The sequence below is a fragment of the Tyto alba genome, unplaced genomic scaffold, assembly GCF_018691265.1.
Source record: "Tyto alba isolate M040663 unplaced genomic scaffold, T.alba_DEE_v4.0 Super-Scaffold_2, whole genome shotgun sequence".
NCBI lineage: Eukaryota > Metazoa > Chordata > Aves > Strigiformes > Tytonidae > Tyto > Tyto alba.
In genome coordinates, this window is record NW_024881282.1 from 6,920,728 (window position 1) to 7,064,906 (window position 144,179).

Consider the following 144,179-nt stretch of genomic DNA (forward strand, 5'->3'; position numbering starts at 1 on the left):
TCTAGGGCTTAAGCAGGAAGATGCCATAAACCTCAATACTGCAGACCTTGATCTTTACACAAACCAGGGATTCATGGCCACCTCACTGCAGGCACATCCCTGAAACATCTCAAAAAAAAAAAAAATCACAGATAAAGAAGTTAACTTGATTTCCACATTATTGAAAAGACATAAATGCAAGGAAAAACGTATTAGATAAACCAAATGAATGTCTGGCTTTTCTCTTCTTTAAAGAGTTTGTACTAAAATTGCTTTCCTTTCTGGAAGATTTGTGTGCACATTCTCCCTCAGTAAAGCATATTATATATCACAGTATGAATGAATTGTACAAGTAGGTTACATTTAATGAGAAAAAGTACTATTTTTTTTTTTAATCTAAAGATAGCAGAAACTAGGATGTCACCAAAAATAGTCCTTCTGATCATGATGGCTGTCTTTACATTGGTTTTGGACAATGAATTCAGAAAAGTAGCACCCATTTTACCTCCATCATTAGGAAAACTTCACTAAAATAACCTCAATAGCACATGCTTAAAAGTTTCTGGCCTTCGATCAAAAAGTAAAACTGAGAGTTTCCAAAGTAAAAATGTGCTGATCTGCCCATTATTAAGCTGAGTAGTAACCTCTGAAAATATATCTTTAAGGTATAGGGACCTATTCAGTATTCACTCCTGTTGTACATTTACAAATATTAAGAGAATTGCACAACCTTCCCCACATCTGAATGTGCCTTATAGATTGCACCATTATGTCTCACTTCTTTTTATTTTTTTGACTGCCAGACAAGGGAGATAATTGCACAAATCTGGATCCCTGAGAAACCTGACTGCCCAGACATGGCCAGAGTTGAGAATATAAAATTCAGGAGGAAAGAGAATGTGAAATTATTTTTACCATGGTTTATTTATTTCCCTTTCTCAATATATGGGAAAACTATATCTATCTGATCAATTTTACTTTTTATAACCTCTCATTAGCCTCTTAATTATTCTGAAAATATAAATCAGATTATCTCTCATTATTAATCCTGTTTGTTCTATTTATGTATCACAGAGAGAACAGATTCTGGCTGCCACTGACCACAGCTAATATCGAACACTCGTTCCCCTCCTGACTATGAACTGGCATTAAAATCCAGACATCCAGCTCTAATGGCTTCTCTTATTGCTAGTACACAAGGTACCAAGGCGGGGAGTATGGCCAGCCAAGTGTTGTTCCCCACATTGATGTCCACTATCCAAACCAGCAACTACAAATGTGATACCTGGTAGCCCATGCCTGAAAAAGCTTTGAAGCATAGATTCTGGGATGGAGGACAGTCTCATTTTGATTACAATCCTTAAAAGCAGAGACTGAGCTGGAATGCAAGCAGCTACAGGATATTCTTGCAGGAAGAGGGAATGTTAATTTATTTTTTTTTTTTCCCCTTAGCTTTCTTGTTTAAGGAGGTTCCCATACTTTTAGTTTCAAAAACAAAAAATCCATGATCCAATGTAATTTGTTCAAGCCTGCCTACCATAGTCTGCAGGAAGCCTAGAAGACATGGCTAGCTCTGTTGAGAAGACATCTCTTCTCCTGGAAGTGATGGTTGGGTGGAGCACAACCTGTGGAGTACAGGAACAGAAGTTTCTCTCCTTGAAGACATTCAAAACCAAGCTGAACATTGCTCTGGAAAACATGCTCTGGCAGACCCTGTTTGAGGAGAAGGGTTGGACTAGGCAATGCCCATCCAGAGTTTCCTTCCACCCTGATTTATTCTGATTCTGTGAAGACATAGCTCTCAGAAGTGTGAGCTGACTCATTTATGTCACTGTGGAACTGCCACAGGGCTCTAGAAATTGTTAAGATCAATTTGCACAGTGAGACTAATGGCTGAGCAGATGAAAATCCACACAGGGTATATTACAAGGAATATTGAATTACACTTATTTATTACATAAAACACTATTACAAATATCATTCTTAATATTCCTACTAATGTATTAATAGTAGAGAGAACTGTAGTAATACAGCAGAACCACTACTGCCAATGCCGTCAGTATGGCAGCACCACAGAAGTCATGGTCTTATACATTGAATGAGCTATGACCAGCAGAGGGTAGCCATGATGACAACTGAGCATCACAGATTTAGGGGTACTCTCCACTGATCCAGCCCAGAGTCCACATCATACCTTCTCTGTCTCAGGCACACAATGAAGGCAGTTTCCTCTTCTTCTTCTCTTCTCTCCAACTGGAAGTCAGATCTACTAAAGGGTCTCCTCTGGGGTCTTTGGAAGAACATACCCAAAACTGATCTGCCACTGCTTGTGCTTTTATCAGTAATCTCTGGTCTAGGCACAACATAGGTCTCCCAACCAGATGCTCTTCATCCATCTTCCCATACAATTTCCCATCATCACCACTCTGTGACAGACCATAACTTTTTACTATTAGCTTCTACTAATCACCCAAAAGGTTAACAGTTTCATTTTTTTATACCAGTCACCTCAGTTAGTTTCCATTTTATATATCAATCAATTTACAGCTTAACAGTTTGTTTTCTTCTTATACAAATAAACTTAAAGTTACAATTTGCATGCTTGTCTTTGCCTACCTACAAGAATCAAAGACCATGTGGACTTAACGCAGACGTCCCATGATAATAATGGCATGGCACTATTTTATTTGACTGAGAGGAAGAGTCAGAACCACAGATTGCATATCAGTCTCTAACTGTTGTCTCTTTTCATGCTTCAGACACTAAGCATCAGTGATGGACAAGGAATACATTTTCCCTGAAATTTATCTCCTGCTTCACAGTAGAGGTTCAAAGCTTTAGGAAAGTGCTAAGAAGTTTCTAAAACCTAAGCCATTTTTCCTTAAAAGTATCCAAAAATTAAAAAGCACCCAAATGCAAGTCTTCTGGCTGTGAAATGTATTGAAAGTGAAAATATAAAAGCTCCTGTTCATATTACCTGTTATGTTCTTGCCTTTGTGTCAGGAAAGAAACTTTCTACTACAGCAGAGGAGCATAAAGCCCAACACTTAAAGGCAGTTCAAACAGTTCATACCATTTATCTCATTCAGACTAAACCATCTGGATACATTCAGAACACCACGAAGACCCAAATTAAGCTGCCATTGCTGGCACATCTCCCTGCTCTTTGCAGTTCTGCTCACACATTGATCTCTGCTGGAGTTTCAGTGACATGACATTTCCCTGCAGGATCAATAACGGTGCCTGCACAATCATCTGTGCACCACATTGTACAAGCAACTTTCAGCTTCATTCAACTCTCAGGTAGTACTCTACATAACTACATGGATTTAAATCAAAGGGAGCTGTTGGTGAGGAGCAAATAGGAAACAAAACAATGACAGAAATAAAAGTTCTCAAGGAACTGAGTGGAGGAGCTGTTAACTGGAAATATTCACAGATGGCACAGATAACCCTTGCCAGACCTCAACTTAGGACAAAAAGGATTTTAATACCTTAAAAGATCCCGGAATATTGGGCAGTATCTCAGTAGAGGCAAAGGGCAAATCAAATAGACACATTCTAATAGAAAATGGGATAGAAACTGCAGCTGGCCACCCTGTTCAGACTGTACATTTGATGTTTTGACTTAGAAAAACTGTGTTTAGTTAACTCTGACCACCCCATCAGATTCCAAAACAAATGACACTCATTTGGATCTGTCAGAACAATAGATGGGAAAAGAGGAAGATAGGGGTTCACTGTATCCTCAAGAATCGGTTTAAAATTCAAAGGACTACATAAATGGCATGTTCAGCTGTAACTCTGCTGGATGTGACAGGACTTGGAACAACACTTATTAGGTAGTGCTACCCTATCAGCTTAGCTCTGACTTTTCTGACTTTTCAGATCCAACTCGCATGTCCTGATTTGTTCCTAGACCCTTTCAAAAGTAACCAGCTAGTTCTTTCCCATATGAAGCCTAGTATAACCCTGAGCACTGCTGACTCCAGCAAACTCACTTAGAGGCAGTAAAGAATAAAATTAAACAATGTAGGTTGATCCACACCAAAGAACTGCAATGCTACCCCAGAAAGCCTTGCTCAGGTATCTGCACAACCTCTCAATATATGCTCTGGGACATGCCACAAAGTGACAAGCTTTGAGGCTGTGACAGAGGTGTCACTTCATTTCAGGCTCTTTGAGCTAAGAAAGGCATTAATTTCTGATAATTATTTCTTAAAGACACAGAACTGCTATGTTGAATTTGGAGCACGCCAAGTGCTATTCACAGTAAATACAACCAATTCTCTCTTCAAAACACTTGTGCTGTAGAGTGTTCTTGGGAGCTGCTCTGCATCCCCTGACTTGGAGGTTAGGAAATACTCTCTGGAGGAGCTGTTTAACAGTGTAGATGTCACCTTTAAAGACTTGCTGCAAACATTCCTCTCAAGAGTAGCAACAGACTTTTGATGATAAAGTCCCTTCCAACCCTATTTGATGGATTCTGTGGATACATTTTTGTTCAGGCTCTCCTTGTACACATATTGCAACTATAAAAAAAAAAAAAAAAAAAAAAAAAAGTATATATTCTAGAATACACAGTATCAAAATACACAGTATGAAATACACAGTATGAAAAGAAACATGTCAGATTATTTTTATTCCCTCACAAGACACTCTTCCATGAACTTTGGGACAGAGGAATAAGAAAAGGAGAAACATTTATGCATGCAGAAGAGAAATAAAGTGAAAAGTGATCATAAGGACCTTGACAAGCCTTCTGTCTGACTTTTGGCACCTCCACAGAGATGGGACCAAAGCCACGTGTACTTACCAAAACAAGGAAGAAGGGAAAGAATTGATGTCAAAGCAGTGACAGAGGACCTTGTTGAGCTGCCTTCTGGGTAAGGGGAAGAGCTGAGGAGAGGGGAGCATGACATCCCTGCTTAGAAAGACTCTCCGTCTCTGCACTCAACAGTCCCTGCATTGCACACTTCAACCCTTGCCAGACTCTGCTCTGTGGTGCCAAGTAACAGTCTGAGAAGCAATGGGCATGACCTGAAATACTGAAAATTCCATTCAAACATTAAAAAAAATCAATTTCACTGTGAGGGTATTCAAACACCAGAATGAATTACCCAGAGAGGTTGTGGAGTCTCCACCCTGCTCTAGATGACCCTGCTTTGAGCAGGGGGGTTGGACTAGATATGTCCCTTCCAAATGAAGTGATTCTGTGATTCACTATCTCACAGGTCACAAGTGAAAGAAGTACTCAGTAGACTGCTAAACAAGGAGGACAAATTAAAACAAGGGCTTTCAGCAGAAAAGTAAAATCCATATTACTACCTCAAGGTTACAAATTGAAGGGGATAGGAAGGCATTTTGGAAGGTACAGGTCTCACAAGATGATAAATTAATATAATTCTTACCAAATAAAATGAACAACACAATGATTCCAGGTTTTTCCAAAGCAGATGAAGCAAATAAAGTTACATTTTTTCAAGTATACAATTTCACCATCTTTCTCAGCAACTAACCTACTAAATATATCTATTTAGATTACCTCTGTCATTCAATTTTCAGTAACGTTTAAGGCCAGGAACCCTCCTGTGTTACTTGAAACCAGTGTTGAAGGGCTCAAGCTGTGATATAAAGTGAACAGTCTGTCTCCTAAATATCCCATAAATTCTCCAAAACGTTTAACCCAGGATGTGTGACAATCTGTTTATGATTGACTGAAATCACCTTTCTTCTCTTCTGTCTTTTTGCTGGGCATATCATGTCATTCAATAGCAAAAGAAAATCCACTTCTTCTCCATTTACAATTGCAGGGAAAACATAGTTAACCACTTAAGAAAATGGAAATTCCTACATTTTCATTTGCCATTTTCCTAGGCAATTCTCTTGGAATTATCAATGGGTTAATTCTTTTAGAGTCAGGGAAGAAACTTATATTTGTTCTTTTACCCTTCAGAATTGTTTCTTTGAAGCATCTAATTCTGTTTAGGCTCAAAAGCCTTCAGAAGCCAGAAATGGGACATCATTACAGAGTTACAGGTTTGTCTTCTGCAAACAATTATTTATTTCTAAAAACACCCATAAGATTATGATTAAGAGCAGTCGTCAGTGAAGGAGTCATTTTCTGCTCTATCATATGATCATTCTCTTTGGAAACTAATCCAGAAAAGGTGTCATTTGATTGCATACTCCGGAGGATAATCTGGATCTGTAGGATCAGTGAAAGAAACAAATTCAAGATCTAAGAACTCAGTAGAGAGCACACCTGCCTGATGCCCTACAAACCTCAGGAAAGCATCCGTCTACCTACAGTGCAGATACCTGTGGAGATACGCATCTTTCCACTGGGCAGCATATGAGATCACTCTTACTGGCTGTATAGATCAACATCATCTCAGGCTACAGTCAGAAGCAGAAATATAAAGTAGTGTAACATAAAGCTCTGGGGAACTATAATAATGTTCTTGTAGGGGTTTTGCATAGTCAGGGAAATTCTGTTCTAATTTTTGAGTAGGCTTCAAAGTAAGCCACAGGTGGTATCAACCCACTCCACCATCAAGACAGGCAGCTTTAGTAGTTAAAAAAATCCGTTGCCATCTGCAGATTCTTTGTTTTCTTCCTTATCTCAGTGCATTATTTGCTGTTGGGTAAGGTCACAGAAATCAGGTATGAGGTTGGATCAGCCCTTTCCTGAGGAAGATGCAGTTGAATCCTTTTCAGCAGTGAGTCAGGTTTCTGTCCCCGTGTCATCATCCATGACTTGACTTTAGTTGCTCTCCCTCAACTACGTCTCAGTCTGATGTGGTGTCAGTTACTTTGTCTATTTGTCTGATAAAATTCTAAATTTGAGCAATCACCCAGGCCAGTTCCGTGCAGAGAGCTGCCTAAGGGCCAAAAGTGGAGAAGGAAACAGGTGAGTAAGAGCCAGATTGCCATAAGTAAGAGCCAGTCTGCCAGATCACTGAGCACACATGGAAAAGAGAATAGGGAAATAACCTGTTAGTCCACCGGTTTCCTCCTGCTGCACAGGAAAAAACATGTCTACGTTAGTGAGTGGCCCAAGGGTAGATATCTGGAGAGAAACAACTGGTGGTAAGGACCAGCACTCACACACATGTTGTCAGTGAGACTTACAATAGCCAAGCTCTACTCTGCTCCTGTGAACTGAAGGTCCATTAATGGCTGGAGTACATTTGGGGCAATCCTGGAGCACATCTTGTGGTCACTTTCATGCCAAACAAATCTAATCTGTGCACTTTAAGACTACTCTGCCATGTGAATAAAAGCACAGTAAAGGGGATGAACAGATGGTTTTCTTCAAAAGCTCTCTTCTGACACAAACTAAATCACTAATATAGATGCATCTTGAAGACAACATGCACTCTAGAGTTATAACTATGGCTATGCCTACTTGGTGACTGACCTGTGATTTATTTATATTTTAACCTGAACCTCTGCCAGAGAGCTGCAAAACTTAAAAGCCTGTGCTGGGAATTCATGTCAACATGGATCCTGGGGACTGGAAGGAAAACCTCCTATCTCACTTTATAAACTGGCAAAGGCAAAAACTAGACACATTGCTCTTCAATGAAGGGAGACACAGAGTGGGTGAGTGAAAATTATTTAGTGTTTGGCACCTAAAATGCTGTCCCCCATTTTGCATTGCTCTCTACAAATGCACACGCCTTACATTACTCTGCTAATTGGGAATGTTCTGTCTATTTTATGTGGTGTAATTTACAAACTGAGGAAAATATCACTATTTTCAATATACAGAACATAGCTTACTTTGAGCAGGAGCAGCATTCCCATTTCACTGAGACAGACATAGAGTTTATGTATGTCAGTGTTTTTCAAACAGTAGTAAATTCATTTTTTAAAATTGAGTTTCCTAAGTACAAAACAACACCAAAACCTTACTCCAGAAAACAAAAGTTATTTCTGTAACCCTTTTTAAAACAATATGATTTCTTGGTTTGGAATGTGGTTTCCTATTTTATAAATGTGACCTTATAACATTTTGCTTCAAGCTAATTTTATTTAAAGAATTTATGTCACTTAAAGGATTTAAATTAAATATAGCAGTTCAACTACTAACATATAGTACATTTTACTTTGAGTCAGAGGAAGTCATTGGTGGGAAGGTTTCTACATCATGGAAGTGAGTGTTGCTTCCACACACACCAAAGTTTGCACACTGATTCCAGGTTGTCCTTTTGTCACATCACTGCTCCTTGACAGCACGGTGGACTTAACACCATAGTTCCTAGGAGAATGCAAGGGGGTGAAATCCTCTGTGCATTCAGTCTTCAGGAACATGGTCTCCTTTGTTCTGCTGATGTCCAGGAAAGGAGGAATGGAGAGAAAACACCCAGACAGCAGTAACAGCTGTAGTAGAGGAACCCATAGGATTTACAGAGTATAGCAATCAGGCATGTGACAGAAGCATCCTACTTTGCTTCGGTAAGTTCAGCTACCTCTGACGATTACCTTTAGCATCTCAAGCCCAAAGCAAACAGTCCCACACTGTCTGAGGGAGCCAGTGAAAGAAGGTCTAAGTTTCTAAACAGCATGGCAAAAAGAACCTGTCAGGAGACCTGGAACACTCTCCCTTACATATCTGTACCACACTGACTGAGCAACATTCCATGTGATTTCCAGCAGCATTTCTCCACAAGCATCAGCATGCTGGGAACGTATTTTAAATACTGTGGAGACCACTCAGTGGATAAGGAATTGGCTGGATGGTCACATTCAAAGAGCTGTGGTCAACAGCTCGATGTCCAAGTACAGAGCAGTAACAAGTGGCCTTCCTCAGGGGTCAGTGTTGGGACTGGCACTGTTTAACATCTTTCTCAGTGACATGGACAGTGGGATCGAGTGCACATTCAGCAAGTTCACCAATGGCACCAAACTATGTGGTGTAGTCACCATGCTGGAGGGCAGGGATGCCATCCAGAGGGACCTGGACAGGCTAGAGAGGTGGGACTGTGCAAACCTCATAAAGTTCTACAAGGTCAAGTGCAAGGTCCTGCCCATGAGTCAGTGCAATCCTAAGCACAAATACAGGCTGGGTGATGAGTGGGTTGAAAGCAGCCCTACGGAGACAGACTTGGGTGTATTGGTGGATGCAAAAATGACTATGAGCTAGCAATGTGTGCTTGCAGCCCGGAAAGCCAACCGTGTCTCGGGCTGCATCAAGATCAGTGTGGCCAGCAGTACGAGGGGATTCTCTGCTTCTACTCAGTGCTAGTGAGACCCCACCTGCAGTGATGTGTTCAGCTCTGGGGCCCCCGTAATAAGTACATGGACCTACTCAAGTGGGACCAGAGGAGGCCACAAAGATGATCAGGGGGCTGAAACACCTCTCCTATGAAGACAGGTTGAGAGAGTTGGAGTTGTTCAGCCTGGAGAAGAGAAGATTCCAGGGAGACCTGATAGAGGCCTTCCAGTACTTAAAGGGGGCTACAGGAAAGGTGTGGAGGGACACTTTATCAGAGGGTGTAGTGATAGGACAAGGGGTAATGGTTTTAAACTGAAAGAGGGAAGATTTAGATTAGATATAAGGAAGAAATTCTTCACTGTAAAGGTGGTGACGCGCTGGCACAGGTTGCCCAGAGAAGCTGTGGCTGCCCCCTCCCTGGAAGGGTTCAAGGTCAGGTTGGACGGGGCTTTGAGCAACCTGGACTAGTGGAAGGTGTCCCTGCCCATGACAGAGGGGTTGGAACTAGATGATCTTTAATGTCCCTTCCATCCCAAACCATTCTATGAATCTATGATTTTAAGATGAAACATATATATGTATGTCCCTAGGTACAGAAAGAAAGTCATTCAGCTTTTAGGTTTCTTTCTAAGGTGTTAGATATTTAGAATTAAAATCTGAATATGGATTTGTTTGGTAGTTAGGAACTTTCAAACAGATGAGGAAATACTGCTGAAAATGCCAATACCTTGAAAACACCAGACACATATCACCTTATATTCCTTTGTTTAGTATTACAGACAGAAGAATACTCATTATCCCATATCAAACTTTCCATATGACCTAAGAGACAAGATAAACATTATATCCTCTGACCCAAGAGTAATTCTATATTCTTCAAGCCTTCCATAGAAAAAAAATGGTTTGTGGTTGAGATATATAATCACAAAAGCATTTGTTTTTTTTCTTTGTTTTAAAAGAACTTGATTCTGTGAATGAAAGAGAAAATAATTCACTCTATGTTGGACAGCGTTTGCTCAGTGCATGGCCAGAAAGTAGAAAATTCATGCTCAGAATGAACCTACTTTAAAATTCTACACTTCTTCATTCCCAGAAGGACAAAACCTTATCACATAGCCATTAATGTTCACCACAAGAAACTGCAATTCCATGGTTTTGTTGTACAAATTACAGTCAAATTTCTCCTCTCCTCGTATTTGTAGTGGTTGAATTGAACTTTTATTTAGGCAGAACAGCACCTCCCTTACCCATGTTGATTTCAATACCCAAGTATTTGCTTGAAGAATACATTACTCAGCAGAAGATTGCAGAATATGATTATCATACCGTAAATTCTTTGGCAGAGGAATGTAATTTCTGAAGTGTGGCCCTTGCCTCTTTGAAGCACTTTTCACTGAGAATTTCACATCTCCCACACCCCATTTCCAAACATAATCCATGTTTTCTGTACTGGAGTTGGTCTTTTTTTTTTTTTTTTTCAACAACAAATTTTCACTCAAAAATTCCAACTTACAAACACGGAAGCACTTCACCAAAAAAAAACAGGTACCCAGTGAAAATTTCTGAAAGGCCACTCAGGGCTGAGATTAAATTTACAGTAAATATCAAGGAGAAAGAACACAGGAAACATCTTCAAATAGGCTGAAAAACCAGTAAGAGCTATAAACACAGAGGAAAACATGCTGGCTGAGGAAGTATATCCGGTGCATATTACTGAAAGCTGGGGCACACACTGAAGAGGTACCTCTCCAAATATGCCCTGTTTCTACACTCCTCCACTGGCAACAACTATTGACCACTTTTGGAGACCACACATTGGCCACATTTATGTTCAGTAGGCCAGGGACAAGGCACTTGTCCCAGAGGCAAAACGGTTAGGTTCAGATGGCTGATTTAAATCAGGCAAAGCAGGGCTAAAATATCTTCCGTGCAATCTCTAACCAAAGTATGAAGTCCTTTCTCACAGTAGCCACCATTCCCATACATTTCAAAACAATTATTTCACCAGGATGAGTAAGTACTATAACTTATCATGGTGGGAGCAATGCAAGACAATATGAACCTAAGTTTTAGGTGATACATTATATTTTAACTCATAAAGGAAGAAGCCATGTAGCATGGGTAAAGGTATCAGAAATTTATGGAGGATTTAGATCTCTTTGTAACAGAAAAGTAAAGCCAATAGGATGGGCCAAAACTGTATAATTCTTTTTCTGAACTGGTCAATTAAAACATATATGCAAAAGAGCATCAATATATGGAAGAGCAAGGCTATTCTTCTAAGCAAATTTCTTCTGCATGTCAGCAATATGTTGTGTTGTATCTAAATTCATGGCTTGAAATTATTCAGGGAATGGTTAAATAATGCAATGCATCAAATCCATTTTAAAATGAACTGCATTTTTGACTTCCCGGACACCGCAAATTATTCTCAGTTGTAATTTACAATAGGCAAGTGTTAATTTACCTAACCCATATTTTCTGAATATGTATTGACTAATTGCAAATCCATGGTTCAGGGTAAATAAATAGGTGATTTATATTCAAGCAAGTCACACAATCAATTTTCAATCTACTGCTTCAAACACAGTTTCAGACTATGACAGGTTTATTTGCATTGACACAAGATGTCATAGTTCTGTGAACTGCAAAATGTAAATGTGAAACATTATTCAACAGCCACCGGTGGATCATGGCCAGCAGTAATGTCCACAGCAAAACCTCAGAACGTCAGCAGCCTTTCTGCTGCTGCTTGACTACAAATTGAACAAAACTCTAATGTAAGCAGGCCCTTTACCCAGAGATCAGTTGTGGTGGTGATTTTGTTTCCTGTGGTGACTCCTAATTTATTGCTTCCTCACCTACCTGGAGAGGAGAGCGGCACTTCTGCCATTAGGAAATGGGAGAAAAGGATAGGACTGTGCCTTCTGCATACTTGGACTTGGCCTTTCAGGTCAAAATCATTGTTAAGAGCAGTTAATCAAGCTTTCAAATAAGTGCAAAAGGTCTGCCCTGCCTCTTTTTTGAGTGCTAGGGCTCCTCTTAAACAAGACTTACTGGACATGCTGTATCAAAGATTTTATTGCTAATAGAGCTCCCAAATCACTGGCTGCTTTTTGAACTTTATTCACTACCATTACAATTTTTCAATTAAATAGAACATGTTTAAATAACATTCCATGTTGAAGTACTCCTAACATCTTCTTTAACCAGACATCTTGAGTTTCACCTTCTGTCTCCAAAACTAAATCTCCACACTGAAAAAATGAGTCCAGGACAATCCTTTGGATGCCTTGTGCAAGTATGCTTCAGAGTCCTGTAGAGAACTAAATTTCCTAGTCAGTACAGATCACCACGTTCCTTGGATGTGACTTCATTTTTCCTCCTCTTTCGCCGTGATGAATCCCTGAAGGATGGCTGAATTGTGACCTGGGTTCATATTTACACAGCTTGACATTAGGCAGTTCTCCTTGCGGTAATAGTAAATATCAGGAATATTTGACAGGAGTTGCTTGTGTCTGGCTACTAGTTTTAAAGCATTGTTTCTTCCCATCCTTTTTTTTTTTTTTTTTTTTTACATATCCAAAGACATTTTTTTGGATTGTAGAAAAAGAAACAAATCACCTTTCAAGCCATGGTCACGTGTGAGTCAAGTGGGGAATCTCAGTTGCCTGAATATAGGCTCATAATGCTACTCTAGATGCTCCAGGTTATTATGCATGCCCTACATGTGTCTATCCAAGATGTGAGCTACTCAGAGACACTCTGCATTATTTGCCCCCCATAGGAGGGGGGTGGGGGGGTGGGAAGAGAGGGAAGACTCAAATATTCCAGGTGGCCCTAAACCCCTTTATATAGGGAATGAAACTCTATCATGATTCATAGAAATCAACAGAAACCCAAAATCTACGAACCTGATGGATGAGTTCAAGCAGAGGTGAAACAGTTAAATTTAGCAAACTCTATAAGTTGTTCATTCAGCTACAGCAGTAAAGGTACCTCACATGATGATATTCTGATTCACTCAATAACTATTTTCTTACTAGCAGCTTTAGAGCTATTTAATGATGTCGTTATACCCACAAGACCACCTGTCAAAGAAGGCGAACACAATGAAAGTGATAAGGTGGTGGAATGAGACGAGGAAGATACATTCATTAGAGATGCAAGAAGGCAGCTGGTGTTATTGGATATAAAAAGGAGGTTGGGGAGCCTTGTTAAAAGTTATATAGTCTCCTGAAAGAATTACTGAACAAAACAGCAAAAAAGTTTGGTGTTGTAGAAAAAAATTGACAATTACAGATATCCTTTAATTGTACTTCAAATTAAGGAAGATATAGACAAAAGATTAAATCACAGTTTTAATCGGTACTAAGAAAAGACTCATTAAAAAAAAAAAAAAAAAGCTTCTGGTTTCATTTCTTGAGACAGTATGGGGTTCAGTGAGCAATTTGAATGGACTCTGCAGGCTGGAGTTAATTATTTGCATCAGCATTTCAGATGGGCTTCCATGTAAATACCAGCTCTTTGGTGTGCTATGGACAGAGACAAAAAGTAAGCTAAATGCTTGATCTCCTTTATAGGATCTTAGATTATGTCATTTAATAGGTAGTCAACAGCATGGGGATTGAATGATACAGGCTTTTGTAAACAGCTCTGAGATCTAATTAGTTGGGACAAATTATCTAAAGCAGCTTGGCACTGAGGAAGGAGGACAGAGTCAGAGAGAAATGACAGATGGATGTGCAGAAAAGAGAAAGACCTTTGCTGGTCTTGAAAGGATCAGCCTAAAGACAACTCTCACTCCATCAAAAGGGTTTTGTGTCATGGTTTTGTGAGTCATTATTGTTTACGTGACAGCTGAATGTCCATATTTGCAATTTCATCCAGAGCTTAATGCCACGTGGGTGATTAGACCCAAAAAACAGTAAGTTTTAACGGTAGTTGGGCATACGGTTGGGACTGGTCAGCTTGGTTTACCCTCAAATTGTGTCCCTGTACCTAAGGTGTTTGTGGCTATGCGGGGAGAACCTTCCAGAAGCGTGGGCCCTGAGTGCCAGCAGGCAACAGTCAACAGCCAGCCACTGTGAGAAGTTGAGCCAATCAGAATTGAGGATGTGTGTGTGTGTGTCCCAAATCCCACAACTGACAGAAGAGGGCAGAGACCCCCTGAGAGGTGGCCTGAAGGCTCCTGAAGAGGGTGACCCCATCCCTGCCACAGTCTATTACCAGACTGTGCTGTCTCCTCTGGGATGGGAAGGCCACATCATATACTAATGCCAAACATACCTGTGACTAAAAACATTTTGGGTGTCCGAGCCCCTTTAGTCTGCTGTCAGTTCAGTCTCAGACCATGACATCCACCCCACAGATCTGAGAGACACCCTGTTCCCACAAGCTGATTAGACCCCCTTGTAAATATTGACATTAATGAAAACTGAGGATAATCAGCAGCATACTGATAAACTAAGATGCATAAACTGTGTGGTTTATGCATGCCTGGCATGCACAAACATCACTTTAAATTCAGACAATATAATCAGAAGTCAATGAGATCCCAGAATTTTGGGGCCTGGCAGAAGGCACTTAGTGCTTCCCAGAACCTGACCATACACCACACAGCATGTCCAAGCACTGACAAGGAGTCTTACTTCAGCTTCAGCTCTTTTGTCTTTACTTCCAAGAACACTCTAGCAAACAAGTACACTTGTGAAATACCAAACCATCTGCTGATCTACCTTCATTGACTTTAGTGGAATTTCTTACAGTAGAGAATTTGGCCAGGCAATGTCTGGCACACCCAGTCATACATCAGCACTGCAGAACACTTGCAACAGTTTTCTGAAGTTGTGCCTTATGAATTCTCACTCCAGAGGGTCACAGACACCAACTCAGAAAACAACCACAACACAACATAGCCACCATTCAGTCCGTAAAGATGAATAGCCTGTCTCCTGCCTCCCAGTCGAGACCTGAGGACCTGATTTGACATTGACATCTTTCACTGCCATCCCAGCAATTGACTATTCATTCCCATTCTGCATTGTTTTCTCTGGGTATGACCAGGCTGCTGTTAGGTCCCTCTGAAGCCACCTCTTCACTAGGCTGAACAAGACCCACCGCCTCAGTCTTTCCTCACAGGGAAAGTGCTCCAGCCCTTCACCATGTTGGTAGCCACCATGCAAGTTCATCGACATCTTTCTTGTACTGACAGACATAAAACTGGACACAGTATTCTAGATGTGCTCTAATAAGTGCTGAGTGATGATCACTTGCCTTGATCTACTGACTAAGTTCCCGCTGATAAAGCCCAGGATGCTGTTGACTTTCATTCCAAAAGAAAAACTCGAATAGGCAACAAAAATAAAAGAATCCACCACTTGTCAAAGATGCATTTTCCTATCTGTCACAAACTCCATATACACAGCTAGAATTTTTAATCACAACTATCAATAATTAAGCAGTGCAGAATAAGTAGTTCGCAAACACCATCTGCAAACTGAACTGTCTGCAAATGTATGAAATGTACTATAGCCACAAAAAGCATAAGAGATAGAAATTCAACAACTTCCTACAGTATAGTTCATCCAAATGTCCTAGAAATCATAGCTTATAACAGCAATTTCCTGAATAACACATTGTTTTAATGGGTAAACACTTTATTTATACAATGACATTCTGACTTACATTGCTGCCCTCAGAAGCATAGCTATACAAACAGAATTGTTTCAAGGATGCAACTATGCAAACATACCCTTCACTGGAGACTCTCAAAACACTTTTATTGCCGTTAAATATTACTTGACTTCCATGAGGTAGGTTGGTACATTGAATGCCAAGATCCTGTGCATCTGCTCTCAGAAATTCCAGCCCTCTATAAAAAAATTAACCTTGCCAACAGGAAAAGGAAAAAGGGAATCACCAGTCAGACAGTACATAAGCAAATAGTGAGACCATTTCTGAATGAGGTCTCCATATTTGACTTACAGCAATGCCTGTCATTTTCACAGTATTTGTAAATCTCTCATTCTTTTATTTCAAAACATCATTGTGAAGCAGAGAACTACTGGCACCCTCCCCCTGCCACCCAGCTACCTTCTGCCCCACGTTGAACACCACTACCTCCTCCCCACAGCGGCAAAGAGGGAGGAGGCAGTGGGACCCAACATGGGGCAGAAGGTAGCCTACCATCCCTGCTACCAAAAAATCCCACCACTCACTCAAACCCAGGACACACTGTCTCATGTTTAAGAAATGTGAAAAAGCTAAAAGATAAAGCCATAAAGAAACTTGGGCACCTGACTGACACTGAAATTAATCCTACTTTAGTTACTGCCTAACTTTGCAGACCCCTAGGGTCTAAACAATTGGGGTTTCCTCCAGACAACTTTCCACTGAGTTTCTGCTTTAAATAGCTTCATCTTGCCATGGTTTGGCAGCTCTGTATCTATCTTCTATCCAACCTTTCTCAGACTTTTAGGTATAAACCCTTAAACAACCTAACAATATCCTTATCAATCCAAGATTCACTCCAAAATATGAAAAAGGTCAACAAAGGCATTCATCCAGACACTGACTTCTGGGTGCAGTGCAAAATTATCACTGAATCTATCTATTCCATCAGTGATCTACGCTGTGTCACACTGCTAAGACAGGCTTACTGCTTCCAGTGGCCATCCCACTTGAGACCTAACTTAGGCATCTCCGTACTGTGCCATTCACCATGCAATTGCACAGGGACACCAGACATCTGTGACTGAGCAAGAAATTCAGGTCTCACAGGGCTTGCATTAATGAGCTAACCATTTTATTTCATCCTGCTGCAGTTCTGGCTGCAAAATGCCAGTGTTTATAGTTCTCTGACACTTCTTCAGAAATCTAGAGGATTGAGTCGAGTTTAAGCGAAAGGGTGTTTGACTGGGTTTGGGTTTTTTTCTATCCCTGTATTACTTTTTGGGGAGAGAACTATTGTCCAAAAACAAAAAGGATTTAAACAGTGCATTTCATTAACAAACTTTATGAAGCTTATTGTTAGGAACGGAGTACTGGTGCAGTGATTTCCCTTGATTACAATTACAGGAGCTTAGTTAGTTAATGCCAAGTACTTGTCTGTGCTTTGCCAAATAAGAATGATTTCAGAACTATAATGGTTCCACCATATTGTGTAAATGCATATTTTATTTAGATTTTTTATCCCAAGAGTTAAGAAAACATATTCATTAGAACATAATTTCTTCAGTCTATGCCATGGGCTATTAAAAATAAGTTTTACATGATTTAATTACTCTTTAGAGGTAATAGGTGCATAGGAAGCTTTAAAGCTTACTTTGCTTAAAAATCTTATATCTGCATGATCAGCGTTGTGTGCATTGACATCTCCCAAAGTACAAGCCTTTATCTTTTCCACTTGAAAAACACCCTCTTTTAATATGGTTGATATACCGTATATGGCTCACTTCCCAAAATCTAGTGAGGGTCTCTCCCTCTATAAAATGATTTGTTTAGTAACCACTGATTGATAGGACAACAAGAATTTGTCCATCTATTTCAGAGCACTGTTCATATAATGTAACCATCCACATATACTAGCCAAAGTCCTTCAATAAAAGAGAAATAATGGAACCTAATGTTCCTCTTCTTATAATGATCCTTTAGGCCTCATCTACGCACAAAGTTAATTACTTTAAACTTGCAGAGGGAAAGCCTTGCCATCAGGCTTACAAATGTAGGTACCATTTTTTCATTCAAGTACATCTTTGTGGAAAACTTTATGATATTTCGTATCATCAAAATCTACAGAAAAATATTATGTGAGGATGTTTAACTGAAAGAGGTTATTGCATTTAATTAAACTGATCCTAATATTGGGATAACTCTCCCCTATCTGTACTTATCTAAAATGTGTCTACTGTAAAGTAATCAACTAAAGCTCTAATGTCAATGCAGAACGATGAGACTCTTCAAAGGGTAATTAATCCTCTGCTAAGACAGGAAGGATGAATCACCCTCTGGAAATACCTTCTTCCATCAACAGTACTTTTTTACATCATGCATAATAAAACTGTGAAACTCATTACCACAGGATGCTGTGGAGGCCCAGATGAAAAGCACTAATGCATTTAAAAGCCCTAGACTAATTCAGGGAGAATGGGTGCAGTAAGCAGATGGTCTGAAAATAGTCACCAGCTCAGGAAGTCCATAAACAATATATGTGGAAGGTGGGAACTATCCCTTTGTATACTGCTTATTTCTTACACTTTTCTCTAAACAGCTGGTACCAGCCCTTGTTGGAAACAGAATACAAGATTAGATGGTCTGTTGGTCCAACCCAGTGGGATAGCTCTTTTGTTCTGAAGTTAGCTCACATCCACAATCACCATATGTATTCTCCTTAAGGAAAGAAACCATGTGTACAGAAATACTAGGTATATTTTCCTTATAGAAAGGGATAATATTCTATTTAGTATTAAGACAATTTATTTTGCTTCAAGATACTTTTTGGTCCGAAACACAGCTATTTTGTGTTAGCCAGTATATTCTCTTTATAAGCAGTAATTTGCAGAAAATTATTTCTGTATGTTCTAACAATAAAATTTCCTCCAAAAAGACCAAAGAGCTTTGTTTGGATATAATGTAGTTACCTACTGTCTATATCTCTACAGGTTCCTGTAGTCTGTCATCCAAAGCTGAGGCCCAATTTCTGTAGAAGACATTCAATAATATATTCAGTGGATAATCAAAACATAGTGAGAACATGAACATGTTTTTATCATAAGACATACTTGCAATAAAAACATGTCTGAGAATAATAAGATATTTGTAATAAGACATTACTAGACATGCCTTGTAGGAATACATCACGATATCCAGTAAACCTTCCACTTTTTCTTACTGTCATTTCCAGTATTAATCAGACCTGTTGTTTGCTATGTCTCATTAACTTTGTTAACTTTTTGGGATTGTGATTACACTTCCAAATATGTGGGCATGGTTTTAAAGAACTGTTAACATTTTAAGAAACTTGTGTATGTTCTAAAGACATTTTTTAGACAATAATTATTGAATTATGGGAGATTGGGCTCATCAGGACCAAACTATTGGAAGGACCTCAAGTTGCAAGATCAGAAGGAAAAGGCAACAAGATTGACAGACGTTGTAATGGAATTAAGGACCATTTGGTGAGAAACATGTTCCAAATTCCTGAGTCTCACTCTCCTTTTTTTTTTTTTAATTCTTACCTGTTCTGGGTTTGAGTGAGTGGTAGGGGTTTTGGTAGGAGGAGAGGGGGTTACAGCTTCTTAAAGCTCCTTGGGCTCCAAGTCAGACCCACCTCTGCTCCAAGGCTGAGCCAATTATCTGCACCTCTGCAATAATGGATTTAAGAAGGGACCTGGGAGGAGGAGTTGGAATTGTGAGGACGAGTTGTGACACCTATGTGAACACCGAGGTCACTGGAAGAACGAGGAGGAGAAAAGGGAGGGAGGTGTACCAGAGCAGAGATCCCCTTGTATCCTGTTGTGAGATGCCAGAGTGGCCCCCCCTGCCACCCATGGAGGTCTGTGGTGGAGCAGATGCCAACATGCAGTCTGAGCAGGGGCCCTGTACTGTCTCAGGTTACTACACCTGCAGGAGGCCAGGATCCTGTGGGAAGAGGCAACTCCCCCTGTTATAACTTGGCGCTACACATGGTGTTAACCCACGCTGGAGCAGCTCGGGAAGGGCTACATCCTGTGGGAGGAACTCAAGTTGGAGAAAAGTTGTGGAGGACTGTTACCTGTGAGAGGGGGACCACGCTGGATCAGGGGAAAGAAGTTCCAGAAGTTCCCCCCTGAAGACAGAAATAGCAGCAGCACTGACTGCACCCCCTACTCTCTGTCCCTGCACAGCTGGGGTAGACAAAGTAGAGATATCAGGAGCAGAGCTGAGCTCAGGAAGAAGGGAGGGGTGGGAGGAGGTTTTTTCAAGATATGATAATGCTTCTCACTGTCCTGTCTGTATTAAATTTATGTTGTTTTTTTTTTTTTTCTTTTTCTATCGAGTCTGTCTTTTGCCCATGACCATAATGGGTGAGACACCCTTCCCTGCCCTTATCTTGAATCCTGAACCTTTGCTTGTTTTATCCTTCCCAGCGCTGGGGCTAAAGGGATGAGTGAGTGGCTGCGTGGTGCTCAGTTGCCCTCTGAGCTCAAACCATGATATTACCAAAGGACATGGTTCACAGCCATCTATGTGAGGTGAACTTCTAATGCTTGAGCCCATCCTTTGGGAGGTTTTGGAGCCTGAAGAATGATGTAAACTGAGCTGAATACAGCATCATCCCTAGGAAAGACAAGTGGCTTTTAAAGTTACCTTCTTTCTTTAAAATATCATTGCCGTTCTGACATTTTTGTTCAATAATCAGAAGTTTATTTCTACACTCCAGAGGGACTTTCTTCTGACACACAAAACTTGCTACTATAGTTTCTTGGGTTTAGGTCCTAAAATTACTTGTAACTTCAATTTTCTACTTGTAGCACCCCATTTCCCTAGCCTTGCAGAAACTAAGCCCTTTGCAGGGTAGAAATTAGCTGTGAAAATATGCCCTGTGTATTTTTTTAACTTTCCCAGATGATTATATTCCTTTTTGTAATATTCGTTAAGGTGCTAAACCTATTGTAGCATCCAGGAAATACATCTGCTTCTTTTATCTCAAACTCTGTTGATCAAATACATAGTTATTCAATCCTAGATGAGTTTGTATGGTAGGTGATGCCATTTCATTAATATGGGGTACATACAATAACCAGAGGCATTCTATCCTCTTGGTGACAAATTACTTTCCCACAGAAAGACAGTCAGTGTGACTGTAGCAAACAGAGAAAACCCTGTGTTCCAGTAGTAGACATTTTAAATCACGCATATAAATTATACCATGTAGATCTCATATTAATTGAGGTAGCAGACTGTATTTTCCACACAGTGAGCCAGGATCAGTGAAAAGATATTGAAACCGGGATATGGCTTAGGTTTCAAGTAATATTTTCCAAAACATTTATGTGTCTTTGAAACCCAAGCCCTGATTTCAAAAGTCATCTAGGCCATCTTCAAATGCAAAGTCATTGTGAAGACAACCAGGGTAAGAATGTAATGCACAACGATTCTACAGTCATTTACCTCTCCTCTTGGCTGGTGACCAGTGTATCTGTTGCTGGACTGAAATTAATAAATTGCCCTGTGACATTCCCTAATGCCAATGGCATCATTCCAGGCTACAGCTAAGATTATTTCTATTTAACTACTGGCATTCAGTTTAGGAACCCCACATTAAATGTCTTCTCTAACCAAACAGAAAGACTTCAGAGGAAGATTCAGCTTGACCAAACTGCTTGCTTTCTATGTCTTACCATTGAATATGTAAGGAGCTCTGCAATCCAGTTTATAACTTCAGAAACTAGCTGGCCATGAGCATGCCATCTTATTTTAAGCCGAAAACTGACCACCCACTGGAACCACTAGTATAGAATAGCTCTTCTGGGCGTCATTCAGAGCTTTAACCTTTATGTACATTTACGGTCCTAGTCTCCACAAAAATCCATCAAATTTGGATTTCCAAATCCTTATTTGTAAATGGGAATCCAATGCCTGAATTACTATAATGCTTTGAATGATATTTTCAGGATTAGAGAAACACATGCCTCCCTGAAGTGCATAAACTGAGAATATTTAGATTAGGCAGAAAGACTAATCAGGATAGACAAAACCAAGGGAGGTTTTTGAATCAGACACACCAAAACTCCCAAACTGTCTTTGCACAGTTCAGGCCATCTAATGCTGAAATCTCTCCAAGGCAATAAACAAACTTCTCTGGATCTTATGGACAGCGACTTTCAGATTTGCTTGCTTCAATCTAGACATACTTTGGAATAATGCAAATGTGAGGATTTTACATTTCCTCTTCTCTGATAACACACATGTTTTCTTTTAATCTCACTATTCTTTGTGTTTGTTAACGGTAAATTCACAGCAAAACTCACAGAAGGTGAAGCCATTCATGAAAAAGATAACACTAAAAACAAACTATGAAGTGAAGAGAAGAATAAAGGATATACTAAGTAATTTGTAATTAACTCAATACTATGCATTCCTCTTACATGAGAAATATCTATCTTTAAAAAATTATTTTTCATAAACTCAGGAACTCAGAAACTAATAGGGGTCAAAATTAAGATCTCCTTTTTAACCTTAATTCAGTCACTTGTACATATGCTTATATATGCACATACAAATATACATCATTCTGTTCCTTCAAACATTACATTTCTTCAATTAAATTGCCTGTCAGGATCACATCTTGTGTTTCATTACAGGGTCCCTGATTCTTCCAAATAAACCTGACTCCCCATCTCATCTTTCTGAACTGCTTCCTGATCCTAACTAATCTCTTTCTAATTTCTATTTTCTCATCCCAGACTAATTCTCCCAGGCCAGTTTTCAAGTTTTCATCACATTTTAAGACTTTCCCACTACAACTCTTCCTTAAGTTTCTAGGGTCAACTCCAAACCTTGAGTCTATTCCTTTCTTTCAACTACCACTCTGTTTTCACTGGGAAGTCAACCCTCTAGCTCAGCTTGAACCTGTTGTTACAGACAAAACTCAGCAGTACCACCGTCACCTCTTCCTCCAACCCACAAATCCCCTGTGGATTTGGGATTACTCTAACAGTGGTGGAGGTTGGATGCAGATGATTAGCTAGTGAAGGACCATAACAACATAGAAGGGAAAGAACAGGGATTTGTAGGTATAGATTGGGACTAAGAAGAGTCAACACAGCTCAGCAAACTTCACTGAGCTTAAACAGATATCTGTATAATTGGAAATTAATAGTAATTTGCAATGTATACAAGGAGTTAAATTAAGTTAGAACACTTCATTTAAAATGTAATTACTTTTTACTGTGGATCCATTTGGGTGCTGTAATTCTGAAAAGAAACATTGACTTGCTCTCACCTTTCTTAGACCTTTTCACATTTTTTGGTTAATTTTGTTTGGCTTGTCAAACACATAAAGGCTGGATTATTAATAATATTCTAATGTGGCAGGTGCATATTTGTGTGTGGGAAGGTGTCGTTTTAAAGTGACAGCTGAACCTTTTGCTGAAATATAAGATTTCATCCCAGGAGAAAGTGATCTTATCTCTTCTTTTTTCTCTGAGTATGGTACACTATATGATAGAAGATGTTAATATTAGAAGTGGAACAGATGGCTCAGATTGAGATTGGGGGCACAGCTACAACTCAGAGATGGGGAAACAGATTCAAAAAGGAACCGACAAGAGCAGAAAATTCAATTAAAAGGTTCATTTTGAGGAAGCAGGTGTGTGGGTTTTATTATTGAGACCTCCACATTCTCATTTAGAGTAACCCACTTATGAGGCTTGTTATGAACTTGTCTAACTCTCTTGCTGGCATTTTACTATCTATGAGTACTTGAAAGGAATTTTAAATGTCATTGGGTAGCTCTTGCTCTCTTCCTCTATCTTTGGTTACATCTGAGAATCTGACGGCTCTATTTCACTGGAAGAGCTGACAAGCCTGTGATTCTCATTAGGCACAGCAGCATATAGATGCTTTGAGATCTTTCTGAATGGACAGACCTACAATAAATTGGTCCTATATTGTTGCCATTATTATTAAACATAGGAAGTGCCCAAACTGATGTTCGACAAATTTTCAGCAACATGACAGCGTAGCATAACTAACATAATATAAAATTAATATCTTCCTAAGAACGGATTGTGTATGGCTTTATATAAGATTCAACTGCTTTGTCATGATCTCTAAGACTCTCCTAAGCATTGTTCTTGCTAACATATTATTCAAAGCTTTTAAAAAGATATGACTGAAGACCAACTGGCTTACCAAGTCCAAACTCCACATCCAAGAAACCAGATTGTATGAGATGTTTCATAAAATAACCCAAAGTCCATCTTAAATTCAGCCACGAGTGTTTTGCCCTAATTTAAATGTAATTTAAGAAACTCACAGCTCTTAAAGCATTATTCTCATTCTCAGCCCAGGTTTATGCAGTTTGGCGATCACATTCTGCTTTCCACTGCTTCCAGACAAGCTCCTTCCACTGGTGTTCCTGTGTTCACAATTATATCTCCTTGCATGCTGTTCATAAATGTTGGGAGTTTCTTCTTAATCCACATAAAAGTACCCAATGCACCAGTGTGCAAAGCAAAATCTCTCTTCCTAATCCCTTTCACTTCTTTCTTGGACTTTCATCCACACAAGAATTTACCTGTTGCTTTTACAGCAGATCTTGAAAGTAATCAAATGTGGATTCTGGAGGGTAAGGAAAGAAAAAAAATCCAAGGCTTAAAACTCCTTCCTAAGAATTACTTGACAGCATCCTTGTTTGAATCTAAAATGGTCGGTGATAGCAGGAGCACAGAAATAGCACCATGTACCTGATTTATGCACTGCACTTTCTGCACTGAATCAGAATTCAGATATGCACATGGGAAAATCAAGAGGGCAGGAAAACACAGTTGCTGGTCCAGATTCACTAGTGTCACCTAGCTGTTTTGCGGTGCTCTTGTGACATGAAGCATCTGTGCAGCCAGCTTTATCATATCACTCTCCAATACACAGCAGGCCAGCCCATATCCAACCCATGTAATCGTGTCTGGAAGAAGACTAGGTTTGATAAAAAATCTGAAGATAAACATCATCTAATTAGATTTTTTACCTGGATCATGACTCATGTTGAATCATAAAACACAAGTGGACTTGACTCGACTTTTTGCTTCTAGATAAGTATTCTGTAACATGTCTGTCTCCCAGATATCAAATCACCTAGCAGAATTAAAAAATGTTCAGGCTCTCTTCAAAATTCTAACACTTGTGATGGAAAAATAAACTAAAAGTTGTCTTAGAACTAGTGCATCGATATTTTTTAAATTGTTCAAAACCACACAAGCTGTGTCCTCTCAACCAAGCAAAGCAGACTATGCCCTTTAATGATTTTTGACTGCTTGTTAAATCAAAGGTGCAAATATGAGTCCTTTGACACCAAGCATGTTTGTGTCATTCTGTAGAAATGTCACATGATGATGGTGCAAGCTGTTAAGACGAAGTGATTGACACATCATCTTAACTACCCTCTCAGGTACTCTTTCTGAGACAATCAATTTGGTGTTCTATCTCATTAAATTTCACTATTTTGGTACCTTGTATTAGTTGAAAGAGACAGTTACAGTGTCCTTGAACCGAAAGTATTTAAAGATCATTCTCACAGACAGAAGTTCTGATCAGATAAGAGTCAGACCTGCTGCAAGCTGTCAAAAAGAAGAAGAAGAAGTGAAAGAAAATTATCCACCACGTAATTGACTGAGGGACACTGAGATCTTCAAAAGGGTGCCAAGTCCTTTTTTATGGTATTAGACAGAACTCAGCAGCATCCAGTAGTCAGTGTAAGGAATGACACGGTCATGCTATGAAAACAAAAATGTGCTGGCATATAAAGGCATTACAGCAGCAAGGCTAAGTTTATTTCTCTGTTGCTTCTCTACTTGCTAATAATAAATTACTGCATTAATAACCCTTTATACTTATCCTACTGGAGATTATATGAATACTGATAAAACTTTTAAATACATTAGCAACACTACACTAATTGCATTAACTGGCATAATAAAGTTAACGTATAAATATGGTGTCCTTGATACACACGTGATAAGATTGCACATCTCATTGAGATTAATATTGTTGGAATAATGTCATGCTATTTTTATTCAAGGCAGTATTACCAAACAACCATGACCTCCTGACTTGAAGTCTTGAAATTTAATATTAGGTAACAGGATTAAACCAGTCTTTTTCAGATGCAAACATAAAGGCAAATTTAGAGTTGGTTTTATATAAATCAGAGGTTAATCAAGCAAGGCCAATTTAAATCCTATGAGATCCTCATGCTGAAAGAGACTGTACCAAAGTAAACGGACCAGGAAGCCTGAAACAGCAGATCAGGATTTGTTAGTCCAAGTAACTGGCAAGCACTGGTTTCCTCATATTTATTCCCAGTTCGACGTGACCTTTGACAAATAACAGTCCCATTCTGTACTTGCATCTACTTTGACTTACAGGAGAACTTAATCAAACCAGGCTGTGGACTAGAAGGAAACTGAGAAAGTAGCAAAAGCAGGTTTTTTTACATTACCCTCCCACCATAAAAAATAAAAGAGCACTGAGTTTAGCATAAAATCTGACCCGCAGGCCAACACTTAACAGGATGAGTCTAAGAATGGAAAGGAAAATGTATATCAAAGCCAAACAAGCAAAGATTGTCTAATAATTAATCAGTAGCTTGTGAATAAGCAGCAGGGATACAACAGAAAAGTTTGGTCAAGAGAAGAAGTGACAAAGATTATGGGATCTGGATTAGGATGTCCTCTCATGATTCCTGATTCCACACCCACCATGGGGACACCTCTATCCCAGACACTGGCTAGCTCTGGGCCAAGGTTGTCCCATCCTCAGTTCGTGGACCACTCACGAGCCACACGGTTCGTCTCCTCTGAAGTCCATGCTTTGAACGTAGGAGCCAAACGCAAAGGCTCAGGCATCCTCATTCTGGGCACGAGCAGAGCAGCCTCCTGTTTCAGTTAGGTAAGTCACGACATTACTGCAAATATCTGTCCTTGCGCTGCAATTCCTCCTTCAGTAAAACAAGAAATCTAGCGCCTATTTACCTTGTAACAGTGTTGTGAGTTGCATTGCAATATGGATCACGGGTGTCCGGATGTAACACCTCAAAAATAAATGTGTTGAATAACTAGGCAATAGAAATACTGTTTCCATTGAGGACAGCCATATTTTTAGCTGAATGTTCCTTTAAAATACATGACCTTTTTGACCTGCCAAATAGCTGCACTAAAGCAGTAAAGTTATTTTTTCATTAAAACTCTGAATGGAACAACATTAAAATCCAATATTTATTCATGTTACAGCACTGTAATTTGATATGTAATAAGCATTAAGGTAGATATAATTCTGTAGTTGGTAAATCTAAACTTTGCTCTATAGCTCAAATCTCTGGGGAAGACATGATACTTGACATTTAATTTTAAAAGCAAGGTAGCTTGATGGAGAAAAAAAAATTCCATGTTGATAGTAAAAATGCATTGGTGCATTTTCTTTGATGTGGTGGATTTTCTTAGCTTTATTTTCACATTTTAATAAGTTCATCTCATAAAAGTATAATGAAAATAGAAAGATCATCTATCATAGGAATGGACGGGTACAGATTTTTTTCTCTGGATTCTTGTGTAAAACAAAACAGGTTTTTTCCTACTGATAACAATAAATGTAAATTGAACGGTATGAAATTGCCTAAAACATCACAAGTTGCTAAAGGTAGATCATGATGCCTAAATGACCATACTAGAATAATCAAAGAAGCTGAATTTTCATGATTCATAATTCTAAGATGACAGTAACATAATTTTCAGTTTGCAGTGTTAAATTCTGTAATGACAATACAATATGTAGCTCATTGGCAAAGAAAATGTTGTTCTTGAGGTACAAATCCTGTCTTTTTTGACATGGACAGGTGAAGTTGGCCCTCACAGGTGGAACAATTTCACACCCACCTGGGTAAGGGACAGGAGACAGGACACAACACATAATCTTAGTGCAGTCACACCACTGATGGTGGGATGGCCTCATCAGGGATCCTCACTGGGGCAAGTAAAATTGAAGAGAAGCTACCCAGTCTGCACAGCTGTGTTTACCCCTCACTTTATTCCTCTGAGCTCTCTTCTTCCTTAAAACTGTCTTATCCCATTTTCATTGCCTGCAAGCAGAAATGACCTCCACTCCCTTTTACAGAGGGAGACCAGAGGCACAGAAAGAGTCTGGAGCATCTGCTCTAGTACTTAGCCAGGATCAGGAGTGTACTTTTGAAGCAACTCTCCTGCCTGTCGCCATTGAACCATGCTTTGCTTCTCAGCCATCAAGAGCATGAATGGGATCTATTTCTATTGCAAACAGACCAAACGGACTTCTCCATGAATATCCCTAATGTGTTCAAACCACTAATTGGTATTCAGTCCTTGGGACAAGGCCAGAGCTAGTACCAAGTACAAAACCCCAGAGTGCAGTGATTCAGTCCTTGGCCTCCACTGTGCCACTCCATGGACCCACTCCTATAGCACCCTGCAAAAAATTGACCCTTGGATTTCCTGAGTTCAGTTATACTGACACCATGGTTCAAATCCCGCTTAGAGGATCAAAAAATAGCTCCAGACATTACCACAGTCATAGGGACCCCAGCTAGAAGTTGTCATTCTGGCTGGAAATATTGCCCTCAAATAGTCACGTGTGCCAACCTACCACCTCTAGACCCTCCACAGGTAAGAATTTCACTCAAAAAAACTATTGCTCAGAGATCATATTCTAATGAACTACTTCTTTCCTTGTGTTCATATTGCCTTTATATTATATTGATTGATCAAATTATTTCTCTCTTTTTTTTAGTGTAGCAGTAATATAAATCCAATCATCGTATAAGTATCACTTGAGCTGATGAACAGAAAATCAGCTGTCATCTGCAGGAAGATCCAATAACTCCTATTGTTGTCTTTCAATGGAAAAACAAGAGTTTTCTTGATGATCTGATTGGAGAATCTCCCTCTCTTGGGAGATGAAAAAATTCTATAATCTCTTACCTGTTTGATAGGTATAACTCAGTATAGTAAAGTAGGATAAAATGGACTTAGCACGTTCAACATCCGTGTGTCAGTTTAATGGAATAAATATATAATGGTTGGATTTAATGCTGGTTGTATCACTCTTATTCATAGTAAGGACTGCTGACACATTTCATCCTTCTGGTTTGCAAGATCAGATGGCCTATGACAGCCAGCGCTGTATTCTTACAATGTTGAATCAATAACTATGCACCATCACAAGGACTGCAGGTATTTGTTGATGAAGTCTCCTCATTCACTCCTGTTTCTCAGCATGACCCCTGTATGGAGAGTAGTGCTAGGGATGCATCTTTCTCCTGCTTGCAGTGTCACATCAGCTCAAGGGTACACATGAGGTCATCATGATGCCTTTTAGCAACCAGACCGCAAACAGCACAGAGGACAGCATTTAGAGTCAAACTTGAGAATCTTTATACCAAAGCAATATTAATGTCCTGATAACATTTGGGTCCAGTTGCCTCCTCATCTCTGGTCCCCATCAGGGAAGAACAGGTTCAACGACTACTGTAATGAGAAGGGTAACAATGCTTCAGCAGACATAAGGTACTGGGGTTCAAGAGCAAAGAAGGGTATGTGAATTGAGGAGTGCTGACATACAGAAAGAGACCCTATATCTAAACTCTAACCTCTGATCACAGGTGTACCTCATTTATGTGTATACGAGCTGCAGTGCTCTTTTTCCCTGGGACTGTCCAAGTTGTCCTGATCAGCCATTTCTCAGCAGCTCCTAATTATTCCTCACCTGCTATGAACTTCTCCCTAATTACTCTTCCCTTGTCTCTCCAGGGCTTCTGCAAGAATGACAATGCCATTTGCAAATCTGACATGACTCTGTGCTCTAAAGTCAACCTTTTGTGCACTTCTCTGTTCCTCCAAGGTTTTGCCTTCTTGTGAAGTCTAAATTTGAAAATGCCTCAGCAAAGTCAGTTAACTGAACATCATTCTTCTTAAGCTGCCTTGAGGATGGAGAGGTAGACTGTACAAGAAGCCTTGGAGAAGTTGATTGCATTTTTGTTATATTTAGACTGAAAGAGTGTCAGTAAATATTTATTTCTGCAAAGAGGTCACAGAAACCAAAATGCCAATAGGTCATTGACCTTTCTCTAAACAGCTTCTCAAAGCTCTTTAACCTTGCAAATGGAAAAGTCTCTCAGGATTAATCACTTCCATCTATTGTATCTGTCCACGTATCTCATTCTCAGTTTCTCTTCAGACCTAAATTACCTAATGTCACACTTCTCTTTCTCCCCAGAGTGACACCGACAGGGAAGATACCCAGCTACATCCATCCTTCTTGAATGAAGAGCAGAGTTTTGGAGATCCCATTGTCCTTGCTACTGCTCAAGAACAGCAGTAAGATTTATTTCAATCCTTCCTGCTTCACTGTTTCCACTTTAATCGGATCAGGTCCACTGATTCTTTTTCCTAGGATGAGACCAAAATAATTTGTTTACTCTAAATGGATCAAGCTGCACTCCCGCAGTGCCATCATAGTTTGGATGGGTTTCTTCCTCATGTTTTTCTGGACTAGAATAGCACTAACAATCATTTCAGCTACTGACAGTCTATCTGGCAGCCCATGATCCTTCTCCTCAGGCACCTTTTGCACATGTGATGTGTTAAGGAATTCTCCTGAGCCACCACCTTCACACGCAAAGAGATTCCATTGCCATTCTTTGTTTCTATTTCTATTCTTTTTCACTTTTTCTCTCTTTGCTCTTCATTGACTTTCATCTGTCTGTATCTGAACTTAGTAGGCAGATACTGCTGAATAAGTAACAGACAACCAGGGAGCAAGGTTGAATACTGGATCCCATCTGCTTACTTTGAGCAACCCAATTAACTCCCTCTCCAAGACAAAGCCCAGGAGCAGTCTGAGAGATCTTTCCCTGAAAGCACAGCTTCCAAATGATAGTATGGGTGAGATTGCACCAGCTTTTGTTCCCCCACCCTAGAGTCTTCCAACACTAGTTCAGCAGCCTCTCTTACTCTCAAATTAGCTCACAGGCTCTCATGATGTATAGCACATGGCCTCAGTATTATTCTATGAAAACACCATTCTGGTTATAACACAGCTCTCATATTTCTTCTGACATTTTAATGGAAAACAAAACCAAAACAAAAAAAAAAAATTCTATTTCTATGTCACCAGAACACCACAGGATACCAAGGAGGACCACCATGCTAAGAACTATGGAACAAAACCACAGAAACTCTAGAGGAAAACAGCCTTAAGCATGTGGAGATGAGGCAGTTTATGCTCAGAGGCATTTGTGAGCAATCAGAAAATGAAGATATAATGCAGAGAACCAACTGGTCTGTATCTTCTGTGCATAGACTATAGAAGTAGAATTCTCCTTTATCTCTTTAATTTGGATCTATGAGCTGCCCAGTAGCTACTGCATTGAATATACTTGTGGAGAGTTCAACTATGGGTAACATCTAGGGTAGCAAATGACTAGCATAATCCAAGAACTCATGAATGTCAATAACTGGGCCAAGCTTCACCTCTTAGGAAACACATGCAAACATATGCATCTTCTAAGTACTGTGTAGTCAGCATTCAGACAGCCCAGAAATATTCTTATAGACTCCACATAGCTATTTCCATATATCATCTTGCTCAAAGCTTGAAGGAAGCATCCAAAAAATGCCCAAAGAGCAATTTCGGAAAAATCCAAGATTAAGATGAGTGGGTCCTTCCATAAATGATACCATCCTTATGCTAAGCACTTTAGCTTAGAACCAAATACAAGAGATAGCCCTCTCTGCTTAATACATTAGCTGTTCTATATTCACTGAAGAAAATAACAAACAGAGGTTGAAAAACATAGGTTAAATCCACTTTTGATCCTCTCAGATTAGGTTGTCACAAGTGAAGGACATGGATGGACAGACAGGTAGGACTGATTAAACTGTCACATGCCAATAATACTTTAATACATTCTCTGCAGGAGAAACAGAATGGCAAGGTTGCTGTCACTGGTGATGTTTCACTATGTATGGCCACAAATGAAGCCCCTGAGGACGTCAAGGAATAAACATGAGGACATAAAGCAGGGGAGTACGTGCTATGCATGCACAAGTAGGGGAAAACAGTCATTAGTCAACAACTTACTTGTAGAGACACAAAGGATGCTACTGTAGTTGGAGTCGATGATATTTATGGGTCTTTTCCAACTTGAAATATTCTATGATTCCTCCCATATGACCTAGTTCTCTGCCTCTTTGTCTTTTGAACAAATCATTCTCTTTAAACCAAAATGGATACAAACCACATTCACAGAAGTCTGACAGATCACTACCACAGACTCCGTCTTTAAAATCTCATTCATATTAATTTTTCTGACTCTTGCAGAACAGAAAGACAAGACCAAAACCAGACCTTATGACTTCATTTCATATTTAGGCAAAGATAAATAGAGCACAAAAGATCTGGAATTTGGTTTCAACTAAAATAAGACTTTCCAAATGAGAAGGCTTATAAAAAATTCCTTCTGAAAGAAAAACCAAACAAAAAACAATGTACAGTAATTCTACAAGATGGCTTTGGGAAAAAAAAAAAAAAATGAAAGTTCATACATAGATTTCTCAGAGGATTTCTTCCTTCCATTCTGACCCTAACCAGAAACAAAACCTATACATTTCTCAATAACTATATGTCATGCACATCTGTTCAATCAATAATCATGGTTATAGTGCATCATTCCTCTGTTTCTCTTTTCATTTATACAGTAGAATGTGAGGAATAGAGATGACAAACCTCATTTGTCTCTTCCTTAAATTATTTTTGTGCCCACAGAAATCCTCTGAGTCTGAGAATTCACTCTTAACTGTCATCACAATAAAACCTCCAAACCTTATCTGAGTTACTTCTTGCTCACAACAACTAGCATGAAAGCAAAATCCTACTTCATTGCTTACCTTCTATAGCTAAAATGTTTATCACAGTTGTGAGGAATCTTTTCAACATGGATAACTAAAAGTCAGCAAACACACAAAACTGAAACAATTGGAGCTGAGTAATATTGACAGTCAGGTGTTTTATTATTATTATTATTGACATTTAGGGCATGCTTGTACTCAAGTGTGTAACTTGTCCCACAGCTGTGCTTACTGTGTAGTGAGCCAGCCAGACATGTATCTGTGTCAACATACTGTCCAAGCAAGTAGTGTTCACTTGCTATTTACATTTCCAGTTTAGAACTTATTGTCAAAAAAGGGATGAATCCTGATTTTGGCTTCATCTACAGCTAAAAAATTATGCCAGTATCGGCATGAGCATGTGCTGTGTGTGGACATTTCCCTGAGCTTGGGCATTCAGCTACTTCTCATGATGGATGTAACAGAAATTAAACTTTGGTCTGACTTCACTGTGGAATTAATCCCCTCTCTTTGTATGTCTAAGCAGCTTCCACCATGGATCTGAATATCACTGTTTACAGTACCCTTTCTCCAGCTCATGAGCAGTCCAAACCAAAATCCTCAGAAGACTGTGAAAGGATTCCCACTGGCTGCAGCAGACTCCAGGAAAGCAGTCTGTAGTATTCAAACACTTACTTGACTATATTCTTTAACCAACATTCCCTTCAGTTCTTTATTACTGCAAACATTATCTTCTAGTCCCTGTTATTTTAAATTTGCTTTGAAACTCTGGAGAACAGAAAGTACAATGTGCTAATCTGGCTGGCCACCAGAACTCACGTCCCCCAGATACAAGATCTCTGAGTCCTGTGCTTGAAAGCTACTAACTTTTGCGTTTGTTCTGACATACAGAGCAAAGGTTGAATGTGCAATTTAGTTAGTTACAGCCTGTGATCTTTTCATATTATGTTTCTTCTATCTTAGGACTCTCTAAGTTTTTATTTTAAACAAATAGCCTCTAAAGGGGAAATAACTTCTCACAGCATCAGAAGAAACAAGACACTCTTATGCCATAAAAGTAGGGGAAGATGAAACACATCTATTCACAGCACCACAACACAGAACAATTGAATTAGGCTTACAGTTTCAGACCCCATCTAACGGCCACTTGATTTTTGCATTACTCAGAGAAACACAGAGCAATTTACTGCTCTTCACCCGTCAGCTTTCTGTGATGTTAAAAGTAAGGCTGCACTTTCCTTTGAGTTGGGAAACAAAGACAAGCAACAAGATGCTACATGCAACAAAGGGTTCCTGTTTACACCAAACTACAAATGAATGCCATATTTCTGAGTTGTACTGAGTTTAAAAAATGGGGGGTTAGTAACTCATAGGGAACAGAAACAGCTGACTCATCGTTTCAGGTAAGTCTTCAGCAATCAATTAATTGCCTGATCAATGCAGCATGATCTAGGAAGCTTAATTGAAGAGAATTAGTACTTAAGAAGCACATATCTCCAGGGGGGTACCACTGCCAGCAAAGTTAACAGCCTTTGGAAATGCAGCTGCCTCATTTGATTTAGGAAGAAAAATGGTGTGAAACGAGATATAAGGACATCATGGATAATTGACATCCAGAGTGATACCCTTCAACAGGGAAGCTTCAGACTGAGAATTTATTGACACCCACAGACTCCGGTGGCAAGAATGCTAACACATACATCTTCACATTTGGAACCCAACAGCGGGAAGTCATAAATTTTTTATCATTCCATCACAAAGTTGAAGCTGATTTTTCCTGAAAGGAACAATGCTCTTTTAAAGAATATAGAACAATCTCCCTATAGTTTGAGGGACTTTTTTCTAGTTATACTCTTGTTACAACTACCTGTTAGTAACCATGTGAAATAAGTTACACAAAATCCTTTTTGTATTAGGCAGAAGGGGACAGAGGACTGGAGAGATTTTAATGTCACCACGGCCACTGGAAACCTGATTTTCCCTTGTGTATATATGTCATATACTCTGGAAGGAATGAAGCAACTGTCTTTGAATCATAACAACCACCATCAAAATCTCTCACATTACACTGCTAGCAGAATACTCTGAAATTCTGGATTTTTTTATTGTCTTTTCTCAGAGGTGCACAACACCAGTTGCTCCATGTAGACTCCATGTAAGGCTTACACATGAGCAATGCAGCTGACAGTCCAGTTTGAGCAGCTGGACCTGAAACCTGAAATAGATTTCTAAAGGATGCTACAGATCCCATGGTAGCTTTATGCACTCCAGAAAATAGCATGGAATGTAGAGAGTTTATATGCCTCAGAGAAGTCACCCCTACTCTTCAGACAAAGACCTGATTGTTGCTGCTGAGTAGCCATTGCTGAGGAAAAGCAGGGGTCTCGTCCAAGCCCTCTGTTCTTCTTGGCACCTACAGTCATCGCTTCCAAAAATTAGACAGGCAATTCTTTATTTCAGCAGGTGACTGCTGTCTGACTGTGTCCTGCAGCTCAACAGTCAAAGTATGCACCATGAGGAGAGAGAGTGATAAAGGTGGACAGAGAATGACTGCAACAGAGTGACTGGGATTCTAACCAAGATTTTTTTCATCCTCCATGTGGATATGCAACTGAAGAGTGCACTGACCATTAATCCCTTGACACAGCATCTAATCCTTTGGCTACCTAATAAAACATGTGGAGTATGCTATCCTTAGCAGTTGCACTTTAAACCAAAGCAAATAGGAAAGTATTTTGTGTGTATGTTGGATTTCATTTAACTCACCTGCCCCAGTGGGCTTCCAGAAAAATATTTCTGGGTGATATATAGTTCCCGATAAGATTACCATGGGGTTAAAGATCCAGCTGCACAGGCAGAAATCAGTCTGGCCTGAGGAAGGTGCAATATTCTCTGAAATTAAAATACTTTGAATTCAAATAAGGCTGTGATTAGTGAGTTAATACACCACAGGGGATTTAGCAAGATGCTTTTATCAGAACTTTGAACCTGGGTACTTTAATTTTGCATACATCCTGCTCGCAGTCCTCAGTCCTGTATCTGAGCTAGCCTCTCCTTGCTAAAGGCAAAATCATGCTTAGAAACTCCAAGGCATCCCATGTTCTCATCCTGAATCCACCTGGAACTTGTCATATAACCTGAGCCAGTGAGTTTTTCCCTTTCAGTGACCCACTGTGCAGACTGACTGATTAATGGATGAACATGTGAAATGAAGTGAATGTAAATGAACTTAAAGATGTTGTATGAAACAACAGTACTAACTTCACCACTCTTTCTCCCTTGGAGAGACAGGAGCCGTTTTCACCCAAGAGCCCAGCAGGTTACAGGAAAGAAATCTATTGCTTCTCCTTGCAAAATAAAAAGTACATTTTGCTGAGAGACACATATATTAGACCTCTGGTAAGACTCTAGGAGCTGTTAATAAATTGTTCTAACTTCATAACTGAAGGCCTGGACTTGTCATTATTTCTACCACCCTGCCTGGATTTGCATCTGGACTTGAGCCAGATAAGTAGGTAGGTTAGAATACAGATGGTTTACTTTTGTATAGGAATTCATATACCTCATGAAGCTGCATGGCATTTCTGGTTACTAGACTACAAGAATGCAGGTAGGAAAACATGAATCTTACACTTAGCGTGTGAGCTGCTCCTTATCAGCTGAGCATGGGTAGCTGCAAGCACGCCCTTAACTTACGGCAAATGCAAGATAGATAACTTCACATCCCAACGTGAAACCAAGTTAGGCAAAATTGCACTTCTTTATATTAAGCATAGACTGAGCAGGAGAGCAGGGACAGTGACCACAGCTCAACTAACATACAATGATGTGTTAAACCATCACAATATCAATCATGTGTCATCATGGTGAGATACATGGGGACAGAGGAAGTTCCAACCCCCCCAAAAAAACAATAAAACGGACTCCCAAATATGTCATTCTTCTCCTACCTCTTCTTTCCATCCTGATTTTAATAAGCATGGTATGTCTTTTCTGTTTCAGCTACACTTGGTAAAAGCACAATTGTTTTATAGTTCTAATGGTTTTAAGACCTATTGTGTTTTGCTATGCTTAAAATTTTTTTATGAGCAAAAAGGAAGCATACCTGATACATATAAAGCCAATAAATCTACTGTTAGTATAGCTGAAATCTTAACCATCTAATCATTATTATTCTAGATCTAATTATTACAGAATAAAAGAATACTTCCATGCAAAAAAAAAATTCCCACAATAATCATAATAATGCAATTAAAACTGTTATACATACACATCTTAGTTTCTACCCCCTTTCCTGATTTTATGCTCACGTTTACCCTGCTCATCTGAGTCACAGTGTCAGTAGTTTCATTCCAGAGGTGGAAATAGGGTGTGTTATGGTGAGCCATCAGCATCTAGATTCCTTGACTGGGTGGAATATGATCTTCATATTGATGGTTTCTTCTTCCTCTCTTTAGGTTCCATTTGGGGTTTATGGATCCATTTGGGGATCCATTTTAAATGTTTATTAGCAAGCTTTTATACCTTGCTCTTTCTTAATCCATCTGCAGCTCCATGTCACATCTAAATTTACTATGTATCATGCTTTTTGGGTATGTCAGATACTCGCTCATTGTTTTCTTTGTTACCCCTAAAACCAAGTTTGACCAGCTCCAGGTCTGCATTTCATTTAACCAACCACGGGTGAGTTGTTTATAGCCGTTAGGTCTGCAGTTCCAGCCTGTGCCCCATCTCTTATCATCCCCTGCTTGTGCTCCTCTGTGCTGTGCCCTGTGTCTCTACTTCTCTGCTATCTACCAGGCTTGCATTTCTCTATACTGTAACATTACATTAAAGTCATAAAACCATGGAGGTACAATAGAAAGACAAACCAAAGTAAAACAAATTAGCCGTAGACACCTGGTCAATTAGAAAAATTGCTGTAACAGCTACAGCAAGTAAAACAAAGCTCAGGCAGGTCATGAAGAGTTCAGACAAAGCAAACCTGACACTCCTCAGTCCTGCAGCCTTGCAAATTCAGCACAAAGCTTATGGCCTGTTACTAGCAAAGGCAATACCATATTGCAGGTCTACACAGCTACAGTTTTCAAAGGAATTTAATTTTGTCAACCAAGTATTTGTTGGAGCCCCATCTAGAAAAACAGTAGGCTTTAAACTGAGTGTGTCAGTTTAAGGCAGTCTTCAGAAGTATACAGCACTGGTGAGACTCACCTAGATCAATCACTTAGAAAAATCAACTATTCTAGTGGGTTCAAGCCCCCTTTGACTGCTGATAGCCACACCTTATTGCCTCTAGTTAGAGATATAAAGTGAATCGTGATAAAAAAATGAAAGGAAATGCTCAGCTTACTTTGATTACCTTGCACATTTTTACCATGCAGGATTTGTTATGAAAAAAGGAAATCTGATATGCAACAGTTAGTGGCTCCAAGATATTAATGCCATATAGTTTTCTTGCTGTGCCATTTTCAGTCAACAGCTTCAATCATGCAAGCACTTACCAAAGTACTTAGCATCATACAGTCAAGCGGTCCCAAGTGTACTTATGGGTTCTGCAAGCAAAACTGATGAAAATTGTAAGATAAGGGACTGCATTCCCAAAGTCTGGCTGATTCTCAGTTCTTATTGCAAGATGGGAGTGTGATCCCTCCAGCCGGGTGCTGTGCCACCATTCCCTGCTCCAGTAACAACTCATAGGATTGTAAGACAACATAGATTTTGTCACCCTGTTTCAGAAAAGGCATCTGGACTCGAGAGGTTGTGCCTGAACTGCAAGCCATGGTGAAAGAGCTGTGTGCTATCTTGCTCAGGGCTACAACAAGACTAGGCAGTTGTTAACGTGAACACATTTCCTCAATATTCCTCTGCTCAGGCTGACTCCTCTCTCAGCATTTAAGATATTTCCCCTGGTAAATAAAGGGCTATTACACAGAGTGTGAGGTATTGACTGTCTGAGTAAATTAAAATTAAACAGGGCCCAATTAACACTTGTTTTTGCTAGTTTCATTTCTGAATAAACGAGCTAAAATGATGACAAACTTATGCATGGTCTTTAAGCAGAAATCAATAGAGACAGAAAATGCTATTTCTGATTGAAATTGCAGTGATAGCTTTGTTTTAGAAAAGCCTTTTAGCAGAGAATGTGTGGCATAGAAACTTAAAAACATTGCTCCAAAAACATTACCCTTCAAGTACAGCTTGCAAGATATTTTACGTACCTGTGTATTCTTTTCCCGGGGTCTTCTTAACCTCCTTGGTTAATACATTAAAACATCATAGTTAGTGCCTACGCAGATCAATTTCATCACGTTGACATCAACATATTATCATGTCATCATGATTATTATACATCTGAACCTTGCACTTCATTACTAACCAACACCAATTCCAGCAATGAACCCAGACATTAAAACTGAACAAAAATAACCTATCTTCACTTTGCTTTTTAACCAATAACCGAGGTCACTTTAATCTTGCTGGAATGGGATGACTTCTTTTTCTCAGCACCTCAACACATTAATTCAAGCATATTTTTTTGGCTTAATGTTTTCCTGTCTGCATTTCTGCATAATTGAAGCACTTCAATGTGGTCAACAAAGTTAATAATATCCATTAATCTTAGGTAAACTGGCAAATGTCCAGTAATCAGCCACTTGTTTCTACCAGCAGTTCCTGTCTCCCCTTCTGTTTTTTCACCAAATACACTGGAAGTTGAGCCTGGATACTACAGCAGGTAGTAAAATAGGAATAAATATATTCTCAGGAAGCTGTGGCTGTAAGGACTCCATTGCCTACAAAGTCTATTGTAAATTATGCATTGCTGTTTAGTATCCTTGACATTTTTAGTAAGTGCAATAAAACACCTTTATGGAGTTGGAAAGAACTGTATGTCAGCTCAAGGGAAAAAAAGAACAAATGAAAGACATAATTGTTTTATCTACAATAGATTTCTTTAGTAGATTACTACTGAAATGCACAGACTTTTTCCCAGTCTGCTAGGCAGGATTAAAACCTGGAAGGCTCCATATGTCATTCAGCCAGCCATTAGATTAGAAAATAAGGTGCAGAAAGGAAAACCAAAGAAAAATACAACTGCTAAATTCAGAGCTACAGCAAGGAATTACATTTGCCACCATTTAAAAAGTAAACAGAGGGATAGGAGAGTGTCCATCAGTAGTTCTCCAGAGGTCAATCAGCATCACCTAAATCCCCAGAAACTTTTCTGTGCCAAAATCTAGGACTTAAAATTAGGCTTCGAGCAGGATAAAATATTACTTACAACCTGAAGTAAGAAACTAGCTAACAGACAGACCTTAGATTCCTATCATCATAAGCAAGCTGTGCTCTGCCTTCCTCAGTGATCACAGTCTAAAGGACCTCTCTACTGTTATGGTCAGGGCTGCAGTGAAGTCCTATAAAGCAGATTTTCATTTTGCAGGCATGATGTGATGTTGTGTTTTCACACCTACTATTAAATACAGGCATCAATCTCACTCCACTATTTCCAGCTACCTGATAACAAAAGCAAAGTAAGCAGCTAGAAATTCAGATCACTCCTTTTTCCTTGTACTTAGGGTCTTTATGGTTTTATTGACATTAAAGTAAAACAAATAATTAGATTATTACACGTTAAATCAGTTTGCTATAAGTTTCCTGTGGTAATTTTATGTTTACATCTTTGATGTCAGCCAGAAATTCACTCTTTTGGGCCCCAAAATAAATGTATAATAAGGTTCAAAATGTGAAACTGAACTTCAGCTGTACTAATAGAAGTTTTACTCTGAGGATATTTTCCTCTGTTTCCTGTATAGAAAAAATTACCCTGGCTTCTCATACAAACATCCCTGCAGTAATTTCTTCTACTCCTGAGGAATACTTCTGGCCTGTGCTCCTGTTCTGGCTTGGAGAACACAGTCTTTCAGACTGTTTTGTCAAAAAAACCCCATATTTTTCTATACAGTTTTCCCCCCACCTCAACATTATCTCTCTTCTGCTTAATAAGAAATAGATACTCCAGACCTGAATGACACAGTGCCACCCCCCTGACTTTGCAGACAAAGCTAAATGAAAGATTTTTATTGCAGCAGAATTCTTGGTGGTACCTGGGTAACAGGAATTCTGATTCCTTCAAGAACAAGAGCACCTTTTTAAGGTGGTGCCTGTGAAAACTTCAACCTCCCTACATCCTGCTCCAAAGAAGATGCTCACTGAAAGACCTGCAATACTATGTTGAGTGGGAAGGACGTTGTGAAATGTCTTGTTGATCATTTGCTCCAAGAGAGCTACCTCAGCACCAGAAAGAATTCAGATGTGTCCTGCAAATGTTTGCAAACGCCTGCCACTTGCTCATACCACATTGACATCAATAAGAGGGACATTTATACGGCAGACACGCCTATTTCATGCTGCCCTCCTCCTTACACATCTATCAGGATTTAAAAATGCTGAGAGCAAAAAACCCCACTTGAACTTACTTCAGAAATCAAGGTCTTAAGGAGAAGTACTGGATTTTCTTTGAGCTTCTGCTTTACACTGGTGACTATCTGTCTATATACCTTTTGCACAGAATGCACTCACTGCCTTGGTTCCAGGCCAGCAGGACCGAAGCAAGCTGCCACCCAGCTCCCCCAGGAGCCCCACAGTAAGCAGGAAGCCCTCAAACAAGGGATGGCTGGGTCCAGCTGAAGCAAAGGTGAAGCTCAGGGCTCCTGGAGGACAGTGTCAGCTCCTAACCTGAGCAACAGCCAGAGCAAAAAAGTCAGTCTGCACCGAATTTTGAAGCCATTTCCCTGTTTGTTGTTGGGACCCCGAACCAAGCTGGACACGCCAGCTCCCATTCAAAAATGTTATATTTGTCATAGTGCTTGTCATATCGCATTAATCACCCAGCTGGTGAACCCATGCTTGTTCACATCCTCCTGGCTTGGCGTTCAAGTCGGGTGGATGCAGGCAGGGCAGAGAGCAGACGTGCAGACTGAGCCTTGCCGGTGGCAGGGGCCACAGGCGGGTCCGAGTGCCCCCTTCCTGCACCCCTCCCCTCCCCCGGCTGGAGGTAACTACCCATAAGGGTGTGGAAGCTGCATTCACGCCAACATAAACAGACCATAAACCTCCCTCTGCTGTAGCAAGGCTAAAGAAAAATGACTCAACTATCGTAGTTATTTTCGGAATCAAATAAATGTCAGGTGGTCCTAACAAATGGCCTGCATTATGTAGTCAAACCTGGAAAATTTGATGTCTAGTGTCACTCAGCAGTGTTTTTGCTTTGTTCATGTATTTTTTCCCCTTGAAGAGGTATTTTGGATGACCTGTGAATCTGCTCTCCTTTGATGAAATGAATGCTCTTCATTTTAATTGTAATTTTCAATTGCTTTCAGTCTGTGTGTTAATAAAGAAGAAAAAACTGATTATTATTTAAATCAGTTTTTCTTCAGAGAAATGTGTTTAGCCTTAAAATGAGCCATTTGGAATTATGACTATCTGTACTGAAGTCTAAACTAATATAACTAAATTCATTTAAATTAAAATAAATGTTTACTATTTACATTTTATAGAAATGCAAAGTGCTGAATTGGTTGAAGTTACCAACTTCTTACCTGAAACCAGAATTTTCTCAAATTCTAAAACTGTTTTTGACATTAGAACTCTCTTTTCAGGTTCAAATATTAATATTCCAAAGTTAAAAAAAAATAATTTTCATTTAATCAAGTGTCAGTACAATTACTATTTCTTTCAAAATACAGATAGAAAAAGTAGGACAGTTTCTCTTCTTCCTCTAGTTTAGGACAAAAGATACAATCAGAGCAAATGAGATCCAGTAGTTTTAAAATCTTAAAGGCTGTAATGACAAGAAATAACAGGATTTACTAAAAATTATTGGTAATATTTCATTTGTTTATTAAATAATATTTCGAATAGGAAACATTTTTCATTAACTTTTTTCCTAATATATCTGCCATGCTGAAGGCAGTTTTATTAAATTAATCATTAAAATGTTTCTGTGCATTTAATTGAATTTTATTCCCATTTAAATGTAATTTGACACAAATTGCCCATAAAACATTCATCATCTAGTAGGAAGGAAATGTATCATTCATCATCTTATATAGTGAAAATGTGAGACATAAAGATCAGAATAAGTATATGCCAAGCTACGTAACTACTTACTGACACATCCAAAACCCCACATGTATCTATATGACTATAACTGTATATCTCTGTATCCACACACATATGGTATATGTATACAAATATTGTTTTAGTTAAAGAAAAATACCAAATTTATTCTAAAGATCTATTCATCCCCAAATCAAGATGTTTTTATGGTTATTTCTCAGTAAGGACTAAGCTATTTTTGGTAAAATTATTATAAATTCAAAACGAGGTTATAATAGATTATTTAAATTAAGGTTCCTCGCTTACTGATTTAAATTATTATTAGAATTGGCAATCTACATCATTTTGAATTAAACTAATTCAGTTAAGCAAGGACATTGTTTGTTATGAAAGTGTTCTAAAAGATTTACAGAAAATTGAATTAGAATGCTATCTACTCAAAAATTTACAATAAAGTAACACAAGTTATTTAGAAATAAATATCTTTGTATTAAGCACGCTGTGTAAAGAAAATCATATTTTGGTTCAAGTTAGCATACACCAGAGCCAGGTTGTAGGATGTTCCTGAAGACAATTTTCTGAGTCCTCCTTTGCCCTATGCGTGATGCAGTATTTTCTACTTGAAACATGATTAACATACATATTTTATGTTAGCAGATGGATCTAAGGCAAAATAGGAGAAGTTACAACTTGACTTTTCCTAGAATGCAGTGGAATAGAATTACTCAAAATGAGAATAACCACTTGTGCCTGTTCCTAAACTCAGATCTAGAACAAGCAGTCAGGGTTTTAACATCTATCTGACCCTCATTTTCATATCTTGTTTCATGAACTTTTCTGCTTAAAATTAAACCCCACAACCACCATCTGACCAGACCTGGTACTAGGGTTGTACAGGAAGGACCATCTGCAGGTCTTGGCTCAGGTGCAGCAGCAACTCCCTGGGATGGCCAAAAGTATTTTGGATGCTGGCTTCCCCACTGCCCCCACAGCTTCCATCCCCATCACACATGGATTTTCAGCCCCTGTACAATGAATGTTCTCACTACAAGCAAAAAAAGATGGCTTGTGGACAAAAAGAAGGACATATACTATGCTGTTCAACAAAGGCTTGCCTTAGGTCTTATATTATCACTGCTGAAGACCTGGATGGACAATAAGTGTTTAATAAGAATATGACACTATGCTGGAAGGAACTTCCAGTCCACTCGAGGACAGGATTACTTTTGAAAATCATCTTGAAGATTGGTGAAATGCACGGGGCGGGGGCTGGGTAGGGGGGCAGAAAATGTCTGCTGTTCATCAGGGTGAGGCACACCACTTGGGCAGGGGTCATCAACAGCACTCAAAGGGGAGCAACGACTCACACTGCGGTTCTGCAGAAACAATCTATACATTGTAGTGGATCAGGGTCTGAAAATAAGCCAGCAATGGCATGAGCAAGGCCAACAGTAGTAGGAGACATAAGCAGGAAACTACTCTCTGAGAACACATCCCATGATGACAGCTTCAGCCGGTTTGTTCTCTCCAGGTTTTCACCCCACACTTCAGGAAAGATGTGGACATTTGAAGAAAATGCAAAAGGTAGCAATAGAAGGAACACAAGTTCAAGAAAATAGAATAGCTGAGGCATATTTATCCTGAAGACAAAGCAGGGTGGTAACCACTTCACCCAACAATTTCTACACCCATTCCAGACTTATTGTCCTAGGAGTTACAGATATGCTGTCCCATCAGAGACACCATTCTGTAACATTTTGTAATTCTAAGCAAGCTACCAATAATCTAAGGCAAGGTTTACCTGAGCAAACACAGACATTGCAGTTCAAATATGTTTCAGACTCCTTTGATAATCAAAGGAGGGAAATTCGCTCCAGCTGTAGCAGAGGTCCATGTTTGTTCCTAAGAAGCATGACCTACAAATTCCCTAGGGGGAACTCAGGGTCATTAGCTTGGTCATAGGTCTTTAAGTGGTAGATACCTATCGAGTAGAGATGAATCCCACTATATGTTATTCAGAACAGTACAAGAAGACAAACTCTTTAAAACTACAGGCTTTGAAGAATTAGAGATTATTTCCGACAAAGGAACTATATTTTTCTGCTACTACCTGAAAAGTATATGTTCAAGTGTGGTACCACGTAAAACACTTCCCATTTTCAATACAGCTAATACCAGTGTCAACTAGACTAAATACAATTAATAAACAGAAAGAAAACATGACTTAATTGGGATTAAAGAAAATAATAGGATGGAATATGTGGTTCATTTTCTATTTAGGAAGTACCAGCCAAGTAGTATGAGATGTTCTAAAATGAATGTTAGTTTAAGTACCTTTCAAGTTAATAAGTTCCAGCATTTAAGAGCAGAAAAGCCTCGTCTGCTGGGAGTTAAATGGCAGTGCTTCCTATCTGGGAGACATATTGCTAACTGGAGCAAATAAGAAGAAACATGCAAGAAAAGTCAAAAAGGATCTGAAGATATTCTTGAAATATTGGGCTTGCTGCTAAAAAAAAAAAAAAAAAAAAAAAAAAAAAAAAGCAAAGAAAAAACGCATACTGTCCTTCAAATATATGAAATACAGCAGAGTTTAATCTTTTGGATCAAAATGTAACTTCCAGAAGTCAGTTCATCTGGAATATACAAATTAGTATCCCTTTCAGACTCTTCTCTCTAAGAGTGACCAGCACAGTCAGATGTTTACTGAAACCAAAAATCTAAAGTGTACTTACCAAAGCATTTCAGAATCAAGTCACTTTTCATTTCTTAACTATTGAAGTGATTACATGCTGAAGAAAACAACATGATCTAGTCATCTCATGTGATGAATAAGAATATCCTACAGCATGTGCTTCTCTGTCTTCATTGAGGGTTAGAAAGAATGAGTCTTAAAAAGTGGATCAAATTCAATGACTGTAATAAGGGATGAGGGAGGATCTGTTTTGAATGTACAGTGCTATTAAGAACCTCGGATGAGCAATAGAGTGTCATACCCACGACCTTTCACTGAAAGTAGTGCAGATGCTTAGAAAAAGACTTTTAAAAACAGGGAAAATCTGTAGTTGTTCCTCGCTAGAGTATCTTCTCCACTTCTGGCTTCCTTAGGCTTTCAGTGACATAGGGAATTCTTACAGCAGTGTTCCTATTTGCAACATGCTGTTTAACAGCCATTGAAGGGTCCATTTTCCATTACTTCCTTTTAAGTCTTTTTGAAATTGTTTACTTTTTTGGCATCTAAAATAACTTGGGGCAATGACCTCCACATTTTAGTTATGCACCCTGTGGAAAAGCATGCCTGATGTTGTTTTTAAATTCACTATCTGGGAATTTTATTGGGTGTCCCTTTAATTCTCATGCTGCAGAAGGTAGAGCATTCTCTAGTCTTGTTCTCCTTTTCCTTCACTGCAGTATCCTCACTCCCTGAATACTCATTTTTGTTCTTCTGCTATGGAAGAAACTACATCCATTCAATAGCTTTCCCATGCTTCCTACTCTTCTAGATAACTTTTTCGGTCCACTGCATCAATGAAAAGAATGACCAGAACTGAAAGCATTATAGATTTGCCTGGGGGCCTTTCTTCTTGTTTTCTTGTTTCCTTTGACCTCATGTTCCTTATCTTCTATTTTCCTTTGTACTAACACTAAGATTTGAACGGTTACGCATGTTTTTCAAATTTTCTCTCTTCTCTGCTTCGAGATGTCTATTTGCACTGAAAATTAAATTAAACTACTGAGAGTCACCTCAGTTAGGGATTCTGTTTTTCACTCTAAGGCTATCAACTTTTTACTTTGTGGTCCAAATGGAAATGCAGATGCCTGAACAGCAAATCTAAACCTATTCACAAGGGACTTCAATGCATGAACACTTTGGATTTAGTGTGTTGGCACCAGAGTGATTCTAGGTGAAAAGTGCTGGTGCAGGGGATTAGTAGCTGTTTATCTTTGTAATGGATTTACACAATATGACTCTAAATATAGAATTGAAGAATATGGACCAAAATCCATATGCTGCATCATACTGTCTGCATTGGGATGCCTCCCCTCCTGCAGTACTGTAGATCTTATCATAACATATGAGAAATTGATCACATGCATCCATCTGTAAAGCTGCACTGTAGCAAGGTTTGGTTGACTGGTGAGCTAGACAGACACTTTAGCTGGTTTTACACATTCTTTCTGTTTGCAGTGTGTATCCTGATTACTCAGAGGAACAATGACAGCAGTGCTTATACCAGACCTAGAGACAATGAGAGAAATCATTCCCTTGGGCATCTCAAAGCCATACCAGTATCACCACTGTCTTTCATCTAATCAAATGCGGCTTTAACTATACATTTAACCTGAGTATCTTCTTTGTATTTGTCCAGAGCCACAGCAGTGTCAGAACCCCAGGTATTTTGGTCAGAAGGGAACAGAATAGTTTGCTACAATATAAAAATTCTCTCTTTCCTCTACATTGCCTGTTGTAAATAAAAATATTAACATCACCCACTATTTGTTTGAAAATGTGGTGCAAGAGCATCCCAGTGCAGAACTGTCTGCCTCTGGAGACATCTTCTGAGCATCCCCATTCACTGAATTCAACACAGCCTTACCAGACCACCTCCCAAAAGCAGCTGTTCAGCACATACTGCTGAACAACCACCATGACAGCTCTCCTAATAGATAGCTTTGCAAGCGTACCCAGTGCTACACGATAGGTGAGCTGTGCAACACAAATTACACTGAGTTATGTTCTTTCTGAAGATGACTATAAAATTATATAGGGCTCTCTCCAAAAGGGACTTAACTTGCCTTCTGCAATGAACACAAATGTGTAGCATGAATCATGAGGACAAAGATGAAGCTGATTCTTAATAGCTAATTGCTTCACAGGGGAGAGATCACCTTTGTGGGGAAAAAAGGGCCTATAAATTGAATACAAAGCCAATGCCTCTTAAAGCCTTCATATAGAACTGAGGAGAGGATTACTTTCCTCATACAGTATTCTGTGTCCTTTCTTCCTAATTTCTTGCATGTAAGCTAGCCAGCTGTTTCCCAAACTCAGGACATATCCCAACCATGTCTAAGTTTCTTTCAGGACACAGTTTCATTCTGTCATGCAACATAACGACAAACAGGTTCAAAATGTCATTTTTCTTCAATACCTGTTCTTTTCCTGATGTTCTTTTAGCCATTTTATGGAAATCCTGGTCACTGATCTCTCAAGCTTGAGTGTTAGTCATGGTTACCACTGGTGTGTCTTGCCATGCCAGAGGAAGAACAACAGAAGAGCATGAGCCCCAGGGACTGTGACCATCATTTGAGACCTCTGTTGCCCTTCTCCACTCTGAAATCCCATGTGCAGAACGTGGGCTTTTTCACAGACCAGGAGAGAAGTCACAGCACTGGAAGAGTCAAACGTAATGTTGAGATTTGTCCAGATCTATCTAGACCCAGGCCTCCATCTGAAGGTGGCAGGTTCCTGTCTTATCAAGACAAACTACAGAGGTTTTCCACACCTTTACTAGAGTAATTACTGTTAAAATCCACAGAATTTTCCCAGGTCACCGTGGTCCAGTGTACTGGAACCACCTCCTTACATGATCCTTACATTGCAAAATAAAAGGGAGTTAGCTTGGGCTTTGCTTTTTCTGTCCACTAAAGGAAATGGTAAGGACTGAGCTATCCTCCTTTACAACCGTTTCTTTTGCACACACACATGAACAAATACAAACTCTTGATGAGCTCATCCAGATCACACCCAAACATCCTACCCACACAAGCTGGTGCAGAGGGAGAACATAGGTAAGAGGCAGAAGAGCCTTGATCTTGCCTTATCTTCATCAGCCACTGCTGATACCTGCAGAAGAGCTGATACTGTAGGAAGAGCTACAGTAGCTTTCTTCTTCTTGAAGCAAAAAGGACCCAGATACTGAGTCACACTTCTTTTCCCATGTTCCTCTTGGCCTCACACTATTATAAGCCATGCCATGAAAGAGTAATTCATTTATTGCTATTCTTCTAGCTCTGGATGTCTGGTTGAACACAGTATCAAGATTCCCATGCTCTCACAAAAATCAGCTGCTTATGTGAAAGTGTCCTGGGTTTGAGTGAGTGGTGGGGTTGGTTTTGGTAGCAGGGGAGGGGGCTACAGCAGTAATCCCTGTGAGAAGCTTCTCCAAGCTCCCCCGGATCCAAGTTGGCCCCACCTCTGCACCAAGGCTGAGCCAATCAGCTGTGCCTCTGCGAGAACATATTTAAGAAGGGACGTGGTGAGGAGGAGTCGGACTTGTGAGGAGGAGTTATGGCAGCTGATGAACAACAAGGTCAGTGGAGGAATGGAGGAAGAAAGGAGGGGGAAGGTGTGCTGAAGCAGAGATTCCCCTGTATCCTGTTGTGAGATGGCAGGAGTGCCCCACCACCACCCATGAAAGTCTTGCTTCATTTACCTACAACCATCCTTCTATTCTGAAGGTCAGTTTACAGTTTTGCTAACCACCAATTCTTCATTCCCACTGTTGTGGTTTGAGCCTGGTCGGCAGCCAAACACCACGCAGCCACTCACTCCTCCTTCTCTTCTGGCAATGAGAAGGGACATATGAGCCAGGCTTGGGATTCGAGATAGGACAGGGAGGGGCAAATCACCTATTATGGTCATGGGCAAAGGCAGACTCGTTAGGGGAAGAAAAAAAGAACATACATTTATTACAGACACTAACAACAACACTTAACAGAGTAGGACAGTGAGAAGCATTGCCACATCTTGAGAACACCTTCCCCCCACCCCTCCCTTCTTCCTGGGCTCAGCTCTGCTCCCAGTATTTCTACCTCCTCTCCCAGCGGTGCAGGGGCAGGGAATGGGGGGTGCAGTCAGTGCGGCCGCTTATTCCATCTTTGGTGGGAGGAGCTTCTGGAACTCCTTCCCCCTGCTCCAGCGTGGTCCCCATCTCACAGGAGACAGTCCTCCATAAACTTTCTCCAACATGAGTCCCTCCCACAGGCCACAGCATTTTCCTCACTGCTCCGGCTTGGGACACCAACTTTCTCCAACTGGAGTCTCTCCCATGGCTGCAACCCTTCCTGAGCTGCTCCGGTGTGGGACACCCCCACATGCTGTAATCTTCCCAGCACTGAACTACAACAGCGAGGATACTTTTTCCCACAAGACCCCGACCTTCTTCAGGCACAGCACCTTGATCATCCATGCAAAACAGAGGCCATAAATCAGTATCTGCTCCATCGTAGACTTTCATGGGTGGTGGGGGGGCCACCCTGCCATCTCACAACAGGATACAGGGGAATCTCTGCTTCGGCACACCTTCCCCCTCCTTTCTTCCTCCATTCCTCCACTGACCTTGCTGTTCAGCAGCTGCCATAACTCCTCCTCACAAGTCCGACTCCTCCTCACCACATCCCTTCTTAAATATGTTCTCGCAGAGGCACAGCTGATTGGCTCAGCCTTGGTGCAGAGGTGGGGCCAACTTGGATCCGGGGGAGCTTGGAGAAGCTTCTCACAGGGGCTACTGCTGTAGCCCCCTCCCCTGCTACCAAAACCAACACAACCACTCACTCAAATCCAGGACACTTTCACGTAAGTCATCCCAGGAAGGACATATGCCTGCTCATAGTATGAACCTGCCATGTGTAGAAGTTTCTTTTTTGCATATTGTGAATGGAGTTTATTTTTCATTCAGTTAATTTTCTTAAGGTGAAGAATGCTTCTGCCTAGTCTTTGATTCAGCATGAAAAATTATTTGATCTGCAACTTTCCTTCCATTCAGTTGTGTGAAAAGGATGCACTTCCCTAAAAGTGGTCTTTGTATATGCATCAGCTCAGGAAGCTCAGAATCAACCCGTCATCTGTTTAATCATATTTATAGACTATTTTCTCTCTGTCCCATCATAGCTCTTTTCTGCTACTCTAATTTCTCCTTTACTATATACTGGTGGCAAGTCTTGTCTACATTATTGACATCACTAGAGCTATTCCATGAGTACTTCCATTTTGGTATGACCACAGAGTGGCCAAGCTGGACATAAGGGAATTGCACCAGAACTTGATAATGGTCTCAAGAAATATTCCAATGAAACAGTATCCCTACTTAGTCTTTGCCCTGAAAAAAAAAGTAAAAAAATAATAATAATAAAAAAAAAAACCTCAATTCATTTGTATGTGTGCCCACCATTACATTTTAGCAGTATCTTTAATTAAATGTAGAAATCCACAGATATCTGCATAATCCTTACTATATCTGGATACAGTGTCTGAATCTACAGTGGATGCAAAGGTGACTTCCTCTTAAAATTCTTCCTCAATTTGTTGTCTACAGTGCTGTCCTTCATAACTTTGTTTTATTTCACTGTCTGTGACTAGCAGAGAAGACCTCAAGAAACACATTGAATTGACTGGAGAATAATCAGATTTACACTCTGTAAAAGAAATGAACATTTAACCATTGCTATTTCCTCAAGAAGATCAAATTCTTTGTAGACAGAAAATGTTGCAATACACAGCTATAGAGCTTGTTGCTCATGAAAAATATTATCTTACAAAGGAAACTCTAAAGCAGCATTCACAAAGGTGAAGCTTCATTTTTAGGAAGGTCAGTTTGCTCAGGGCAAAGTCACAAGACACTCTTTTCCAGCTTTTGTAGGATGATATATCACCACATCTGTCATGCATAGAAAACATACAGTTAGGGTTTATGTGCCAAGGGGAGATAATCTAGCCAAATCCCCATTGGCAAAACAAAACAAACTACATAATAGCTCCAATATCTGCACAAAGCCTACAAACATGATTGCTTTTCAGAGCTACATAAAACAGATAGAACAAGATCCTGTGACCAAACAGAGAAGAAAAATGGGGTCTACGTGTTTTCCTCTGCCAAAGGTCAAGAAAAGTGTCTGCTGATGTAGCATTTCGGTAAATAATTTCTACATGCAGAGGCAAGGGACCAACCACAGGGATTTAATAACAAAGGATTTCCTGTTTTCTTTTGTGTATCAGTCAGACCTGTGGATCTTGGGGTAGGACCTGAGATGAGGTTCACAGTGAATGGTTTGTGTTTTCTTTCTAGCACTCTCACTGTCTAGAAGCCATGCATCTTTCATTTAATCCAAATCTCTCCACCTATAAAATATCTGTAAACAAATACATTATTCATGCAGAACGTGATCCTCATCCCTCGAATTGGGGACAATAGGCTCACCACAAGTCCCTCCAATAGCTGTAGGATGCCCTGCTTCTTGAGGTACCCATGAACACAGAGCTCAAAATAGGAGGCTGCACAGAGCATGTTGTTGCTGCCTTTTGGACAGTAAAGTTGGGAACCACTGGCATAAATACTCAGAAAAGGGGAAAAAAACACAAACAAACAACAACAACAAAAACACAAACAAGCAAACAAAAACAAACAAACAAACAAACAAACAAACAAAAAACACCACAACTTTGGAAGGCACTTGGAATTCTAGATGAAAGTCCCTACTTAATATTGTGTACATATTATTCCTGTATGTTCTGAGCAGCTGCCTGATTTTGTGTGGACTCCACCACTTTCCATGGTAAGCTCCATTAAGCCTGTCTGCAAGTGCAGTGATTAGATAGTATGTGCCTATTTGGAGATAGACATTGTGTTGGGTTTGGGTTTTTTGGAGGTAATGCTTAGCTCTCAGAGCTTTCAAACCTATCTGTGAAGATGCAGGCACTGGTTCTTATATACTTGACAAAGCACTGTGAATACAGAAGGGATGAAACTCAACAGTATTACTGCTCCTATAACAAAAAGTTAGTTTTAATATTCTTTTTAGAGATGGACGTGAGCATAACGTGAGGTAAGTCCAACACATTGTTTTTATGTATGAAAACTCCATGAAAAGGCTTTCCAAAGTTGGAAACACACATCCAAGGCAGAAGTCCAAACCTCTCCTGAGGCTGTCACTTTTTATGACAGACTTTGAGGGTCAACAGAGTCTGAGGCACAGACAGTGTGCTGTGGTTTTTCTGAAGTGTATTTGTCTTGTCAGTACCCCTGTGTGGGCTGATAGCTTTACAGGATGATCTTCCAAGCAGAAGCTGAAATATTTGCTCTCCAAGCCAAGAACATCAAAACCTGTGATAATGTTCAATTATAGTAGCTTAATTTCCATTATGTCTAATGTCTAGTGTAGATTTGTCTTCTGGATATTTACGCATGCAATGGCACAGTTATTCAACAGCTCCACTCTGCTTGGATTAGAGAATAAGCTTCTTGCAATACATGCCTTGGACATTAAAGAGCATCTTTATTTGAAGGAATATTTTTAAGAAGACAGAGATTATTTATGTGTTTTCCGAATCAGGTACTCCTGGTACCCTTATAGCACCAGCTCAGAACATGCTACATCCTGAACAGAAAATACTCCCCAGAAGATAACACATTTGTCCAGATATTTCATAGACAGAGTTTACAACTTCTCAGAAAGTGTCAACAGAAGGGTTTTGTCAGAAAATGCTGAAGCATCAAAATCAAAACTTTTCACAACCACCTGTTTTCATTAAACTTTTGTTCAGAAGAGGTTCCTCAGCTGCATGACTAAAGTTTTAGATGAAGAAAAGGCAAAATAACAGGTGTTCTGCCTGAGAAGAATCCTTTTTTAAAGGATTTGACCTTTGCTCACTTAAAAGCCAAACATGTTTAGCAGATACTGGAATGCAGCACCAAGCAGGACCAATGTATGTTTAGTTATTCACATACAGTCAAGCAAATCCTGATGAAGACACTTTTGAGCAGGAGTTCAGACACTGACAAATTAAAACAATAATATTTCCTTGCCTGTTCCTCAAAAGGCAGCCTCAAACATTCAGAGAAGGAATCATTAGCATCTTTGTCTGCAGACAAGGAGTTGAGGTAACAAGAATGCCCAGATCTCATTCTTCACCCTTGAGCACACCGCCAAGTTCTTTGCACCAAAGTGATTCCCTGTTTTTATCCACAATACAATGTAGATTGCAACCTCTCATGGGCTGCAGGTTAAATTAATCACCCATGCACACTGCTTCACCTGAAATGTTTTTTTTCAAGCAATGGAGCAGGTGTTTCTGGTAGAGGAACTCAGGAGACCCCCATGCCTAGAGCATGCTTGCACCACAGTACGGGTGGTCCCAGATCTGCTCCTATCCCATTCACCCTTGGTAAGATAACATCAGGCAAAAATGACATCTTTCCTTTCAGAGACACCACAATCTTTCCTAGGAGGGCCTTAGGCTACCTACTGCAAGAGCAGAATATATTGACAGCCACTTATAAGCCACTGTAGCTTATAAGTGATTTAGGAGTCAGGAAGCACAACTGCTATTGCATGCAAAAAAGAACAGCACAATAAAAACACAGATGCTTGACATGAACTGTAGGGTTGCCTGTGGTAACTCGATGAAAGCCTGCAAGGAAGTCACCCAGACTAACCCATGCCTTCCACAGCTGTAGACTTCTCCAGTTCTCTTGTTCACAGACCAGTTTTTCAAGGGTCACTCAGACCCTGTGCTTTCCAGTTGGCATTCACACATTCCTGCTTTGGAGAGGACAAATACAAGGACAGCACTAGAACTGCACTTTTTTGAACAGGATAAGCTGTTTTTCCCAGACTGGGCAAAATTTGTAAATGTGGTATTCACCACTTCCTCTACATATAGCCAGTGTTTGAAACAGGCAAGCAGAAAATAAACAGCCAGCAGATCCTTCCGACTATGTTAGCTATGCTTTCTAAAGTGTCCTCTGCTATTTCTTAGCCATGTTCCAACTACAGCACAGAGCAGAATGTTCTGCACAGATAAAGTGTCAAAAATTGCTCAATCTTCATATTCAAATACATGTTTTCCTTTAATTTAGCCATTCTGAATGGCCTCTAGTCACTTGAAGATGTTGAAAAGCACCACAAATGTAAAGAATTACAGCATTTGCTTTAACCATAGAAGCAATTAACTCTCCAGCAGTGTGGAAAACAGCTTTTGAGCTGTATTTATTGATGCATAGATTTCACTGTAGTGTGATATTTGAAGACAAATTGCTGTGCCCATAATTAAGACCGTTGAGGAATTGGCAAGTGAAATATAATGATGAAAGACCAGCTCAAAGGGCAAGTGAGTTAGATTGGTCAGGATGATACAATCTATATGACCTCAGTGCCCTATTCCTGCTCATTGATTTCCCAATTAAATATAACTTTTTATTCAATCACTTAGAATATAGTGCAGGTTATTGATGCACTGCTAGTAGGAAAAAGCAATGAAGTAAAGGTAAAACAGTGGGTGAGCACTGTCTCATTTTAACATTTTATTAACCTTAATGGGGTCATGATGAAGATGATGTTATTCACTTGGATTTTTTTGTCCTTTTTTCTTCTCTATTTTTTTTTTTTTTTTTAGTTTAAAGTAAACTTATTCTGACCAACCCAGGGCATACAAAGACCAGTCCTGGGAGATGTAAGGCCCTTTTGCTCTCTTTTCTTTGAGCGGTGCTAAATTCCATCATCAGTACTGCACCTTCACCCCATCTTGGCTAGATGAGAGATAAACGAGGAAATGCACAGAGACAATGAGAGATGTAGAATAGTTTCTGTACAAGGAGAAATTGAATAGAGCAAGACTTCAGCTTGGAAAAAAGCCAGAAGAATGAGACAATGATAATGGTCTATGAAATGAAAAATTACATGGAGAAGGTGAATAGTCCTGTTGAGCCCTGCTCATGTGCAGAAAGGAGATGGAAGGACTGAAGAAAAAGATTTGCAGAAAAAGTACACCTGCATTTGGGCAAATCTGGGTGGACCAGAGTGTTGCCAGAAAAATAGTGTTTGGGAGAAAAATGCTTTTGACTAGCTTTAATATAAACTATAATCACATTTGTTTCTGGTTTATGCCACTATTTTGAATCAAACCTTCATGCAACTGACCCATTATTATTTTTTCCAGGAGTAAAGCAGCAGATTTTTTTTTATTGTTGCATGGTAATATATCTTAATCTTTACCTGATGTAATACATATTCAACATTCCACCTACTAAGAAAAACTAGAATATGCTAAAAATTTCAAAGATTTGGGGGTCAAATAATAGGACACATAATAGAATAGCAGTTATTCACTTCTACACTTTTCTGCGAACACAGTATTCCACCACAAGCTTGGAAGACACTTCATTGAATACTATCGTTTTTATGCTGGTGTACTCCAGCTTGAAGGTGAGGAAACACCTTTTTGCACCCGAAATTCATTCCCTTCCAGATAGCAATTTTCAGAAGATTGTGAATATTGACAGAATTATGAATAAATCCCAGTGTAACACACAAATTAATCACTCTGTGCAGATTGCTTTATCCTAAGGACCCAGTCTGTCATGAGCTTACATTTGTGCACCAAGAATAACAGTCTTGGTGTCAATGGAACTGCATATAACAGATGAAATATAGAGCAGAGACAAGCCAGGCCTCAGGGCAGTGATTTTATTATGTGTCTAGGAAACATGTAAAACCAGCCTTTCTGTTCAGGAAACGTGGATTGTGAGATCCATTGAGTTTGCTGTCTATTGAAAAGCTGCAAAAGTGGACAAGGAGGAATCCTCTTTCCCACTGTTCCCATCCCCTTTCTTATGACAACACACACACATCTCTAGTGCATCTGTTGGAACCAAAGAGAGCTCTATACGCCTTGAATAACACACACAAACACACAAAGAAAGTCAGTACAAAATATTTTGCTTTTAAGCTTCACCAAGAAATAGCAAATCCACAGTTTGGAACATGGGCAGATGGCCCTTCACCTGAAAATGCACATGCTCCTTCCAGACATGTTATGGGCAATGCCTTCTACCAAAACTGACTCACAGTCTAGCAACGATATTTCCGTAAGACCCCATTTTCACAATAACTGAGAAACCTACCATGCATTTATCCTCACAGCTCCTTGCTGAGGTATAGAAATAGCATTACTCCCAACTTTACAGAGAGAAAGGTAAAATGAGGCTAAATAATCTGATCTAAATCCTGAAGTAAATTAATGAGAAATGGGATTTTGACAGAATTGGGTTTGTTCAGTCTTAAGAAGGAAGGCAAAAGGGAGATGTTATTGCTGTCTACAGCTACCTCAAAGAAAGGTGTAAAGATGCCAGAGCCAGACATTATGAATAGGTGAACAGTGGTAAGACAGGAGTCAATGGACCCATGCAGAAACATGAAAAAACATAACTAGGTACATGGGAAAACTTTTCACCAGGCAGTGGTCAAGCACTGGAATAGGGGCTCAGAGAAGCTGCTGAATCTCCATCCTCTATTTTGAGATTCAACTCTCAAAATGGAAAAAGCCCTGAGCAACCTGACATGGTTGAGAAGGGGTTTGGACTAGGTCACCTTCAGAGATCCCCACCAACCTACTTTATTCTGTTAGAGGCAGAGGAAGGACAGGGACCCAGCAACCCTGTGTTACAGACCAATGGTGTCTGTAACCCATCACGCATCACTTCTCTGTGCAGGGGGACCAGAAGGCTTCCTGAAACATTAGGAGTCATTATTTCTAAGGGTATTACACTAAGTTACAAATAGGTTAGTGCAATATTTGAGATCTTTCTAGAGTTAATAAACCTACCACCAAAACCCCCAAAGTCATGTAAATCTAGATTTGAACTGCATCATGCGAGAAATAAGAGATATAATAAACTAATAGGAAAATACTATTTACCACTTTAAAGAAAATAGCACAAAAATACTACCTCACAAGGCTTTAGGAAATTCTTGCAATTAATCATAAATTGGATGTCAAATTTCTTAAGATAAATGGTTGTCTTATGTGTGAAGTGTATTTAGCTACATACACAGAGCTCCGTATTCCCCTTACCTACTATCACAGTTTATAAACTCAGATTTAGACTAGCTTCTCAGGATCTACAAGGAACTTAACCTGAGAAGCAATTCTGCTGTGCTCAGTAAAAACATTCTCAGTTGACTCCTCTGTAGGATGGGCACTCCACTTAGAGACATACTTAGTGGTGAATTTGACAGTGTTAGGTGTACATTTGGACTCAATGATCTTAAAGGTCTTTTCCAACTCAAATGATCCTATGATTTCTACATAATCCCTACAAGTCTCTGAAACCTCATACAGTGTAAATACAAGAAATGGCATTTTTCCTAGTAATTTTAATTGGAAAACAGTTAATTTAAAAACACGGGATTTTATGGTAGTTTCCTAGTCCCCGGACAAACTGCAATTGTTGCCCATATCTATAAAAAAGCAAACATTAGAAGCATCAGGCATCAAAGAACAGTCTTGAACAAATGAAACGATGTAAATCCCTTGACTCCAGCCGACACATGCCCCTTTGTATCAGGAGGGATCTGCCCCCAGATACCTGATATACAGATATCAGCAAATTGTTGGTTAGGCTGCTCTCTAACATTCTTACAAATGATTGACTGAAGTTCAGAGTGAGAAATATAAGAAAATTTATAAACTGAAATCAATTGTAGGCTCAGAAATTTCCAAAGAGGATTTCCAGTAACATAGCTGAAGCATCTGTGAGGTCATTTGACCAACAGCTAATCACATTAAAGAAAGACCCAGGGAAGACCAGAGGAACAAGAGGTGGAGGACCCCCAGAAACCACTGAATCACCTACTCTGAGCCTTCCAGAGAATAAAGATTAGACCTTGTGTGAAACCCTCCAAAATAAGTCAGCCAAATAAAACTCTCTTGCTGGAAAGCTGAGCAAACTGAAAGGCATTTTTGTCTAAAGCAGGGGAGGACTTATTATAGGAGGCATGGGGATGGAGCAGAGAAAATTTGAGGACTGTGTAAGATTTATTATAGGACATTTTAAATGGAATGTGGAACGTGCAGAACTTGATCACAGCGATATCACAGCTAAACTCTCTTCTTAACAAGCTGTGTGAGTGTGCTCCCTGTTTCCTTAGATCCACTACCGAACTGCAAGTCCACTGGTCCTAGCTGATGTCCACCAGCCACAAGCTTAATGGGCTTTTAGGTCTGGCTGCCAGAAACTGGAGGAAGTCAGAGTCTGAGGCACAACTACCAGACAGACTGAATGTCTGTACTGTGAGTGTGTGTGTGTATGCATCAACAGGGTGCTCAGACTCACTACCAGCGGGACCTCAGGACCCAGCCTCATCTGTAGCAGATGAGGAAGCCCTTTGAATCCCAACATCTATGTGATCTCCGACAGCATCATTTCTATACTAGCTCCTCCTTCAGCTTACATCACCCTTTTACACTTTTTTGCACTCTTCAGACACCCTGCAGAAGAGTCCCTAGATATGAAAGACTTTTTGCAGATGCAGTGGATTGGCAACCAAGGGATTCAGAAACCCACTGGCTGTGCAGCCTGCAGCCATCAGGAACCCAGAGGCTGGAGAGACTGCCTGGTGCCCGTGCCTATGCTCTGTGAAACTCGGCTGCTATCCTGTTTGTGGATGTTACTACAACTAGGGATACAAGCAGTAGTGCACCAGCTGAAATGAATGAACATCACAGTATTTTATCCCCTATTAAACTTACAGAGCTCTGTGTTGGTCTACTCTAAAACATCAGTGTACACTGGTGATCTAAAACAGAAAGGGCTACACAAGGTTGAGCACAACCTGCCATGCTAATTCTTCCTCATAGCCTGTTACCTTCTGTACACTCAATGAGATTTAGATTTTCTGGCTTCTTTCCCCAAATGTGCCACAAACTTTGTGACATCTTGATTGAAACACTTGCTGCCTGATACAAAGCTCACTGCAGCCAATGAAAATCTTCCTGTGTCTCACTTGCATCTGTAAAATGAAGATAATAGCTCAGACTTATCTCACCAATAGTCTTACCTGTGTAAACCTGTCAAAGAGCATGAAGCGATAAGCACCATGGAGATCCAAATGCACAAAAAAAAATTAGTTATAGACACCTGCGTATTCATACTATCCTATAGAGCCAATTAATCAAAAATCAGGTAGAAGGGGAACAGCTTTCCTAAGAGAAAAAAAAAAAAAAAAAATTCTGCTCAGAGAACAACTCACAGTAACTTTTCACACAAAAAAAACACAGGACACTATTCCACCAACACCCTTATCAAAATAATGGGGAAATATCTATCCAAGTTCTATCCATGTTCTCTATTGTAAAAAATGCACCCAGTATAGCAGATCCACAAGGACACTGGAGTGAAGCACTGAAGTTAAAATGAATAGCTTAATTACCTGCCATAACTTATTGGACATAGACAACTGATTCCATGGATCTCTAAAACTAATTCATGATGACCTTGAAATGAAGAAACTTTGTGAATGACTGTCAGACTTTTTTTCTTCTTCCACAGATAAATTTCCAAAGTTCTCAGTATTTGTTAAATATTTTTTCATGATAGAAGAGGAAAAAATCCCTCTCAGAACCTTCACATATCCTGATCTGAAGACGACCTGTTTAGAAGAGCACATGGTCCATGTTCACACCATTTTATCCCCCTTTGAGGATCACAGTTAAAAGACACAGGTTCACTATATAAAATCTATTAAAAGACACCAGGTTTTCAGTCTAATTCACTTAACTGTAGATGTCTACTCTTTAGCTCTCTATACCTGAGATAGTCATCCTGGGTTATCTTTGTAATAGGTGGAAAGAAACAGGCACTTTACCTTTGTGGGGTACCACATCCTATAGCAAATATCTAGAATAGCTCAGATAAAGCACATATTTCCTTCCATTAGCTGTAAAGGCCGTCCAGTCTACCGAGTCTGGTGACTCAGTAGGTGTCTACAGTTGATAGTTGTGATGGAGCCTATGCAGTCCCTTCAGAATTCACAGCTGTCTCTGATGGACCTGGTAACAAACTCACACCTCCCAGGACCCACTTGTGGAATGTTATCTCATTTCTAATTTCAGAAGATAAAATGGTGCTGACTCCTGTGACATTTCAAGATACTGTACTTTCCTACTGAAGCAAAGTCACTCCCCTTTTGAAACAGCTGGGGAACCCAACAGGCAGAAAAATCCACAGAAGAAACGTCACAAACGAGAGAAATCTTTTGGGAAGATATTAAAGAGATATCCATCTGAAAAAAAAATGGGTGCTGGAGGAGACCTAGTTCTTCTGAATACTTTTTTATTTTTTCTCTAGTCTGTTGTCTGAGAGGAATTTAACTAGGAACTCCTCATTTCAGATCTTGACAGTATGAGCTGGAGCATGGGGCCAGGGCAGCCACATCACTAAGGAGGTAAAAAGAAGCAGTGCCACTACTGCATTTTGCTGCGGTTTTCTGACCCTCTGTAAATACAGGCAAGTCAAAATACACAGGTGGATGATTGCTCTTCTACAGTACCTTCCCTTGTGGACTCCTTATTCCAAAATAAAAGTTTCTATTCCTGAAAATTGATTCTGTTCTGGGAACAAACTAAGTATCTGCAATGAAATAATTTTCAGTCTGAAATAGGAGTATCCCCATGGTGATCTACGCCAGGATTACTCCAGTGGGGTAAATGTTCTGCTCAGGTTTCCCATTCAGCCATTTTCCATTGCACCTCCGCTGAAGAACCTCCCCCCTTTCAAATGAAAGCTGAATGGAATCCTGACTGCTGTCTAAATCTTGTTCTTCCCACAGTGATTCTGCCAGCAAGGGAAACAGACAAATGGTCTGTGATTACATTGATCACACTTTCCATATTTTTCTACCTGTCCTCATTATTTGTGTAGAAAAATGGTTCATATGCAGCCTTTTCAGAGATGCAGCATCCTTCTCAGCTGTTAAAAGATTTTCCCTTGATGCCAACTGAGCTTTAGTGATTTGCATCACTTAAGGATCTGCCTGTTTGTATTTTGCATGGGTCAAAATAGTGAGAGAATAAGTCTGAAATGAGTCAGTATTTTTCCTACACTCAAGTGAGATAGTTTGAAAACTCCCCTGGCTGTGGGTGCAGTGAGATCCGAGCAGTTCCTTTTGAAATGGATAAACATTCTTTCAAAGGAATCATCTCCCTGAGGGGATCTTTCCTTAAATTATGTGTTGATTCTTAATAGCTCAGAACAGCACAGCACTTGCATAATAAGCTTTCTCTGATTTGAGTGTGTCACGTCCATGCAGGAATCAGCCTGATCATCCAGGCTGGGCTTGTGCATAATCATCATCTGTTGGAGAAGTTTCTTTGGTAAGTCTGGTATTCACAGCTGAGCTGCAGCATTGACTGCAGAGAAGTATAAAATCTTGCTTTAAAGACTTCCATACAAATGATCTAACACAGCCCCTGGCGAGGTATTCCAGCAACTAAGCGTTAAAAACATGTCCAACATGTCCCTTATTTCTCAAAAATGCTTCTTATGTAATGTTTGGCTGCATTGAGTAGAGACCATGATCAAGGCACAAACAAATGAGCTTTACACCACTACATGGTGTTATGGCTTTCCCTACAGAAGTTTCCTCATACGAATATCAATTTTCACTAAATCTCCTGTATCAGCACTCCTAGAACTGGCTTAGCTTTACATTTCTCTCCCAACTCCTTGCTATAAATAGCTAAGTCTCATATATCTTTTAAGGAGAATAAAACATTACTCCTTGAATTCATTTATTTGATTTTACAACCTTGCTTGTATGTTAATCAAACGCACAAAGTGCTGAGCTGCATAGGTGCCAAGTAAAAGTCAATATTTTACGATGAACCTCATTTATCTACATTAGCCTGAAACAAGGTAGATCTGTAAATTTGGACATTATTGAATTTAATGACAAAGATCAATTACAACATCTTTGACACGACAGGGATTTGTCAGATGAGAGGGGAAAAGCACCACTTCTTCCTAAGGGAGCTTATCAATGCTGGCTGTGTGGGACTGTCCATCTCTTCCAGTGGACTGATGCATGCAAATGCTTAAATAATATTAGTTGTATTTGAAATACAGACCCACAGTTTTAAAGGAGTTTAAAACAGAGTTAAGTTATAGTGGTCTTTCTGAGGGACTGATCAGCAGGATTTGCTGGAGTACCAGAAAAAAAGACCTAGAAAGTGTCTTCATGACAGATCCACAATTCAGTTGCAAAACTGAAAGTCATTCTGAACTCAGGCTTTCTTTCTGTGTCCAGTACACAAATACCAACCGAACTGTTTTATGAGCACTGTGGTAGTGTGGTTAATTAACTGTTAACTATGAAGCTCCCTAGAAGCACAAGCACTGCTTTTCTGAGGGAAGCTTACGAAAACATGGGCAATAACCTCCCCTGATGGAAACTGCCACATTTCACTGGAGACAGCATCTAGAGACATGTAACGCATCCTACCCATCCTTTAGCCCTATGCCCTTTCTCCAGCACTGGGTAGGAAGCACTCTGGTCTGTCCAAGTTGCTAATACACCATTCACCTGGCAAGATGACAGTGTTTGCCAGCAGTCACTTACAGGTTGGCCTGACTGGAACACAGGTAAAGTTTCCCAAAGCAAAAAGGGATTTTTTTTTCCTCACGGATTTTCCAGACTTCCAGCCAAGAGCTGCTGAGTACCACCACAGCCTTTGAATTTACCAGGAATTAAAGAAGTTCAACACATCTCAGGACTGGCCATGTATCTCAGTATGTTTTTCCAAACCCTGGAAGACAAGGCTAACCACCTTCTTAGCACATATATTTAGTTAGCAGATAGTCAGAGACTAGATATTATGGATCAAGACTTTAAACATGCAAATCCTGTAACCCTGATGGAACTTCATTAGCCTGCTTACACAAGGGCTACAAAGTTGTATTCCATATTTTCACTGGAAAGTCTTAACTAACTACTCCCCAGAAAAGCAAGGTCTCTTGTTAAGAAAAGTTCTTTCAGGCTGAATAAAACATTTTTTTAAAAAGTTTGAGAGGTTCTAAAATGAAACTCTACAACACAAATCACTTTGACTTCCTTTACATTTATCTTATTAAACAGCCCAAACCATCCAACAATCAACCCAGCTTGAGATGGCCTGGAATATGCAGCTTGGATGTTGATTCTTCTGCATGGAGAAATCCCACTCAAGATTTTTAAAAGGACTGCTGCTTCTCACCAACTGCTTATACATGAAGGCCTTGGATTCAGCCCCTCATTCCACATTTCTGCTTGCAAAGGTAGCTTTACATGTATTTACATGAATTTATTAGCATGATAATGAGAGTAAGTGCTTCTTTTAGTTACGCCTGCCCTTGTGGAGGTATTCCAGCACAAATGAACAGCAAGCTCAGATCATGAACCCAGGTGCACGTTGGCTTAAGCTGACACTGATCTCATTCTTATTGTATCTAGTGAGATGAAACTGAGCAAAAAGCACTTGGCCAGTTTTGAAGTTAAATGGGAGCTTCTGGACATCCCGGTTAGCTCCACCAAGAGAGCAGCTGTCTGCAGTCATAAGTGAAGACAGAAGAAACTGTAGCAGGAGGGATGTCACCAAAGGTGAGGATTCAAAGCACAGCCCAATGACCACACAGAGAGGTTCTCCATTCTGTCTGGAGGCAGCAAAAAAATAGTCAGGTATGATGAAGAGTTATTACAGTTTCTATGAACAGGAATTAACAACCCATGCGGTTAACTACTAACTGCAAATTAACAAGGCTTAGTCCATTCCTTACACAGTGAGCCAGCAAGCTGGCATGTGTCAGCTGAGACACATAGCTGTCATGGTCTAACCTGACTGCATGCTGTAAAGTGAAAAAACGGGGAGGTTTCCTTCTCATCTGTGAGAATAAGTTCAGAAACGGCTGTTGTTGTATACTGACAGAAATGTCACATTGTAACAGACCAAGATGGGTGAAGTCAACCACCTATGGTCCTGTGAACAAACCCTCAAGATCGGTTCACACCTCACCTTCAAGTAGCTGTACATTTCTCCCACCTTCTCCCAGCTCCAACCGTGAATATAGTCAACCTGGTGTAGAGTTTCATATTCATTATTTTCTTTTCAGATCTGTAAGAAAAACAGGGCAATTCTGCCCACTGTATAGCAACACCAACAACACACAAGGTAGAAAACCACTTCTTCTAGAGAAGCAGTTTTCTTCACTTAGAAGGAGCCATGCTGTTCCCATCTTTGTTATATCTGAGGAACTCAGGCATCTAAGATCTTCTGGCTCTTGTGAATACTCCTATCAGGGGAGCATCATGGCCTTGTCTTCATCAGAAGCTGAGTAACTGCATTTAATGAGCTGTAAATGGCAAGACAGTGCAAACAAGAATTTAAGGGTAAGGAGCCTTGGTATGTGCTGTAGATGAAGTGACAGGACAACACCTGAAGCTGCAGTGTCGCGTTGTTCAGTGTTCCTTTTACCCACTGAAATGTTTCATTCACTATGTGCCCAATTAGCAGAGATCTAATATTGAATCTGCTTAAACTAATCCATTTTATTTTGCCCAAAACAGTTTGGGGAACACTTAGCAGGCAACCTGAAGAAGCAAAAAGCTTTAACAGAAGGAGTGATGAACATCTACAGTTGGGCAAAAGACACAAACCTATGGAGCTAGCACAGCTGGACCTAGAAAACTATGTTTGGACAATATCCTTGGCTGTCATCCATCAAAAAAGTCCAGAAAATCAGTGTCTTGCTTATGCTATAAATCAACCCAAATTTTTTCCTTAAGCAGTTGTATCCTGGTTTCTTTTTATTCATGTATACAGAAAGGAGGCAGAACAACTTTAGATGAAACAGAATTAAACTGATGTTAATAACTTTGGGGAAGCCAGACTTGGCTATTTGAAGTGTTTAAGAAAATCCATGCTCAGAGAGATACTCAGACAGTGTAGGTCTCAAATGGGGTTGTGTAACTTAGAGGATTTTACAAAACCAGACAGAAAAGTCTTTTCAAAAATCCTAACATAGTGACCTACAAAAAATAATTTTGCTGTGAAGTTAATTTTAAATTCTAAATGAAGACGGAAAGTTAAGCACTGGGATAGCACACCCAGAAGAGGCTGATTTGTTTGTAACCAACACCTTGGGGTCAGGAGTGGGGAACACCTATCTGGAAGAGGGGGGAGGGGGGGGCGGGGAGGGCAGGAGAGGGACTGATGCTTCTTAGGATTAGTTGCAGAAAGGTGTCTGGAACTTTAGTTACATTCCATAAGGGTCTAGTGCTATGGCTTATCTGTTGTTTTACTAGTTTTGATCCTGAATGTACAGTTCACTGGTTGCCAGTTAATTACATGTCATTAATACTTCCATAAACTGTTTCATCCCAATGATGGTTTAAACTGAACGGAGCAGTTTTTCCCCTGAGATACAATCAGAGCCAGTCTCAATTTCTGACATGAACAGTTGTTTTTAATAGGCCAAACCCTGGTATTTTATCACCATCTGCTGGAGATAAAGTGCCATTCACTTAAAAAATGCACCTCTGTTCACTGTCTGGATTTTGATTGTTTTACACAGTTATTTGAACAGACCCAAAAGAACATAGCTAGTCTGCAGTTAAGCTGGGCACTTTGGCTCTTTTTTCCAGTCTCCAAGTAAACATTCAACCTCTGCAGATTTATCTGGTAATTTCTCCTGATCGCTATTTTTGCAAACAAAATGTTCAATGTCTCCTGAAGGGTGAAGATCAGTACCATTTGGTCAACAGCACTGAGGAAAGCAGAAACACAACAGAAAGAGGCCACTGCCAAGCAGAAAGACAATTAAAATGTCTTTCTGAAATTACCTTAGAGTCACTGACCCCCAACCATTCAACATGATGTTCCTACGTGCTCCATTTAGCCTTGTTCCTCCTCTATCCCATGAGGCAGCTCCTTCTTCACCATTACATATCTGTATCCTTCCTATCACGTATTTCCATTACCCCAAATGCCCTTAGCCCTGTTACCTGCTGGCATCAGGGCATCTCTACATGACCTCATCCAAGCTCTGAAGAAGCAGACCTCCAAGATACATCAGCTACATGGAAGAATCAATTCTTGAAACATCCCAGGCCTGTTAAGTCAGGGGAACAGGTCAAGAGTCCGTTCTTCAATATCTAATGTGGCTGTCAAAGACAGCATTACCACCTTCCTGAAATGGGAGAGACACCCACCCATGGGCAGATCTGGCTAGTGCCTGTCTGGCAGCTGGCAGCTACAGCGGACCACAGGGCTGACCGTCCCCCTCAGTGAACCTGGGGGAAATGGACCATGGACAACTTGCTCAGCCTGGATCCGGTAGATGCATAGTTGGGCAGTTGCAGTTGCCTGAAACACTGTGAATGTTAAGAAGAAATTATCTCCAGCTTCTCACTTGTAGAGCAGAAAAGGGGAAAAAATCTCTGTCCCTGGAAAAGTAGATGCAAAGCCTCAACTTCCTTGTGATCAAGAAATTACAAGAACAATCAAGAATATGGAACAACTTCTGCACAATAAATGACTACACAGGCTAGTACTCCTCAGGTTGGAAAACATGTGAATGAAAAGGGATGTGACGTAGGTTCATGAACTCATTAACGGCCTTGAGACTATACAGACAGCAGAAAAATGCACTGGCAAACCAAGAGAAAAATGTATTCAGAGAAGAAGGAAAGGAGAACTACAAAAAAACCTACCACACCAGTCTTTTACATGCTATTGTTGCTTTTGCAGCTGTGGCTCATTTGAAAAGACCAACCTAAAAGTACATGAAAATTACTCTTTATTCAAGAAAAGTTACTTTTCACAGCTCTTGCTCATCCAGCGTCCAGACCTCATGGCACCCACGCTCAGACACCTGTAGATGCTGCCGGTCTGTGTGTTCAGGTGGGACCCCAGTACATATTCTGGCACAGCACCCATCACTGTATGGGTGAAGTTTTTATCAGTCTGGACTCAACTTGTTCCACTGTCTGTTAACATTGAATGGGAAATACTTTCATTTATTGTACACAGAGAACATGCCCGCCCCGTATGACCTTCTTTTACCTAACTGGCACTAAGCCACAGATCTTAGTAAGGGCTCAAAGTATCACAAGTATGTTCTAGGGCAACATCATAGCCAGGCTGAGATTAGTTTTTGGCAGGGGGAGCACCAATAGCTCTGCTGCTGTCCTTGCATGGAAAACTCAACAAGTTTTAGGCAAATACTAAAGATTTAGGTTTAAATTAAAAAAAAAAAAAAAATAAAGCTCATGCCTCAGCAAGAGTGCATGAGAGCCCTGCTGAGATCAGGCCTGCAAGATGGGGTTGCTCTGCGCCTTTTAGACATGGTGTAATCTCAGAGATCTGTAGCAAATTGGCAATGTGAGATGAGCTCTTGCCTAATTAGCAGATTTCTAGTTGTGCCTCAGTGACTGCACTGCAGAGCTTGGCCACCCTCCACTAATTTGCAACATCTCAAGCTTTAAAACTTTCTCTCATTCCAGTTCATCAGGGCCAGCTGGAAAAGCACCTGCCAAGTGGAGAACTTGCTTGCAAAGGTTCACATCCAAAATGAGGCCTGGGACTCAGGCAGTTCTGCACTACTGCCTCAACACTTCTCACACCTGGGCTTCTTCCTAAATTCAAGTGGTGAATCAGACAGAAATACTTATTTCATTATGGCCGTACAAATAGCAGTGGGCTAGGACCAGGATTTTTAATAGATCTTGCTCTCATAATTCCCACACATAAACATATTGCAAGGCACAGGTTGGTTACTCCATCTGGTAGCAGGCACCAGGGTCTTAATTTTGTATTTTTTAAGTTTCTAGCATTTGGAAAGGCAGCACCACCTTTTGCTAAGAACTCTACTACTGCAAAATGGGCACCAAAAGCAACCCTGGGAGCTTCCCCAGTGGCAGGCCTCTACCATGAGCCACAAGTGGAGTGCCCTGGGCTTGGCAAGGCTGTGGTGGGATGGCTGAGGATCCAGCCCAACAGCAGAGCTGAGCCTGGCTGCAGGAAAGACCCCAACATTTCCTACAGGGATGCCTCTAATCACAGATTTCAGAGCCCAGAAGAGCATACTGACACAGTAAAAAGGGGGAAGTTTCTAGAGATTTGTAACAGAAATACTAAAACAGGCATGATTAAAATTGAAGCATGAATGAAAATACCTGTGTAAACACCAGAAGAAACAGCAGAAAAGATTTAAAATAATGGCTTCTATAGAAAGTGTATCTCACTGTTCCCAGTCAAATTGAGAAATGATTTGTTTCCATCTAGCCCAGACAGCCTGTGCTCTGATACTCAGGAGGGGATGAGCAATGAAGAAAGGAACTTCCCTCAACCAAAAGAACATGGGTGCAGTTTAACAATTCTTGCACTAATTTGGGAGAGAACTGCTCTGCAAACAGAGATTGAAACTCAATCCTTGTGTCTTGAGCTGTCCCTTCTCACCCCTCCAAGGCTTCCACTTGGTTCACTCAGTATTTTACTTCCTGTCAAGAGAACGTGGCTATCAATCAGAAGTTTGAAATTTATTTAAACTAAATTATCATGAAAATCCTACAGAAATATGCCTTCACAAAAAGTTCACTGTCGGTCAGCGGTGATAAATAACAATAGAGCATATTATCGATCATATTATTACAGCATTGCAAATTCAAAGAGTGAATTAATTTTTTGCAAGGGAAAATATAAGAGATGATATGCAGGATTTAAGGTTTATCTAGTACCTTATATGATATTCTTCACTTCAGTCTTGTTCATATCTCATTTACATAACTTGCAATACCTATACCTTTTTGCACTTGTCCTACAGGTGGATCTTCTCCAGAGCAGTGAGGAGTTTAAAAGAAAGATGTTAAGTTTTAGGTTTTAGGAGAAAGGCGAAGAAATACCACATGCTGATTTCAACCCGTACATTCTTGATTTGGCTTCGAATGAAGTTTTACTGCTCCCAGTAACATGATACAAGCCCCTTGTGTTCAAGCCAACAGTAAGGTAATATTTGCAGCTAAATCACCTTGGAGCTAAACAAGACAGGAGCTGAGACCGTTGCTTAAGTAGGTACCAAACCTGCTTTCCATGCTCTGAGAGAGGAAAGACAACCTGCCAAATTTGAAAAGGCAGAATGCAACACCTGATACTGACAGAGAAGCCCATAGACATCAGCTGCCTGTAACTGTTTTCTCTGTATCTTTCAGTACCCAAGCACCACAGGAACAGGAGGGCTATCTGTCTCCAAAGCCTGCTGATGTCTCATGAGGCAAAGGTTCTTTCGCCAAAGTGCTGCTTGAAAGGAAGGAAGGAAGGGGTTTGAAGGAGAGGGGGAAGCTTTATCATAATTTATGGAGATTTACCAGACGGACAGCTTCTCTTCATCTCCCTGTTCATTCTCTTCCTCTGTTGTCTGATTTCATCCCATGTTTAGATAGCATTAACATGGATCACAAGGAAGTCTAGCTAAAACAGAAAGGAAAAAGACTCTCTTGTGCCTTGGCTGAGAACGCTCCTGCTTCTGCCTGCCCACAACCCATGGGGTAGGGGAACACATACAACTTCTAATTTGTACCCACGAACATACATTCAGGATGAGTTTCTAGCATGCATTTGGGCACAGAGGTCCCTACAGTTAAAAGTCTAATTCAGGTGATTCCTGTGTCTTAAGCAACCACACAAAACCGTATCATCCTCCAGAGCTCAGCAGTTTTCCCTCCTGGCACTTCTGATGGCTTTCTGCCACCCTATTTTTCCAGTGCTAAGTGGGCCTAGTGCATGCACACCTACTCATCCAGTACCCTCTCCACCAATCTTGCTCCTTTCTCATTTGTTCCTGTGGAAGAACATAAAGTATTCTTTTCTTCTATCTGTTTCAAGGCACTTCCCACTGTCCCAGGCATTTCACTGACTTTCTCAATCACATACCTGTGAAATAGGAGTGCTGACTTAGCTTAATCACTTACAATTTTCTATACAGCAGTTCAATCTGCAGAGGAATTAGATGAAGACACTAACCTGGCCAGACAGCCATCCAGCCTACATGATCTAGTTTAGCTTCATAAAGCCGAAACTAATTATTCCACCAGCCATGGACTTTTCTGTAACAGTCGGATAACCTTAAACATCTCCATGCAGTTTTCATAGCAATGTCACTGTTTGATTACACTTTCACTCAACTTTCCACTTGGCCACCCCTATATTCTTCTGATATCACTCAGGACATCATAAACTACATCACACAATTGCTGTTTGCAAAAAAAAAAAAAAAAAAAAAAAAAAAAAAAAAATAGAAAATTACTCCTATAGTGAGTTTTGGCAGGTCACACAAAATGAACCTAACAACTCTTTCTGGCCATGGACTTTATCTGGGTCTCACTGCTAACTGGACAATTGTCCCTGGTGAGAATGGCCCTCCCTGGAGTCTTTGGCAGAAAACACCCAAGGCCAACCCCTGGGGTCTTAGAGTTGGGGATACAGAGGATCAGAGGCTCACTGTACTCCAACTGAAAAGGAGATATTGGCAGTATATGAAGGGGTTCGAGCTGCTCTGGAAGTGGTTGGCACTGAAGCACAGCTTCTCCTGGCACCCCGACTGCCAGTGCTGGGCTGGATGTTCAAAGGGAGGGTCCCCTCTACACACCATGCAACTGATGCCACGTGGAGTAGGCAGGTTGCACTGATCACACAATGGGCTTGAACAGGAAACCCCAGTCACCCAGGAATTCTGGAAGTAATTGCAGACTGGACAGAAGACAAAGATTTTGGAATATCACCAGAGGAGCAGGTGATGTGTGATGAAGAGGTCCCATTGTATTAAAAACCTCCAGAAAATGAGAAGCAATATGCCTTTTTCACTGATGGGTCCTGTCGCATTGTAGGAAGGCATCAGAGGTGGAAGGCTGCTGTGTGGAATCTTATATGACAAGTTGCAGAAACTGCTTCAGCAACTGGAGCCCAGCAACTTCAAGATCAACATCTCCAATCCACAGACCGTGGATATGGGCTGCACCAAATACACCATCTCCAGCTGAGTATGCACCAGTCCAACATCACTGAGTTTTTGCCTAGCCGCTATGCTATCTGTTGCGTCACTGTCAAATTTAAAGTGTAAACTTGAAACTTGGAGAAACCTTTTGGGTGATCGTCGTCATTCCTCATACCGCACAGAGAATTAAACCTCACCGTAGCCCACAGAGTGGGACAGGACATCATGCCACAGAGGTATCTTATTCCTTGGATATGCCCTGCTGTCTGTCAGAATAAAAAGGAGAGGAGGGTAGCTGGAAAGAAAAGAATCCCTCAAAATGCAGAGCGAAGCACCAGCAAGGGAAATCAGTCAGATCTCTCACTGAAGCCACCAGTCCTGCACTGACACTCATGCGCCCCAGGCTCCAAGGTTGCAATACCAAGTTCTATAGGTAACACTCCTCAGGAGTTCTGATGAAAATGCATCCTGAAGGCCTTACCATCAGGTGTGATCATCCTGAGTGCTGGAAACATGAGCCTCCGCATATCAGTGCTCATGCTTCCCATCTTAGTTATACCCTCTTCTACACCTGACAGAACCACTGTCAAACACTATCCCACTCCCTCCCTTTGCCTCTTCTTTCACACTGCAGAGAAGCTCAAGAAAAAAAGATGTGAGAGCAGCACCCAGCATCTGGCACCTCACAGAGACTGGCAGGCAGGTAAGCTGAACAGGGCTGGGCAACAAAAGCTGCTGCTGGGTCACAGACAACTCCACTGTCACCCTCACCTATGTGGCAGAAGAGGGGCTGCAGCCTTCTGTGCCCGCAGCCCTGGTCAGGAGTCCAGGTCAGGCTTTGCCTTGAACTGGCTGGTTTGGACAGCCCCAAGGAGGGCGATGCGCCCAGAACCAAAACCTGCTGTCCCTCAGATGGGGGTCAGCTCATGTGCTGTGCAGTGATGGCCCCTAAGACTGCTCATGAAACAGAGGACTCCTCTCACCCCGAAAGACTTCCTTTGACCACAGTAATTTTGAAAGAACTTATGGCAAACCTATCATTAATATCTCCAAATGAAGCCAGAGTGGATGAAAACATTAAAAAGGGACAGGGAAACCATTTCTACGCATCCTGCCTTATACAACTGGGCGAATGCTGTATCTGGTAAAGGAGAAGGTTTATTTTTTAAGTACATGATCAAAATCTCATACCATGAAACAGAACAAAATGTAAGAAGGCGTTAACATTATTATTCAAGGCTGAACACTGAGTTTTATTGCAAGTCATTTTTTTTTGTGAAAGTAAGACATGAAACTCAGCTGTGAGCCCACAAGACTCCCAGCCCAGTGACACCGCACAAATCCCCTGCAAAGCAACATCTGTTCTATGAACTCTGATGGGAACCCAGACGACGCACACAAAAGGCACACACATGAAATCTGTTCTGCCATGTTACTGCTCTCCCATGGCTATCAACCACGCCTGAGCATTTCAGCAGCACAGCTCCTTTACCCGCGTCCGTATGAAATGGTACTGCAGAAAGCATGGTCCGTTTCATCATATACATGCATCTTCAAAGAAAAGTCTAGGGAGATTAAGTAAGAAATAAGCTCTCCTGGTTTCTCACCACTTCCTTCCTATGCCACTTGCTCCAAAATTACAGAGGAAAACAGAGTGCAGAGGGTGGCACTCATACTTCAAACATCACACCACACTATCTTCCATTCAATAGTTCCCCCAGGTTCCTCAGCTTAAGCAAGGCTGTTCCTTCCGAGATCCTTAAGATAAAAATGGTTGTGTGAAAACCACAAAAATATATTTATAACACAGCTGCCCAAGAAGGAATATGGCAACCTATCAGACTCAGCTTCATTTTCATTTGCTTGGCAATGCAAGCCCTGTGATTTAAGACAGGCAGAACTGCTGGCAACATGCGAATTATCTCCTCCTTAAGCCTCTAGCTCATCTTGGCTTCCTCTAGGCAGAAATTAGGTTGAGGCTCTGTCATCATGCAGTACCAGAGTGTGGTAACGTTTGTACCCCTGTGATCCAAACAGGGCAACTTGTACATACAACTTTAAGACTAGGATGAATTTCAGCTATGATCATTGTTTGCACAGAGGCATTTAAGTGTTGGGGTTTCATCCAAGTTATTTCTATGTGTTAAAATAATCAGGAGCACCAAGCCCCAGATCTCAGTGATTGATGCTCTTGGCAATGTTGGTGGATTAAAATCACTGCCCTTTTTCAGGCCTTTTAAGGAACTATAGCAATATGCCTACCTGTCTATCCTTCTGTACATGAAGGAAGACAACACCCTGCCTTTTTTAATACATTGATTCTTTCAAGCTATGGATGAGCTGCTTTATGAGCTGTTTTGTTTGGTTTGGGTTTTTTTTTTGTTTTTTTTTTTTTTTTTTTAACTCCTGCTGGTTTCTTATCAGCCATTTCTTCCATCGCAAACAGCTGTGATGAGTCACCCCCTCCAAACCACTGGCACTGTCCTTAAGCATCACCTTAACCCATACTGAAACCACACAGCTTTATCCTGGTGACAACCTCACCAAGATGCTCAGGTGCCACCCACTTCTCTCCGTTAAGCTTAAAGCACAACACTTATTAAACTTCCCCTGGGCATCAGCCCCCACGCTGCTAAGTGGAACCTGCACCCCCTTCCTCCGCCGGAAAGGGTACGTCGCCCCATCCGGACATGGTGGCAGCCCCCTCAGAAACTTCCTGAGGCGTCGCCGGGAGCTGACTACAACTCCCAGAGTGCACCGCGCCAGATCGGGCGGGGAGAGCGCCGAGGCGGGGCGGTACCTGACGGGAGATGTAGTTTGCTGCCCTGCCCTGCCCGCCCTTGTGCCCGAGGAGCCCGAGTTCGCCTCCGCTCGCCGCGTCTGTTGCAATGGCCGTTGCTCTCCTCAGGCCGGAGCGCTTTGTCCTCTCTGCCACCGGTCTGCCCTCCCAGGCAGCACGCCGCGCTTAGAATTACTTTTATAGCGCCTGAATGTGCCAAGGAAAAAGCGTTTAACTTTCAATTTCATTAGAGTGAATGTGTCAAACACAGCGCTGAGTCAAAACAGGAGGAACGATACTAGAAGCATTTGTTGCCATGGCTGCTTTTTTTCAGACTTAGGTAAATAAGGCTTTTCAGTCATACAGATACTCTTGCGTGTGACTGGTCAGCATAAAAGCTTCCCCTCGGTATGCAGCGTTATACCTGCTGGCCAGCCTGATTTCTAGAGAATTGCATCTCCTGCACCGGGTGCAGGGTGGATCTGGGGAGAGGTTAATCCCCCCTGACGCTTTCAGGCACCAAATATCCACAGGTAGGTCGGGCACCTTGTCTCTGTCGGTCTCCTCTTTGTCAGGGGCAGGTCTTCTGGGTTTAAAACAAGAAGTTGCCTGCCTCTGTGGAGTGTGGGAGGTCCCTGAGAGGGAGTAGTCAGGCAAAAACTGGCCATTTCACCTCACTCCCAAAGCTGGTAATGCCATTAGTGTGATTGTTTTTAATTGAAATGTGGTCACTGATTTTGCCAGGAATGTAATGAAATCATTTCTCTGGTGAACTGCTCCATGGATATGACAGCAGTGATAAACAGACAGAGGATCTTGGTGTGGTCCATAATTTAGCAGAGGCCCTGCTTAGCACCAAATTAAAAGAGATACTTAAAGGGTCCCAAATCCTGAGGGGTGCCTCACTTTGGGCCTCATCTGCCAATCTGGAGTCAGCCAGTTAAAACAACCTTTATCTTTGTTGAGCAAAATGTTCCATGGTGGTAGTAGTTTGTAGTAGTGATGGCAGTGCTTGTAAGTGCCCTTTTCCCAGGGTATCCAGTGATGACAGCAATCATCTGTCTGAAATCTCTTTTATTCTCTCAGGTTTGGAGCAGAGATTGCGACCCCTCCCGAGAGCAAGCTCCAAGCGAGCATCTTCACTGAAGCAGCAAGCATTCCACCTCTACACTTCATGTGAAACAAACTGATGTTCCCTTTACACTTTGTGTAGATGATGGCAAGACTTGATTTCCAGCTTCTGCTGCAAGCATTGGATATTCTTCAGAGCTTAAATAGCTGATGGGCTGCTTTCAGCACTAGCAAGACTTGAAGGTACAAGGCATATACCTAGAAAATAAGTACTGGGTATCTATTACACATGGAAAAAAAAATGCATCAGAGCAGTAGCATTCTTTTGTAAAGCTTGTCATTAACTTAAATATCTGCAATGATGCTACTCATCTGAGCTTTTAAGCTTCAAAAAATTAGTCTTTTTAACTGAAGAAGGCGGCAGTATGGCACCTTCTTTTTATGGGGATTGATATCCGTGAATAGTGCCTTTGAGGTAGTACATGCAGATTTGATTAACTTGTGATTAGTGCACAAAGTTTTAAAGAATTACACTGTATAAATGGATCATTACTTTCCATTTTATTTATTTTCTGGTCATCCTGAGTGACTGGGTCATTGCCTATTATACTCATGTGGGAGCTCTGGGCTTCTGTATCTGGTTAATTAATCCTGTTCTGAAAAGACATTGCGTTAACCTGAACTACAGACTATATTTTCCCTTAGAGGAAGTCCTCATCAATGTCTCTCTGTTAGTTCTCTCGTGGTTCATTAATCTTGTTCTCTGTTGTACATTGTGACCCACTACTACAAGAGGGATGTCGAGAATCATACAGAACTGCTTCATGGTAGGGTGCTGCCTTGGGGAACTGGAATAAGGGGTTCAAACCACCTCAAATCAAGGAAAGCCTAGAAACTGTATCTCCTAATTTCTGAACAAGTATGCCACCCTGCAGGCTGCTGGACTGGCTGTCCTGCCTTCTGTCCTTCCTTCCCTTGCTCAGTCACACCACCCCTCAGTAGGATGTTCAATCCGAGAAGTGCCCTCAGCATATTGAATCTCAGACAAATAAAGGAATTACTACTATATAGGGCCAGACTCACCCTTGCACATAGGGTTTTCTGTTCATGGGCTCCAGGCAGAGCATCAAATCCTCCTGGAGAGGTTGACCTTGTGCAATCATTAAAGAGATGTGGGAATGCCGGCAGAGTCAGTTACCTCCCAGTATAGCTGAAGGAGCTTGAAGATCAGTTTAGGACTCTGGATACCTGATCTCTGCCCCTTCTGTTTATGCATCGGTATTCTTTTGCTAGGCTTCTTCTGGAGTATATGAACATATTTCATAACTTTCATCCAGGAGGAGTTCATATTTCAAATTCAGTATTCATGGTGACTTTCCTACTGATGTCAAAATGAGGTAAGAACACCTTGGATATAGTAACCACTGGTTTCACCAATTCCAACTGATTCCATACTTCAGTTTAATGATACGCTGCTTAGTTTTCAGTGCTTAGCCAATGCATTTATTAATTGGAAGATGTACCAAGGGTGTCTCTGCTGTCTGGATCTTCTGACTGTAAGGGTAATGAATGACTACTTGGTGTTGAAGAAATTTCAGCTAGTCTTCCAAGCAGAACATGGTCCAAATCTTTTCTGATAAAGGAGAGATGCATTTCCGATTTCTGGGATTTCTTCATTAACTCTGCATATTCTAAAGTGTAAAATCAAACTGAACCTAATGCTGATACAAAGGTTTACCTTTATTTTTCAAAGCTAAGTGAAGGGTATGGGATAGAGGTGGGATGCTTTTACATTTTAAATGGAAGTTCATATGAAGGCTGATGAAATATTACTTTAAAAATATTTGAAGCTGCTTTAGCCTTCTTCAGTTAAATCAATTTTGATTAGGTCTAGCTTTAAAATTTTTGTGGTAAGTGGAATCAGCAGCAATGTGTGCTGAAACTGACATGTAGAAATTCCCTGTTTTCAGTTGTTTATTTCTTTAACCAGACATCAGCACTTCGGATGAAAAAGAGGCATTCTGATAATCTGTTGTATTGTAGTTATCTGTGTCATGTCTTTAAAAAAATACCTACAATTAGGGGAATGGGGAATAATGACTGGGATTTGAGATTTGGGCAGTTATGTGAGAAATGCTGCTGGGAAAAGATACAGGTAACAAGTAATCAGTGGAGAAAAATGAGATTCCCAGGATGGAGGCTGAAAGGAATGGCAGAAAGGGAAGGCTGTGAATAACTGAGAAAGTTGAGGAGCCCTGGAAGGGTCCTGGAAGCAGATTGTGGATGGAGAAAGCAACTGGAAATGGCTGTGGACAGAGGTTAACAAGACACTGTGGGGTGACAGTTCTAGGAAAATAGGGAAGGACTGGACAGACAAACTGAAAGTGGGCTGAGACTTCTCAGGACTGCAAACGGGTCTGGACAGGGAACCTGCAGCAGAGGCAGAAGAGGGGACTGAGCCCCAGGAGAGTGAGCAGATGTTTTTACCCACTGGAATGTTTTTCCTTTTAGTCTGACACAGAGCACAAGCCCTGATGCTCATCACCTCTTAGCTGCGTAGATGCCTGTGAAATGCAAATGTAAATTTTCACTCCCCTGCCACTGCCACATGGCACTGAAGTTTAAAGTCTCCTGTTGCTGTCGTGACCTTTCCCTGCTTTTGCAGAAGTTGGAAAGATGTTGAGAGGCATTGCAGGAGGTAAAGGGATAGCAAAGACTGTCTCTGCACCTGCCCCTGGAAAACTAGATTTGTTTGTGCCTCTGCATTAGTATGTGATGTGAACCAGGCCTTCAGACTATCTTGCAGGCATCTGTGGAAGGTTTGATGTGGCTTTGGAAATCTCACTGGTGGAACCTACTACTGAGGTCAGGGAGGGTTGCGCTCTGAGAACAAAGTGCAATCTAACAGTAGGTACTCTGAAACGGCTCAGAAGATCAGTTTACACAGCAACTATACACAGTGTGGGCACTTCTTTAGTGTAAACTTCCTGCACCCGAACTGTATCTGTGAGGGCAAATTTGAGTTTCTTGGTAATGCAGTGTCACATACTGTCACAGCAGTTGTCCCTCAATATACTTGGTGTATGTCAGCATGTTTAATCAGGTAGTTTTTCTGATTAACTTTTCCATTTTTTCTTTTTTTTTTTTCTTTTTTTTTTTTTTTTATTGAATGGAGATTTCATTTGTCCCCAGTTGCTTTGGCCAGTTTTATCTGGATTTAAACACTTTGGATCTAGCCTTTTACTTCCATAGCAAGATTGACTTTAATTCCTAGGGGCAGAAGAAACAGAATTTCCTCTGCTCTTCCGTACGCTGGCAAAATCGGTCACGATTCCCTCCGGGAAGCAGCGAAAGGCTGGGCAGCGCGGCCGAGCCCCAGGGCTCCGTGAGGAGATGCCGCCCCTCACCCATTTCCTCCACGTGGTGCCGTGACGAGAACTACAGCTCCCGTCAGGCCCTGCTCCCCCAACGCGGCGCCGCTAGCGGCGGGGGGGCGCGCGTTGCACCACGGGAGTTGTAGTTCGCCGTGGCCGCGCTCCCGGAAGTGACTGCCGTGGGGTGGGGAGGGAAGGGCGCTCATTTCCGGGAGACGCCGCTCATGGAGGCTGGGGAGCAGCGAGGCGTCTGAGGGGGCTTCGGCGGCTGCCGCCATGTTCGGTTGCCTGGTGGCGGGCAGGCTGGTGAGCGCTGCCCGGGCCGCCGGCGGGGCCCTCAACCCGCTCGGAGCTGGGATGGAGCTGCCGCAGGGCCGCCCCACGGGGCTCGCCCTTCCCCTCGCCGCGCTCCGCCCGGGGCTCGGCCCCAGGTAGAGGGGACCTCAACGTCCTCGTCACGCCTGACCAGCGCCTGGGCCGGTTCCTGTCCCTCATCCTCGGAGGCAGCTGCGTTGTCGAGCCTCGTTGCCGGGAGGCAGTTGCCATCCCCTCTGTTAATGGAGAGGCTTGGGCTCCTCAGAGACAAGCTGGGAGCTTAAAAGAAGCTTTTTAAGGCTAGATTGTGTGTTGGCTGCAAGGATGTGGCATCTCGGGTAAAGAGGAGGGTATCTTTTGCTCTGGCGTTTAGCCATCCTTCTGCTGCCTGTCTCAAGGTCTATTGTATTTCCTATGTGAACAGGTTTCCATGATCCTGGGGTTGTGCCAGCCAGGTGGTCAACAGCCACTGCTTATAGACTTGGCAACCTCTTCTGCACCCTATTTTCCTCCTACGCACATGGGGAGCCAAGGTATTCTGATCCTGTAGTCCCGGGTGGGATATATGTTCAGTGCAGGTAGAACAAGACTGTTGTGCCTTTTTAGTAATATTTTTTGCAGTTGTTCTTCTGCTGTGTTTGACTTTTTATCTGGCTATTTGCTATTTAGGTTGGTACATTCCTCACTTTTTGTTATGTTCCTCTTTAGGTGTATTTCTGTTAAAGGAAATTCACAATTACAGTCAAATATGAAACACATAGTAATACTAATAAAGGTTTTGTTCTCTCTAGGTACAAGCAGCTCCCCAACAAGTGGCTGAAGACAAATTTGTATTTGATTTACCGGACTATGAAAACATCAACCATGTAGTGGTCTTCATGCTGGGAACTGTACCATTTCCCGAAGGAATGGGAGGATCTGTCTATTTTTGTTATCCGGACCAGAGTGGGATGGCAGTGTGGCAGCTGCTGGGGTTTGTCACTAATGAGAAGCCAAGTGCCATCTTCAAAATTTCTGGTCTGAAATCTGGTAAGACTGGTAAAACGTAGCAGTCAGTGAAACAGATGCATTCCTGCATGCAGAAGGGGGTAAATGTTTGAAGGTGGTTTTTAACAAAAAGCTACTTGAAAAGATGGATGACTGCGTGTTTTCAGATAGTCCCAAGCAGATGTGGTGCTAGAAGCAGTCCGTCAGCTTCATGGAAGTCTGTCTGTATGTTAATGTTCCTAGCAAAATTTCACACTTGTCTTCTCTTGTATGTGGTGTTGATCTGGAAATTCCTTTGAGCAGGCTTGGCCTGTGTTCCAGTGCTTCTGCGTAGAGAACTTGAGGAAGAGCAACCCTGTAACTTCCCTAGCATGGTTTTTAGGCATTTGTCTAGACATGCCTGCAGCGTTTTCTTTCAGCTTCCACTGTTGAGCAGTTGTATTCTTTGTAGCACAGAGACAGCTTTTGTCATGAGTAAATTCTGACACAGAGATTTCAGCCAGTCAGGTGCAGTTGCACTGTGTAATTGTCTAGTAGAGGATGTCATCTCTGGAAAGTAGCTTTCCAAATGTTTCAGTATTTTTGATGTAGGCCCAAGCCAGAGAACGCTGGTGCTACCTGAAGTAGGTGCGAGTGTGTTTTCATAAATACATAGGGGATCTGCTATGCATGTTATAAAAATGATGTAGCACCCCAGTAGTCCACCTTTGCCTTATTAAAGGAACGGATATGTCAGTCAAGCAGCTTAAAGTGTTATGGTGATAAAGTAATGCACATCTACAGGCTTCAGTGTAGTCTACAGCATTAACTTGAATCTCTGTTTAGGTAAGCGTTGAGGTTGCTGTGATAAAATATATTAATTCATAAAGTGGCATGTATTCTTTTGAATTGCTCCTGGATGACAGTATGGCATGAGATAAGGGCTCTCAAGGTGCAGAGCTAAATGAATTCTGATCATGTACTTCAAATATTTGGACTTTCTTCAGGAGAGAAAACAGCTACAGAAAGGGTTTGGGAAGGTGGCATGTTTTTGTATATTCCAAAGTTAGTGAAACAATAAAGTGTATTGCCAGTTCTTTTGCTGTATGTTTCTCATGCTTGAAAGACTTGCTGTATTTTACATTCTTTCAGGCAGCTTTGTAGAAAAACACGTTTTCAGATGCTTTTTGCGTGATTAGCTGTAATTTCCAAGCAAGGGCTGCTCTGGAGGAAGAGCTCTGTGACATGGTTGAATGCATTTGCAGTGACGTGAGGCAGTGCTGTGCTTGATCTGAACAGCAGAGAGCTCCACCGTTCCCATTGTTGTCTACAGTTTATCTCTGACTGTATAAGCTATGCGGCGAGAGAGGGATTACAGAGAGCTGGAATCAGAGACACATTACTGACTATTGAAATCTGCGTTTTGGGTTTAATCCCTTGTTGAGAGGAACAAATTTGTCTCCCTATTTGTCAGCTCCCTGTGAAGCAGTGATTGTAGCAGTTTCTTGCTGTGTGATGAAGAGGGTCAGTGTGTTTCCTATGTGGACACAAGTGGCTAGCTGAAGTGGCATAGTGTTTTATTACACAGACTTTGGGAAAGGTTAAATATATAATTTGTAACTCTTCTGTGAAGTTTTAGTGTCTGAAATGTCCTGAAACTGTATGGTCAGTAGGCTTTTCTGTTGATGTTTCTCACTAACTTTTAACTATCCTTAAAAACTATGCTGTGAGGCTAGAAATAGAAGTACTTTTGTGGTTTGTGGGTTTTTTCTTTTTTTTTTTTGACCCCTTGAGTGAGTGAAGTCTTGCATCTGCTGATACTGATTGAAAGTCTAGGAGTGAAAGGCCTGAAGTGTCCAGCATTATTACATGCTTCTTTTTGAGGATTAACTATCATGTAAAATGGTGACTGGCTTGGCAATAAGCATTAAATCTGAATTATTTTCGTTCTCTTCAGATGCAATCTATATGTTTGATGGAAATAAGACTATTAAATCAACACCAACACCACCCCCCACCAAACAAAATTGGTAGTTGTATTTCATGCTAAAAGCTGAATAATGTGTGTTTTTGAGGTTTGGGGGTTTTCTCATTGTATCCCCATCCCCCAGTGGGGTGACAGTCATTGTGTATTCTTTCAGTCTTTTATTCTTCCCACTTCTGTATTTTTCATCACAGGTGAAATGTTCAACAGTTTGTAGTCAAGGCAAAATAGAATATCTCTGGCCATAACAAAGCTGAGTGTCTTCTTTAGTGCTAAGAGGAATAAAGTAGCAATATTCCTTTGTGTTAGAGGCTGAGTTGATCTCTTGAAATTGTGCAGTTTCTGCATTTGTGTAATAAACTGCAGCTGCAATCCAATGTTGTAGTAAGATCCCTTGGTGCCTGTTGGAGCTGCACTAGTAGTGCTAACTGTGTTCATTCACTAAGGTCACTGACATCGCTGTGAGCTTTATCGCTCAATGCAAGGACTTGTGATCAGTTCTCATGGTGTGACTAAAGAGTTCAAGCTTTTTGCTTGGGTTCCTGATGTCCTTGCAGAGTATGACTGCTCTTGGAAGGCAGGACGTGGGTTCTTCTGAGTTTTGCCACAGGTGATGTGTTTAGGTTGCTTTGGAAAATGTTGCCGATAGAATGTTTTGCTGACCTTCCTTTTCAAAGCAGGAAATTGTACTGCAGGGAAGCAGTTTGGGCCTAGAGAATCAAGCTTTAGAAGAATGCCATTCGTGGCAGTTGTCACTGTTACTGGCTTGTCTCTACTTTCATATCTGGAGAAGAGTAATGGCTGGTAACACTTGAGTGCATGCAATTGGATATTTTTCTCTGACTGCATGTTGTTTTACTGGTTGAGAATAGATGAATTTCATATGATTGTGCATAAAGAGGAGACGTAGAACTACTTCTTGCCTTGGAATTGTAAGTTTTTATATTTTTCAGTTGTGCCTGAAAGTGTGGTAGAAGTAGAAAACAAACCTCAGGCTGGGATTTTGCAGCCTTACTGGAAGTGTGTTGACAAGTGGGATAAAAGTTACAGGATAGCCTTTTCCATTACAGACTTCTGCTGCTGTGCAGCATTCAGTGAGGTCTTTGCTCTTTTCCATTTACAAATATACCCTTTAATATAATGTCTGCATTTGAGGCCTACACATCGGTAAGGTTTTTGACATGGTTGGGCTGAAAGGTTATGAGGGCTCGCTATCTTGAATCAAGGGTTCGGTGAAGGGAGAGAAAGGGGTGGAAAAAATACTTTCCTGATTACAATTGCTCTGCTATGACATAGTACATTGGAGAGTGTAGGGTCTGAATGAGAAAACCTGAGCTTGTATTTCAGTACCAATTAACATGCTGTGTTCTCTGTATTTGAAAGGTTTGGAATGTTAATTGTGAGAACCAAGCATGGAAAATGTAGAGTGTATTTCAGTTGGTGTAAGGATGGCAGGGGATGCTTTTCTCTCACCATTTTAAATGGACATCTTTCCAGGAGAGTGGTTCCATCGGAGTGCATGAAAAGGGACAGAATGGATGTATTTTATTATTTAGATCATGAGTGCCTTTCTGAAGTAGCAATGTATTCTGATGGAGCCTGTTGCTTGAGGATGTTATATTCTTATTGTAAACATCAGCTTCTCAGGTGAAGATGTTACGAGATGTAAAACTTACACCAGCTCTTACTATTGGGATTTTCAATAATGAACTTGTGTGATATTTGGTTTCTAGTAGCTTTTCTCTTTCTTTTTTAATAATGCAATAAATTTTACCTTTATCAAGGAAGCATCTATCTACAGTAAAGGTTGAAATCATACAGCAGAGGCATTTCTCAAAATGCTTCTAAATAGTACTTCAGGAGATAAACTCTCTCCTTACTGGCCTTGTGTTAAAGTAACAGTTTAATGGTGAGTGATTTACTCATAAATGTAGCACTATATGCAGTTGTAGGATCTGGAGTGAGGAGTAACACTTGGCTTCAGTTGAAAAGGGTGCTGGGGTTGTGAATGTGCTTTCCATACAGGTTGGATATTGGCTTCTTTGTGGTAATGCCTTGCACTCCTGCAGAAGAATGGATAAGTTTCTGAGATCTTAAGTGTTAAGCCTGAGTATAACTTCTCAAACTTGCGCTCTTTTTGCTGGCTGAGTTTTTGACCGTGGGACTAAGTCAGATGGTAATTTAGATTTGAGTTAGTCTTTCTTGCAGCTCAAGATAGCGTTGACTGGTCTATAGGACAGCTCTTGATTAGATTTGCTTTCTCCTGCTAGTAAGAGGCCAGATAGTGCTACTGAAATATCACTTCTGTTTTAAAAGGGTACTTGTCTATTGTGTTCATTCAAACTTCGGTGGAGTATTAGTATTTATTTACTAATAGCATTGTGGTCCCCCAGACCTTTTTCCTGTATTTTCCTTTACAGATGCTGACAAAGAGTGCATGATTTAAGTGACTCCAGATGCCTGTCATTGTTTGCAGAGACCCTAGCTGAAGCTGGGACTGAAAGTACTGGTTAATACTCAGTTGAGAAAGGTCAGAAGTGATCGCAGAGGGCTGGGATGATGCCTGTATGAGTGGTATGCAATTTGGGGGTGTTTTTCTGCCCGATTCATTGTTTTCTTTGTGGCTCTTGCAAAGTCAGAGGCCTTTCTGTTCCGTGGCTATTCCTTTGACCTTTGCTGCTGTTGGTGGTTTTGAGCAGTTCAGATGAGACCTGGGGCTGCCCAGCCCTCCACAGGGATAGCTGCGGGTCAGAGTGGTCTTGAAGTAACATTCTGTATTTTTTCAGTGCACAAACAGGTTCACAGGAACCTGGTTTTGAATGAGGGAATCAAACAACTGTGCAGCAATGCTGCATGTTTCCTGTTTATCTGCAATTGTTACAACATGAATTAAAGGCTTGGTTCCTACAGAGAAAGGTTCTGCTGTCTTTCACTCACAGATCATATTTCCTGTTGAATCCACTTACTTCATAGTTGAATCCACTTCATAGGGATCTTTAAAATTATAGTTTTCCTTGTTTTAAGAAATTTCTTTAAAATCTGCTGTGTTTTTTAAATGTACCTATCACACTGTTTCATCTGTTGTGCTTGTGTGTGCTTGTGCCTGTGCTAGGACTGTGTGATTTTTTTTTTTTTTTTTTATTTTTTTTTTTTTTTTTTTGTATTTCTGAGGTAGGGAGATCTCTCTGGTAGGAGTTGAGGAATACCTTCTACAGAAGAAACACGGTGATTTAAGTAACGCAGTCTTTACATGTATGACAAATCTAACATATGCTGTTTGTGGTGCTTTCAGGGAAGGGAAGTCAGCATCCCTTTGGTGCCATGAACCTCCCTCAGACGCCAACGGTGGCCCAGATTGGAATCTCAGTGGAACTGCTGGAGAACCTGGCCCAGCAGACTCCTGTTTCAAGTGCTGCTGTGTCATCAGTAGATTCATTCACAGAGGTAGCTTGGACATTCTGTTTTCAGAAATTTGCTGTACTAACAAAGTCATAAGAATTGAGCCTCTGAAGATGTAATTGGAAAGAAAGAAAGAAGGGAAAACAAAAAAAGCAGCTGTTATGTGTGACTATAGGGTTGTAACCAACCTAATCACTGTCAAATCATTTGGCTGGATGCTTTGATATTTTAAAATTAATTTTTCTTACACTGGAAAACTGTCTCCTGTAAAGGATTGGATTTTGCAGGTTTAGTGAAATCAGGCCAATAGACTCACTTGTGTTGATGTCACTGTGCTGTAAAAATACTTATGGTACTTCCTTATAGAAGCAGCTATGACTAACTGCATGTAAGAGACAGTGAATCTCGGGTGATTTGTAGGTGCTGGAACTCCAGTGCATAGACTTGAAGGGATGGTCAAAAATTATTCAAAAGTCAAGGCAGGCATGGGCATGGATGCAAAAGATATCCAAGTGTACCACTGGCCCTTGTGAAATCTTTCTGATGCAGTTCTGCAGAACTACAGAATCATGCTCTCTTCCACAGAAAGATTTTTTTTTTTTTTTTTTTTTTTTTTTTTCCCCTCACTCCAGTTCTTTCCCTGTGGCCTAGGCCTTGGGCTGCAGCACTTGCCATTTTTTACTCAGCCTGTCTGTTAGTTTGAACCTCTGGAAATTCTCAGCCAGCACTGGCAGTTAGTTGGCCATCTAACTGCAGTTCAAGGCAAGCTAGATCTGCATGGCAGGTCTTGATTTCCCTAACAGCCTGATGGCTCTGGCATTATCTTTTAATGTTTCAGCATTTGGTGAGGCTTTTCTTGAACCTTTTTTGGTGTTGTTGCTCTATTTCCTCACAGACACTTGCTGAGGTAGATTGGTAATTGAACCATAAGTCTGATCCTGTAGCTGATGTCCTTTGGCAGATTATACCCATAGTAGCTCCAAATAGCTAATGTCTCTTGGAAAAAGGTATGACTAGGAGTTGACCAACAGCTATTTTTCTATAGTACAGTTAATTGAGCTTTTCTGGAGTTGTTATGGGAAAATGACATCTAAACAATATTTCTGATGCCACCAATTTTTATTGTAGCCATAGTTAAGTCATGAGGTGATAATGTGCCACTTGAGGTCATTTGCAAGGTGGCTGGTGGATTTTCCTGGCAATAGTATTTAAAGGAGAAAAAAAAAAATCATGATTGTATAACTCTTTTACCAATGTTATTTCCAGCTAGGTGGGTTTCTCTATCAAAAAAAGAGTAGCATCATAACTGCAGTTGTATATTGCTTTCAAGGAATGCAGTTGAGCCAAAAGTTAATAGTTACTCCTATAGAGAAAATGTATAAAGTCACAGATGAAGGTAACCTGTGAGGGAGTAGATAGCAGAGGAAAGGGGTATGACTGGGAGCATATTTGTAAATTAATGGCTTTTATGTAATACTTGACATCTCTTTGGAACTGCTACATTATAGCAGTAAAAGTATTTTTTCAAAAGCAAAATCATCTTTTGCTACTCTAAGTTAAGGGCTTGCTCTCCCACTACATTTTTACCAAGTTCTATGAAGCTTTATCATTGTATATATATTTTTTTTATATATAGTTACAAAAAGTTGTATGGAAAAAAGTGGGACAAACCCACAGAGTTCTGCACCTGAGTGGGGTGCAACTGAAAGTAGGCTCCTGGGTTCCAGGACATCAGTTCCACTCCTTCTGTCATAGCAGGGGGAAGGAAGCACAGAAGTGTGCATATATTGCCCCAGGCTCTGTTTTTCTCCATCGTTTCACTGTCTATGGAAATAGTTTGTTCTTCCACTGAAACAATGCATACTTTGTTAAAAAGAAAATGAATAGGGGTCCTACAGCCTCATCCTCTACACATTTGCTACTTCTTGGCCTCTCTTTCCCACTTCTACTTCCATATTCCTACAGTTTAGAAGTTTCCTATGCACCTTTTCGTTGTGTTTTCCTCAGCAAGATGTTGTGGCAGAGGATGCCAGGATAGCAGCCCTTCTGTGGTGAAGGCTAAGAAATTTCCCTGCTGCTGGAGTCTCAAGTTGTAACAAGGCACATTGCCCACATTGCCTGTAACAATTTAGCAGTGTTTTGCTATGAGCTGGAATGGCAGCTTTCATCTGCTCTGCAGTTCTTCTGATGGTTTAATTTGGAGGAGAGGAACAGCTCTTACTCCTGTGTCACTTCTTTGTCACAAAATGTTCTTTCCAAAGCTGTTTATCAAGTTGGATAACATTTGGTAGGGAAAGGGTGAGTAAAGATTCTGAAAATGATTTCTGGGTGCTGGATGGATCTGAGGGCAAGACTGAGAGTTAGGATGTTTTGATCAATTTAAAACAGATGTCCTGGACCTACTGTATCCACTGTCCCATTGTGTTTTAGATGACAGTGCTACTTTTACTTCATATAGGAGTTGTATATCTGTTAAACTTTTGCACAATTCAAACTGAAAAAAGAACTTATTTAAAATGTTTCTTTATTTCAGTTCACTCAGAAGATGTTGGATAACTTCTATAACTTTGCTTCCTCATTTGCTGTTACTCAGGCACAGATGACCCCAAATCCTTCTGAAGCTTTCATTCCTGCAAATGTAGTTCTGAAATGGTAATGGAAATCATCTCTAATAACAAATGTTCTTTTTTTCCTATGCATTAAACCAGCTGATTTCTAAGTATTAAACTACTGTCATACTATTCAGTGAGATGATGCAAAAATGTTTACAAGTGTTTGTTGTTGTTTATCACAAGTGTAGAGATGTTCTATCCGCTGTTTTTATATTTATTTGTCAGCATCTTCATATCAGTTCTTTGTTAGAAAAGTGCTATACAGCCTATGAAATTTTTTGCTTCTAAAAATATCGCCCTTGACATGTTTATTAGCACTATGTTGCTGATTATGCAAATGCTCTGGAGTCATGGGAAGACAACACACCCATACGTGTCAGTTTGTGCTTATTTGTTATGCTTAGTCTCTTCTTAGACATAGTTACATTGCTTAAGAATATGGGAGAGGTGGAGAAGCTGTGTTCCTAGCTGACCTGGTTCTGTCACCAAGACCCTTGAGCACAAATACAAAAGTCTCTTTGAGAGTTGTTTTTTCAGGGACTGGTTTAAGAAATAACTGTCTCTGGGGATAGCCTGTGCAGTCTGGAGACACATTGTGAACTGCAAGCTGTCCTTTGGGGTGTCTGAAAAATTCTTTCCTACAGTTTATCAGTTTAGCCCTCTTTAGCTTCTACAGCATTAACCTAAAGCTTTTTTAAAACAGTATTTTGGGTTCTCTGAATACAGTTTTATCATTAGTATAGATTTCATAAATATGCAGGCAGTTAACATAAGCAATATATTTTCTGTGGGAGTGTAACTTGATGCAGATCCCTTCTATTTAGAAGGTAACTATGCATTCCATGAACATATGTGGGTAAGGTCTCTGAGAGAAATCAAAGGGAAAACTGAAGAAGCAGGGTAATGGCTGGTTGTTGCCTGAATGATGCTGAATTTGCTTTTGGCTGTTGTTCAAAACAGTATAGTGAAGAATAACTCTAATAAACTGAACACATTTGTGTATAGAAGCCTGTTAATGTGACTACAGCCACAGAAAACCAACATTTTTTAGCTCTGTATGTTTGTGAGTCATTATAATGTGTTTAATTACAGCTTGTAATATGTAGAGTATCTTAGGTCTTTGCTATGAGATGGCTACAATGAAAATTCAATAATTTGGCCTAAATTATTTAATAAATAAGCCTTTCTCTAATTTGAGTGGATTTAAAACCCTTCAGAGTCTCTTTTCTCATTTGAGTTTGGTTAGGAGAACCTTTTTTGTTTTCTTTGTTTCATTGGCAGTAGCTTTTGATATGTTACAGCTTGGGTTTATGGGGATCAAAAAGAGGTTTTAGGCTTTTGTAGCTCAAAGCCTGAAGGCTTTTTTTTTTTTTTTTTTAAGAAGTCACAGAAATCATGTACTTTCCCTATTCCTTCTGTAGGTCAATAATGAATTCTGATGTTGGTTTTATTTGTGGTTTTCTTGTTTCTGTGAGTACAGAAAGTGAAATTAGGACAGCATGTGTGCATACTTGATTCCATTATGTGCTAGAGAATTACTTTTCCTCAGATTGTTACTAAAACATTACTGTATATAATAAATTTTAAAGTTAGGATTATTTGGTGAGGGTGGAAAAATAATGGGTACTACTTTGTCTGAAGGTCTCTGTTAGAACTACGAGGCAAATCAATGCATACCCGTGAGTGCAGAATTGTCTGCAGTCCCCTCTGCCTTACCTCAGAGCAGGTTCCACACAGCCTCCTGGGAAGCGAGTCCTGTGCTGGGGTCCGTGGTCTCTGTGCAGGCCTGCTCGAGGCTGACAGGCTTGCTAGCTCGTGTCTACCATCCTGTGGATTGAGAGGTGCTAAGCTGGCTCTGGGCACCCCAGGTGGAACAGCACTGAAGGCACAGCTGAACTGTAGATTCAGCAGTGGTATTACCTTCCCCCCCAGTATTACTGTGTATCCCTAAATGGCGTGAGGTTTTCCTGGTTTGCTTTTGCTGGGGTTTCTTCTGTGGGAAACCTGGCCTGATTACTAGAATGATGGGCAGCCTCAGACTCACACTTCTACCTGCCTGAACTTTGATTTCCTAGCCCCAAAAATATTATGCACAAAATAACCACTTTTAATTCACTTACAATTTTACTAAGCTTGAATGAGCATCTCTGGGATACCACTCCATGAAATATGAATGGTTGTTGAAATACACAAGTCTCACTGAATATTCTTGATGTGGAATTGTGAAGGAGAATTTTGGATTTACTCCCTGGTGTGGAATAGATGTAATTTATTGTGTCCTCTGCATAGACTAAATTATTTGTATCCTTTTTGAAGCCATTGTATTTGCAGCAACTTTTGGGGTTTGTTTGTTTGTTTTTCTAGGTATGAGAACTTCCAGAGACGTCTGACACAGAACCCTCTCTTCTGGAAAACATAAGCTTAACTTGTGTCATTTGAAGTGCTTTTTAAACGGTGTTACCTGAAAGATGCAGCAAGTAACTCCACTGAAGAATTTTTGGGGGAAAAATAAAACAATTAGTCTGAATAGACAAACTTGTAACTTTTGTATTACTCTTGAAAATTATTTAAAATTAAAATCCATGAAAACTACTTGCCTATGTTTTTGTTGTTTTTTTTTTTTTTTTTAACTGAAGTACTTGGCTGCAATAAGAAATTGATGTTCCATGTGCATGTGTAGAAATACTCTTTTGAAACTGCATTTAAAATGGAATAAGTTACAAGATGAAAAATGGCAGCATTGTTTCATACTTATGTGATGTTTTGGGGTGTTTAGTTGTAAACACAATAAATGTAATTTCCATACCTCATTCTGAAGGGTGATCATGCAACTGAGGATATGCTGATGGTTTTCCTGCTGGCACTTCCACAAAGTGGAAGAACTTAATGCAAGTTCTTCACTTCATATTAGTCCCCATCTCATATAAACGGTACAAAAGTATTTCCCTCTTTTTGGCATGAAGACACTATGATTTCAGGGTACCTGTCTAACTTTTCCTCTATGAAAGTGTAATGAAGAGAAATCTTTGGGGACTCTTTCCCTGCTGCAAGTCAAACAGCTTTGAAACAGCCATTACAGATCAATTCAGAGTTGTAGATTTGCACTTTGCAGCCCCAGACCGTTCAGTGAGATGAGTGCTGCTGGGTCGTTGACAGTGGAGGTATGTGATGAATTTGCCTTTTTTTTCAGCTCTCTCCCATTATGGTATGAAGAATGACATGGAGGAGGAGGAATAATATGCATAATGGTTCTTAGTGCCAGCAGTTCCGTAGAGGCAGCAGAACTAGAGGTTAAAAAACTGCCTCCAAGCTCCAGTCTCACCTGTCATCTTCTCCAGCTAATCTGTGTTCAACCCTGCAGGTATTTCAGTCTCCTCCCCCCCGCACTCAGGCTTGTACCTGCTTCTGTCCCACTCTGTGGATTTACACTTGGCTTTCTGATCACGTCCCCACGACCAGTCAGTCAAGGACACCCCTTCTGAGAGTGAACGTGCTGGCCACCTGGCTTCGGCAAGAAAAAAGAAGGTCCAGAATCCAGTTTAATTCAACACTAGTTTTGGACAGGCTTAGGCTATAATGATACTACCACACCTCCCCAGAAGTGAGGACAACAATTTAAAAAAAGACAAAAAAAAAAAAAAAAGAAAAATCATATATTACAGACTCAAACTTGTGCAGTACTTGCCAGTTTGACTTCACTTTTTGCAGGCTTCCAAGGACACAAATCAAAACTGGCTTGGTCATTTTACTTCAAACTGAACAGATAGTTTATCTAAACAGAGCACGTAACAAGCTTCCCAAAGTAACAAACAGAAAAAAAGTAATATCCGGAAAGATAAGTCAGCTATGCACTGAAGAAGGCAGTAGCAGACAGGACTGCTTAATCTACTGATCAAAAAAGCACTATTACGTTGCCAACAATAGTGCACTTTTATTCATAGAATATCCTAATACATTCTTTTCAAGTAATGTGTAATGGTGAAGGATAAGAAGAGCACAGTAGGGAAAAAGAGAGAGTAAATTGTTCAGCTTCAGTAAATGTTACAAACCTTTCTCATTCAGGTACGCACAGCTCCGGTGCCATGGCTTGGACCACTCCCAGCACACACACATTTCAACTACAGGCTGAGTAGACACGAGTGTTTTGAACACCATTATCACTGTTAATGGTAACTGCCATCTTAGCCATTTTCCCCCTTTCATTTTTATTAACTGTACGTATTTTAAACCTATATGAAATAATTTTGGTTTTCTAATTCATTATTCCTAGGGCGAGTAAAAACCACTGATGATGCTACTTGGGGATACTGACAACAGAGGCAATTAAAATATACTTGCGATAACTAACTTTAACTTAAGGTAATTGCAGTAACTAAACAGCCAGAATCCAAACAGTACAGCAATGTGATCCATAAAGAAAAAAAAAAAAAGCCAGTAAAGTTTTTTCCCCTAATCAATAACAAATGGTGAAAAGCACATTCCAATTTGAGATTATTAAAACTGAATCAATTTCAATGTGCAACTAACTTAAGGAATGAGTCAAAAATATTTTTAGCAGTGATTTAACATTTATTTATACTACATTCCTAAGCGTAGTGTTTCCTTTGTGTGGTTCCCGGATAATATTCAGTAGATTAATTAGGTTTTCAGTCAAAAAGGCACAAATACAGCTGCAAGCACACACTTACCAATTTTCTAGCAAGTCACTGTATATTTATGTGATAGCTGTACACAAAGCAATCTCATCGGCCATAAGTGAAAACTCATTGTGGGAAATAATTAAAATGGACAATTCAGAAAACTTTACAAAAATACTTCTTTTTATTAAAAGCAGCAATTTCAAGCAAAACAATACACAGAATGTAAACATCACTAAGTTCAGCTCCAGCCTGCCGAACCTTCGAGAAAGTCTACACTAAATGCATCTACTGTACTAGCGAGTTAACAGACTATATTATAATTTGAAAATATATTTTCTACTTTGAATTAAGAAAAAGTAATTTATCGTAGTCTGTCCCAGCGCCAGATACTGGCATCATCACACACAGCTATAAGGATACTACTATCCCTGCTAAAACTGGTTTGTCGAATGGCAGCAACACATTTAGGGTGGGTAAGAGTCGTACACCTATAAATAAAAGAAAATTATTCAGCTGCAACATTAAATCTGCACTTGGTACTACATTATGGAGCAGTTTCACCAACCTCTTACTTATATGACCTAGGAGGAATTGAAGGGCAACAGGATTATGCCCTTCATGGTGTATTTTGTGTTCCAAATGTGGATTTGGGAAAGCAGTAATCTCCTGTGCACCCACCACTATTTCTCATCCACCCAATTTTCACTGAAGCTCTGACTGAAAACTTATTGAATCACAATATTTAGGACTTCATCAGTGTTCTCTCCCAGTGGTTAGGAATAAAATAACGTAACTGGATGATTAAAGGCTGCAGCATTTTCAGGAACTTTGTATGTTTATGTATATATATACACACACATATTTATATAGGTTATATATATAAATATATATAATTTATTATATAGTGAAAATACAAATATGTATTATACACATAATGTTTGTGATGTTTTTTTCTGGTGGTTGTTTTATAGGGTTTTTTTTTGCATCTGTATGTTTATATATATACTTTTTTTTCTAGAAAGAGAGAGAAGTAAGACTTGCTGTAAAATTGCCTGGCCACAGGTGAGGAACTGGAAAGCCATACTGTTTTCTCCACACTGTGCTCATAGCTAACTTTTATACACTCATTACTCTAGTCCTTTCACCTATTTCTTTTTTGTCATGTGCTACATCCACCTAGCACATCTTCTCTTAATTGCTTGGTAAATTTTCCACCTAATTAGTTTGTAAGCACTTTGAGGAACAAATTATCTTTTATTGTATCTAGAAATGGCACCCAGCACAATCTGACTGCACGCTCTTGGCACTACTGTGATATAAATAATAAATCAGTAAAAAGGAATAAATGTTAACCTTCAGGAGCTCAGGATGTTTATTTACCTAGTAGTTAAAATGGAAAGTGACTATTACCGTTACAGAATTTCTATAGTTATCGGTAAAAGAAAAAAACAGAGTTCCCCAGCTCCCTGTCTTAACAACAAAAAAAAAAAAATTAAAAAAGTAAATACTCACTTAGCTTTATGAGGATCCTCTATTTCTAAATCCCAGACGTAAAGTTTGCCAACCTGATTGCCCAGAGCAAGCATCTTTAAAAGAAAGCAGAGGATACAGAAGTTTTAAAATATTAACTCAAAAAATGGAAGTCAGAATTTTATAAAGGCTCTATAGCAGATGAATAGTGTGTGAATGTTCCAACACGAACAACTTAATGAGTTTGCTGGAAAGGCCAGAAATGCTATAACATTAGTCTCCTTTCTTCCACTTTATTATACACCTCTGCAGATGGGGGAAGAAGGTATTGGTAAACATACCCTTGATGGAAAATAAGTATTTATTTGGTGGAACTTCTTCCACCAGGCAGAACCCAGAATGAGAAATCTGGAGCTTCTGCAGTTTCATATAAAGCCCCTTGCAGCAAATCATCCTGCTTCTCAAACATCACATCACATAAACCAAGACTTCCTCTGCCCATAAATATGGAATCAGTGAAAAGTTACACACCTTCAAATGTAGCAAAGTCAAAGCTCACACATACCTTTTGCCAGAAATCCATTGAAAACCTCATGTACCATATATCACACTGGCTGTAATCAAATCTCCCCAGTATGGTCACGTTTGACTCACTGGGCTTGATTTTATCTATATCATCTTCCATTTTGCCAGGTTTCCAGCACACAATGGCATTTTCACAAGACTGGGGGGAAACAGAGGGGGGGAAAAAAAAAAAAAAAAAAAAATCACATTTACAATTTATACTGCACATTCATTCTAACTATAATTATAACCAAACATTTCATCTCACAGCTTCTCCAAATAAAAAAAGTACAACTGAAAATCTCACCTCTGTCCTTATACCACAGCCACATCACCAACAACCCATTGCTGCCCATCACTGGGAGCCTGCTGCCCTCACAGCTTTGCCAGATAACAGGGCTGCAGGAGCCCTCCCTCACCCACTTCAGAGGAAGTCAACCCAGTGTGCTCAAACACACTTTCATGAGCAGTTTAAATTAACCTTGATTTGAGGTGTGTTTACCCAATCCCTTTGACCAACAGGACCACGCGTGCACCAATTGCTGTCAATGAGGCAGTTGGACCACCTAGTTTAACATCTGCAAGCAAATGTTACTACTGGACACAACACATTGATCAAGGTTACTCCATTATGGGAACCCTCATTTCTCCTTTTAGCAGCAGGACCCCTCATCAGTATCTATATATTCTCTTTCTATGCATTCCATGCAGATTCTAGTTAGCTGCTACCCTTGTGCTTTTAGCAGAGGTGCAGCTCTAATAATAATTTTACTTTTTAAATACCAGCTGCTTATCCACACACCCTGGCAGTTGACAAAATTCACAATACACTCCATAAAATCATCTGATACAGCATAGTAATCTAACCTAAGACACAAATGTTAGTAAAACTTCTATTGCTTAAGATCCTCAAAACAAGCACAAGAGTAATGTAGCTGATAAAGCTGCAATGTTACCTTGGAAAGGATTAGATCGCCCAACCATCGTACACAGTCAACATAGTTTCTATGTATGTCTCTTGTAGAAAAGTCAGGAAAGTGAATTTTCTGGGAAATAAAAGGCCTATGGAGAAAAATGCCAAGTGAGGTTCAGAGAAACACAGAAGCAAAAGTCTAATTTTTAACAGCCATTTAGCATATCTCAATATTAAAAGGACAATCCTGTCTTGTTTTGTTTTAGCAGTTTTATAACAAAGTAGATCTTTTCATGTTAGTTTTTTTTTTTAAATAATAATGGGAACAGTCCCTGTTTTCATCCTCATTCCTAATGAAACAACTAGTCTCCCATGCACAAGACTCTGCAGAAACAGTGCTGAAGAAAACCACTCCTTCAGATGCTGAATACAGCTCCTGTTGCCAAACACTTCAAGAAGTAAAACTCAGTTTTCCTGATGCTGCTTCTGCAACATCTAAATTGTTAAATAGAAACGAACACTATTTTTAAAAAAAAAATAAAATCATAATTTTGAAAAAAAGCACGCTAAAAAAGCATCATTTAATATTTGGTAACATTACCAAAAAAAGCGAGAGTATTTTCACAGCTAGTCTCATTGCTGAACATGTTCAGTGTGTTTTAGATTCTTCAATTCTCTCAATGGTTTAACTGGAAGTTAAGATTAAAAAGTTGAGGAACTTCATAGAGCAGGATTTATCTATCGTATTTATTTGGTATGTTTACTTGACAATTTACTCATATCTGAGGTCAGATCAGAGAATGATGAAAATTAAGTTTATTACTATGTAGTTTTGTCCCCACCCCAAAGTCAAGTAATGGATACAATAGTTAGTAATAACTACTCAACATAAAACTATTTGCTACATTTAATTACATGGACTTGATTCCTTCCTAGAAATTTTGAGGTAAGAGAAAGAAAAGCCACTGACATCCTGAAACACAGTGAAATACAAGCTTTAATTAAGAAGTATAGAGATATTAATTCCAGACATTTTCTAGAGAAGCAGATAAGAAATAATTAAGATATTTAAAAATAAAAGTGTCAGGACTTTAAATCTGAATTCATTAAAATTCTACTGAAGCAAACATCAGTAAGATACACCTTCTGGAGAGATTCAGTATCCAACACAATCCCCAGGTCACTCACTATCCCCAAGAACTCCTGCTTTGGATAGGAATTAACCTGGGCCATGAAAATATTTATGTTTTGCAAAGACAACCAAGAAGATAAAGACTACGTACCTGTTGGTTTTATTTGGGTTGTACTCATAAGACTCTTTGATAGCATTTATCATTCTCTTGGAATTAATTCTCCAGAGTTTTAAAGAGTGATCCATCCCACAGGACATGATTTTTTCACCAAGAAGATCATAATCCTATGTATATGAAATAATTTTGAGGATCCCCAGCCTAAGCTGCATTACAGTAACTCAGCTTTTATTCCATTTCCATCAAAACAGCATTTTTGGCTTAGAGAATGCAGTAAAATTGTGTATTTCAAATAGAAAAATACTAATAACTTGATCCTGCTGACTGCGAAGAAGCACAGTATCTTAATAATTATATTTACTCTCTCTCAAGAGAGAGAGGCATATTCAACAGCACTGACAGACAATGAATCTACTGCTAGTGCTCCCACCTCAGTAAATTCCCTAGATTTCATTTCATTGAGCAACTCTGGCAGAATTCCAGGGCTATGACTATTTAGAACCACAAGCGAATAATACTATGTCAGGTTTCATGTAGATGCACACTTCACCTTTCAGGTCACACAACAGGAATGGAAACAGTTCTTAAGAGCAGCATACTGGAAGTCAACTATTCTAGTTGATAATTGCTGGGTACCAGTGTCTGTTCACAGCCACTGAAAAGCAGCATAACTCACCTGAAATAACTTCTTTCCTTCACTACCATGTCTCTCAAGGCTTATTCTTGCTGCTTTGGCTTGGTAAGACCTCAAGAACTTCAAAAGTGGGACCATCATGAAAACTTTTTACTCTTTCTAGCCCCACTGAGCTCTACTTTATTTACTTCTTGGCTGCACTGTGAGAAAACTAGCTACATAGAAAGTGAACACCTGTCCTGTATATTGAGAGGTGGCCAGATCAATCAAACCACCTTAGATTTAAACTTGTCTATCCCCTTAAAACAGTATTTATGCACTTCAGGTTTTTTTAAGTAGGTATAATATCAAAACAGTGCACAAGAGGATAAAAAGTTGCATATTGTAGGCTTACTACCCTTTGTAAATCTAAATCACTGCCCAGAGTCTTCCACTTACTGCACTTAACACCTCATCCCTGTGCCCTTCTACTCCTCCAAATATTGCAACCAGCGTGTCTGTCTGGATGTTCCACAGTCTCAATGCATGATCTATAAAGAACAAATAAAATTACATGCTGCTTTTTATACGTACATATGAATAATATATTTCAGCTTAACTACTGTCAATAACAGGTGTTCATGTAAAAATCAAAAAGCACATAACTCTTCTTCACTTGTGAGAAACAACGGAACTGCATTAACTAAAATTGCCATTACAACTGAACTATTGTTAGAGTAATTCTGTAATTAAGAAAGTGTGCCCACCCCCCTTCCCTAGGGACAGCTTCAGGCAAAAATATACTTAAATCTTTAGATCATCTGAAAAGCAAAGAAGAGTCTGATCTTGGACAAGTATGTTTTTATTCAGTCTTATCTCAAAAAAAATCTTATGTATCAAAAAATGCTAGAATTACTTTCAGCCATTCTTACAGTAGCATTCAGAGAAGTTTTGATATTCCATTTTTTTAACCTTTAAAATGTTATTATTTATGAACCACAGACTGTAGGGGTGGGAGAAACTGTTTCTATAAACAATATGTATTCCAAAAATCAATCAGACTAATCCACTTGTTTAAAGAAAGTTTTAACAATTTCTAATGAAGAACCTCTACTGTATTTCCCATTTGGAAATGGGAACCTCTTGTGTATTTCCCTTTTGGCTTCTACAAGTACACAGCACTGAATTACAGCAACACCAACTGGAAGGCCACATGGCCCCAAGTATTTTTCTCTTTTTCTACTCATCTCTTAGCCAAGTAGTTCTGAGACCCCAGTATTCTCCTGACTCATGCTTTCTCAAAGATAGTACCTGGTCCTGAGATTGCACATTAAATCTTGTAGTACTATGGTTGATGTTAAAATGTTATTAAAAAGAGAACCTAAAAAATATATAGAACTCAAGAAATTCGGCGTTACAGAACCACAACACAAACTTGACAGTTGCAAGAATCAGAGAGGTTCCCAACTCCTATTCTCTTGTCACTTCATCAGTAATACCAAATACACTAAAGTCAAAAGTCCCCTTATGTGAACATTTACAAATTGAGCATTCCTGAAGGCTTGATCTTGTAGCAGATCAAGTATTCCCTTACTTCACAGAACAGTCAAGATTAGGAAGTTGTAACTGTTGAGACGTTCTGGAACAAGCCCATAAGCCACCATACCAAAAACTCACTTCTCCCTTCACTAACATGTTTTTTACACAAAGTGCAGTTAAAGTCAGAGCTTCTCCTGAGCAACAGAGAATCGAAGTTTTCCCCATGAACACGATGGTGAATGCTGCCTCTGACATTAAGACATCCCCACTAGATGGCAACGTGATTCAACAACTGAAAAAAATTGAATTCAACTGTTAGGGAAGAGCAACCCCAGTGCTCATGTTTCTTCTTTCCTAAAAGCAGCACTGTTCACAATCCCTTTGCACCACAGGTGGAATTATTTTTATTGTAGGCCATGGATTTAATATGTACAAGATATATAGCCATAAAAGAGCAATATTTGCTCTTGACTTACAAGATAAACTTGTTCAGTGCCATTCATAAAAAATTCATAGAGGTTTTGGCCATTTTCAAGACCAAAATCCAATCCAAAGTATCCTGATTTATACAAAAAACAAAAGAGGTTTTTTTCCTCACCTTTGCTTACAGATAAAAGGAGATTTGGATCTCTTGGATGGAATTTCAGTTCATTGATTGCATTTCCATGGCCCACGTAGTGCTGGGATAGAATTCAGAGACCAAGTTATCATTTCCCCTCATGTTTACATGTATTTAGAAGACATAAGTTTCATGCCTTACTGAAACACAAGCTGTAACTTGAAGTCTGGAGCACTCACCTTTATGCACTGCATTGTAATAGGGTTAATTATCCTAATAATACCCCTGGACCCTGCCACAGCCAGAAGAGGATGGCTTGTATTGCTATCATATGTCCATGCACAGGTATAGAAATTTTCATCTGCCTTCAGCATCTCACATTAAGGAACACAGAAAAAACAGGAGATTTTTTTTTTTTTAAAGCAACGTGATTTTTTTTTTAAGTAAACTTGTTGCTATTTTGTGCAAGTGCCTAGGAGTCTCTGCTGGATGCAGTAAGATACATATTTTATTATACATCTGTAAATACAAGCAACATCACCTTTTGTATAGATGCCAGTCCCCTCACTTCTGTTCCATAACATACAAGAACACATTCTCTCTCTTGGCATCACTTTTCAACCTCTTTTCTCCAAAACATCCAAAGATGGGAAATAAAATAAGGATGAATCAAGACTGAGTTGACACATTACCGACTCATGTACTGCAAATGATCAACACAAGTTATTACCACTTCAGAGCATGAAACATGATTCTTGGGCTTTAAACCCAGTTCCAATTCACAGTGAAACTAAGACTACTGTAAAGCGGTAAATGAGAAACATTAAACAAATATTAGTGTTGGGAAGACTGAACTGATGGAGAATCAGTTTTCAAATATTTTAATACAGCATGGTCCATGAGTCGGCGCTTTTAGTATTTTTTCAGTAGGAGGGACTCTAGGATGTGGGAAAGAGGTAATACTTGGACCTAACATAAGGAATGTGCCACATGAGCAAAGTATTCAATCACAGACAAAACCTTCATATGCTTTTTCCTATAAAACCTCTTCATTTTTGATAAGCAGGAAGCAAACAAGTATCTTTTTAACTCAAAAGGATACATCAGCATCCACGTAGGACTGCAACAGACGGATTTCGCCTTGGGAATGACACTCATATAAAGTAACCTGGAGGAAAAAAAAAAGTGAGAGAGATTGCTGCTTACTTGTGATATTTCAGAAGGAAATTGCATGCACCAGTGCATTCACTTACTGATGGAGAGAGGTAGTGTGCCTTTATGTTTTAGATCTCATCTTTCATCTGTTTCCAACAGGTAGAAATGGTTTGATAAAAGAATGCTCACAGCAGCTTCAGTGAAGCACCACTCCAGGACTTGTCAGCAGCCCTTCACAGACATTTAAATCTATTATTTGAATTGTCTTAGTAAGATCAAACTCTATTTGGAATTAGTTACTGCAGCCATCTGTACTGGGTTTGAATGGCAAGGTTTTGGTAGCGGGGGGCTACAGTGGTGTCTTCTGTGAGAAGCTGCCAGGAGCTTCCCCCATGTCTGACAGAGCCAACGCCAGCCGGCTCCAAGATGGACTCACCGCTGGCCAAGGCTGAGCCCATCAGCAACAGTGGGAACACCTCTGGGATAACGTATTTAAGAAAGGGGAAAAAAACTGTGGGAGAGCAATTGCAGCAGGAGAGACGAGTGAGAATATGTGAGACCAACAACTCTGCAGCCCCCAAGGTCAGTGAAGAAGGAGGGGCAGGAGGTGCTCCAGGTGCCAGAGCAGAGGTTCCCCTGCAGCCCGCGGTGCAGCCCATGGTGAGGCAGGCTGTGCCCTGCAGCCCAGGGAGGGCCGTGGGGGAGCAGATTCCACCTGCAGCCTGGGGAGGACCCCAAACTGGAGCAGGGGGATGCCTGAAGGAGCCTGGGACCCTATGGGAAGCCCACACTGGAGCGGGTTTGCTGGCAGGACTTGTAACCCCGTGGGGGAACATGCTGGAGCAGTCTGCTCCTGAAGGACTGCACCCCTTGGGAGGGATCCCACACTGAGGCAAGAAAAGAATGTGAAGAGTCCTCCCCGTAAGGAGGAAGTGGCAGAGACAACGTGTGGTGAACTGACCACAAGCCCCCATTCCCATCCCACTGCACCACTCAGCGGGAGGAGGTAGAGAAATCAGGAGTGAAGTTAAACCTGGGAAGGCTTAACAGAGGAGTGAGGAGAAAGCGCTTTTAAGATTTAGTTTTTATTTTTCATTATCCTACTCTGATTTGACTGTTAATAAATTAAACTTATTTCCCCAAGTTGAGTTTTGCCCATGACAGTAATGGCTGAGTGATCTTTCCCTGGCCTTATCTTGGCCCACAAGCCTTTCATTATATTTTCTCTCCCCTGTCCAGCTGAGGAGGGGGAGTGAAAGAGCAACTTTGGTGGGCACCTGGTATCCAGTCAGGGTCAACCCATCACACCATCTCTAACATGACTTAAGTCTTTTAATGAGCCATTGATACCTTGTTTAATCTTAGTTTAGCACTTTTAGTAACTGCCAGGTGGAACAAATGTGGAAATGAAAGGCTTCTTGTTTATTCACACCACTTACATAGAATGTACTTCAGAAGTTATTTTAAAGATTGAAATGACATGGATCCTTGTTCAGAAAAAGCCTATAAATTCACTCCAAACAGGCCATTAATTTAGCTACTGAGCTGCCTGGCATCACTGCACACTCTCATCCCATTTTAGAACACACAACCTTTTGAAAACAGTAACATATATGAAGAGTAATTTTAGCAAGAAGACACATCTACGCACCTCTCTTCCTTATCCCATGTTTATATTACCAAAGGATTTTTCTTCTTTACTATATAGGCTAATTCCCAAATAGCTAACACATGACTTCATAAAACAATCCAGAGGATGTAACTCTCCTACATGACAGGCTACAAACCTCAGAAATAAAGCTTTCGATCTGAAGTATCCTGTGTCTGTACTAAACATGGGTAAAGAGTTTGGCTGAAAAAAAAGAATGCAAGCTGAACCACAGAGAATGCTTATGGTTAAAAACAGATTACTCACTCTGTTGCTGCCTACAGTGGCAAAAACGAGAGGATCACCTTCTTTACTGTGCCAGTTAAACTGGACTCCAAACAAAGGCTGACCATGGTCCTCCTGTAGATGTAAAGTAAGATTAGAGAAGAAAAAAAAAAAATCACAGGCATACTATTTCTGTGAAATTCAGCCTTGGTGGTAAACAGATTGGTATGTTTTCCTTCTCAAACTACTGGGTTCATATCCAGTATAATTTCAGATAGTGAACAGTTAAAAAGAACAGGTTTGTAACATCACGTTTTAACTTCACCCTCTTGAGGGAATATTCTGACACCACTCCTTTCTTCCCCCAGCAAGTTTTTAAAAAGTGAAAGGGAAGAGCTGTTATCTCACAGTAATGGCCAGAAGCTAGCAGAACTGAGTTATATTTGCAGTGCTCCTACTTTGTTTTGCAAATTTCAACAAGGCAACCTCTGCATCTAAGGCCAGATCTATCTGCATTTTATATTGTTATAATTACTTCCACACAAGGACTTCCACTACACAGAGGAGAATTATTAGGACAGAGGATTATACTGGTATAAGGGTGGAGGAGGGCTACATTTAACTATTACAGCACAGTTAAGTCTCGCAACTCTATCACAGACACTGAACTCTCTCCAGCATGCCACTACTGCTGCAAAGTTCACATCTACAAAGTGTTTTCAGATTGCCTTCACCAACAGTTACCACAGAAATGCCAAGTATTATTTTTATACAGCTTACATCTGTTTAATAGAGAAAAGAAAAGAAGCAGATATGTTTATGAATTGCGATGAATATGATGGTGCTTGTTAATAATTGATAACAGTATTTTGGCCTGTCCCGACAGGATGTTTTCAGTAAGAATAATGTTCATTAAAGTACCTCCCCACAGGGGACTGTCTGGGACAGTGCAGGCAGGAAGGAAGTGTCTCATGATGGCTGTTAAGCAGCCTTCAAATGGCAGTGCTTCAGAGACTACACAAGAAATATTAGCCCTGGCAGCTCTGGCCTAGCCAAGAACCAAAGAATAAATTTGAGGAGGGGGTGTGGGTGGGGAGTCCAACACTACTCAGAAAAAGTAAGGAAGTCTGAAAGAATTTAAAATAACATTATTTACTGAGAAAGGCAGCATCTGTTATTAACAGAAATATCTATAAGAGCTAGAAAGGGAGAAAATCTTTCAGAGATGAAGGCCCTCCTGCAATTCTTAAAGAGAAGTAACAACTTTCAAAGCTGAATGCATATTAAAAAGAATTGTTCAAAGTTTAAGTCAAAGTATTACCCATCGTAACATGAAAGAACAGACTAGTGGCTTTATGTGATGAGGGATATGGGATATTAGCAAAAGGAAAAGTAGCAAGGTTCTTGCTACAGGACAGAAGGAAAAAGTAAGTACTCAGCATCTGTAAAGCATTATAGTTTAATTAGAGATGAAGAATGAGGAAAACTGTATGACATAAAATTGCATACACAAGGCCATGATTTTTAGTGTCCAATAAAGCTATGAATTTTGTTTTCCAGGATTATTTTTTGAGCTTATTTGTCTTCCTTGAAGAAAATGGTTAAGAGATCAAATAATAAATACTTTTAAAAAAATTTCCACTAATAATCAGTTTGTTTTTAATGTCTTCATGAAAGAGTTCATGATGGTGAATACTGAGGGATTTTGACATACTTGCATGAAGATAACAGGTAAAATGCATGGATTCTTACTGCTTTATTACAGAAATATACTAGCAGGTTTTGCACTACTTTTTCTGGAATTACCTTGTTTTGTGTCATGTGCACTGTTTCTGATAAATTTACTGAAACAGGGAACGTGAAGATGGCTTTCCCCCTCATAGGATATTTTTCCAGTGTAAACTGTGATAAGCTTGTAGGATCTAAACTAGGGTGATATGTAGTAAGGAAAGAGATATAACAGAGGGCTATACTGCTTCTGTATTTCTGTATTAGAGTACACACCTAAAGTATTTAGTCAGTTTTTTCAAAGACAGCTTATTTCCCTAGAAAAGTTACTCTGTGAGACAAATGTCTTCAGACTACTTGCATCATCCATACTACATTCCTCACATAGAGTGCTACAACCTCCAAGATCCTGACTATGTACATCGTAGTTTTTCTGGTGTCTAGTGGATAAAGGAGTAAGGCAGAGGCTCTTGCAGGAAGTCACCAGGGTATCTGAAGAAGTTACGCTCACCTCATTTAAACTACCATCATCCTTACTGGTCAGAGACAGCATACAGCTATTTTGATAATACTTGTCCACTCTGATTTTTGTCCCAAGTGCTAAACAGTAAAGCAGGTTTTTAAAAACATCACACTTCCAGGTGCTGCACGTTATGGTTATCCTGAAATGCCAAGTACGTCATGGAAAGCTGACCACTGGTTTGTACAGAGGAGTGACCCAAATGCTGGCCCAAAAGTAGAATTGTGAAATGCCATCCTAACCCTGGTATGAATAAAGGGCACAAAACCCAAAGTACTCAGGTTCTTCATACACCAGAGAAAGAAGGCAGAGGAGAAAATACACATACACTTGATACAAAAGCAAATTAATAAATACTCAATGGTTAGATCTGCTCTTACTCACTCAATGCCAACTCAGGTTCAGTCAGAGAGTAAGACTAGACCTGTTTTTAGACTGAAGGCAGTGAAGTAAATACTATGCCAACATAAAAAATAATCACTTGCAACTACATGAACCCATTTTAATATTCCATCACCCACACTGCCAGCAGGGAACCAACTAACCACACATGCATTTCCAGTTCCCTGAAGTGGCAGCAAGCCATTATTGGCAGTGGTTTTTGTTACCTCTCCCTTACACATCAACAAGCTAGAATCTTGAATGTGGTCGGTTACTGATTCTCAGCTCAGGGGACAGCAAGTAGAAGCTGAGAGACAACACTGGACTGCTCACAACCACTGAGCGACACCCTAAGCAAGAGCAAAGGGCAAATAACAGCATTGTTTTGAAGAGAGCACATCAGAGCTGAACACAGAGAGTTCTTTGCTGGAAGATCTATGAGCAAAACATAGATGGAGGGATGTGAGGATGTGTGTCTGTTAGCTGTATATGCTCATTTATAAACTGTATTTCCATTCAGCCCACAGACAGCAAAGATTTTTCAGTACACCCTACAGTAACTTAGTACTGCTAAAAAAAAAAAAAAGGCAGTTTTTATTTCCTGTCATTTTCCAAATTATATTTTTGTTTTCCTGATGCTTAAGTTTCACTCAAAATAACTTCCACAGTAGTATTTAAAAAGAATACTTAGCAAGCACTGAGTTTTTCAGGCTGAATCATAACCATTTAACATTCAAAGCAGATGGTAATGGACATATTTCTTTGTTTTCCAAAGGAAAAAAACTAAAAACAAGAGTAGGAAAGGGAAAAAACACATAATTTCTACATCCCTAAAGAATATTAATTTCCATGTCTTTAAATCACGTTGACTCTCATTAATTTCAGTACATGCACCTTACAGAATAGTTCAAAAACATATAAACTATGGGATATATGATGTGATATGCAAAGAGTCACAAGTGTCTTTCTGAACCCATATACAGCATCCTATTGTTACAGTTTATCTCCACAGTATCTGCAAAATTAGTATGGAAGAACAGGAAAAAGAAGAGTTGCTTCCTCAATCATGAAGTAAAAAGGAGTTATCAAATTTGGCTGCTACCTCATCTTTGTATTAACATATATGTTTATTATTATTAGCATTAGTTTCAGTTCAAAGAGAAAGGGGAAAAAGAAGGTAATAAAAATAGCCCACATAGCTGAAATGCTACATTTACTCCCTCACAGCTTGATTCCACTTGCACAGGAATGTGTACCCAGGCCCTGATCCAAATCCACAGAAGTCAGGGATTCCTTAACTTCATAGGGTGGTCTTTTGGGTCACCCTATAGTGGGGCCTGGGTTGAATTTGAGATGAGGGAATGTTCTGTTTTCCCAGAAGACACTTGAACAGTACTAACCCCTTTAGAATATTTGGTCTGCAGACAGAAAACAAATACGCTTAGCAAAACTCAGAACTTGTTAAATGTCTGGGTGCCGAAAGGCCCGCGCCTGTGTTTGAAATATGACTTGAAGCCACAAAAAGCACTACCTGCTGGGGCAATTCATGAGAATCACAAGAACAGCTGCCTACCTAAGTGAAAATGAAAGAACTTCTCTTCTTCCTGCACCCTGAAAGGACTTAAGATAGTTTTTATACTTCAAAAAACATATTAAGATCAACTTGTTTCCCATGTACTTTTGTCAGGATAGCTTCATATCACAATTTTTCCAGTGGCAAAGCTCATTTAGGTTTCCATGCTCCAAACCTCTCACCCCTTCCCACTCAGCTACCCCAGCATTTCAGTGAGGCAGTCTGAAGCCAAAGTTCAGAAACAGCTACAGCAGCACACCTCAACAGTAAAGTGTGAGGGAACGACAAAAACCTCTTAAAGCAACTCTGCAGCAAATATCCACTATGGAGCTGCACACATCCTCCTGTTAGCTAAATATAAAGTTTAACAGGACTCCCATATCTTGTTCCAGACGCAATCTTTTCTTTATTTAGAAATCTTGTAAAAATCAAATCAGATGGCATATTTACAGCTTTTGCCACATAAATATCTCACACAAGGCTGGGGAACGAAACAACAACATACTGACAGTGTAAAAGAATCCAAGAGAAAATTCACTCAGTTCACCATAGTCTGTCACCAGTGTAGAAGAAAACAATAATTCCCTAAAACACAAGAACAAGGAACAAAGACTACGAATCCACATCCCTTAATATCATCAGGTATTATTCAGGAAGATAAATTGACCAGGTGCAAACCCATCATCACAACACCCATGATAAATTAACCAAATTGCACTGTATAGCATTTTTGACAATTGCCAAAGGACAGAAAATACCTGATCTGGTAAATGTGAGGAAAAGGTTATTCCAAGACTGTTGAGTCTTTTTTTTTTAAAAAATACATTTCAATGGGTAGAAACAAAATCAACAGGTTCTGTGCTTCGCATCAAGTTGTCACAGGTTTGGTTTTATTTGTTTATCCAGCTTCTTGTCTTTATCTCAAGCAACTATAGCTTCAATTAAATACATGATTATAATATATCACACATGACTTTGCAAAACTCTACAAAAATTGGGTTAATTGCAGCATTACTGTTTCGTATTTCTCACTATTCTTTTTCTTCAAAGCTTCAGCTATTCCAAATAAGAAAGGTACTTTCTTCAAACGAGCATGTAACATAATTGTATACAGATACTTAAAAATATCTCTCTTGATACTGTCTCACAGTCACCATTAATTACTGCCAGGAAACTGCACCCAGCATTCCCATGTTGAAGCTTACACATACCTACCTTTAGGCTATTTACACATTTGAAGGAATATTTGCACTTCTTTGACTTCCATTTTCCTTTCCCCCAGCTTTTTCTTCCTGGTGCATTAGGAGTGTTTGTTGGTGTATCAGGGCGTTCAGTGTTAGTACCGCTTTCAATACTAACAGCATCATCCTGAAAACATTCAAATTATATAGAATGTAATAAAGATATCATTAACTGCCATATAAATTCAACTAATTATGCAGCACTTGGCCTTTTCACTTTTGCTTCTCCTCCATAAGAACAGAAGATCTCCTAGGACTTGGTGTTATTTAGATACACGTATTTAAATCTATTACTAACATAATAGCATTCCTCCCTAGAAACAGAACATGAGTCACATGAGGACTAATCCAAGAGGGACAGACGTGAACTGTGATCTAGCGAAGCTTCTTTAGAATACTGGTAGCTGCTCTTAAGAAAATGTCTACAGATAAAGTGGTTTCTTTCCCTAGAAAAATCTTTGACATACATGAAATGAGTACTTCTGAAGCACTGAAGGAAGAGGTTGTTTGTGTAAAAACATTATGCTTGGCCATACCAAGAATCTAACCCTTCTGAGAGACTTCTGGACACCCTCAGCAGCATCAGGCACAGCACAGTTCTGCAACGTGAGCACTGCCACTAGAAGAGGAAGTCCCACCTCTCCCTTCTGATCTTTCCTACAGACACTTGCTTCAACTAAAAGGTAAGTCCAAAAAAAAAAAAAAAAAACAAAACCAAAAATAAAATTAGCTTGCTGTCCCATCAACTGACTAATCCAACTGGCCCTCCAACTGTCAGCAGCCAGAGCTAAGGTAAAGATGGGGAAAACTGAAGAAATCCAACCAGTCACTGAGCAGTTTTAGATCAACTTTGGACAATTAACAGAATCTACAATTTCATACGTAGTATGACTGCAGGACACTACTCAAAAGGACATTTCTATTCTCTGCATCACCCATTACAGTGCACTTCACCTGCATCATAACTGGCAACCCTGTGCTTATGGATGAGTAATTTCAGCTTGTTAAAAATCAACTTGTTTTCTTTTTTTCCTAGCAAGGTAGTCTGTTCACTTTCCATCAGAGTAGTGGGGGCAAAACAACTCATCCCAAGGCCATGTGATTTCTAAATCTGAACTAAGGGAGACAGAGGCAGACAACAGCCTGTCACTGGAGGAGATTAAGTGTAACATGAAGCTGCAACAAGAACTCCACTAGGAATAAGGAATAATAGACATTATACACCAATTCCCACCAAACATTTATTCCTTGTCCTAGTTTCATATCTGCATCATCAGAACCCTGTAGAGGTGCACTGGTCTTTGCCCAACAACTCTGAAAATCAGGACATCAAGAGAAAAAACAGGAAGAATGACAACACATAAGACTGTAAATTAACTGCTCAATCCTTAAGTCATTCCCTTCATGTCACACCCCTAAAAGAGTCAATCCTCCCCTAATATGCATAACCAAATTTAACAATTTTTACTTTTTCCACTTGCGTCTCCTTTACCACAAGAAATTTCAAAGCTTGCCAAATTCCTGTCTCCCAAGCGCACTTGCTAGCCAGAGCTGTAATACTTCACAAAACTGAAGTTTTCTCTGGACTAGTCCAATATTGTTACTATAAGAACACCAGGTATCCGGTACAATGCAACTACAACACAGCTGACACGCTTGCACCCCAGTATACCTGTAGAACAAAATACACCCTTTCTCCAAATCAACACTATTATGCCAACTTTTAAACAGAATCCCCATCTTTCAGGAGTAGCAGAGCCCAGTAACCAACTCCTGAAAAGGGAGTCATTTCACCACAGGGCCAGGTGACATTTTCAATAACCAGACAGCCCACATCGGTAGTCACTGACATCAAAGCAAACCTGAATGTTTCTGCCACTGAATTGCACTTGGACTCACAAATGCTGTTGAGCAGTAAAAATAAATGCAGTAGCTGTGGTGTGGAGTGGCACTTCCACAGGCTGTGGGGGATGCAGTCCAGATCCTTCACTTTCTGGATAAATACTCTAACCAGAAAAAAACTCCATGCCGCATGAAGTTAACACCCAGATACCAGCCCCCACACAGTAACTACATAAAATGACTGATAGATACCTTAGATTATCTTTCAAGTGTAAACCTACTCTATATCAATCACATTACCTTTGTTCTGAACACAAGATTTTAGCCCAATTTTGAGATTAGAGTCCTCAGCCCCCTGCTGCCTTCTTCCGCTGACAGGAGCTTACGAGCACTACCCCCTATTCCTCAATCACCGACACATTTATGCTGCTTGTTTCTCTGCAACGTGACAGAGAAGCTACGCGACACAAAACTGCAGGCAAGAGGGAAAATTTGGCTGTTTCACAGAAAAAAAAAAAAAAAAAAAGTCTGACAATTCGAAGTAGACTTCGAGACAGAGCCCCGCTTAGAGTTTGGGCCTCAAATTCTCCCTCACCCACGTGCAGGAAAAAGTGAGGGTCTCTCACCCAGACCCACGCGGGTCTCTCCCACCGGGGCCTCCCTCCGACGGCCCCTCTGCCTCGGGGGGCTGCCACCCCCCCTCTCCCCCCTCACCCCTTTCACCCCCCATCCTTTCTCCCGCCCGGTACAGCCCCCGCGCCCCGGTGGGACCGGACCAGGGACTCCGAGACACCCGTGGGGGTGGGCTGGGAGGTCCCCTCGCAGCGGGTCGGTCCGTCCGTCCGTCCCCCTCCTCGCCTTAACGCTCCCGCCCGCCCCCGGCGCGAGGCCCCGCGGCGGCCGCGCGCGCGCTCCCGCCTCCCCGCCCCCCCACCCCCCCCACCCCCCTCCCCGCCTCACGTTCTCATCGCCCGACAGGTCCCCGGGGTTGCTGTTCTCGTCGCTGCTCAGCTTCTGCTTCTTCGCCGGCATCTCACCCCCCGCTCCCGCCGCCGCCGCCGCCGGGGCTTCTCCCCGCTCAGACATCTTCCCCGCCCCCCCCCCGCCTCCACGGGCCCCGCCACGCAGCCGCAAATTGCGGACGGGGAGGTCGAAACGCCCGCCGTAAAGCAACCCCGCGCACCGTTCCCCCGGCGGGGAGCGGCGAGCTGCCACACTGCTGAAAAAGCGCTCTTCCCGCGCGCGACGCCTGAGGGGACCGGGACCGGGACCGGGACCGGGACCGGGACCGGGACCGGGACCGGGACCGGGACCGGGACCGGGACCGGGACCGCTCGCCGCGCCGGGGTTGCGCGTGAAATTAACGCCTCTTTTAACAGCGCGGAAGCGTAGCGGCACTTTATATCGCCGTCGGTACCGCGGCGCTGCGAGGCAGGGCGGCCGAGGACGCGCGTAAGGTAGAAACAAGCAGTCTCCGTCGCCAAGGGTCTTAGCGGTCGCTCAGTCCCTCATCGCTCCGCTGCGAAGTGCCATTTCTTGTGCCTAAAGGGTTTGTTTTGTTTTGTTTTGTTTTGTTTTGTTCTTCCCTTGTTCTACAAACGTCCTTCAGTCTGGAAATGGTGTTTCTGGAGAGGGAACATAGGCTCTGCTTTGCTGCCTGCTCCTGTACTCAAGTTCTTGCTACAGCTATAAATGAAAAACTGCAGTTACCAGATTTTTGTTTGTTTATTTCAGAAACCACAGGTCCCAGAGTCATAATAATTATGAACAGTAAAACACTTCTACCAAAGGGGAAAAGTAACTTGCCCACAGGCACAGCATCTTATCTGCTTTTCTTGGAAGGGCAGAAACAAGTCTTTCCTCCCTGAGGGAGACATTCCAGTCTCAAAAAGTGATTGCTTTGAGGGAAGTGACAGAGGGGAGCCATGCCCTGTATGTAAAATTTAATCTTGCATAACCTTCAGAGATGAAGAACAGACATGCTTAAAATAGTGCATGTACTATAGTGTTTTTATCAATAAACATCCTTGTCTTTTTGTCTGCAGAACTGTAGGCTCCAGTGAAGCATTACATAGAATCATAGAATGGTTTGGGAGGGACCTTAAAGATCATCTAGTTCCAACCCCCCTGCCATGGGCAGGGACACCTTCCACTAGACCAGGGTGCTCCAAGCCCCATCCAACCTGGCCTTGAGCCCTTCCAGGGAGGGGGCAGCCACAGCTGCTCTGGGCACCCTGTGCCAGTGCCTCACCACCCTCACAGGGAAGAATTTCTTCCTTATAGCTCATTTGAATCCACCCTATTTTAGTTTAAAACTATTACCCCTTGTCCTATCACTACATGCCCTTGTAAAAAGTCTCTCCCCACCTTCCCTGTCCCCCCTTTAAGCACTGGGAGGAGGCTCTAAGGTCTCCATGGAGCTTTCTCTTCTCCAGGCTGAACACCCCCAGCTCTTTCAGCCTGGCCTCACAGGGGAGCTGCTCCAGCCCCCTGAGCATCTTTGTAGCCAACTCTGGCCCGGCTCGAGCAGGTCCATGTCCTTCTGATGTTGGCAGCCCCAGAGCTGGACTGCAGGGGGGTCTCATCAGAGCGGAGCAGAGGGGGAGAATCCCCTGCCTTGACCTGCTGCCCACCCTGCTCTTGATGCAGCCCAGGGTATGGTTGGCTTTCTGGGCTTCAAATGCACATTGCCAGGTCATGTTGAGCTTCTCACCCACTGATATCCCCAAGTCCTTCTCCACAGGGCTGCTCTCAATCCACTCATCACCCAGCCTGTATTTGTGCTTGGGATTGCCCTGACCCATGTGCAGGACCTTGCACTTGACCTTGTTGAACTTCATGAGGTTTGCACGGGCCGGGCCGATCTCTGGATGACATCCCTTCCCTCCAGTGTGTCACCGCGCCACACAGTTTGGTGGTGTTGGTGAACTTGCTGAGGGTGCGCTCAATCCCACTGTCCATATCACCAACAAAGATGTTAAACAACGCCAGTCCCAACACCAACCTCTGAGGAACACCACTCATCCCTGCTCTCCACTTGGACATTGAGCCATTGACTCTTTGAATGCGACCATCCTGCCAATTCCTTACCCACCAAGTGATTCATCCAACAAATGAATCAGAGACAAAGATGTCATGTGGGACAGTGTTAAATTCTTTGCACACGTCCAGGTAGTTGATGTCAGTTGCTCTTCCCATATCCACCAACGCTGTAATCCTGTCATATAAGGCCACAAAATTTGTCAGGCACAATTTGCCCTTAGTGAAGCCATGTTGGCTGTCACCAATCACCTCCTTATTTTCCATGTGCCCTCGCACAGTTTCCAGGAGGATCCACTCCATGATCTTGCTGGGCACAGTGGTGAGACTGACGTAATAATATATGGCAAAATGTTGTAACTTACAGTTAATAAAAGCTCTGCTAAGGTCTGTGCTGTAAGATCAAGGTTGTGATAAAAGTGTTTGTGGGAAAATAGACAAAGAAGGAACAGGCCTGTTTTTAAAATGTGACAGGATGTTTTTAGTCTGGCATCTTAATTAAGACTAAGTCACGACTGCTGCAGATCTGTTGAAAGAAGGGCAGGCACAAACTTTTCAGTGGTGAGGGTTTTTAACTTCTCCTCATGGGTGCCCTTGAGCTACTGGAGAGAAGACAGCTCCCCTTCATTTTGCAGCTGTCAGCTGACATCCTCCAGATGGCCAGCTATGCATTCAACTCCACCACGTTTCACTGGCTCATCCAAAACATAAGGAAAGTGAAAGCCTCAGCTAGCCTGTGCTTCTTGACCTGAATGCAGGAAGGTTCCCCATCCACACCCAGAATCAACCAGTTCAGTCTCCATCACCAATTTACTGGGCCCAGACTGATCTATGCCATCTCCTGTCTTCTGGATGCTAGAGGACTTCCTTCACCAGGTGACAATCCTGCTGGCCTCTCTAGACAGTTCTTAGTCTAAACCATTTGCCTTTTTCTTCTTTCTCAGAAGACATGAAAGACTGGTACACCAGGGGAGCTGAGTTTCCAAAAGTCATGGTACACTTCATCAAGTTTCTATTTAAAGAATTACTTGCATGGTTAAACACAAGCTTGAAAGTTCAGAGAATTTGCTTCAATTTGTGCTCTGCTGGGATTCTCTTGGGAAAGCGTCTGTGCTTTTCTGTACCTCAGTTTCTTGACTGTATTATTTGAGAAGCATTTCTTACACCCTAGGGAGGTATTATGAAAAAAATATATAATATAATTCATTATTTGTTTAATTAGTATGGTACTGTTGTATAAATACCATACATATATTAGCTAAGAAGTAATAGAGCCCTTGACATAGTATATAGAAGAAAATGGTGAAAACAGTGGGTTTCAAGGAACAATGATTTAGTGGTATTTAAAAAGCACAAGATGGGTACTTGGGAGAGCTAGATTTGATGTATATGGGAGGATTTTGCCAAATGTGAGTTCTCATAGGATTGTAATAGTAAATGTCAAAAAAAAATTTCTGGAATGCCTTGAAGACATGGGATCTTAAGAGACGAGCTGGTTTGGGGTTTTTTTGTTTGTTTGTTTGTGTTTTGTTTTGTTTTGTTTTTACATACCAGCATATTTCTGGATCATTCAGGGACATTGAAATACTTTTTACATATGTATGCTGAAAGTAAATCAATCTCCTTTCATTCATTCTCTTCAAGGCATGCTTCTTCACAGGATCATGGGATCACACAGATTGGAAAGGAACAAGCTCAGCATCTCTAACCCCTGCTCAAAGTAGGTCCAGTTAAAGCCAGTTCCCCAAGGCCTTGTTGAGTCCCATTTTGAGTACCTTCAATGCAAGAGATTTTTCAGCCACTGTGGTCCCCTGTTTTCAGTGTTTACCTACCCTCATAGTAATCTTTTTTTTTTTTCCCCTTGTAATGAGTTAGAAATTCCCATGCTTCAACTTGCGTCTCTTGCCTCTCATTCTTTCCCCGTGCATGTTTTCTTTATGTCCTCCCATTAAGCAGCCATAGACAGCAACAAACTCCCTCCTTAGCTTTCTCTTAAGGCTGAACACTTAAGAGCTCTTAAGGCTCAATTTCTTGTACTGGGAAGCTCAAAACTGGACACTTCTAAGATGTGGTCTCACAAGTGCCAAATAGAAGGGAAGAACCACTTAACTTACTGATTACACCCTTGCTAATAACAGCCCGGCACGTGGTTAACCTTCTCTGCTGCAAGGGCACTCCCCTGACTCATCTACTTGCTGTACACCAGGACCTCTGAGTCTTTTCTGCTAGGCTCCTTTGTTGACCCCTAACCTTTACTCTTGCATAAAGCTATCTCTCCCTCTGTGTGGGACTTTGCATTTGCCTTTGTTGAACTGCATGATGTTCCTGTGAATCTATTCCTCCAGCCCATCTAGGACACTCCATAGAAGCCCCAACCTCCATCTTATCAATCATTCACCCCCAGTTTAGTATTTTCCACAAATTTGCTGTGATTGCCCCCACCACATCATCCAGGTCATCAATAAAAGACATTAAACAGTACTGCCCTAGTACCCATCCCAGAGGGATGCCAGTAGTAACCTGTAGCCAGTTGGACTTTGTACCACTGATCACTCTTTGAGGCAAACCAACTTTCCACCTGCCTTGTAGTCCGCTTATCCAGCCATACTTCACCAATCTGACTGTAAGAATACTATAGGAAAACATGTCAAAAGCTTTGCAAAAATTTACAATGTTGACAGCTCCCCCTTTGTCCACACAGCCAGTCATCTCATTGTGGAAAACAATCAATTTGACCTGGTAAATACATACTGGCTGAATCTTTTCCATGTGCCTCCTTCCAAAAAGGGAGTCTCCATCTTCTTTGTAGCCACCCTTTAAGTACTGGAACATGGTGATAAGGTCTCCCCTAAGCCTTCTTTTCTCAAGGCTGAACAAACCCAGTTCTCTCAGCCTCTCCTCACATGCCAGGCTTCCCAGTCCCTTGATCATCTTTGTGGCCTCCTCTGGACCCTCTCCAGCCTGTCCACAGCTTTTTTGTATCGTGGGGACCAAAACTGAACACGGTATTCCAGGTGTGGCCTGACAAGCTCTAGGTAGAGTGGGATAATGACTTCTTTATCTCTGCTGGTGATGCCCTTGTTGATGCAACTCTGCATCCTCTTGGCTTTCTCTGCCACAGCAGCTCACTGGTCACTCATTGAGCTTCTTGTCCCTCAGGACACCCAGGTCCCTTCCCACAGAGTTGCTTTGCACTTGGGTAGATCCCAGCCTGTCCTGCACTCCTGGATTATGTTTCCCCAGGTGCAAGACCTTACTCTTGTCCTTGTTGAAGTTCATAAGGGAAGCCTAAGGGCAGACCTATCAGTGAAAACCATGCCAAAAAATGCATTGAGTACCTCAGCCTTTTCCATGTCCTTTGTCACTGTGTCCCCTGCTCCGTGGAGCAGCAGACCCATATTTTCCTCAGCCTTCCTTGTGCCATCAGTGTACCTACAGAAGCCTTTCCTATTAACCTTTATTTCCCTGTCTGGTTTCAACTCCAGCTGAGTTTTGGCTTTCCTAGCACCAGCCCTGCATGCTCAAGCAATGTCTCAGTATTCCTCCTGGGCAGTCCATCTGTGCCGCCACTTTCTGTACACTTCCTTTTTGTGTTGGAGCACAGCTGGGCATCTCATGTACGTCTATGCTGGACTCCTGCCACTCTTGCTTGATTTTCTGCACATTGGAACGGACTGCTCTTTTTCTTAGAGGAGGTTCTCTCTGAAGATCCACCAGCTGCCCTGGGCCCCATGGCCTCTAGGGTGGTCTTCTGTTGGGTCTGCCATGAAGATTTCTGAGTAAGCCAAAATCTGCTTTCCTGAAGTCCAGGGCTGTGACTCTATTACATGCCTTGCTCATTTCTCTCAAGATTTTCAACTCTACAGTCCTGTGTTTACTGCAGCCAAGACTTCACCTTCACATCTTTGACAAGTTCTTTCTTGTTTGCAACAGCTCCAGCAAAACATCTCCCCTGGCATCTTTCTTCCTTGATATGCTTCAGATAGTCTGTATAATACAGAAGGACCTCCACCCACCTGCATTCTTCTGGTGGTGATTTTGGCAATCAAGCTGGTCCAGGTAGCCCAGTACTTTTTTTCTTGAAGAGTAGGCAGTAGAGGACATGTAAGAAAGAATGTGAAAAATAAGGGTGGTTTAAAAAGACTTAGAGTTAGCTTGGGGTTTCTCAGCTGTGTAAGTAACACTGAATTTTGCTGTCCTAAAGATGAAGGGACTGTGCTGTGCTGGGAAAGAAGGATACTTGAAATAGAGAGCTAGTGGGCAGACAGCTCAAGGAGCAGAGCCCTGGAAAACTAAGCTGCTTGTTCCCACTGCCTCAGGGAGCATGGAAAAGTCTGGAGAAATATGGTCCCCCAGGCCGTACTTGTTGCCTGCAAGCCTCCCCCATCACTCAGTGGAGCAGCTATGAGACTGACTTTTTAGAGTTTCGTCACGTATAGTGGGGCCCTGGCCTTTGTGATGCTCTTGATATTATGCTGCTTTAAGTAACAGTTATTTTACCTATGTACAGAGATAGCCCTGCACCTAAATTACCTGACACCAGCATCTGCTGTATAAGAAGCGTTCCTTCTTATTAACTGTTTTCTAAATGTGCATAGGTCAGAATTGCTCAATTAACTGGGAAAAGTAATCTTTAAAATTCTGTTAGCTCAATGGGGAAACATAGCCATAGCAACTGAGGTAGATTCTGTTCTGCTTCAAGTGTTGTCAAGAGCCCTGTCAGTTAATCTCCAGTTACAGAAGCTGTTTTACTGGTATTTTTATTAAGCTGAAAACACAGCTGGATTTTCAGAACACCAGTTGACTATGTAAGTCTGACAGCTAACGCCATAGTTTTTGCCTTATGAAAACAGCAAATTTATAAACTAATGAAAAAGCATTAACACAGAAACCTATAGCATCCCTTTCGCATAATGGGAATGCAACAGCCAGAAAAGGCTGCAGTCTTTTTTCCCCTCTCACTTTTGAAAGATTAATGGGTCAGACCTTTAGCTGACTCATGCTCTGAAAGCAAGGAACAGCTCACACATTTACATTTTGCTGCAGAAGTTCAGGATGATATGGATAAAAGTCATGTATTTTATCCATCTGCTAGAGCTAACAACCTGCATAAAAATGGAAGGTGTATCTGAATCAGAAGATGAGACAGCTGACTTGATCTAACAACTCAACACAGTGAAGAAAGGATATCTCACCCACCCCACTTTCCAAATCTCCATGTTCCTGGTTCTGGTTTTCCACCACTTCTCTTCCATGGGCTCTGCTTTTCAAAAGGCTACCAATGAGCCTGTTCAGCTCACTAACCCAGAAGAAAACTGGTCAAGCACAAAGGAACTTGATCTTTTCTTTTTAGTTAATAAACAGGACCAGAGTTCTGCAAACTCTTTGATGACCACCAGTACTGGTGTAAAGGAAGGTTGAAAGCTGCAGCCAGGCATGAAAGATGGGTGAGAAACAAGATGTCATCTTGATGGCAGTGGTGAGCTACAGCTCAGAAATCTCCTGAAATCTCCCTGTGCACCACTTTAGCTCATGATTTGTCTTCAAGGGTGAAAGAATATGACCCAAGGTGTAGGACTCTCTATACTACTGGAATAACTCTGCTGCCATGATGATAGAGGCGCAACAATGCACATTTAGCATCAGTAAAGCCTAAACTCAGTCTGTGGTTTCATGGTCAGCAACAGCACTGCTCAGGCAGTCCCATCCCACCCCATCCATCTAATTTCTTCTGCTTCCACCCGCCCTCCTCTCTCTGCCAAGGAGTGATTTATATAGCTGTGTAATGAATCACACAGGTCAAACTATCTGGCAGAAAAAAACAAACAACATTTCTCCATTTTGCCTAGTTGTATTAGATCAGTTCCCTTGTTTGTTCACAATGTAGCTACACAAACAGTTCTGCTGGCGCAGTGCAGGGAGTAGTGCATGAACAATTGGTGGGAAGAGAGGGAGGTGGGAGGAAAAAAGCCAGAATTACTTAAGCCAGTATCGTCACCAAATAAATCCTCGTGGACCCACAGTTCACATGAACAGAGCCTTTAGTCTAGTTTAAAGTGACTTTTCTTCCAGAATAGCTTGTTCTGTGTGTGAAGGAGCTCTCACTGAACCATCAAGGCACATTTACAGTGTGTGAAGCGTATTTACAAAGGGACTTTAGACCCCAGTTTTTTGAAGAAATGTGGGGGATCTGCAGCCCCACACTGGCTCTGTGACAAAGTCCAATAACAACACAGCCTCCATCATCAACAGGAATTCAGTGGCTGCTGTGGCAGATATGCCTGTATCAGCAGCACTTAAATGCTAAGGGCTCATGTCCATCATTTTGGCCATCCCAGAACTTGTTCCTCGAAGTGTGAATGGTGAAGTACTAAATCTATTGCCATAGCATCAAAGAATCTGAAAGGCCAGTATAAAAACTAAAAACTAATGTTCAGATAAACTGTATTTCATTTGTCCTGTCTGTGTAGTGAACAGATGTGCAGCTACCTCCCTATAATTTTCTCCACAACTTCCCAAAAAACGCTGTAAGGATGATCCCCACCAAGATTTCCACTCAACTTGGGAAAGATGCAAGCAGTCAGGGCTATCCAGGGAAGCCCTGTGCTTCCATTGCCTCTTGGGCAGGCCTGGGTCTCTCCTTAATACCAAGGAATCTTCTTAGGCAAACAACCCTGTTACACAGCCACTTCGCAGGGAAGTCAGTGCAGACTCAGGCCTTGTGCTGCATTGTCTGTTCTGTCTAAGCATTGCTCACCAAAGGAGCAGCTAATGCAAAAAATACAAGGATAATTGAATACATTTTTGCAAACTGGTTTTTGCCTTTTTCTATTTGTATGTAACTTTTGCTTTTTTTTTTCCCATGCCCCACCCTACTTTTTCTACATCATTTACCATGACAATGCACTTTCCCTTAAATATTTTTCTTTTGAAATAGCCATGTACAATGCTTAACCCAAAATATCTTCCACTGAAACACACACAGCCATGATAACTGTGTTGGCACCATCTTCAGAAGCTACTCACAGTGCTAAAGTATCAGTGCGATGATTAGCTGCAACAAAATCTCATGATTTAGAAATGCCTTAGAGACATACTTATTCTTTCCAATTCAGGCTTTCTTTAGCTGCGTGGTGCAGGAATTGTTTGCTGGGAAAATGGTCTGACATCTAAGGTTAATCTATATTTAAATAAATGGGTTATTCTCTCAGCTCATATTTCAGTTTAATTTTTCAGTAGTTGTACTGGAAAAACTCCAAAGTAACTGTGAAACCTCATAGCGGGGCAGAGGCACAGATTTGCCACCAGTGCTAAGGGACAGCCGTCCACACCAGCAGCTGCTGGGGCAGCTCCTGTGTCCTGTCACCTCATGGCTTTGTTGCTGCTCCTTCTCCTGCCAGGAACTCTGCTCCCCAGGATCTACCTGTCTCTGTGGTGACTGGCAGCTTTCTATTCCTGAACTGGTTCATGTAAACTTGTTAACTCTCTACAAAGAGGAAAGCCTTGGGTATTAATGGCTTTTCTTCCCACCTAGAGTATGGTTTCCACTCTATTCCAGTCCAAAGCAGCTGCCATTCCACTGGCACTCTCCCTCCTGCCTCAGCCCTGTGTTCCCTCCTCTCCATTACACACGATGGCAAACCCAATTTAGATTAATTTAAACTGCAAGGAACTGCAGTCTTACCTGTGAGATGCTGCAAAGCTAGTCTAAGACTGTGCTGTTGCTAAAGCAAAGGGGCTCTCGGAGGGATTCCTGCCTTCGATGCCTTTCCCCTGTCGCCCACTGGGTGTGAGGACAAGTTCACGTATGCAAAGATTAATTAGTGGGGTTCATAGCTGAGGGCACGCATTGAATCACATAATGAAATAAACTGAAGAGAGGTTGAGATGGAGGAGGGAAAGGGAGAACTCTTCTAAGTGGGCAGCTGAGAAAAAAGTGAGGGGAGGGTCCCCAGAAAGCATCCTGTCCTGGACTCCTCTCCAGAGCCCCCCCCGTAGCGCTTTTCCCATCATAGCATTATAATGTTGGTTGGGAGCCACCCAAATGCTACTGGCTGTAATGACTTATCTTGCAGGTGTTGGACGCTGGGTGGTTGTTAAGCTTTGTGCCCCCCGTAATGTAAACCAAAAGCTACAACCAGAGAGTAGGAAAAGGAGGGAAGAAGGGGTGATTCTCACACTGGTGGCAATTGCTTCCCATGGGAACCTACTGAGAACACTATCAGGGCTTTGCAGGTGCAAGGTTACGAGAATAACAGCATGAGAACAACAGCATGAGAAAATCAAGGGAAAACTACTGCCCCAGAGGCTCTGGGAAGCATTGCCAAGGCAGCTGGGGTGAAAGGACACAGAACTGGGGGTGCAAAGAAGGTACAGAGTGGCAGATGGGAGGCCCTTAGAGATGCAGAAGGTGAAGGCACCTCAGGCACTGGTGCAACAGCCCCAGGACATGCTGCTGGTACTTGCTGTGTCCTTTTTATCAGTCATGCAGTCACACACTGAGCTGGTGGAAGGCACAATAAAGGAAACTTCTCTGGGCCAAACCATCATTTTAGCTAGATGAAAGCCAGTCATGAAACTACTTTTTTAGGGACCTCTCTCCTATGTCCAACACTCGTCCTTAGCCAACATTACTGACAGGTGAGATACGCAGTCAGCCAGACCAGGGACCCCATCAGATTGAAAACTAACCAAGCTGAAAAGAACAGAGCAGTTTTAAGTACTACACCCAGCATCAGAGAGCAGACAAGAGCAGAGAGGTGCCTGGGGTCTTTCCTCAGAAGAAAGCAGGGGCTGAGTTTTTTCTTAAATCCACTGTAAACATATGCTTCCAGCCACACTTTCCTGTCATCTTCCTCGTGTGGGCACAAGCTCCACAGTGACCTAGTTCAGGGCATGCATCTAGCCTTGAACTGTACTTCTTCTCTTGGTGCTGTTCTAGTTTTCCCCCAACCCGGTTTACCACTTGGCTACACAAATAGTTGCGTTGGCCTGACAGAAGAAGCTGTGCAGGGCTATGAGCGAGTGCCAAAGGGAAGGTAGGGAACAGGATACATAAGCTGATGCTGCTTTTAAAAATAATGGGTTAAACCTTAGCCCAACGTGGCTTTGTGCCATTTTTCCACTTGAAGACTTTAAAAGGTTTGGAGATGACAACCTTGGTCTATGTCTGTGTTGGGTACTACCAGCCTAGCACAGTGCTGTTGCAATTGCGTTGTACTGTTCCTTGCTGCCATCCTTTATTAGTATAGCAGTATCACCAAATGAGACTGTCCCTCGTTAAGTCTTTTTCAATCTATTCACTAATATTTCAGCTGTTGGAATGGAAAATGGGCACATTCCACATGGAAATGACAAAGAGGTGGGGGTGTGACTGAAAATACACTGAGGTATAGGATTAGAATTCCAAAAGCTCTTCACATATTTCTAAAAGGGTCTGAAAATATCTTTTTAATGGGGATAAATTCAAGATACTACACTTAGGCAAAAATGTTCATCTGCACAAGCATGGGACAGAGAACACACAAGTAAGGACCGGGTTTCAGGAAGGAGGCTGAGGGGATTATAACAGATAAAAAGGTGAATAATGTTGGCTGCAGCTAAGGTCTCATCTGTTTATCCAGTTCCAGATACTACACTTCAAGAAAAGTATGACTCAGCTGGAGAGTGTCCAGAGAAGAACCAGCAGAAATTATGAGAGGGTTGAAACCTGCAATGGAAAAATGGAACAAACTGGAACTTCTTGCCCTAAACAACAGAAATATGAAAAGAAGTATGATAATAAACATGAAAGAAATGAAAGGCCATTAAAAAGAAGAAATAATTCATTTTCTATAGGACAAGAAGCAATGGGATTTAATTACAGTAAAGAAGATTCAATTTACATATAGGGAACTATAGGAATAGATAATGAATAGGAATAGATTGCTGTGGAGGTTGGTATATGGAGACTTTAAGGTTAGAGAAGCATCAGTCAAGAATATTTAAGGCATAACTGATTCTATAGAAGGCCAATAAAGCCAATGGCCTCGAGTTCCCTTCTATACAGGCATGTTCCAGGTGCAGGACAGACAAGAAGAAAGCACAGAATTAACAGAGTTTAGTAGAAAATAGATATTACACAGCAGCAGTACCAGGGGAAAGTCTTATTGGCCTGTTTCCTTTACCTTTAGTACCAAGGTAAGATTTGAGCTCAGGGTAGCTACATATTTCTGATCAACCTTGAGAAACTTAAGAGTTAATGTTTCCACAGTGAGTATGTTAGCTTATTGCTGGGAAGTGGTTTATAAAGTTGGCTGCTGGAAAAATTTGACTGTGAAAACTGTGGAGCCTTCAGAGCCTTTCTGTGTACCATGGCCTACGCTTGGCTGTTTGCTGTGATTCTTTCATGGCTGAAAACGGTGTAGTAATATTGTAAAACAATGACAGGAACAGCCTTATTTTTTCAGTTCAACCTTGAACGGGAGGCCTGCTTTTATATTGTGTAACCAAGTGCACAGACGCATACATACACATTCCTAGTCATGGCTTCATGTAAATACTCGGGTGGCAGGCAGGCACCTAGCTTCGTGCATGAAAAGCAGCCGCACCGCTGCATGCTGCAGACTTGTAATCTTGTCAGATACTTATCTGAGAGGATCACTCTCACTAGTTTCTGACTAGCTATGGACAACTCACTTTTTTCACTTCCATGTATAAAACTGAAGAAAATAATAATGCTGATTTCCTCACTGCTGGACTTTGGGCCTTGTTGAGGGAAAGTGCTCTTTTAAGATCTGCTTTATTATTTTCAGGAGAAAAAAGAATCAGATTTTTAAGGACTTGGAGAGCTTTTGAGATGACTTGCTGAGAAAATTGCAGATTTAAGGCTGCATGAAAAGCTTGTTACTCAGCTTTCATTCACATGTAGCATCTGTTGTAGCTAACTAAATTTGCTTCTTTCTACTTACCTTTCACTTGGTACTAATGCATACTTCTTTTCCCCATAATTTGTAGTTCTACTTTTATATAACACAATCTGAGTTAGACACAAAGAATGTGGAATTGGAGGTAATCACAGCTAAGGGTCTTCAGACAGAGACAGACAGACCTCAGTGGAGGGTTCAGCAGGAGTAGGATGCTGTCCTGGATGCCAGGTCATCTGGAGCTGCAATATTCCAGCCAAAACACTGCCACTGACAAGGAAGACATGTGAATGTATACCCTAACTGGTTCCACAGTGGAACTCAATACCTATTTCATTTACACTTCATGGATTTTTAAGAGCAGAAGGGGTATTGTATCATCCAGCTTGACCTCCTGTTTCATAAGCACAACAGTATTTTACCGAGTTAGTTAGTGTTGAGCTCAAAATCTCATGTTTATTAAAAGTATTTTCCACAAAGGCATCCAGTCCTGAACTGAAGACTTGAAGAAATGGAAAATCTACTGCTTCCCATGGTAGTCTGTTCCACTGGTTAATCACTCTCACAGTTGAACAATTGTGCCTTATTCCTCATGTGAAATTTGCCTGGCTCCAGCTCTTACCATCTCTTCTTGCTATCTCTCTCTCTGCTAAAATAAAGAGACCTGGTATTTCTTCCCTGTAAGAATAAATTTTGTTATCAAGCCACCTAGTAGTCTGCCTTTTTTTTTTTTATTTTTTAAAGATAAAACATACAGGCTCTTTAAGGGTAGAAACCAGCATGCATATGGTAAGCAGCTATGACCACAGGAGTACTTGTTACACATACCCTGTGTACCCAGCCCATCACACCTCTTGCCCCATCCCTCTTTTGGAAGTTATTAACCCTTGTCTGCTGGCAGACTGGTCTCCTGGCCCACCTCAGTCCCAGCTAGTTTGGTTCGCTTCATTCCTTCAATGGTAAGTGTCCTGGCTCACTGTGACTGATCCGGGCAGCTCTGCTGGCAGATCTCGGGCAGCAGCACCGTTTGGTGGGAGGAGGCGGCTGGGGACAAGCAGCTAGCACAGCTGAGCGCAGGAAAGGTTCTCCATCCACAGCCGTGGGGCGCTGACCCACAATGGTTCTCCAGCTCTGGTGACAATTTTGTGACTATTTAAGCCAATCTAATTGTCACAGCCCGGTTCAGTCCCTGGATATATGATCACACCCTGTTGCTAGTGCCAACTGTCATGCTCATGTGACTCTTGATAACCCACTCGAAGGCAATAAACCAGCAGAAAGCTTTCACTTTTTTCCCCACTGAAGTAGTTTCCTACCACTTTGGTTCCCAGAACAAGCTTATCAAGGGACTGGGCAATCTCCAGTGTCAGTGCAGTGGAGGACACTGAAATCTGTGTTCATATTATAGCTATCAGCCCCTACAGCCGTTTCTAATCTGCCTGTGACTGCGAGTCACAACCCTAAGTTTCTCTGACCTCATAGCAAAATGCCACAGTTCAACACCATTCTCACAGTTCATCTGTAGAGCTAAAACCACCTCAGAGCTGACCATTTTATTTACAAAGTCAAGTTTCAATGCAATACAGACACATGGAAGTGGTAACGTTAGGGCAGTATTTTCAAATTGTTATTGGAGGAGCCCTGCCTACATATTGGACTACACACTACAAAGAAAACTGGAGATCATCATATTTTTGAGGTCCCTGAAGACACCTACTGGAATGCAGCCACTTTATTAAAGACCTGAACTGGAGGCCAGAGGTTTAGGGAGAAGATCCCAGTTAGCAACCTTGACTAAATCTTCAGCTGCTGCACATCAGGATAATGCATAGGCTTCTGCAGAACAGTGTTATTTTAGACTTGGCTCAACAATGAGATGTTTAAATAGTGGAAAAGAAAAGGACTGCTTTGTTTTGGTTTAAGATTTGTAACAATGGTGATCACTTAATCTAGCCTTTGTTTTGTTTTAGCCCGGGAATGACCCTTCACAGTTAAAGAAGATCTCATATCTTAATGATACTCACAGTCATGCACAGATTCCCGCAGCAGTAAAAAAGGCACAGACTGTCAGGCTGCTTGTGATGATCATTTGTCTTCCCTTTGTGCATGTTCATTTCATATGCACTATAGTTCTGATTCATAGCAATTTGTAAAGTAATAAATTCCTTACCAAAATCTGGTGACACATCCTCCAGAAGAAGAAGTCTCAAAAGCTTTTGAGTAAAGAAAATAATTCACATATCTCTGTTTTCTAATATAATCCCAGGAATTATTATGGCTCGTATTGGCATGGCTTTCATTTGGAATATAGCCAGCTGCCACAAGCAATCAGATCAGAGTTATCTACTGTGTTTCTAGGTTGAAGTGTGTCCAGTACTAAAACCAGATTGTACTTGGCTTTACAATTTCACAGCAATTAAAGATATGGCTAACTTTAAATGCATATACACACACAGTTATACACACAGCATTTCCATACCTTCTAATCTTTATTTATATGCTGTAGTTTTATCAAAGAATTTAACATTATGCTGAGTTTGCAAAGTCAAAAAAGCTAGAAGGAGGGAATCGAAAAACCCCAGCAAGTTCTGCCTTCACTGCAAGTCTTTTTTCATATTGAGAGTGTATCATTTCAGAGATATCTGAAGACAAAGGCTTTGTTACACACATTTTCCTATGCAATATCTACAGCACAAGACACCTCAAGTGTCACTGTAGGGACAGGGAGGATCTGAAGGTCTTTTACTAAAAAATTACAAACACCATGTCAAACTTAAGCAGATCCCACTATCTCATGCTGTTAACACTCAAAGACAAACAGGGTGATTCAGTATAGATGTCTGATTTTTTCTGACATCATCTTTAATCAGGATGACCACCTGAGTGTTGGTGCTTGCCTAGGAATTATCATACTAGATCTGAATTATGATCTATTTAGTTAAGTATCCTATTCTTGGTAACGGCCAGAGCCTATAAAACCAGGTGCATGAATATTTGTGGTTAGTGGTTTCTCCCTAACAATATCACTTACAGTTTGGCTACATTCATGCCATGGAATTTTAGGGTTTATATCTCTTCCATACCACAGTTTGATCTCTATTAATTTAAGCAGGGATATTCGCATTTTTAATGAAAACGCTCACAAAATACTTTCTTCAGTCCAGCTAATTTCTCAACCTAATGCCCTGTAAGTCAATGGAGGTTGTGTGGTGTTTGAAAGAATATTTCCATCCTTCCTTACATGCTCACAGCTATTCTGATTTAGTGAATGGCGTCTTGTGAAAAGCAATGAATGGAAGAATCCCAATGTGCCTCTTTTAAGCATTCATTTCATGCACTTCATCATAGTCTCCCCTCGTTGTCCCATTTCTAAAATTAAGTTTCAGCATTTTTCCTTTAATACCCATGGTTTTCCATTCTTACGTGATTTTTACTGCCCATCTCTCAACCTTTTTCTTTCAGCTATATTCTTTATTAGACACAGTGGCCAATCTGAGCACATTCTTCCAGAATATCCCTTCAGAAACTCTTTGCTCTGTGTCCAGGTCTCTCCTTACTTAAATAATACTGACTAGTCTGCAGGTTTTGCCTCCCTACTTGTCACCTTTTTTCCAGCTCAGCAATGAACATGCATAAATAAATCCATGGACACCACTCCAAAAAAGGAATATAATATGAGTAGCCCCCAGATGGCAATTTTACAGATAGTAATACAAGTTGTTTTTCTTATTACGTAAGCAAGAGTTTAGTTTGGGTAGAAAATGTTTTACTGATGTCTGGTTTATGATGCTCTTTCTTTGGAAGAGTCATGGCAAGTAGAAAGAGCATTTGTTCTCTCATTTAATCCTTCTCACCAGAACAGATCTGGGGACAGCATTGCTTCTGGCATATATGACAGAGTAGGTGACACTGTCCCCACCGTCACTCCCAGGTCTGTTTAACATGTTATTACAGCAAAAGCCTCAAGTACTATAGTAGGACACCAAGCTGTGAGGACCGGGATGTCTCCTGCCATTTGGCAACGTGGCAAGGCTGTGCTTAGTACTGAGGCTTCTACTCTGAACTTGGCTACTCATTGTTAACTCTTGGCCATGATGAACATGGGTGGAGTAAGTACTGATTTCTCCCATGTCTGGCTTGTGCTGGTTATTTTACTTCTCTTGGATAGTTTAGTTATTCCTTGTAAAGAACTTACTCAAAGGCTCATTCAAGCCCAGCTCTGTCACCTGATACTTCTCCTCTTCCTATTTTATTGATGGATCCAGAGTACTGTAATGTAAGGGTGAGACATAAAGTTCCCTTTCAAAAGATGTGTCATATTTTGATCATCTTTCTAGTTTATTATTCTGTTTTAAATTGTATCTTAACCGGTATCCCAGGCTCCGAAGCATGGCTTCGCTACTCCCTGTGTACATCGGCTGCTCACGTTCTTTCTGCCTACTAGGCAGTTCTGGTCTGTGACCCAGTATCTTCTTCTAGATTAGCTATGACAATGGAAGATGATGTCACTCTCAAATGTTCTTCTCTGCCTCTCTTCCATGTATTCCTGACCCCTCATATCTGTCAGCTGAGTTGTTTGTGTAAACACTTCTAAACCCATTTCTGGAAAAGTGACCTAGACTGTGAAAATTGATTATTTAAACTTTCTAAGCCAAGCTGGCTCATTTTCACTCAAATGGGTTAGGAAGCATAGCCACTGCGACACCAGAAGAAAATAATGGAGTTGGTATTTTAAAAGGGAAGAAATAATAGCAGCCTTGGTGTGGAGACACAGTGACACAGACAGAAATGGTCACTTCCATCAACAGCTGGCTCTGGAAGACAACATCTGTCTGTAGACTCTGGTGGATGGGCTGCTGGCCTGTGGAGCCTAAGACAGTAACGACTGTGGCTGGGACTGAGAGAAGAAACCCCAGGAGACCCAGGGTCAGAGTTAAAAGTAGACTTACAGGACTCAAGGGCAGTGGCTCACATGTACCTGCCAGGAACAAGGAGAGGGAAGTTAGATGCATATTTGATATGGTTATCACTTGGAGGGCTCTGCAGCAGAAAGTTTCAGCGACTTTTAGCCCTTCGAAAAGCTTTTCTTTTTGTTTTTACACAGGAATGATCCAGAGGTGACACTGAGTTTGTATTACCTTTCTGATTAGCCCAGGGACTCTCAGTTCTCAGCTGGGAGGATGTAACCCTGGGGAACATTCACAACTAGGCAAAATAAGTGCTTTCTAACTTTGCAAATTGCTGGGTAGAACACTTATAGCCATAATATATCACTTTGGACAATACTTAAAGATGATTCTGTGAAAAATTAGACAGATGCATGCATTCCAAGACTATCCAGACTTACCACTGGCAAGGCCAAAATATGTTTTTGGAAAGAACATAAAACATCACACTTTGGATTTAAACCTAGTAGCTGGTCTTCCAATGACTTTCATATGGGATGCATTTTTCTACTTTTGCTTTCTGCAGGACATCTTCTCCAGAAAAATGACAGTGAATAAGATGAGGAACATCTCTACTATATAGATTTGCAAGTATGGATCAGCATTTACTAGAAGATGCTCTACACCATTCTGGTCTGCACGATATAGACAAACATTCAGGAGGAGATTATGAACTGGAGGAACTTGATCTAAGTCCAGCCAGGCTGTGCTACTAGAGCAACCACTGGGCTGACAAATGCCTCTCTTTTACACCTAAGAAAGCAGTGAAAGGTTAAATGAAGCACACTGCTGATGCTTCTTTTCAAAGACCAATAGTGGAGTTTCCAGACACAAAGTAAACATGAATTCCCCTGTCCTCTGAAAATTAAACCACTGCATGAGCATTCACAAGCATGCTGTGTAGTTCTATTGGCACGTCATTGAATCTTAAACTCTTTCAAAGCTCTTCAATAAGTATCCACAGTTTTTGGGTCATGCTACCATTTATTCTGCACTCCTGTAACTTCCTTCCTTAGTCTTTGCCAGCAACGTCATTTTTTCTCCCATTCTCTACCATTTCCCAGCATGCTTTGTGAAGAAAAACAATGCTAAAAAATAACCTTGTTTCTCTGCACTGTCTTCTCACCCTTTACCATTCCCCTCACTCCCTGACTGCACCATTAACAGGGTTCAAATGCAAGTTACCATTACATTTCCTATATATCCTATGCAAAACAGCATGCGTATAGGTTGGAAAACTAAGCAGATGCCAGAGGGAAGGTCATCTTAATTCCTTCCTCCTGTTCTGTGGGACAAAAAAGCATGTGATTATGTAAATGAAGATGTAATCCTAACATATATGTTATAGCCAAACAACTAGTACCCTTATTTGAGTTTTTGGGGTTGAAGAAAGAAACAAATATTGTACATGTAGAACCATAATGAATCTTGACCTATATGCTTGACTGCTCAGGCTGCTTGATTTACAGGGACAAACTATATTCTTTGGCAGTGCAAAGAGGTAATTGTCCCATAGCAACTGGCAGCATACATAGTCTGTGCTGGAACATAGTTACATATTTTCAGGTATTTTCAGGCAATTTAGATGGGATTCATTGCCCCCAGTGCCCCATGTCCATAGCAGAGGTGACTCTGTCTCAGCTAATCACCTTGGGGTCCATGTGCAATCAGTGGAGGAGGCAGCACCAGTCATCTACTCTGTTTTAGACATTTACTTTAGGATGGGGCAATTTCTGTCCTATATGTCTTGCTAATAGTGTAGTAAAGGGATGCAATACAATTGAGGACTATTAATCTTAGGATTGAAAAAGAAAAAAAAAGAAAAAAAGAATAGGTTAACTTGGGGCTTAATATTACAGTCTTTAGTTCCTCTCAGACCACATTCTTACCTGATGTGAATAGGCCCCTGTTGAGTGGATCCTATTAAATGAAGTCTGACATTTTCAAGTATGAATTGAAAAAGATTTGCTTTTTGGAGCAGTGTTGTGTTACATAAAGGTGACTAATTTCACAGCGCTGCACAGACACTGCATCAGATCAAGATGCTGGTGAAGAGAAGGGAAGTGACAGTGCCTGGAACTGTCGTAGAGAAAGTCATGTGCAGATGTTACCAGAATGTCAGGATCAACAGATTTGGAGCAGCAGCAATCATTGCAATCAAATGACTAACATTAGATAAGTTCACTGCCTCTCAAAGTTACTTATGTGGATGACAGAACACCAAGCTGAAGATTAGGTCCTCCTCCACAGACAAAATAATGCATAGAGCACAAGTTGCTGCTGCTGAGCACAGAAGAGAGTTAGAAAAATCATTAAGCACATCTGTTGTCCTTGAGAAAAAGAGGGTTATTTCCATTCCACCAGGTATTCTCCTCTGTTTTTCTTGAGAATTTATATTCTTGCATCTGGAGCCCTTTCTTCATCAGAATAAAACATTTTTGCCCATCTGCAAAAGCTTTCAGGCATCATGCCAGATCAACATCATTTCCCAACACATAAGGCATGTTTAGCAGAGAGCAGAAGACAGTTATCCAGAAGAACAGGACACACAGGATAAGGCAAAGCTGTTGGCAGAGTTCAGAGGGGATGCTGACTGACTGCACTGAGGTGGAGCCTGTAAGGATTTCTATTCCTCAAGAACCCACTATAGCCATCTATATCCATTTCTGAGCAGCTCTGCTCAGCCACAGTCTGCATTGACAGATGCTTTAACCCCAGAGCAGGCGCAGATAGACGTTTAATGGTGACAGTTCCCTGATCAACTCTGTTTGCCTCCTGGCAGTGCTCAGTTTTCATGTAGTTGGGAAAAACAAGTTCAGTGAATACATAGTTCTCGCCTCTCAAAGATATTTGCATTATTAATTACTGCCGTGTAGTAGTTTAATTTTTCCACGTATTATCTCCTCACCTAGATTTCACTGGAGATAAACCAGAAATGAGACACCACACAAAACAAAAGACCCAAAGAAACTGCAGCTGTGTAAATGACACCTTAGTTTCAACCATGAGGGTTGTTTAAGGGTAGGATAGGAGGTCTAGAAGGACTTTTCCAAAATAGGATATTTATCTCATAAGACTGTAATCACAGCTGTAACTGCTCTCTGTGGGTTCCAGGTTAGGATGGAACTTGTTAGCCACTCCATAAGATCAGTGGAGGTTTTCTTTCTGTTCTGAAGTCATTCCTTATAAGGTGTTTAAATACCTATTTCAAAATCTCCATCGACTTAAATAGAATAGCATCCTTCAGTAAAAAATAATCCTTAGATGATTGATGTAGCATCGACTGTGTTCCTTCTAGACCAAATGCAGTGGTATCTCAGGGCTTGGCTACATATTACACCTTTCATGGTGTGTTTTTTCTTTTTCTTGTTTCTATGGCATATGTTAGACCATTTTATATACCTTACATTTTGGAAATATTTGGGACATAAGAAGGGCTTGTATTTTGGAAAATTGTCTACTTTTTCAAGCTATACCAGCTGGTCTAATAAAGAAGATTAACAATAAACCTTGTCTCGCTAGTACCCAGCTGAAGCGTAACCCTTTCTGTCTGAGCAACAGATGGTAGAAATCTGTTGCAGCCTGGAAGGTTTCTGCCTCCCCTGGGCATATTCAAAAAGGTAGTGATCTTTTTTTCTAAAATGTGATAATTTACAGACATGAACAAAATAAAATAATCTTTTTTTTTTTAAATGCATACTTGCAATAGTGTGTTGGCTTCAAGACTTAGCTGAAGTTTTTCAACTAGAAGCATGAACGAATCAAAACCAGAAGAATGAAAAAATTATAACAAATGGAGCACAGTGCTAGTGTCTATGAGAGGACAGTAGAAATCTCCACAGGAAAGTTTTTGTAAAAAATTATTTACCCCTGATTTTTCAAAATTTGTTTATCTGATTGTTATTATTTACTCACTCAGGAGCAGTTGAGCTCAGCCACTGTATGTGGATGGGCAAATAGCTTTACAATCTAAATCCAAGACGAGACAAAAGGCCTATATGGAGAGTGAGGAAACAATGCAACTGCATTCTTCAGCAAGGCAGCATGTATTGCCAAATATTTTCTAGGCATCAGGGCCAAGGAGAGCTATGAGGAGGAATCTGGAGAAGAACAATGAATGAGACTGATAGATATTTAATAGGAATAGCTTTTTTTCTGAAAACGTGGCAAATAGGAGACAGAAGCAGGAGCTGCTCTCTCAATATAGGTGATAGGAAGAGATAGGAAGGAAAAGCTGTGGAACTCAGGGTGAAGAGATACAGCTGGGGTTTGATGAACACAGAAGGGGAAGCCAATAAAATAGTATAGATGTGGCCATGCATATAATATATGGATTGTACATAAGAACTGCATAGTTTGAGTTGTCCATATTCTGAGTAAAGTTATCAGTGAGTTTCATACTCTTAAGTAGCTTGATTGTAGACAATTTCTACAGCTTGCTTATGAAAAAGACCTAAACTTTGCACAAAATTTTTGTCTGTGAGACGCATAGGAAGAGCTTTACCCAAGAGGAACCTAATCATTTGAGGCAGCCTGTATTTAAATGAATTCAAAAGAGGTCAATGAAGTCAAAACTGATATCCAGCATATGGGTCTGACTGACAAGTAAGATCATGGTACAGTACACAGTGACTGAGAAAGTGATAAATAGGTTTTGGTAGCAAAGCCTGAAACGTCTCCCTTAGTTAGATGGAGTATAAACCCACTATGCATCTACAGAATATGTCAAATCTGGATGAGATTTTACTTTGGACAGAAGAGGTGGGGCTCAGACATCACTATAACATGTATATCTACATCTGAGCCAATCACCCAAGCTGTCTTTATAGACAGTGGACATCTGTTAAGTGGATTTTAGTGAGAAATCCAACTCATACAAGCTAAATATCTAACACAGACCAGTTCTGAATAAAAATGTCCCTAGCCTTGGTCCCTGGAAATGCCTCTCCGACGACTACAAAAGGCACTTCAGATGCCTAGTTCAGCTGTAGACATCTATGTTAATAAGATACCTAGTGTTAGGTGAGATGACTCTCAACCCTTGAGGCAGATCTAGAGCAGAGCTGGAAGTCTCCAGAATAGACCTGGTAGATTAATGCACATGTGAGTGTGAGGCTTCCCAGAGATAAAGTGCAAAGAGAACAAAAGTCTGTATGTGTGAATATATGCTGCTCATCAATCCATCGTGCGTGAGATTGTTGCTTTCAGAAAGAATGGAAAAGTTCCTGCTCTGGATGGAGGCTCGCACTGCATTGCACATTGGCTATACTAGCATAAGGAAGGCAACAAAGTGATTTCCCTGATGATTACAGTTAAGCCCAGTTCCAAGAATACTGTCTGTGTATCCAGCAAACTCTCTTGGACATGTACATTTCCTTTGGCTCTAAAGTACTAAGGATACAAAATACCATATAAGTGCATGAAAAATCCAGAGTTTTTTCCTTGAAAAGAAAGCTTTCATCATTGCAAAGTTGAGTGCAGACATTAATATACGTCTTTTTTACTGCTGGCAAGGAGAGGTGGCCATCCTGTGTATATGGCACATCTGTAAATAAAGCAGTTCTGGCATGCAATTTTAAGTTGTCTCTTATTTCCCACCCAGATATCTCACAGCTGAGAATGAAGGATAACCATATTTTTAAAATAGTAACTTTGATAAAGAAAGCCAAAGCCTAACATTTGAATTAGAATCTCACCACTGCAAAAAACTGAATTGTGCCAGAGTGAATCCTTTGAATGGATAAATAAGAATTGTGTGTATAAATAAAACAATAACTGCTGTAAGGTAGTAAATCTAAAGTTGTTGGTTGCATGGTAAATCATTGTATTGCACCTATAAGCAGGGAAAGGATGAAAACCCTTTGTGACTTTTGGCCTCTACAAATAAAGATTCATAAGTTGTGAGCAAAGGGGAGAAATAAAAAAATAAAAGAGAGAATTTGTAGCTGCACTAATTCCTGTGGTTAGAAAGTATTTGGATAATGATGGGATATCAATAATAACCAGGAAGCAGAACAACAAACAACATAAAATAGCAAACTCAAAGGCAGTCAGCCCAGAGTTTTCCATCAAAGTCAGCTCAGAAAAAAAAAAAAAAAGCAGGCAGATTTTAAATAACTGTTGTGGATGAACTCACCACTGTGTTCCTACAGGCTGATGACATGATGACTGCTTTGATTTCAAGGTGATGTAAAGCCAGACCAGCACGCTGTTGACATAGGCCCATTGTTTCATACCAGCAGAGACACTGTTGAGTTAACGGGACAGGTCCCAACTGATCCAAACCAGAATCTGGGATTGGAATAAGCCAACTGAAGCAGATTATTTGATCCTAATGAAGAACTTTGAGTCCTCTAACTTCCCCAGGCTGCAGATAAATCAAGCGTCAGGTAGCTGATATGGTGAAGGACCAGAGCAATGAGTGGCACATGGAAGCTGTAATGAAATTCCTGGACCCCATCAAATTTCAACTTGTGCAGAGGCAACACAGGACCGATATATATATATAAATCCTGTGGGATCTATTCTGCAAGGTCATAAGCCTGAATTTATGCTGATGACAGTACAGGGACTGGATGAAGCAGTATGTGATAGCAATTGAATGTGCAGGTCATGTAGCTGCAGCAGGGATGGTGACACATGATAATGCAGAGGAGACAACGGATCGTATCTGGGCAAGAGATCCCTTGTACCAAGACTCATGTTGATGATGTCATACCCTTGGCAGAGCTATGTAAGTACTCTCAAATACCTGTTTGGAGATACAGACCACAGCTTTGGCCTGAGTTGCCTTCTGTTCCACAGGGTCCTGAAAATGCCTTCACAGGAAAATGGTGTCCCCTGGAAAAATCCCATGTTGCAGCACACTGGCTGCCCATCTGCACCCAAGAGGGTGCTGTATAGCGATAGCCCTGCCTGTGTCACATCCCTTCATCAGCTTCTTGAAACAGAAAAGCCCCACATACTTACAAATGATTGTATTTATTCCGTTAGAGTAGCAGATTCACTTGTTGCTTATGTTTTAGTATCCACCTATGAATTTGGAAAAGTCATAGCAATAAAACCTACCAAACAGGGTTTCCCATGTTATTACCAGTCACCTCTGCCCCTTGTCTAAAGCTTGAAGACATTGGATTCAACACAGCATTATTATTTACTGATGTATTCTCCTCTATCAAGGCCATTAGCAGACTATACGAGTACCTAAATGAAGCTCATGAGCAGTTTTAACGTCTTACTGGATTGACATTTGGTTAAATTTATGCTAAATTGTGTTAAACTGCAGAACCCTGGCATCAGAAATAGGAACCCCTGATTCTCCCTGTGCATACTAGGAAAGTGCTAGGTCCCTTTCAGAAAGGAAATCTAAATTCATCCTGAGCATCATTTGGATGTCTGAGTCAAAGGTTTAGTAATATGTCTAGCCAAGCCACAGAACGTTTTCACATCTGGATGTGTCCCATTTGCTAAACTGCTTCAGTCTGTGAACAATTCCAAAATACACTCGGCTTTATTATTGTAAAAGAATGTAATGTTATATAACCAAACGTGAAAGCACATATTGTGGAATATTTCAGAAAGAACAACATGTTAAAACTGCACTTTTAAAACAAGGTTTGAATTTAACAGAGAAAATGGCCTCAACTGGTCTGCATATGTCAATAGTTTACTTTACGTAATCGGCTGAGGGCAGAGCAGCCTGCCAGAAGACTGCTTTTAAGATTAAAATCACACCGGTGGAATGGGAATAGCCTTCTAACCTTCAGAGCAGAGATGGGCCTAAGCCGCAAATGTCAGATCTGGGTTGTTCAAAAGTTTGAAGCACTCAGATCCTGGGGTATTGCCCTGGTACGTCTTTGAAGAAGATTTAGAAGTTATCCTCAAGGAATTATGGCTGTCTTTCTTTATAGTATACAAAGAAATCCTGAAAGGTTATAAAAATAAGATCTTGGGATGAGGTGGATTTTCTATGAAATATTAGCAATATCAAAAGTGACTTTACCCTGATTTTACTGAATGGCTTCTCAGGCTCTGAAAAGTATCTTCAGTGTTTCTTCATCCTTTGCTTCTAAGCTGAGGGCTGCTGAAGTAACAACCAAGCTTGTTCCAGGCCCAGATATGTAGCTGGGTCAGGAAGGAGGTTGTGATGCAGTGGAAACACTTTTTCAGACACCTTTTGGAAATGCCTTTAACTTGTCCATGTCTCAGATTCTTGCCTATAAAAAAGAGAAGTAGTCTTCCACCTAAGAACAGTACTGTGGGAATGTGTAAGAAATACCTCTTTGCTTGCAAAAGGCACCACTTACTGACAAGGCATTGTGGTAGAGAAAAGGTGTTAAAGATTTTCATACTCAGGCAGAAGCAGGTTTAATGCAAAAGAGAGGAGTAGACACCACAGTGGAATCCTTTTTAACTCTCTGAGGTTTCTTTTATGTATCGTAAAGATGGACCATCTGTAAACTGCCTGTCCCTCCAGAATTTTTGTCCTTTATTATGCTGCAGAATTGCCTTTTTTTTTTTTTTTTTTTTTTTTTTTTTAATTTAGAGCTGAATAGCTCATCAGCTAATCATGGTTCTCTTTGTCACTTTCTGGGCTTGATGAAAACAATTCTTGTTTTCTGAATGAAGAATGGACAACTAACAATCCTCAAGATAACAGCACTCCCCATTTCTGCACTGCTATTATCTAAGGAGGATACCAGTGTGCTTAATAAACTGTGGGCAAAGTTTGCCTCAGATACGCAGCTTCTCTTAAATGCATTGAAGAGTATGAATGCGGTTCTCTTTGTGCAGATATCCCTCTCTAGTTGCGTTTCAGTTGCAGGCAATCTCTGTGGCGGGAAACACAGCAGCCTTTCCCATTTTGTGCCACAAGGATTACACAAAGGAAGGGAAATGAAGAATACGTCATCCAGCTGAAACTACAGAGAAAATTCAGGAAGAAAAACATCTGAGTTGGAATGTAGCCACATCTCAGAGGTTAACACCCTACTTTGTGAAAAGTGGCATAGTCATAATGATAAAAAAGTGGTCAAGGCCTCGTGTTTCATTCAAAGGAAGGCTTTTCAATTTAATTTCCATTTTAAAAAAATAAAAATTCAGAGCAGTGCAGTTCTTTCTAGGCACATTAAAGTTCTGGGTAAAATGTGCAAGAAATAGGATACCTTTTTTGGTTAGGAAATCTTTAAAAATGTGGCATGTGTCAGAATCCAGTGAGTAAATCAATTAATAATTCTCAGCCTATGGCTTATTTGTGAATAATTTCTTTGCATACTTTACTATCCATTACTCATCTTGTTTGGCTGATCTCTTAGGGCTTTGTCTTCACTTGAAAAGGGCTCTTTTCTTCACTTGGAAGTACCTGGGCCAGATCAGCTTTGCTCCTCCCAGATGCATTTTTCCTTGAGTTTACAGAGGTAGAAACTGCTGTGCCTTGCTTCCATTAGGATTTATACTGGGACAGCCAGCTGGAGAAAGACAGCTATTTTAATGGAAAAAAACACTGGGCTTGTGTTTGTTTTTTGTTTGCTTTGTAGCGAACATGTCATTTTAGTCCAAGACATTGTTTCAGCTCCCTAATTGAATGACGGAAATTTTTAAAGCAGAACAATGAAATGGCATTCTTTTGAAAAAAAATCTGGTTGTCATCCAACTATTTGCAAATAATTGTGACTGCAGAAGCCAGAGTAAAACAAACTCATTAAAGTATTTGTGAATACATTTGGTATTTTGCATTTTTCAATAGATTCTGCTTACTACCACACTTGGGCATTGCTCTCTGGAGAGAAGGGAATCCTATTTCCCGTCTAGCATCACTGGTTTCTCACCCATTTTATCCTACTCAGTAAATAAAGTCACGGACCATAGCAGCTCAGCTTTCCTCCATCTTATGCTCCATGAAGTTTTAACTCGTTCTGATAAGTAACAAGATACCTAGAGGTAAGCAGGAGGCCCAGCTAAAAATATAACTGAATTAAAAGCTCACTTTTTGAATACTTTTATTGTTATTTCAGGTCTGCTTGTCAAGTGAGGTGACATTCAGCATTGAACTGGATCTCAGAATTTCAGTCTTAGTCATTTCTGCTTAATGCAATAACCTCTTGAATGAAATAGTTTATTTCCTGGCAAAGGGCTTAACAGAGAAATTAGACTGTGCTCTGGCATGGCACTTAAACTGGCTTCCAGAAAGCTTGTGATTATCTTTTCAAACTGACTGAGCCAAGAGTCTGTTCTTTATCAGTGCTTCTTGGTCTGCTCTCTCCTTTTCATACCAGTTCCACACAGGACTTCAAGCTAATGATTGGGACTGCTTAGGAAACTGCTCTAATTTGGTTCAGGACATCACTTCTAATTTTTTTGTACTTTCATTTTGTTGCTGCAGCCTGTATCTTGTGCACATGTAGGAACCTTGATCATCATCTTCTGAAAAAATGACTCAAGCTCTTAACTGACCTCTAATCATCTCAGTTATTTTTGATTATTCTTCCACCCATCTTTCCTTTCACCCATCTACTGCTCCACCTGGTTACTCTTCCAAAGTCAAAGTGCTGAACTTTACAATTTTGTTCTAGTCTAACACCCGCTGAAGTCAATGGAAAGATTCATATTGACTCAGTGTCTCTGGATTATGGTCTAGGTCTAGAAAGGTATTTTCAAGTTATGATACTCATCATAGCATAAAAGATAAGTGCTTACCTATGGGACTGTAATTCACAGTACTAATTAGACACTTACTTGAAAAATATAATTATCTTTTTCAGCTTCTACGCAGAGAACTGTGTCTCATTCCTAGCAGATAGGTACCATTACAATTGTTTGAGGACACCCTAGCATCTCAACAGATAAGTCAATATTCAACCAGTGTATTAATGAAATTATCTTCTCTCTCTGAAAGGTTTTTCCTCCAGAAAAAGACTGGAACAGGTAAGATGGAAGAGATGTTAAAGCTTCCATTGCTGCTGATTATGCAGTCCTTGTTTTTAATAATGTTCAAAAAGACACATTGTTCTATAAACACGAGTTTATGAGATGGACAGTCTGACTGTGTAAAAGAGAAAACCACTTTCATTACCAGGATAATAAATCAATCACAAAGGACTATAGAATGAATTTCTTCTGTCCTTGAGACATACCCTCTACAGGGAAAGTAGTAGGTCATCTCCCCACTATTAATTTTTTAGTCTGTTAGTTTAGAAATGCCCACAAATGTGCAGAAAATGCCAGGCAGTATGAGGTTTGTGACAGGCTTTCCCATGTAGAGAAATGGGACTGCAAGTGTGAAACATTTTTCAGTGTGCTGCTGCCTAGTCTTGACATCATTACAATTTGCACTCGAGAAGTGAGTCACTAGGTGAAAAACTTCAAATCCCTTTTTACTAATCCCTTGAGTTGATCAGGCCCTTTCCTCTCCTGGGCATGAATAAAAAAATCAATTTTCCAGAATGCTTAAAACAACATCTCCATCTAAGTATTTTTGCATATGCAGGCAAAACATGCAAAACTATTAAAACAACGATGGAAAGGTCCAGAGGAATGTGAACTATTTTAAAGTGACCAAATGTCACAGAGGCTCCTTCTTGAAACTTATGCAGCTTGCAAGAGAAAAAGACCCTTTCCATTATTTTCTCCATCATCCTGTAGAACTCCACAACAGGACTACAAACCTGTTTAATTCTGAAGAGTGATCAAAAGTTGGAAGAAGTTAATAGAAACAACTTTTGCTCTGTTGCCTAACAACCAGACATTGAGTTAAAGGAAGAATACAGCAGGAACCACTGCTTGCATGGTGCTATAAGAAAGGTGCTTGAACCCTGATCTGAATTGTTGACAACTCCCAAGAAGTTTAGGTGTAGCTGGTTCCAAAGCTGAATGCTACGAAGATGTTACTGGCAGTGCTCAGGGAACGTGCTCCCCTCTCCCTTGCTCTCCAGCCACTAAATTGCTTTAAAGGAGAACCTAAAAATACATCAAATGCTTCCTGATAAATATTTTTCCATGTACACCACTTCTGTACTTGTCATAGGGCTGTTATGAGAGTGAAATGTTCTACCAGCTACTGTCTCTGCTAAGAATCCCGGCACATAATGACTGTGTTTGAGAGCCTGGGATTTGAACGTCAGTACATCCAAAGCAGAGGAAACCCAAAGAACTTCATAGCTCTAACAGGGATGTGGAAAAGCTTCCTGGTTTTAAAAAAGTAATCATAATAAAAAAGCCTGTGAAAACTGGTAAATCCACATTTATTCCTGGTGTTACATGATCCTTCCTCCCTTTGAGTTACAGTGGATACCTTGTTCCACCTTCAGAAAACATCCGGCTCGGTGGAAGGAGGATGTTTGTTCTGTTCTTCTGAAGAAGTTTGAAGCAGAGCCCAGTCTGGGGCCCCTGATGAAAGGCTTCATGATGCTACATTCCCTTGAGGAGATTTTGAAGGAATCTAAATTGCTGTGAGGTACAAATGAAACCATTTACTTGAACTGTTTTTTCCCTTTCGTGCGTAATGCAATCCCCCTTTTAAGCTGGTGGATTCCTGTTGTCCAGTTTTGCTGAGGCACACACTGACTTGTGCATATCCAGTTCTAATGTTAAAAAATATTGAGTGCTCTGAATAGCGTGGCTGGGTTATTTGCAATTGCAAATTACCAGAATTTTCAAATTTGCTGGCCAAATTTTTGGTCCTAGCAACATGTTTCTCAGCTGATGATCTAGGTCACCTGGATATTTTTAAGGCTGATGTCATTCTTTGTTTCTTTATGATGACCGCAGAAGGTATAAAAAGAGTTTGTGTCTATCTGTTTTACATTTATCCTGGAAAAGAGATTGCAGTACTTGCAAAAGTCTTATATAAAGTAACCAAAAAATGAGTCTTAACAGGACAAAGTATTTTGTCCACTGTTTAAATCATGTAATTTTAATTTATTTCTGTTGTTGCTGCCTATTAACCCTAATTTCTGCCACATACCCTGAAGAAAACTGCATCTGTCAAGATCCCATGTCTTATTTAGCTGAAACTGATGAAAAATTCTCTGCTGAAACAAAGGAGAAAGCTGATTTCTAGATTTTTAAAATATAAAACCCAATCAAACAAATTTCCAAACAAATGGATTGTGATGCCTCTAAAAATAAACAAGTGAAAACCATCCCTGTCTGAGATGCCCAGTTCTTATATTGTTAAAACCAGGGCAGTTTATCTTTCCACACTGCATCACTGTGAGAAGATCGGTGATGCTGTGTGTGTTAAATTCCCCTAAGACTGCAATCTTGTGTTCTTTATCTAATAACTGGCCAACTGGGGCCATGCTTGACTGCTGTTGACATCAGTGATTCTACTGGAGGGACTAAATAAACAGTTAAACTGTGCTCACCCATGGAAAAGTATCCCTGCAATCAGAATTACTTCAGCTTTACAGTAGCAGAAATGGGGTCAGAGACTTGCCCCATATCATTCTCCTCCATACTAATGACAAGTTCACTGAAGATGGCAGCTTCTATCTCTAAATGCAGGATGGAAATAAAACAGATATCTAGCTTCCCAAGGTTTTTCCAGACTACACATTTGGCTTGTAGTGCTGGTCCTCATGTCTGTACTCGGCTCTGGTGAGACCCCACCTGCAGTACTGCATCCAGGTCTGGGGTCCTCAACACAGGAAAGACATGGCCCTGTTGGAGCAGGTCCAGAGGAGGCCACAGAAATAACCAGAGGGATGGAACACCTCTGCTGTGAGGGCAGGCTGAGAGAGCTGGGACTGTTCAGCCTGGAGAAGAGAAGGGTCCAGGGAGGCCTTATAGCAGCCTTTAGCCTGTAAGGGGGCTTATAAGAAAGATGGAGACAGACTTTTTAATAGGGCCTGTTGCAATAGAACAAGAGGTAATAGTTTTAAACTAAAATAGGGTAGATTCAGACTAAATATAAGGAAGACATGTTTTGTGATGAGAGTGGTGAGGCACTGGCCCAGGGTGCCCAGAGCAGCTGTGGCTGCCCCCTCCCTGGCAGGGTTCAAGGCCAGGTTGGACGGGGCTTGGAGCAACCTGGTCTGGTAGAAGGTGTCCCTGCCCATGGCAGGGGGGTTGTAACTAGATGATCTTTTAATGTCCCTTCCAACCCAAATCATTCTACGATCCCTGGGATTCTATGATCTGTGCAGCAGATGCCAAACCCACTGCTTAGAAAAAGTCAGTCACCACACTCCACCAGTACAGCCTGATCCTGTAAAGCCACTTCAGAGCAATTCTGTATCTACCACAGAACTAGGAAGGCTTAAGAGCATTTTTATCAGTCAAGCTCCTTGTTTGTTAAGTAGCAAATGAAGTGGATCAGATTGTTTCAGTTCCAGCTCCAGCGGGTATAGCTCCTATATGATCTTGGCATGTTCCTTTCAAGACTCGCTGTGTGAAATTGATGACATTTTTATTTGTTTATGTGCAAAAAGTCCTGGTGAACTTATCCACTGCTCTATTTGGGGGGTAATTTCACGGTGTTCAAATAATTTAGTTTTTAATCCTTCTCTTGCTGCAGCATGGGAAGCTACAGAAAGCTGGTTTCACTTCTGACATCTTGAGCAGGAACAGTCCACATCTGGGTTTGACATCTTTTGATGGCATTTGAGAAATTCCATTGCTTGAGGAGTTCTGCAAAGAACTACGTCGAGACAAAAGTTGCCATTACATAATGCCTTGATCTGTATGTCTTGGAGCAGGGAAGCTACTCAGAAATACTGCCTTTATTATACATGATGGACTCAGACCCCTTGAGCTCCACTGATTTTTGGACCAACAGATATGACACAGGTGTGCCTCCTCTAAATATCTCAACTCCAAGAGCAACTACAGCCAGTCTGGCCTCTAGCATAAATTGAAGCAAACTCAGAGAAACATCAGCTCTACTGCTTATTCCTTCAGCAATACAACTTTACAAGGAAATTTCAAATTTGCCTTTAAAAGAGTATTTATAAAGAGCACAATCTTGTCCAAGTGGTGTAAGAACATCTCAATAATAGCCTCTATGCATTATATAGGATGAAAACAACTGATTAGATACCCTACATAAACATGCTTTTGGCTTTGTGGTTTATCCATTACAATACTAAAAAAATGCTACATGAAAATTCACTTTAAACATTTCATTAACCTTCTTAACTCTGACCCAGCATGATGATACATTCTGAGAAACTAACGATATATTT

The 144,179-nt window shown here is 40.8% G+C and overlaps 2 protein-coding genes across 7 annotated transcripts; one reads left to right on the forward strand and one right to left on the reverse strand.

The window, feature by feature from the left end:
* Positions 1–79,168: 79,168 nt before the first annotated feature.
* On the forward strand, positions 79,169–90,839 carry HIKESHI (heat shock protein nuclear import factor hikeshi). 4 transcript variants are annotated; one of them, XM_032990866.2, is made up of 6 exons: positions 79,169–79,624; positions 79,711–79,819; positions 80,078–80,315; positions 85,529–85,680; positions 88,169–88,287; positions 90,612–90,839. In XM_032990866.2, exons 3-6 carry the CDS (start codon positions 80,165–80,167, stop codon positions 90,664–90,666), a joined length of 477 nt encoding a protein of 158 aa, XP_032846757.1. In that variant the 5' UTR covers positions 79,169–79,624; positions 79,711–79,819; positions 80,078–80,164; the 3' UTR covers positions 90,667–90,839. The 4 variants fall into 4 exon arrangements, with proteins under 4 accessions (XP_032846757.1, XP_042648269.1, XP_042648267.1 ...); XM_042792335.1 differs by having other exon boundaries at positions 79,170–79,277; XM_042792333.1 differs by lacking the exon at positions 79,711–79,819 and having other exon boundaries at positions 79,172–79,277.
* A 2,207-nt stretch (positions 90,840–93,046) lies between these two features.
* Positions 93,047–111,214, reverse strand: EED (embryonic ectoderm development). Of its 3 annotated transcripts, XM_042792829.1 has the most exons (13): positions 111,069–111,214; positions 108,241–108,393; positions 102,866–102,958; positions 100,898–100,963; positions 100,035–100,160; positions 99,835–99,916; positions 98,157–98,248; positions 97,761–97,838; positions 97,118–97,251; positions 95,878–95,983; positions 94,923–95,081; positions 94,400–94,473; positions 93,047–93,375 (listed from the first exon to the last, which is right to left on the reverse strand). In XM_042792829.1, the coding sequence occupies exons 1-13, from the start codon at positions 111,192–111,194 to the stop codon at positions 93,249–93,251; spliced, it is 1,416 nt and encodes a 471-aa protein (XP_042648763.1). In that variant the 5' UTR covers positions 111,195–111,214; the 3' UTR covers positions 93,047–93,248. The 3 variants fall into 3 exon arrangements, with proteins under 3 accessions (XP_042648763.1, XP_042648764.1, XP_042648765.1); XM_042792830.1 differs by lacking the exon at positions 97,761–97,838; XM_042792831.1 differs by lacking the exons at positions 97,761–97,838; positions 98,157–98,248; positions 99,835–99,916.
* Positions 111,215–144,179: the final 32,965 nt, after the last annotated feature.

Bases quoted from the DNA above. Each gene is read 5' to 3' on its own strand.
- HIKESHI (XM_042792333.1), top strand. From the start codon at position 79,248: ATGTTCGGTTGCCTGGTGGCGGGCAGGCTG. The intron at 79,278-80,077 runs GTGAGCGCTGCC...TGTTCTCTCTAG, and splicing joins GCCTGGTGGCGGGCAGGCTG to GTACAAGCAGCTCCCCAACA. The intron at 88,288-90,611 runs GTAATGGAAATC...TTGTTTTTCTAG, and splicing joins GCAAATGTAGTTCTGAAATG to GTATGAGAACTTCCAGAGAC.
- EED (XM_042792829.1), bottom strand. From the start codon at position 111,194: ATGTCTGAGCGGGGAGAAGCCCCGGCGGCGGCGGCGGCGGGAGCGGGG. The intron at 108,394-111,068 runs GTGAGGCGGGGA...GAATGTTTTCAG, and splicing joins ACCTGTCGGGCGATGAGAAC to GATGATGCTGTTAGTATTGA. The intron at 93,376-94,399 runs GTGAGTATTTAC...TTTTATTTATAG, and splicing joins GAGGATCCTCATAAAGCTAA to GTGTACGACTCTTACCCACC.